At 37.7% G+C, this 112,689-nt stretch overlaps 4 protein-coding genes across 4 annotated transcripts; 3 read left to right on the forward strand and 1 right to left on the reverse strand.

Annotated features, from left to right (window-relative positions):
* Positions 1-18,360: 18,360 nt before the first annotated feature.
* LOC145765486 (uncharacterized) lies at positions 18,361-23,898 on the forward strand. The gene is made up of 4 exons (XM_082577314.1): positions 18,361-18,503; positions 21,121-21,258; positions 21,960-22,103; positions 22,791-23,898. The coding sequence occupies exons 1-4, from the start codon at positions 18,476-18,478 to the stop codon at positions 22,865-22,867; spliced, it is 387 nt and encodes a 128-aa protein (XP_082433440.1). The 5' UTR covers positions 18,361-18,475; the 3' UTR covers positions 22,868-23,898.
* Positions 23,899-28,797: 4,899 nt separating this feature from the next.
* On the forward strand, positions 28,798-33,972 carry LOC145787317 (ribonucleoside-diphosphate reductase subunit M2 B-like). Its single transcript, XM_082599043.1, has 10 exons — positions 28,798-28,983; positions 29,463-29,555; positions 30,326-30,361; positions 30,508-30,633; positions 30,889-31,005; positions 31,370-31,503; positions 32,193-32,421; positions 32,529-32,633; positions 32,882-32,995; positions 33,232-33,972. The coding sequence occupies exons 1-10, from the start codon at positions 28,933-28,935 to the stop codon at positions 33,382-33,384; spliced, it is 1,158 nt and encodes a 385-aa protein (XP_082455169.1). The 5' UTR covers positions 28,798-28,932; the 3' UTR covers positions 33,385-33,972.
* A 4,585-nt stretch (positions 33,973-38,557) lies between these two features.
* LOC145764661 (uncharacterized) lies at positions 38,558-50,282 on the reverse strand. Its single transcript, XM_082576308.1, has 14 exons — positions 50,106-50,282; positions 49,134-49,204; positions 48,509-48,660; positions 47,954-48,056; positions 47,634-47,689; positions 46,971-47,086; positions 46,020-46,137; positions 44,575-44,691; positions 43,906-43,988; positions 43,351-43,468; positions 42,341-42,475; positions 41,993-42,110; positions 41,489-41,538; positions 38,558-39,911 (listed from the first exon to the last, which is right to left on the reverse strand). Exons 1-14 carry the CDS (start codon positions 50,187-50,189, stop codon positions 39,589-39,591), a joined length of 1,644 nt encoding a protein of 547 aa, XP_082432434.1. The 5' UTR covers positions 50,190-50,282; the 3' UTR covers positions 38,558-39,588.
* A 13,221-nt stretch (positions 50,283-63,503) lies between these two features.
* Positions 63,504-100,742, forward strand: LOC145788346 (collagen alpha-6(VI) chain-like). The gene is made up of 37 exons (XM_082600123.1): positions 63,504-63,561; positions 64,560-64,716; positions 67,141-67,229; positions 67,633-67,748; positions 69,452-69,595; positions 70,848-70,920; positions 71,979-72,055; positions 72,642-72,745; positions 73,554-73,656; positions 73,795-73,917; positions 74,363-74,506; positions 75,430-75,570; positions 75,794-75,912; positions 76,292-76,448; positions 76,926-77,088; positions 77,526-77,666; positions 79,477-79,667; positions 80,064-80,157; positions 86,263-86,406; positions 88,854-88,999; positions 89,824-90,009; positions 90,312-90,384; positions 90,840-91,004; positions 92,060-92,168; positions 92,588-92,752; positions 92,937-93,048; positions 93,386-93,506; positions 93,785-93,925; positions 94,220-94,396; positions 94,618-94,680; positions 95,020-95,149; positions 95,287-95,431; positions 97,086-97,229; positions 98,356-98,547; positions 99,671-99,733; positions 100,309-100,375; positions 100,672-100,742. The coding sequence occupies exons 1-37, from the start codon at positions 63,504-63,506 to the stop codon at positions 100,740-100,742; spliced, it is 4,608 nt and encodes a 1,535-aa protein (XP_082456249.1).
* Positions 100,743-112,689: the final 11,947 nt, after the last annotated feature.

Here is a 112,689-nt window from a genome sequence, read left to right on the forward strand (position 1 = left end):
CGACTTCGGCTTTGTTCTATTCTTTTCTCTCGATCTTTTCAGTTTGTTTGTTTGCGAAAACACCCTAACTCTTTTAAAATATTTGCGGAAACTCCGATCAACCCTAACCTTATTAAAATGTTTGCGGAAACTGCGATCAGCGGATATTCTATTTTTTTCTCTCAATCTTTTTAGTTTGTTTGTTTGCGGATACCGATTACCGATACCCTAACCCTTTTAAAATGTTTGTGGAAACTGCGATCAGCGACTTCGGCTTTTTTTAATTTTTTCTCTCGATCTTATCACGGTACGAACTGACGGTACGAATTGTTCATGGTACGAATTAGGTTGCACCCCAATAGCTCTACTACCTTTATTTCCATTCTATGGTCTATATTAGTGGTTTTTAACCGGGGGGGGGCACACCCCCCAGAAGGGCGTGAAGCATCTCTCAGGGGGGGAGCAAACTCTACAACAATTTCAATTTTTTTTAATTACTTTACTGTCTTAGGACTTATGCTGTTCGTCATATTTTGTATTTTATTTTATTTTATATTGTATTCAGTAATTCTTGCTTTATTAGTTAGACCAGAACTTTAGAAACCTAGAAACCTGTTTCAATGCGAAGTACCGGTAGTTGATATTTTCGAAGAAGAACAGAGGAGTTTCTTGAGATGAAGTTCAACTCCACAGCTAAAGAAGACTTCAAAGAACTGGTACTTGAGACGTTCTGAGCCAATTACCGTACCTTCCTGTTTACCCTCTTATCGCAACTCGGGCTCTTCGAATTCTGACAATGTTTGGATCCACGTATCTTTGTGAAGCTGCATTTTCTGCTCTCGTTGCCATCAAGACCAAGTACAGAAGCAGGCTGAGAGTTGAAGGAGACTTACCCTACGTTGTTCACTCTCTGGAGTTAAACCTTGCATTAAAAATGTAGTCGCTGAGCAGCAGTGTCAAGTACGGTATCTCACTGATGTGTACAATAAACAGACAAAAATGCAATTTTTTCATATGATACTTATTTAAAATCTAGGGGGGCGCGAGGCACATGACCACTATTGAAGGGGTCTTGATAAAAAAAAGGTTAAAAACCACTGGTCTATATCGACTATTTTTCGTGCCGGACGCGTTTATGACGAAAAATAAAATGATTGAATGATTCAATGACCTGACCCTGAGAAATTAAAACTTGACATCGTTCTTTGAATTTCCAAAGTTGCCAGATAAAGATTTTCCTTTGTGCCAACATCGTCCAAAAATCCGACAAGGTTGGTTGAATCTTTATCATCGGACTGATTATTTCTGGTAGTTTTGCCTACTTGTAAAAACCTTTGGGCCGGTTAGTGGGATTTTCAAAGTGAATTTTTCCGATTGTTATTAAAGTGTTTTTGCCAAGAAATTATTATATCCACTAGGTGCCACTGAAGGTAGAGCAGTCCTGAAATGCGTTGCTCAAGCGAATACCCTGAAAACCGAACCAGCGCCACGTGATCTTGAGTCGGCCGCTTAACCACTAAAGTAACCAGGTGGCAAAATGTTTAAAAAACACTATGTTCCACAAAATTTTATTTATGTTTACGTATATGTTTATAATTTAAATTATGTTTATAACGATAGGCTAGTTAGGTTTATTATTTTAGCGCGTAACCACTGAGCTAACGGGGCGGACATTGTAGGCAGTAGGGTATGCTTGTTTATTACTTTTTAAGAGTCTCCTACAACTCAGCACATTGCAATTGAGCAAGTGACAACTGAGCTAGCAACGTTTCAGCAAGTGGCTGAAATTGGTAAATAATAAACCTAAGCAAGTAAAAGCTGAGCAAGCTGATAGCCTACTTGGCATGTTACAAGCCAGCAAATTCAGTTGAGCAAGCGATAACTAATCCGATGTTAGATGAAAATTTCATCATTGCTGACTTGACAGTAGGCCTAGCTGAAATGTACTTGCTGACTTTATGTCACTTTAAGCACTTGCTGAGTTGTCGCATGCCGAGTGGTCTGACTCCCAGATTTTAAACACCAAAGAGAATATTTTTTTCTTTTTTGTAGCTATTATCAAACACGTTATAACCTTCACGTTTTGTCGCTTTTGCCTTTTTCCAGTTCTCTGCTATGTTTGGCATATATTGTTTTTCGTTTTGTTGATCACAAATAAAAACAAACTGAACCGAACTTTCGGCCTCTAGAATGCTGCAAGATGTTCAAATTTGCTGGAAAACTGGCAACTTTGCTAACTTTCTGGGCCTTGCCGATGAAGTTATGTTGCCAACTACTAAAAGTCAGTGGCATCAATAATTGTCAAACTTTTTTCTTTCGTGCTAATACTTTTCAAAAATACTCAGCTAAAAAAATTAGCAAATATTTTTAAATAATTGATTTTTTTTAATGGTTGCAAATAAATATTTCCTTTTGTCCATGATTTTTAAAGCATTCTTCAGTTGTAAGTGGGATGTTGTTTCCAATCAGCCTCTCATCGTCTCCTGCACATCCACTTACAGAAATATGCAAATGAGAAAAAAAGTTCGTGGGAAAAAAATTTCGCGACCGGGGGGCACGACTAATTAATGGCCCAGTCATTTCAGTCTTATCATAGACCTTTCATTAGTAGACACAAAACTGCGAAAAAAGAAAAAAAACGATTTTAATGCAACAAACCAAAGCGGCGTTAAAATCACGCGTCTTCCTTGCCACGCATGACTGGTTTTAACTGGCTTTCTATTGGCAAAACAGAAAATGACACTTTCTTACAATTTCCAACATCTGGAAGCGGATGCTTCATGCTTACACAGGAATAGCAATGGCAGTGTCTGGTGAAAACCTATTTCTTTCTGATGAAGTTTGGGAAATACACGTGGAGGTAATAATGGAGACCGTGCTTCGAACAGTAAAATATTTCAGCGGAACTTTTACTGGTAATACTTCAACTCTGTCGTTGATATAGTCTGTTTAAAATCTATGGTTTAACATGTTAATCTACTTCAACAGAGACTGTTTTGTGTGGATCTCTTTTCAACTGCCTATTTTGAAGCCAGGTTTGGAGCTGCGTAAAGGTCTGTGATCCAGACTTTTGCTGCTCATACCGACTTTCGCCCGTAAGCTTCATGTATTGAAAGTTATGAGATAGTTTTTTGTGACTTTGATTACATAGCTTTAAGTTTAAGTCTTAATACATCGATAGGCTATATACCAATTAGATACGGTACCACTCGAATGCTTTATCGGAAATATTGTAATTCAACGTGGATCGTGCCTAGCAGTTGCAGCAGGATTGGCAAAGAAAGCTATTGAAGTCATGACTTCCATTTACGACGCAATTTTATGCGATTAACCTCCAATAAAAGAAATTAGTTGGATCAAAATTGTTTTTATCTATAGGCTACAAGTTACTGTTCTTTACAGCTTTAAGCTACACACCTCCGTGATTGTATTGGAGTTTTTGAGCCTAATGCAATCAGTGGTGTTCTCAAAAAGTTGCTTTCTTTCGCTAGCTTTATAGCCTTGGACCAGGCGCAAATCTAAGAGTTTTTTTCGGGGGGGGGCCAGAAAATTTGAAAATCAATTAAAAAGAAAGAAAAAGCTAAACAGATTTGAACAATGATACTACGACATATACGATATGCTAGAAAATAGACATTAAAACAACCATTTTCATCAATTGTGATGCCGAGGGACTAATATCAGCTGTTTAGAAGCATATCAAACCATTTGATGCGGAAACATACAATTTTTCACAAAATTTCAGGGAGGGCCCGGGCCCCCCGGGCCCCCCCCCATAAATCCGCGCCTGCCTTGGACGTTGGACCTATTTTTTTATTTCTACATTTTTGATTGATTGGCGTTTATTTTGTTGAGAGTAGGCTATAAATAACACACAGTCATTAAGTAAAGTCAAACAAAACAAGGCTTTCTAGTCAAGCAGCCACCCTCAACAAAAAGTCAAGCAGCAGCAAAAAGTCAACATGGTCAAGCAGACACCCTTTTAAGTGTTCCAGACAATGGTTCACCTAATCAAACGTCATATAAAAAACCGTTCAAGTCTACTGAATATTACGTCATGGAAGTTGCTAGAAAATGTGCCAAAATTGCACCATCGTTCATAAGACTTGTGTCAAACCTGTTTGGACCTGTTTGGGCCTGTTTCAGTTTGAAACCTGTTTAAACAGGAAATATTACATCAGCTTTAAACACCTGTTTGAATGACTTCATAATTGTCTTTCATTATTGCGTCACAGTACTGCATATGTGAGTTTGAGATATTGCTATCTATTCTGGTCATTCGTAAAATGATTGTTTGAAAGTTGGCCGCACATTTAACTGTTTGCTTAGTGCTTGCTAACTGGACAAAAGTTTCGTCTTTTATCCAAGTAATCTGTATCGTAGTGACAGTTTTTAGAGGTGTACGGCGTTGCATCTCGATTTCGATAGCCGCGGGCTAATTTTACAGGAATACACTTATTGAATAGACGTTTCAAGGAGTGTTTCTTTTTCGGTCGATACATACAGACGAACGGATTCGGGAATCTTATGTTACAATTTTCCCACGAAGAGATTATGGTTTACCGCTGTGACCATAAAAATAAAAGACGTTTTTGTTAGCTGGTAGGCCAAGAAGCACTTGAAGGCATAAAAAATAAAAGACGAGTTCTTGTCAGTTGGTAGGCTGCAGAAGCACATAAAAAAATAAAAGACGTTGTTGTCAGTTGGAAATTAGAAGCACAAAGAAAATAAAAGACGTGTTTGTTGTCAGCTAGTGCAGAAGAACTACTTAGAAGTACAAGAAATAATAAAAGAAGATTCGTTGGTTGGTAGTCTACACTCTTACAGAAGCAAGGATAAGTAAAGACATTTCTTCTCAGTTTGGTACTGAAGAAAAATAACTTTGACATTCATTGGCAAGAAAGAAGATTAAAGACAATCCATCTGTGCTTGAAGATTCAAGTGGGCGAATCCAAGCAAGTTTTGTGGACTTTTGGACTTCACATACCCGTACAGCTACGGTATCGTGCATTTAAATTCTTTTTTGTATTTTTTACGGTCTTTGCAGTTAAGTTTTTTATAACTTAAATTTGTGTGTTTGTGTAATTTAACTTTTTAATTGTTAAATTTAGCCCCAACATTTAATATGTCTACACTCGGTGGCGACAAGGACTCGACCGCCGTCGACTCGACTGAGTTTAAGCCTGATGATGTTCTTTGCGGTCGGGCAGGCCATTCTGGGGAGGGACCCAGTAACGATGAGGCTAAGTCAGTTCGAGAGGCCCGGCATCTTAGACGGGATATTTTGACTCAAATTGGGAAACTTTCTGTAGCCCTAGGTTCTTTGAGTGATAAGCAGGAACTGTTAATTTTTCGATCTAAGTTCTCCACTTTAGAAGAGGAATTAAGGCATTTCCATGCTCTTTTGAGTAAAATTGTTAACTCTGCAATCTTGGCAGAACTTCGTGATAGGGTAGATCCCGAATTTAACTCGTTAAAAAATAACTTCGTACAAAAAGAAAGTGAGTTCTCAGATAGGTTGGATGCTGACATACATCCTGAGGATAGTGCCTCAAATGTAAGCACTAGGATGTCTGAGAGCTCGTCACGGATAGTTACACAAATTAACCTACAGTTAAAACGAGAGGAGCTCCAGATACAAGCTGAGGCCGAAGCAAGAACTGCTGAGGCCATCGCGAGAGCTGAGGCCATACGAGCTGAGGCTGCTGCGAGAGCTGCTGAGGCCGTACGAGCTGAGGCCATCGCGAGAGCTGAGGCCGAAGCGAGAGCTGCTGAGGCCGCCGCGAAAGCTGAAGCTAGAGCTGCTGAGTTCGCACTCAAAGACGCTCAGTTGAGGGCCGAACAACGTAAAGAGGTAGTTTTAGCTGAATATCGTTCTGAGTTGGGCTCCCGGCGTAGCTCTAGGAAGGGCTCTTCTAGGCATTCCAGAAGTGAACATCAATCGCAGTTTAATTTACCTAACCTTTTCCAAACGCCTGTTGAATCCGTAAGTGGACCTGTACAATCCACATGTTTTCCAGCTGTTTCAGGAGGTCTCGGGGCCGCGGCTAAGGGTCTTCCAAAGGCTGTAGAGCCAAGGTCTGCAAATTACAACCGAACTCCTCCCCCAGAGCGTACAGGTCACGGGGCCGCCATTAGCAGTAATGCTTTGCCCCCTTCAAAGTTTTCTGCGCCGCTAGTTGTTGATCGCCCAGCTACACGTAATTTGGGTGGTTGTGAGAGGCGTATCGTGTCTCCTGATTTTAACGTGTGTGAGGATCGTGATCGGGCTGTGCATGTGACTGAGCCCACTCAGCCCCTTAAGGGATATAGCTTGTCTTCTCCCGCTAAATCGAGTTCTCAACAGCAGGATTGCTTTTTTGAATACCAAAATAGTAGGACGTTTTTCGATAAGGCGGCCTTGATTGGTTACGATGGTAATAATATGCCATTTGTCTTCTTTAAAAATCGTGTTATGGCCTTAATGGCAGCTTCGCCCTTTAAAGGAACTCGTTTGACTTTGTTACAAGCAGCTTGTGTTAGAACAGCTGCGCAAACGATTGCTAATTTGGTTTCCGACACTCCTGGCTTGTCAGAGGAAGACAGGATAGAAATGTCATTAGCTCGCTTGTCCCAACGTTTTGGAGTTCGTGGAGGTCTTTTCGCCGAACCGGAAATTAGGAAGTACCGCTATGGTAGCAAATTGACTTCGATCTCTTCCAGTGATTTGAAAGAGTTTAAAGATGAATTGTCGCAGTGTCTGCTTTACGCGCAAGCTTATGGTCAGCGTGATAAATTAGAAGGACGTTTTGTTTTGGATTTGGCTAAGCGACTCCCGTTTGACGCTAAGCAGCGTTATCTTGACTTTTTAGGTGATCAGTATGGTAGCACTGAGGAACCTACTTTTCAGAGTTTGTTTGAATTTGTAGTTCGAGAAGAAACGCGTAAGTCGACTGATTTTAGCATTATGCTAATGGGCGATTCTGGTGAGTCGCAGCATTTTAAAAAGTTTGGCAAAGGAAAATTGCCTTCATGTCCGGTTAGGCAGACGTCCGTAAAACCCCAGGATGATGTGATGTCAGGGAGTTCGCAGTACGCGACTGTTGTTGGCGCACCGCGCGGTGGTGAGGCTAGACGTAAAGACCTGCCGGCATGTATTTGTTGTTCGTCACGTGGTCAAGTTGAATCTCATTTTTTGTCTAATTGTAAAGAATTTTTGCGCTTGACACCTAAAGATCGGAGAGATGTCATTGTGAAAGCTGGCAAATGCTTGAATTGTTTGCGCCAGCATATGGTTAGGGATTGCGTTCATGCAAATAACTGTCGTAAGTGTGGGCCTAACAACGATAGAAAACACTATTTTCTTCTGCATGCTTTTTATGTGACGTCACGTGATTCTCTGGATTCGATTGGCAAAGATGATGCTGGTGCCAGAGTTCCTGTGTGTAATGTTAAGATTGGAAATGTTAAAGCAGCCTTTAACCGCGTTACTGCTGCTCGTGTTTTGAATCCAATGACTGGCAAATCGAAGTTGGTGTATTGTCAGCATGATCCTGGTTCGCAGTTGACGTTTGTTTCGAGTGATTTGGTGTGTGAACTTGGCCTTAAACCGTATGACAAAGCGTCGTTTAAAATGGATACTCTGGCTGGTCAGAAACCTACTTGTGCTAACCTTGTAAAACTCAACATCCAGTCGTTAGAGACAGATGAACTGTTTTGTGATATAACTTCGGTGGTTAACCCAGCTTGGGCTGACGATGTTAAAACTTTACCGCATAAACAAGATTTAAATGGTTTCCGTCATTTTCATGACGTGAATATGTTTCATTTGAATGAATGTAGTATTGTAGATGTACTGATTGGCAACGACAACGCTTATTTGATGTGGGCCAAAAAAGAGCGTGTTGGTGAAAATCGTAGTGAACCGCATGCTTTACTCACTCCTCTCGGCTGGTTGGCTTGTGGTGGTAAGTCACCCTTAGATGAAAGCGTTGCTAACGTGTGCAGAGTGCAGACGTCTTCAGAGTCGGATGTCATCTCTGGCTTTCAGCGTAAAATTGAGTCTCGTGATATGGAAATAGCAGACCTGAATAAAGTCATTCAGGATTTGACCTTGCAAAATGAAACCTGTGAATTGTCTCGCAATGACATTTTGGCTAGAGAACTTGTTGAACCGAATATTGAGTTGAAAGATGGTCGATTTGAGATACCTGTTCCGTTGAAGGAAGATATTGATCTACCTAACAATTTTGTGTTGGCGTCAGATAGAGCTGCTGCTTTAAGGAAGAAGGCTTTAAAACAACCTGAACTTCGTGATTTCCTTACTGACACCATGAAAGATCTTAAATCTAATGGCTATATTGAGCGTGCTGGTGAAGCAGGAAATGTCAAGGGATTTGAATGGTATTTACCATACTTTGTGACGTCACAATTAAAAAGCGCATTGTCTACGATGGAAAGTCTGAATTTCGAGGAACTTGTGTTAATGATGTAATGTTTTCTTGTCCTGACTTGTCTGATTTCTTAAACCCTCTGGCAGATCTCTTGGCTAGATTTCGGCTGAGTAAACTTGGTTTCGTGGCCGATATGACCAAGTACTTTTTTCACATTTTGGACTCTTCAATACGTAAGCCCAATTTTATTGAACTGCTTACGTACACAGGCAGTGCCGTTCGGATCGTGAACGAACGCCCTTTGGTACCTTTGAGTGACGACCCTAGGGATTTTACTGTCACCACCCCTGCCTCACTTTTGACCCCATACTTAGACCCATACTGTGCTGTTGGGCAACCACATGATCGTGACCAACTAAGAAGGGATTATCGGTTCAATTTGTCACTTTCTCAGCAGTTTTGGAGTAAATGGATCGATTTTTACTTGCCAGGTCTTCAGGGCCGGAAAAAATGGCTAAAAATGGCCGAGAATTTGGAGCCTGGTCAACTTGTAGTGGTAGGTTCTCTCCAAGACATTGGTAAACGTGGGAAGTATCAACTTGGGAGGGTGCATGAGGTAGTTCCACAAATTAGGAAAGGGAAGCCTGTGGTTCGTAGAGCCAAAGTTGCCGTCTGCAACTATGATGAGAGTACGGGGAAAGTGAAAGTAGACTATGTGTTGAGGGATATTTCGTGCCTCGCCCTCGTAAAGAACACCTAAGTGTTAGGGTTTGAGCCTGGTTTTGTCTGCGGTGGCCGACCCTTGTCTGAGCCCAGAACAGTCGGTTATTATCGCAACCATTGTATATAGCGTCATTTTAGTGTGTACCTATGGTACCAATTTCATGTATCGTCGTGTTTATTCTTATTGCTGTTCATTCTTTGCATGCCCTTTGTATTTGCGTATTAACTTAAACGTGAGTGATTCAAACAATTTGTGTATCATGTGTTTTTATTCATTGGCTCACAATTGTCGTCAATTCTTTTTTAGTTATGCCATGTCAGACTGTCATAACTAGGGGCCGCTATGTTCCAGACAATGGTTCACCTAATCAAACGTCATATAAAAAACCGTTCAAGTCTACTGAATATTACGTCATGAAAGTTGCTAGAAAATGTGCCAAAATTTCACCATCGTTCATAAGACTTGTGTCAAACCTGTTTGGACCTGTTTGGGCCTGTTTCAGTTTGAAACCTGTTTAAACAGGAAATATTACATCAGCTTTAAACACCTGTTTGAATGACTTCATAATTGTCTTTCATTATTGCGTCACAGTACTGCATATGTGAGTTTGAGATATTGCTATCTATTCTGGTCATTCGTAAAATGATTGTTTGAAAGTTGGCCGCACATTTAACTGTTTGCTTAGTGCTTGCTAACTGGACAAAAGTTCCGTCTTTTATCCAAGTAATCTGTATCGTAGTGACAGTTTTTAGAGGTGTACGGCGTTGCATCTCGATTTCGATAGCCGCGGGCTAATTTTACAGGAATACACTTATTGAATAGACGTTTCAAGGAGTGTTTCTTTTTCGGTCGATACATACAGACGAACGGATTCGGGAATCTTATGTTACAATTTTCCCACGAAGAGATTATGGTTTACCGCTGTGACCATTAAGCCTCGTAAGTCGTAACAATGTCGTACTTTTCTTGCGAAAATAAATACTTTAGCTTTAAAGATTTTCTTGACATTGTCGAAAATTGCCTAGTGTGCTGCAGCCTTTTATGTGGTAGCGTACGCAGATCATTTTCATGGAGTGGGTTTGAAAAAAAGTTGCATGAAGACATGTTAAACTACGGTAATCTGCATTTACTTCATGACAAGAACGAATGTAGGTCTACCCAGGGGCGGATTTACCTATGGCGCCGCGGCGCCTCCTAAAATTCCAATTTATTTTTTTATGTCTGCATGCAAATTTCCCTTTTATGCTATAACTTACTTTAACTTGTAAATTTCCATTTTACTAACGTAAAACAATGCGTGATGTTTAGTCTCGGCAAGTAGACCTAGCCTATTAACCGCTAATAACTTTTTGTTGTGTGCGTATAGCAATGACCTTTCATTACCTGATTTAAAATAATGGGTTCCTCAATTCAAAAATTATATGAAAGAACATTTACAAATAAAAAGAAACTTTTTTTTATCTCAAGTTTAAATAATATAATGCATGGTAACAATCCAGATTTTATGGCAGTTTAGGCAGAGAGATAGGATGGAATGCCATACATCGACCTTTTGGACAGTAAAGCTGGATCTGGTCTTGAACACATTTCTGCTAAATTTATTACGTATTTTATTCAAAACATGTTTGTGATCGAATTACTTGTTTAAGGAAATCTAACGTCATTTTTATACGTTGTTACAAATTACAATTACGTATTGAGACGTTTATGCTAAATTATCAGCATGAGTAGTTTAATCGTATTGTTCTTTTGCTCAATTGCATCATTGTCAGTTTACAATATTTTGTTTTGCTGATAGGGCAAAGGCCCGATTTCGCTTATTTTATAAAATAGAAATAGTAGACTCTTATTGCTGCAAGCGGTTTGTTCATATTTGAATTATTTTTTTATTCGCAACATCTTAACTCTGTCAATCTTGGTGACCAGGCCTGCGTCAGAGAGAGAAAGAGAAACTTTTTATTTCGTCTGTTGCGAGAATGGTATATGGTAGGCTACAAATATAGGCTAAACAATGCGAATAAAGTAGCACCCTAGGGGAAGACGGGGCAAAGCTGGACACTTTTCGTAAAAATGTAATTTCAGCAACAGTGATGGTTGGATTTAGTTAATTTCTTGTTTAATCAAAAGCCTTAGTTGGTCAGCATATTTGGTTTGAAGGTCAAACGGAATTTTTCTACTGCTATAGTACAAATGAAAAAAGATTTTTTTTTAAATGTCCCGCTAAAGCGGGACATTTCATTTTTGCAGGATTTGGGTATTTAGTACTGTTTAGCCGCTTCTCTCAAAGACAACTTCTTGCTTTCCATTTAGCCTACCCATTTCAGTTTTTCTCTTATAGGGACGAACCATTGTCAGAATTAAATTGTGTAGGCCTACCGGTACGATATAAATGAAGACTGTTAAATATTTTACAATCTTGAAGGCTAAAAGAGTTGTAAACAAAAATTCAATCAACAGAAGAACCACAGATACAATCTAGACTTCTAGAGTCTCATCATGTTGCCCTAATGCACTGTCCCACTTTTGCCCCAAATACGGCTGTTCCACTTTGCCCCAAAGTATAGACTTTAGAAAATAACGTCTCTGCTGAAACCTGTAACGTTTTAGGTAAAAGTTGCTTTTGTTACCAACAAATACTGTCTCAATGTCAAAGATAAAAACAAAGCTACGGTACGAACAAAGTCGCTTATGCTAACGAATGTGGTAGCTACTTTTCCATCTCTTTCTTATAACAAACCATGCCAAAACACATTATACTTTCTCACGACACGCATTGTGCTCTGCCAGTGGCCATTTTTCCACAGCAAATACAGTTTATAGTTGCCTAACTAGTGCTTCCGGTTAGAGGGAGCCAATGAGTACAAAACGTGAGAAATCGCGATGTCCCGCTTTGCCCCGCGTCTCGCTTTGCCCGTCTTCCCCTAACAATCTAGATTTCACAACAGACAGGAAGCAGCGAAAGACTATATTAGTCATTGAGTCAGCTGCTTAAGCCAGCTGCTTAAGCCTTTACAAGTAGGCTATTCGAAACTATCAGGATTAAGCTCTCAAAGAAGCTTTCTCAGTCCGAGGATAAAAATTCAATCAATCAATGTCACCGATTAGCTCCCTTTACTATTGCAACCGTATTACCACTGCGAGAACAGGATGCCTAATCAATCCAATATAGCTGCTCGACACCTGCCCAAACATCTAGCCCGAGTTACCATCACTACTCAAGGGTGTTAGCTTAAAAGGCAGAGCCCCTTGACCCTTGGAGTGGCACAGGAAACAAAAAGTTCACACAAAGAAAAATACCACAACTCGATCATAACATGGTAGGCTACTGTTAGGTGAATCCAGGCAACCAATTTTTAATTGACAGAATAAAAGTTAAAGCTGGAATAAAATTTTCAGAATATCATGTTGGCTAATGTGGCCTAATTTGGAAAGATTTTCTCAGTCTCAGGATAAACAATACCTTAATCGAGCTAACTAGAAAAAGAAAAGAAACAAATGTGAACCAACAGAAGTCAACGGATAATACTAAATCGCATATGTTTATATCGTACAGATCAGAAGGCTACATTATGTTTTATAACTTAGCTAATTCTGATAGGCCTACAAGGTGAGCTATGATCAACAGCTTCCTGATTTTTCTAACTAAGCTATTCCTTCGAATTCTCTACAGGTATACCAAACTGCCAGAAATAACCAAGGCTATGAAAGGTATCGTCATTTTGAGAATAAAGATTCAAACCCAGCCAACGTTTTTTGTGGTAGGCTATGTTGACTCATGAAGGTAGGCTAGTGTAGAAAGACTTAGGCGGATCGGATGTAACATGCTCCGATAGATCAGCTGCGCCCAATTTCATGAACAAAGAAATTTCAAGATCAAGGATCACTAGCTCGGCTCCCGAGCTCGGCTCTTGAGGTGTGCGCTGGAACAACGCATTTTAAAGACGCTCTCATTCAGCGGCACATAATGGATGGAATAATTCACAGACAACAAGTGGACAATTTCACACTGTCACGGCTAGGCCTGCATCAGTGGTTCAAAGCCTCTTCTAAAGTATCCGATATTTTTTTGCAAAATATTACAACAATGTTAAAACGCTTTTGGATTAATTAGAACCTGAAGTTAGTTGAGCGTTAAACGTAGAAAGCAAAGGCTTTGGAAAATTAGAAATATAGTTGGCATAGGCTCACCAATACTTTAATATCATTTCTTAAAATAGACAACCAGAATTTTTTAGCAGTCGTAGTTGTCCAATTGTTAACAGGAAAAACTGAGCTAAAGAGCTAAGCGCAAATAGGCTATAGGCCTAGTAGTGGATGTGGAAATTTTTTTTTAGGAAAGACCAAGACCACTGTTGAGTTTTGACCAAGGGATAAAACCCAAGAGCCTCTTTTTTTAATTCAAGAGAATTTTATATTCTGAGCTTATGCGTGGAACAATGTATGTACATACTACATACTAACACAATAACTTCACTTTCATCACACAAGAAAAAGACTTAGTGGGATCGTAATACCTTCAAACAAATTTAAAAGTAACGAAAAGGTGCAAAAAAACCTACTGAATTATAAAACTTAAAAATGGCACCATTTTTCTCCTTTAAGTTGAGATCTAAAAGTACTTGCTCAACATAACATCATCAATGAAACTGAAATGTCGCGTCTGGCAACTCCCGGAAGTTGAGCCGTGAAAGCAAACATAACATTAGTTGGCACGTGTTAGCTCACATTTTAATAATGACACCATACCATCGGTCTTGCAACAGCGACATTTGCAGTTAACAGATTCTCGAAACCGCTGAGTCGGTCAACTCGTTCGATTATATTAGCCTGTTCGGTTTTTTTTCAACAGCTATCCAGACAGACCATTGTTATCATTTTGGAAAAACAGAAGTTTGTTATTGAATCACGTAACAAGAGTTGCCTGTTTTGTAGAAAGCCAAGTCATGACCTTTGATTTGACAATCTCATGAAAGATGACCACAGTCCACATGCACAAAAAGGAAATCGTGGTTTTTTCAGCTCATATTACTGACTATGATGAAGTATTATACATAAGCTATTAAAATTGAACCCTTTTACTTGGCCACGCGTTACGCCCGTTGATGATGATTCAACCGATCTCACCATTTAATTATGCAAACTTTGGGTATTCACGAAGCAATCACGAGATTATGATTCAAGAGTGCTTAGTTAGGTGAATTAGTCACTAAAACAGAAGTGAAATTCTTTAAATCAGTGGGCCTGTAGGAGCTGCAAAATGTTTTATTGCAGGACAGAAATCATCAACAAACATGGATAATTGGATATCCATATGTTTTCAATTCAAATAACATTACAAATTATAAAAACGGCACAGTTAATGAATCTATATTGGGTTTGATTGGATCTCAAACTTGACTTTAATCCTATCAAGGGTGAAACAAGTTATTAAAGTCATTTTGATAATACTGTAGTAGTGATTTCAATTAACTGAGTTTGGCCGGCATAGTGTTTACAAGCTCGTCTACCTAACAAAAGATATGATATGCAAACTATCCTGCACACTAGTTGTAAAAAGTATGCTCCGTTTTATTTATATTTTTCATCAACGTGGTAACGACACTAGCAGAGATAACTGCATAAAACATGACCAATGGCCAAGCCCTATGCCATCTCTTTATTAATACAGTATTTTCCTTTTGACACCAACCTGTAGTTTTACAACTGGCAGTGACACAACCAATTCCTACACATCCGTGCCGGTCTACAGAACGTAACTTGCCAATTGCTCTGTCCTCATGGCTTCAACCCGATCAATAGAAACCGCCTTCGTTTGCATCAAGCCATTGCTATCGAACAGACATATTGCAATATTGCATACACCTGTTGGAAGTGTTCACAGGAAATCAAAGCAATCAGCACGACGAGTTGCAAAAGTGCCATGCAAAACTCAAGCCCCAACTAGTTAAAAATAATTTTATACTTAAAGAAAGGCAAGACAGCTCTAGTAGGCCTAGCAGGTAGCCAACTGGTAGATGTAAGCTTTTCAATCAAATTGTTGTTGTAAATTGTAATTAAACAAAATGAAATAGGCTGAGTGTGTCCTATAATACGATGTTAAAACACGTTATGGTTAAAAAGATAATTCAAAGGAAGGACACGGTTTGAGATCTGAGCAATGTTTTTAACATTTAAGTTATTCAAATTTGCAATTAGGCATCCTATCAGTAGGCCTATTTACTAGGGTTGATTGCAGAGGAAATTATGAAAATATGCTGATGAGGCAAAGGTAAAACACTTTTATAAAAGAACTTCGCAGTGAGCCTGCAACAACAATTTTATGCAGATATCATGTCTGCAGTTTATAAAAAAACAGGCTACAGATGTAGAGCAGACATGAGCTACCGCGTGTCTACTGCTATTACATTAAAGTTAGACAATACATGGATTCAGATTGCGAGAAAACTTTAGAGAAACGATGAAGTTTTTTTTTAATCAAAACCTATTATCAAGTTATTTGACAATTGTAGACTATTTGTCATTGACGTTGATTAGCCTACTAGTTAGGCATAGCCTACTTATCCAAACGTTGAAAGGAGACCTGTCCCTCGTCCTCTTTGATGCAACCATGCAACACAGGGATAAAGTTAATGTAAGATCAAATGCAAACGAAAACAGAATCGTATAATTAATTTAGAAATCAATAGAAAGTTTTAGTTAGGACTGCTAAAGCTCACAACAGTAAGATACAGAGTCCCCACAAATGGGCCATGTTTGATATATATTCAGTCATATTCAGTGCCTACTTATTTAGCTTGCAACATATTTTATTCAGGAAGCCTATTTTTAATTGTTTATTTTTTAAAGTTATTAGGTTGAAATTTGTAACAACAGGAAAGATGTCATCAATGGCTTCAACACCCACAAACAAGCGCTGGAAAAACGCCTCCATAGTGTTGATGTTATTTAAATGCATAGCCTATGTTTTTCTTACATTGAGTTCACAAAAAAAGCAATGGAATCGTTCTAATTAAAAAGCACGACTTTTGAGCAAGCTGTTCTTCTTACCAAACTTATTTGAATTTTTTTATTGTGTAGCCTAGGTAATTTTAAGTGTCATAGCAATTCAGAACCAATTAAAATAATTTAGGGCAAACGCTATCATGGCTATTAAGGTTTTTCTGACACGGGGCTATATCAGTCAGACCCGGAAAAACGAGCTTTAGTTTACACATTATTGAACTGTGCATCATTCCAATTAACTTTGAGACCAGCTTAGTGAGTGTGTTTACAGTCTCAGCCGCAAAAAAACAGAAAAAAAATTGTGCTTGAAATAAATTTAATTGTTTATCAAATACTGGAGGCTATGTTTAAAATAATAGCTTACGCCATTGAACAAATGCCGTTTTACAGAATAGCGGAAGTCAGTGAATACCTTTTTATTCTGGCGTAATCTACCGCTGAGAAATCTACTCTGGGTGCATAAAAGTTAAATGCTTTTAAAACCTGATTTGATAAGAAGTCGGCTATAATTTGTTCAATATTAGACAAACGTGTTACAATGAAAGTGAAAAAACTGAAAGAAGTTCTTTGCAATGAGATCTGCCCTTGATTTACCACCGCCGCAACAAGGTATCACTCTATAACCTACTGTATAAGTTAAGGCCTATGCTCATTAAGGTCATCATGATCATCATCAGTTAAAACTCTCAAAAAGTTTTGGATTCTAATTAGCTCAGGCAAGACGACAGAAAGCAATCATACCTATGTCTGACTATGAGTCATTTTACTGCAAATCACCAACTTACATCGTCCATGGACTTTTTAAAGTGACCTAGCCTACGTAGCCTGGAATAGGTGATGTGGAATTTAAGTTAATAATATCTTGCTGCATTAGCCTAGCCATATACGTCACAACGTGATGTCTAATTTTAATATAGCATATCATATCACTCATGTATAATGAAGGTCTTTTAGTTTACTTTAGGTTACTTCACGTTGCTTAGACAAAGCGTAATCTAACAAAAAAAGGCGCAAGTTGACTATTAATCGGTTCATTCGACTTGGTTTGTTCAATTTAGTAACCTAAGGTTTATGAAACGTTTAGCTTAAACTTCTCTACGACCAGGCAGAATTTCTTTGGTGAGCATCTATTGGTGATATAAAACAGTATAGTAGCCTATTTAAGGCAAGACATTTGTAAAAATAGGACATTGACACTCGTTAAAATGAAGCTAATGTTTTTAATATTAACTGAGAGGGTCGAATCATCTCACAAGCATCACTTAGATTAACCTACCATTACCAGCTAATGTAGCCTATATTACAAATGAAAAACGTTAGATTTCTGCTATTCCAATGCACAGGATATATTTTAGAATTGCTGAGTGAATGAACTTCGTAGTCGTCGTCGTCTTTTGGAGACAAAACCTTTTATTGTGTTTGTCATGGGACAGTATTGTTTGTTTTTTTGTTGTCATTTTTTAATTGCTGCAAATGGGGTAAAAGACTTGGGTTTTGTGGCCTTGCTAACTACTGACATATAGCCTACTACATGATTTTCTATTCAGGCACGTTTTAAACCTTTCGAGGTTTTGCCACCTTTTCCCGTTCGTTAACGTGCTGGTAGGTCGATATCGATTTTGTAGTTAGTATCTTTTTCGTCTCGGACGCGTTAATGACGAAAAATAAAATGATTGATTGATTGGCTTTGAGTATATTTTTGAGCGCTTACCTTACGACAATAATTTACTACTAGATGAGGTTTATATGTAGTATAAATCGGCGTGCTAGCAAAATAGGCTACTGTAGGCTACAACTAGTTAAAATAGACTGCTACAACGATTCTTGGAAAACTAAAGGTGATTTTAAAAAGCATGAACGATGGACGGTAGCAATGTACCATAGGATGACAGTAGGTCTACTCAATAATAAAGCAGTTTAAAATGTAAGTATGCAGCAGATTAAAGTAACTTTGATATATGTAGCGCTAGAGAGCTCTGTCGTCTAAGCAGTCAGCTACAATGAGCTACGTCCAGTAGCGCTGACAGGGGGGGTCCAGGGGATATTGATGTTACGTGCCGTTACTTGTCCAAGGTGCTCGAGAACTTGAAGAAATCACAGCGTATTCACCTTAGATATATTTAGTTTTTCTTAGAAGTGTCTTGATGTGGGACCGGAGGATCCCATTGGAAGGCTACATTATCTTCTCGACCGCCCTGGGTTTTGATATCATGTGCTAAGTTGATATTAACCATTGGATACCTTTCTGCACTTAATATATTGTTAACATATAATTTTAGATTGGATATTTTGTAGTCAATTAACAGAAGAAAAAAAAAAGTGTTTTACTGAATGATTGCAAAACAGCTCGCGATAGATTTGCATTGCCACAGTAGCTTGTAAGCATTTATCCAAAAATATGAATGGTCTAAACGAAGCTCAAAAAGGTAATAAACTAACTTAGATTAACTAACCAAACTAACGTAGGCTAATTGCTGATGTCCACAGTCGATTCCTATGCAACAAAATCTGTCATTTTTACATTGATTCAACGTCAATGTTGAAATCTAGATGTTGAGTCAATGTAAAAATGGCGGATTTTGTTATCTGAGTAGTGAGTAGGCCTTTAGTGATATCATCGTGTCACGTACTCCGATAGCTCAGTTGGTTAGCGCGTGACTTCGTGAACAAGCAAGCTTCAAGATCAAGCGGCGCTGGTTCGACTATCGAAGTGTGCGGTTGAGCAACCCATTCTAAAGACTACTCTCCATTCAGCGGCATGCATGAAATAATTCTCCGGCAACAACACTTCCACAATCGGAAACTTTATGCTGTCAATCTCGGCAACCGGCCTTTCGTTAAAAGCCTCTACAAGTATACAAAAGCAAAACTACCAGGAATCAGTGGCGTAGCCAAGGGGGGGGTGGGGGGGTTTGGGGGTTACAACCCCCCCTTTGGCACGCGTGTGACGTCACGATATTGAGACTGATGCTTTCAGTCTAAAACAAATTGCCTAATTTTAAACAAAACTGCGTTAAAAGAGCGAGTTTTGCCAATACCAAACATCTCAGCCAGGAATTAGCAACAAGAAAACATAGAGACTTAGCTTTATTTCCGAAAAATGCCTAAGAAAACATGATCTTATCCTTTTGCTATGCCACCGGACAGCACCATTTTACAGGAATATTCATACCCACATTTTTGTTGAAAATTCTCTCAGAATGCACCAAATTTAAAGTAATTTTTCAAAATTTTTTGGGGGAGCCCTCCCAGACCCCCCGCCGCTTGGTTGTCAACCCCCCCCCCTTTCAAAATTCCTGGCTACGCTACTGCCAGGAATAACCTATCAAAACTTTGTCAGTCCGAGGATAAACATTCAAACACCAAAACCAACCAACCAGTTTGCCAGTTTAAATCCCAAGCAAGCTGAACATTCGTGTAATGTCGCTATTGTTCCTTTCTTACCACAGCAACATGTGCTGGCGTGCTAAAGGGCAACGTTTTAAAAGGCGACACGAAACCTGATGAAGCAAAATATGAATAAAGTTTTAACTTTGAATCAGCGTCGATTTTTTTTTTGATGTGAAAAAGCATGGGTCAACGCTACATGTTTTTATTCAAATCCTTAGTGTAGATCGATAGAACGAAAGAAATAGCGAAGATATTGCTACAGGCAAGGCGTTGCCATCAAGAAATTTGTGGGAGGAAAATCAATATTATTGCACATGTAGAGAGCTCTGGGGGGGCATCCTCAGACAATTTTGAAAAAAAAATCAAAATTGCGCATCCTGAAAGTATTTTCAATCTAGAGCAATAGTGAAACTCTGTCAAAAGATGCTGTAACATATTTTGAAATGTTTATTTAAAACACATTGGGGGGAAAATTGCCCTTTGCCCCCCTGGCTACAGGATGTTGTTTTAAAAGTCTTAAACTTTCCAGCACGGTGCTGCAATTTTTATTTAGGAAGATGCTCTTCTTTGCCAGTGACAACAGTAGGCTATTCATGACTGGAGCTCTGTATGCTAGCACACTGCAAAGCTGCAGTTGTTTGCATAATGTCAGCACAATTCGTGTGTTGCGAACTGAGATTTTGTTTTCTCAACTGTCTTTAATTAACTTACTGAACAATAATATTTACTTAGCTACTGCATGCATCAATTTAGATTAAACCATGGTTCAGTGGCGGCTCGTGGTGTTTATAGCAGGGGGTGCTGCAACCGGAGGTAGCCTATACGTGAAAGAGCGAGCGCCAAAGGCGCGATGCCAAGGGGTCTAGGGACAAGACCCCCATAAAATTTGACCTTATTTTAGTGGTATTTCATGAATTCTGAGGCTATTTTAGCACTCAATTTCCTGATGTTCAACACGTTTAAATAGGCTGTTTTAGCATGTGACCTTTGGCCTTAACTTATTGTCGTACCGGTAAGTTAACAATGAACCTAGGTAAAATTTAATTTAACAACAATAATGAAAACCTAGTCTAAGCTTTATCTTTTCGTGCAGAAAGTAAAGCACATTAGTCTAACCATGTAACAGCATCAGTCGCAGCCACCTAATATCGTGCTTGAAAACAACAGTATTTGCAACAGTAGCTGGCCTGACCACGTGACCAGCAACTGCAAAATTTGCAGTTCGAAATTGTGGGATTTGAAGCAACCTCAGCCAAAATATGACGTCACAATTTCTCTTTGTTCTTCTTTTATAAGATCGCAACTGCAGGGCTTGCAGTTCAGAGCTGCCAAATACAAAACTTAAAAAATCATAATATTTTTTAAAATCCAGAAATTATGAAACTTCTAGTCAGTAGGATCTATAGAAAAAATGAAAAAAAAACGTGAAATTAATAAAAAAAATAAAATTCTGAAATGTGCAGGGGGTGCTGCAGTTCTGCAGTTTCTATAGACGAGCCGCCACTGCCATGGTTAATGGCAAGTATTATCCTTCAAGTAAGAAAATAAAGTAAGCTAAATGACATGTAGTTTATTCAAATAACAATGTTGGAGCCATATCAATTTAAATTGCATGACACCCAAGTAACAATAATTGTTGTTTGTTTTGAGCAGAAATTTTGATTATCCTCCTTCTAGCCGCAGTTGTGTTGATTCTCACATGCTTTGTATCATACTGCGTTTGGAAAAATTGTTGCGAGAAAGAAATATTGACAAATTCTTCAAGACAACAAACACCATCCAATATAAATGGTGAGAATGCATGATTATTGTAGCCTAACCTTTGGTTCGCACGGCTTAAAGAAAACTCGTAAAAGACTTTACTTCACTGGCTATTTATGTATTTATAGAACTGCTGCGCCAGTGGAACACAAACATGAAATAAGGTTTGAAAAAATTCAACCACTTTTCATTTTGCTTCTTCTTGATAAATTAAACGCACCAAGTTGCGTTCCTCACACCCACCATCAATAACACTTTTTATAGCTCACCAAAGCTAATCAACTTAGCAATGGTTATTTTGATGCGGTTTTTCGATTAGGCTGGTTTTTGGTGGAGGTTTGTATGGTAGTAACCTTTTCCCAAAATAAAGAAATTTTTTGCCTGAATTTGGAACGTTTTTTCGACAACAAGGAAACAACTGCCCGGTTTTCTCTCCTGGCTTGCACGTCTATCTGGTTTGAAGCAACAAATTTCACTAGTTTTACTGAGCAGAATGAATTGAGGAATGAAAACGTGCGAGAAACGTTTTTGATCAACAAGGCCGACTTCGCACAATAATAATAATAATCATGTTTGATTTTGTGCCCGCATTGCGACAACGTACAGTAAACTGCGATCATACAACAGACAACAGGAAGCAGTGAAGTGTACATTTATCTTCGAGTCAGCTGCTCCCAAAGTGGCCACCAATTTTTTCAAAACAATTAAAAAATATTGTCAATTGTTTATAGAATTCTCAACATGCCCCTCGGCGCCGACTTTACAAAGTCTCCAAGACCTTAATGAAAGCCTAAATACTTCAGCGGGAAGTCAAAACACGACTGTAAGCACCATAAATGAGAATCCATCCCAGGAAAGATTATTATTGAATCCAGGTGAAACTTCAATTATGTTACATGTTAACAATTTGATCCATGTGGCATTGAATGTGTATTTTTACTTCAAATCTTTTTAAAGTTTAATCAATACAACAACTGATCATATTCGCATAACACATCTTAATGTTAGCAGTCTAGCCTACCAGCAACCATACATGATGAAAAGAAATCACAACACCAATACGTGTGCTCTAAATTACTTTCTGTTTCAAAATCCAATTGAAACATCTAGCTCTAATGTGCAATATCTCTATTTACTCATTGTAGAATGTAGATTGTACAATAAAACCACAAGTATTTCCCTACGAATTATGTTGCAGTAATTAGCCAAAAGTGTAAAGTTGTAGATTGAGATTACAGTTTTACGTTTTATTCAGGTTTCTAAATCCTGCTGATGGTTATAGACGTTGTAGCCTAAAGCGAGGGCATCACTAGACAATATTTAGTAGAAACATGCACTTTATGGAGGGCTTATTGCAGCAAATAGACCATAGCTTTGCTAGATGTCTTGCATTGGAAATTAGGCCATTTGCTTCAAAAACGTCACAAACTAATTTTACGTCTACGTCTGTAAGCGATGACACAGAGTTGCATAGTAGGTGACTGATAAGCAAACGATTTTCATGAATCACTTTTTCAACGAAATATCTATTTTTGTTTTAAAAGATAGTAACTTTCATTTAGGTGAAGAAAGACCCCCAACATATGATGAATTGATGCGCCAAAGGAGCTTTCGGGAAAATGTGCCAGATAGCAGTTGATGCTGGTGATACGTTTGTTGCGACATCTAGCGCCAAGCAAAATCAGTACATAGTGTGTCAAAGAAGCTGTGAAGTGAAATTGTGGGAAAATTCTCTTCAAGCGATAAGTGCCAATAAACTTCAACCATGGATCACAGATCCATGCTTCAACACCACTGGCGTAAAAACAATCATATCCTGTACTGTTTTCTTTGAAACTTTACGAACTCTTTACAATGAAGAATGAAAAGCGCTGGCCTACTAAATCAAATTAGGCTAATTCTTTATAGGCAATAAGCAGGTGCGCACTGGGCAAGAAGAATATATTTGAAAATAAATTTAATGCGTCGTCGCTTAGCGCTTTAAAATATTTTTGTGTTTTATTGATCAACCTTTTTACCTAATACCAACACTTTTAATGTCGCTACAAATGACTATAGGACCAAACACTCGGCTAAAAGCAACTACACAAAATTAAATACAATCTGTGAAAATTTTTTAAAAATAATCACAAATTAAAATCCGTCATGTTTCATGATTTCAAACCTGATATCACTCTCTTTCGAGTTGCTATCGGTGCTAGATGTGACCACTGTATTTCTCGCACTAACAGCATCGGAATTAGGCTATCTGAGCCAATGTTGTATTATAGCCTACATAGCCTACTTTAACTGTAACATAATTTTATTGATGAGTTTATTGCAGCATAAAATGTTTAGTAATAGACAGACTTTAAATGAACTCTCAGGAAAATAAATCTTTTGATCAATCAATGTTTTATTTGCCAGAAACAGGAACAGTAGGCTACATGTTTGAAATATGCAAGTTGTAGCCTATATTGACCTACACTGCTATAGTGGCATAAGTTACTATACTGACAAGGAGACAACAAAATGACTACACGGTCCAAAAGCAGAGTTGTTCAAACAATTTGACACTATTCTCTTGCTTTTCTTTACCTTTTTGTATAAGGCCAAATATGATGTGTTTTGCTGGGCCATACAACGCGATATGATCGCTTTGATTAACCCTCTTCTCGAGAGAGTCATAAAATGTGCAAATAGCCCTTACAATTACTAAAATAAAGAATATATTGTCATGACTTTTTAGTGTCAACAATCTCATTCAATTGTTTTAGTTACCTTCATAACAGTAGGCTACACAGTACATGCAAGAGTAGGCTAATGATCTAAATAAAGCGTTTCGATTATATTCGAGATTTTACGTATGAAAGTTGAAATATTTCATCAGTGCATTATTTTTTCATATATAGCCTACTCACACGACGACACACAGGCTTCCAACAGCCTACCATCCGATTTGAATATGTTAGAATATGTTTGTGTTTATCTACAATTTTTAACATAGCCGTAAGAGAATAAAACATTTTGGAGGTGCAAATAAAATTTGGCTAAGCTTTGAAAATCAAACTAAAATTTACACACTTTTTATCATTGCAAATGTATTTCAAAAAACGCAATAATTTGCAAAATAATTGAAATACAGCAACATAATCTACCAAAGAAAAAGGTGGCAAAACCGCAATGATGTACATGTACAAGGTCTAATTTTATAGTATAGCCTATGTATCAATATGTTATCGTATCCAAGCTTACGCACGGTGGTTGAAGATTTAGATTAAGTGGACCGGAAGACAAGGAAGCCAATTTTTGTGTACACTTTCAGACTTGCCTTTAAGTGTCCTGCCACAGACACAGCCGCATGCTCTTGAGCGGGGTCGAACTGGCGCTCTTGCGAGTGCCGTACAAGGGCTCTCACCACTCGCCTATGCAGCCGACATATGTAGGCTATCGATGAATATACGCAGGCATGGCCACCAAACCTGATAGTTGAAACAAGTAGCCTAGCCTAGTGTAGATGGATTAGGTTAGTTGAAACAATCAGTCGCCTCTTCGTTCCTAAAACAAATGGAGTGCCAATTGAAAGCAGGAGAAAACGTGGTGTCTGTTCTCACCATGTGAGTGCAGTAAGAAAGCCTGAAAAATAATCAAAGTGCTGTCGGCTGACTACAATACACCAGACCACCAGTAAGCTACATCAAATTGCTTAGCCTATAAACTTTTCAAATGACAATGGCATAAAAATCAGCCTAAATCCCGGCTAAAGAGACCTCTGGCCTAACAATAACATATCCTTTCTCGATAAAAGCACTACTAGAGAAAGGCATTGAGTTTCTGAAACAAGGCTAATCTGAGTTGAAGCTGTGCGTTCGAGCAACACCTGTCCGCCCCGATAGCTCAGTTGGTTGGCGCGTGACTTCGTGAATGAAGAAGCTTCAAGACCCAGCGGTGCTGGTTCGACTCTCGGGGTATGCGCTTGAGCAACGCATTCAGGACTGCTCTCCATGCAGCCGCACCTAATGGATGGAATAATTCCCCGGCAACAACACTTTAAAAATCGGAAACTTCACTGTCAATCTCGGTAACCGGCCCTGCGTCAAAAGCTTCTACAAGTATGCGAAACTATCTGGAAAACCTATCAAGGCTTTGTCAGTCCGAGGATAAAGATTGAAAAACCACACCTATTAAAAACAGCTTTAGTCAGCGACATCTAGTGGATGAAATAATTTACGAATAATAACACTTAAACAATAAAAACATCAACTTTATAAATCTCGATGACCGGGTCTGCGCAAGTGTGCGTCCCCTGCGAGCTGCGACAATAGTTCAAGGTCTTTACATTTTGTGATAATTATGCAAAATAACCAGGTCCAGGATTAGGCTTTTGAAAAGGTTTTCTCGGTCAGGGAATAAAAATTCCCACAATCAATCAGTTTAAATCACTTAGCCTAATCAGTGCTAGCTTTGTTACCATGCGTTTCCAAACCGCAGGAATTGGAAAGTCCCTCATATTAACCTAGTAGGCCAACCAATACAGCAGATAGTACTGCACAGGCAGGCGCGGATGTAGGAGTTTTTTTTGGGGGGGGCCAGAAAATTTGAAAATGAATTAAAAAGTAATAAAGATAAAACAGATATGAACAATCAGTGGCGTACCCAGGAATTTGGGGGGTTTTGACGGCCGGCGGGCGAAGCCCGACGGCGTGTTCGCCAAAGGCGACACCCAGCGGCGGGGGGTCTGGGGGGCCTCCCCCAGAAAATTTTGAAAAATTACTTTGAATTTGGTGCATTCTGAGAGCATTTTCAACAAAAATATGGGTATAAATATTCCTGTAAAATGGTGCTGTCCGGTGGCATAGCAAAAGGATAAGATCATGTTTTCTTCGGCATTTTTTCGGTAATAAAGCTAAGTCTCTATGTTTTCTTGTTGCTAATTCCTGGCTGAGATGTTTGGTATTGGCAAAACTTGCTCTTTCAATGCAGTTTCGCTTAAAATTAGGCAAACTTTGTTTTAGAGACATAAAGACTGAAAGCATCATTTTCAATATCGTGACTTCACACGCGTGCCAAAGGGGGGGTTGTAAGTCCGCTGTGGGACTAATATCAGCTGTTTAGAAGCATATCAAACCATTCAACAATTTCTCACAAAATTTCGGGGGGGGGCCCGGGCCCCTTGGGCCCCCCCCATAAATCCGCGCCTGTGCACAGGGCACAGCGCTGATGCTGATGCAGTCTGAAATGTTTCTGAATATTTTTTGTTAATGAATATTTAATGAATGTTTAATGAATATTTTTTGTTATTATTATGGCTGGAGTGGAGTTATCCATCGATCAGACTCCGCTATTTTTTTTTTCATACAACTTCAAATACATTTTAATAGCAACATTTGATGGAGCTGACCCAGCTGAAACCAACGCTGAACCAAATGATCTCAGTCGAAGCAAACTGAAACATTGAATAAATGTCTTATAGTTTTTAGTCTTCATTATAATTTCATAGACAGACAATCGATAACAACTTAATAACATTGAATTGCATAATTCAAAATTAATATGCAATTATGCAATTATGCAAAATTGCAATTATGCAAAATAATTATGCAATTCAATGTTATTAAGTTGTTATCGATTGTCTGTCTATGGTTTTTAAAAAGTACCTCTCTACCAAAGCTATACTATTATAATTTCAATCAATCAATTACCGTATATGCTTGCAAACATACAAATATCCAATTGGTCATGGACACTGCATACAGGGTTTTAAATCAGATTGCAAGTTTACTTTACATGCTTAGCAATTGTTATTCAAGCAAAATTTATTTTTTTAACATTCATAATGGATAAAAATGGCTGTTTTAATGTCTATTTTATAGCATGTCGTATATGTCGTGATATCGTTTTTCATATCTGTTTTATCTTCTTGTTTCTTTTTGAATTTGATTTTCAAAATTCCTCCCCCCCCCAGAAAAAACTCCTAGGTCCGCGCCTGGGTTAGGCATAATAAAAAAAAAAGAAAAAGCATAGGCAGACTATTTCTTCCCTGATTTTGTGATCAATATTAAATCTTTGAAAAACACAGTGGAAGATCGTTGTAAGGCCAAATATACTCATCAATTGAAAACACGCTTTTTAGTATCGTTACACAGTTCTACACAACTTTGACAAAGAGAAAAAATAGAAGAAAAATGCAGGAAGGTCTTTGCCCCTGCCCTTGGAGGCGGGAAAACTTAAAAAATCCGACAACGCGTCGCTATTATTGAAGACTGATGAGTGATTTTGTTTGGGTAGATGTTTTATTTCAAACAACCGTAGGCTACTGTTGGCGACAGGCGTAAGGTAAAAGCAGATGATTATTTGCCACAACTTTCTCCCGCTATGTTTCTTAGTTTGAGAACTTATACTTCAGTTTTCTTATCTGCTGTTTACGTCACTAACTACATTACGTATATACATTTGAAAAGGGACTGTTTGTTTGATTAGAGACCGCTGTAATTCAGTCATTGAAAGATATTTCAGATTTTACTTTATATTTGCAACGTGACTTGCGAAAATGTTTGCTGGTTATTGCAAAGCCAATGGTGCTGCCACTATCCAATGAACCTCATTTTACAATTCTGTAATGTATGGCAACGCAAAAATGACAAGATAAAGTGGTGCGCGGGAACTTTTTCAAAAAAGAGAATGCTGTGAATGTGGAAGTGTCCTGTTCGTGTGTTGCTTTGGTTTCCTTCTTTTTTTATCAACCCACGCCACGTGCTTTAAGGTGGTCGACAAAATAAAAAAATATGGCAATTTAATAAGTAGGCTTACATAACTAACTATCAAATGCAACGCTAAACCGTCAAGCACATAACGTAGCAGGCAAAAGAATGTATATTTGTTGAAATCTTACATTTCTGTTGCTTTTCACTACGAATTTTTCTAATTTGATTTTACTTTCTCAGACCAAAGCATTTCCTACAATCAGCAAATCATCCCTTTCTACAGTAGGCTACATTGATCCAACGTCGCGACGTTGAATAAGTAAAAAAAAAAGAACATTGTTGTTTCGACCAAGGAAAAAGCCTTTCAACAGCCCAGAAAGTTGTCAAAAACAAAAACTGAGAAGCTGTTGGAAACCAAGTTTTCTAGCGAAGTTTATTACGAATAAATGCATTTGTGCCGGTGCAAAGTTTGTGTCAATTGCAGAGTTGTACAGTAGTTTACTCTGTCTGTAAACAATGCTTGCTGCTTTTCAAAGAACGACTGTAAAGCTGTCTCTGCAGTTAAATGATAAACTTATGCAATTTTCTGTGAGAAAAAGCAACGAACGAATAGTTTCAAAAGTAAATTCAAATTGTTACATAACTGAAAATTTCGCGTTTCGTATTCCAGATGTCTACATACCAGGTTTACGCACCACAGCAGTTCATTCAACAGTTTTAAACTTTTAAATATTTTCAACCGAACGGTCCTACACGCGCCCGCGCGTTCTTTCATCACAGTCAGCTGATAGATACTCTTTCATTCATCAGAACGAGATTTCAAGGGACGCTATTGGTTGAGATGCGCATGAATGCAAACGCGGTAAATCCAAGTTTTGTTTTTCTCGCGGGAAAAACGAAGATATAATCAAAAACTTGGTGGATCTGTTGAAGCAGTTTCCTTTGAATTTAAAGCTACTGCACTGTCTTATTGCTGGTAATTTCAGTTTGTACGCAATATTTATTGAAAAATCTATATATTATGCAATCAATCACGAACAGAACAATGGGCTTGAAGGTGGATGAAAATAGTGTAAGTTTTTTTTCAGTTATTGCTCATGTGTAAAGCTTTTCTGTAGCTGGCTAATAAATTAACTTTTGTTGCGTTGTTAGTTGGCTTAATTGCTGGCTGTTGGCAATTTTAATAGTAGCATGCTCACATATTCTGTGAATTTTCATTGAAAAATTATGTTCTTTAGCCATTAATTTTTTGATTAATAGCCTGAGCTCATTTGTAATATTTACATGGCTAGAGGTTTATCAGCATGTGAAATAATTGGAATGCATGGTCAATGTAAATAAAGATGTACAAAGCCTAAAATACAAACGCTAAGCTATTACTTAAGCACAGATTTGAAAGATAGACTTAGAAAGCAGCAATTTAGTTTTCAAAACATAGGTTAAAACTAAAGTTTAATTTCTGTATTTTTGGCTCTTAGTTTTATTTGGAAATGCAACAATTTGTAGTTGTAAGCTAGATGAATGTAAATATCTTGTCAAATCTTATTTCAGTTGAATGTAATGGAAACAAAGCTGATGGCACAAAATACTGGTCGAAGAATACTGGGCGACATCCAAAACACCCAATCTCCACAAAAATTAGATGTAAGTGAATTTGTAAGCTCTATTACTCTTTGTATAGCCATTACTTCAATTGTCTAAAACTTAAATGTTTTGTTTTGATGCAATATTCCTTTATTCCACCTTGATAGTTCAGTCCTATAAAAGTGATCAACTGCAAGTAGGCTATAGCAACAGTGGCTCAACTCTCGAGATGTGCTTGTCTGAGCAACACACTTCAAAGGTAGTTCTCTGTTCAGCGGCAACTAAGACAAATAACACTTCATTGCCAGCTGACACTTTACTTTCTCGGTACTGGGTCTGCATCAGTACTACTAAGCCTATAGCCTACAAGTTTGTTAGTCTACAAATGAAGTCTATAATCTGCCAAGATTAAGCTTTCGAAAAACTTTTCTCAGTCTGAAGATACAACGATTTCTGTGAGAAATCCATATCTTGGTTTGATTGACCTCAAAATGAAACAAAACTGTGCCTGCTTTTCTAGACTCAGAAAATGCCTTAAGTTTGAGGTTGCTTTCCTTGTACCATGCTTGCAGAACCACCTACTGGTCAAGTGCTTAGTTTTTTTTGTTTTTTTTTTCTAAACTTTATTGAACCATATTTTAGTTGTAAAATTTTGTGTTAAGTCAATAACTTGGTGGGCAAAATGATAGTGTAACTAGTTCATATTTTTTTACACTAGCTTGAATGATATTGCACAATTCGAAGTGTTAATATATTTATGAAAAGCAATTGCTACAATATATCGGCCAAGAAGGTTTGCAATTTTGATTTAGTTTATATCTTTTGATTAGGTTAAAGATGCCAAAAAGAAGAAACCAGTTGAATTGGTAAGTGTTACTTTATCGTAAGCAAAGTAGTCATAGTGTTTGTTATGAAACTAATGATTGTAGATGATTATTTGTGTTTATATTAACGACGCAACATTCTGACAATGTGCAAAAGAAAGCAATATGATTTTAAATTTATTATGCAGAATGATAAACAACTTGAACCACTACTGAAGGACAATCCACGGAGATTTGTCATCTTTCCAATCCAATACCATGACATATGGAGAATGTACAAGAAAGCTGAGGCTTCGTTCTGGACTGTGGAAGAGGTCCGATAATAATTTTAAAGTTTTTTTTTCTGACATCATGAAGTGACCTTTCTGCTAAAAAAAATGACAGCTGCATAATGATGTGTACAAGTACAAGTGACCACAAATTATAATGTCAAATTTCGTTTTTAGTTTGTTTGAGTTTGGTCGTAAAGAAGCGCTGAAATGATTGTATAAATTTCAATTTCTTTTTTACGTTGGCGATACGAGAACGCTTATTAAAAAATGTGCTAGAACACTTTTTTTGTTTTACAGGTTGATTTGAGTAAAGATTTGGGTCATTGGGATAACTTAAAACCAGAAGAGAAAAAGTTTATTTCACATGTCCTTGCTTTCTTTGCTGCCTCTGATGGAATTGTTAATGAAAACCTTGTAAGTTTTACAGTTTTAAAAACTGTAGTGAACTTTCTAAATACTACACCTATATTAGAAGTTTCTAACCAGAGGTGTAAGACATGTTTCCAGAGGGTGTATGCATGCTGAAACATTTGACTAGAGTTCGTCATAAAATGGCAGAGGCATTATGCTTTGCGGATGTTACGGTTTTCATCTACATTCTGAAGTTAGGTGGTAATTGCTTTTTAGCCCTTTCAGATGTGGGTGCGAAAAATGGTTGCTGGTTTCAAAGTGGTGCCAACAAGGAAAGATGTTAAGAATCGCTGATCTATGGTAAACCAAAAATATGCATGACAGCATCACTTTTAAGTTAAACCTTTTCTATTTCATTTGCATTTAGGTCGAACGATTTGCTCAAGAGGTACAAGTTACTGAGGCAAGGTTTTTCTATGGATTTCAAATAGCCATTGAAAACATTCATTCCGAAATGTATTCACTTTTGATTAATACTTATGTCAGGGATACCAAAGAGCGGTGAGTTTATGGTTTTGTGTAATAAAGCCAATAAGGCTTTCTTTTCATTTTTGAACTCTCAGATTGATTGACACTAATACTCTTGATTGTTTTCCGCTTTTTTTTTATCTTATGTGCCAATAGTGCCATAATACAGCAAAAACTCAACATAAGAAGTAAGAACAATCCAAGCAAAAACAAGCTTTTAAGAAATGAAACCAATTCTTGGCAATAAAAACATCTCCTTTAAGATAAGGATCAGAGTTTTAAGTTGCTATATTGATGCTGTCGTTCAATTCACATGGAATATCAACAAAAATGTCTGAAAACATTAATGCTTTTTAGATGTTGTGCTTCTGTAGAATGCAACGTGGCTGATGACTTCTAGGTCATGTAATAAAAAAGCAAAAACGAGCTATAACTGGTAAAAAATTTTGGAATGCCGCACCTGGCAAACTCATCTGAAACAATTTAATAACAAGGCAGAAACAATCATTTGTACAACATATAATACTTGGTTTAATTATTTATCTGTGGCCGTCGATGCCTAGTTCAGGCAAGGCAATTGAAGAAGAATACAGCAAGGATAACCAAAAATAAAGTCACTTTTACGTTTGGGTTGCAATGTTAATTGAAAGCTTTACATGTCTGGATTATCCAAGCTGCCGTAATAATTGCACTGCTGCTCATACGTTTTTTATTATTTTCAGAGAGTTTCTTTTCAATGCAATTGAGACAATGCCTTGTGTCCGCAAGAAGGCGGAATGGGCTTTGAAGTGGATTAATGACAAGAACGCCACGTATGCTGAGCGAGTGATCGCTTTCGCCGCCGTGGAGGGTATCTTCTTCAGTGGCTCTTTTGCAGCAATTTTTTGGCTGAAAAAGAGAAGCTTGATGCCAGGACTAACCTTTTCGAACGAACTCATTAGCAGAGACGAGGTAACGTTTGTAGATTCACAACATTAACCACAGTACCTTGTCGTTGTTGTTGGACTTGAATCAAATGCCTGAAGTTCATATAGTCAATATTTCCATCCATGTTTCAGGGCTTGCACTGCGATTTCGCTTGCCTCATGTTCAAGCATTTGGTCAACAAGCCAACGGAGGCACGTGTAGCTAGCATCATCAAAGACGCCGTGACGATTGAGCAGGTGACAGTCAGAAATGGATATTGGCTACTATGTATTGCATAATTAAAACGGCATACAGTGACACACCGTTTGAAACTCTAAAACGAGTCTAAAGCTTTCATCAGTTCAGTAAGTCCACTGGAACATCCGCTCGAGCGTAACTACATAAGCTACATCAACGTGGCGATTTTCCATTTTTACACATTAATACAATATCACATTGTAGAAAGTACCAGACTAATTTTTACATTTTTTTTTCTTTTTTGCAGGAGTTCCTCACTGAAGCTCTGCCGGTCGCCATGATTGGGATGAACAATGGCCTCATGAGTCAATACATTGAATTTGTTGCGGACAGATTGCTCTTGGAGCTGGGTTGTTCAAAGGTCAGTTATAATCTTATTCAAGTACGATTGGTTTTATGTACCGGTAGCTACATCAAGTACGTTTCGAATTTCAGTGACTCTGGCCTTAAATTTAAGTTCACCTGCATACTATTCAAAGCCCGGTGAATGATAAAGATGCTACCTTAAAAGTTGTGTCCAATTTAAATACAATCAGGTGTGGTGATTTATAGCTGCCATTACAGTACTATTTTTCAATTTACATTTTTTTTTCTTAGGTTTTTAAAGTAGAAAATCCCTTCGACTTCATGGAGCTGATTTCTCTCGAAGGAAAAACCAATTTCTTTGAAAAACGAGTTGGAGAATATCAAAAAGCTGGTGTCATGGCCAATGCCGAGGATATGAAGTTTACCTTGGATGCAGATTTTTAATATTATTGTTTTATCTTTCACCTAACTTTAGGTTAGTTGCAAAATAAACCTAAGCGAGCTGCTGAGACTTCTAATGGTTACTTGCATTCTCAAGATCAACCACCAAGGCTGGCCAATGGCCATATTGCACATGCTCCTTGTAAATGATCGCGATTTTACAGTTTAAGTTGTTTTCAAACAGCTCAGGTAAACCGCAAAAATCTGGCTTCAGACGTTCTTATTGACTATTACAGTAGTGTATTTTTATTCATGTGAGGTCTTTTGTATACAGAGTTTCTTCCAAATAATGTAGGAAAGGCAATCACGCCGCAACTAGCAGCGAGGATTCTTCGCTTTATCACTGCCTTGAATACTATTGCAAAGTTATGTCATCTTTCAATTCTGTCGTCATTTAGTTTTTATACTGTAGCAGTAGCTTCAAATTTTCACGTGTCAAGAAACTCAAGAGAACTGCCTTTTATCAGCTGTCAAAGCTTCATCTGCATTAGTCTGCTCATTTTTGTTACCACTTCTTAACGCCTGTCATTTTTATAAAAGCCTTTGCCTTACTATTGTTTGTTTGAATTTGTTTACAAATATATCAATAATATTTTATTGTGTGTCTTCTAAATCACTGTCAGGAACAGGTTTTTTTTAAGGTTTGGTTTGGGTGACCGCTAAGTAGTTTTAAGAGACCGCAAGTGTTTCATTTAAATACCAAAAATTAGCCATAACTACATACAATCAACATAACATGAATTATTCGACAAGGCACACCTGTGACACTGATTGTGACAGCGACCAAACAGCCTGCCCAACACGGCCGCCGAACAAGTTTGCTGCACAATCAAACAAAGTGTGCTTGTTGGCTTCTGCTTATGTTTCCACACATAAAAACTGATCATTATGCGCCATAAATCAGAAATAAACATTGACGAGTATCGAAGGTGCACTTCTTTTGTGAATAACTCTTTGATTCAGCTGTTAGCTGTACCTCCACTTATTCTTTATTCGTACTATCGACAAGACATAGCGAGAAACAACCATTACTTTTCTTCTGTAGTTGCAAGTCCAAATTTTGGGAAACCGCTGGAGAAATTTGGGGGACCGTTTCGGTCCCCCAAAACACTGGTCAGGAACATCAACGTTCAATGACCCAAAACACAGTGCTTTGGTTTTGTACCGGATACAGGGGGATAACTGACTGATCAACGTCCGAGGCTGTTTAAGATATCATTTTTTACCCCTTTCCCATGTTTGCCACCAAGCAATACAATTCATGACAAACTGTCCTTCCATAGAAGTCAAATCATTCTTTGACCAACCATGTAGCACAACAGCTGCTGGTGTCTACACTTTCATACACCAAGGCGAAAGGAAAAATCACGGACAGTCTTTATTATTAGTGCTGTTTTCTTTTGGATCTTTAGCCAAATATGTTTAACTGACCACTCGAAAATAAAACTGAACAGGCCTAAATCATAGTCGGCAGCCGTGGCCGAGTGGTTAGCGCGTTGGGCTCGCAGCCGAGAGCCTGCATGTTCGACTCCAGCCACCCGCACTTGCTGTTGTTTCTCTGGGCAAGAAACTTTACCATAATTGCCTCTACCTAGTGATCGATTTCGAGTAAGGGAGCGTTCAAATATTACGTAACGCTTTTTTTCCGAATTTTTGACCCCTCCTCCCCCATGTAACGCTTTTTCACTACGAATTCAGCACAAAAAACTACTATTCCATACTCGAAAGCGTTACGTAACGTTTTGCTTGAACCCCTCCCCCCCCCCCGATGTGACGCTAACGTAACGCTTTGCATAAACCCCCCTCCCCCTCGAAGGCGTTACGTAATATTTGAACGTTCCCTAATGGGTAGTAGCCTACCAAATTCAAGTCATAAGTAGAGTAGACAACCGGAAACTGACATTGCCGGCGGCTGCAGCGTGGGTCAGGTGTATGTCGGATTACAGTGGCTCCGAGAGGGGGGGGAAGTCGGGCCAGTTTCCCCCCTAGCAAAACATTGTAAAGGAAAAACGAGTAGTTTTTTGTTTTTGCACTTTTGAGGGGGGCCCATTTTTAGTACTAAAGTAAAAATGTACGTACCAACTAAATAATCAACAAATTCTTAAATGAAGTGCGTAGTTCCAAGTATTTCTCACTCATTGTAAATGTCACTCTCGATGCTTCTCATCAAGAACAAATCATTTTCGTGTTATGGTAGGCGATGTTGAACACTAACAGCTTCAAGACGTAAAATCTGAAGCTGAAATGATTTCTGTATCACTGAACGGTTTCGATTGTATTGATAGTTTCAACTTGAAAACTGGTGCTGTTTTAGCTAAGCGGGAACTATTTTTGCTTGACACCTGAACCTTAACTTCAAAATCTGCGTTGGCCAGGCATAGGATGTTGTATCCAACATAAGTTATCTGGGAAAGTTAAAGGTATCAGTCCAAGCACGATTAAAGAAAGTAAATCCAGTATATTTTTTGTTTATGGATCATCATCAGTCGTCATCATCTCCGCCTGCAGCAGATTGCGCATCATCATGAGTTATTTGCTTCCAAAAAGAGTGGCGATTTTGAGCCAGCTATCCCATTGTCGCCAAGTTGAGTCCGGTCTACGATTGGATGTTGTCTTGCCATCGTTTTGGTTGTCTGCCGCGTTTTCTTTTTTCTTCTACTTTTCCTTCTGTGCAAACTTTGCTGATTCCGAATTGTGATCTTTTTGTGTGGCCGAACAGTTTTAAAACTTTTGATTTTATTGTTGCTGCAATTGGATGTAATTTTGTCATAGTTAAAAGATCTTCTGTTTTCGTGTGGTCAAGTAGCCTTTTGGTGGTCATGCTTTACATGATGTGATTTTGGAAGGTATAGTGAGTTTTTTCTTTATTTGAGTTTTTTGTTTATGGATGTTATTGTTTGGCTAAATCTAATTGGAATTCATAATGTTGCCTACAGACAGCGTTGTTCAAATGTCTTATCATTTTTGGACTGATTGAATTATCTGTAAGATTGTGGCATCTTTAAAGTTATAGCCCAGTCAGAGAAAAAATTCTGAAAAATCTAAAGAAAGCTGTTCTATCATCTTGCAAAGAAAATTGACTTCGAGAGGGTAATCAAGACGTGGTGCAGTCAAACCCAATGCTTTACATTACCCTTTTGCAATTGAAGCTCTAAAGACATTTCTTAAATGCATCAAGTTGGAACCAACAAGAGCTTGATCGGAAGCTGAGTCAATGCTAAAGTAGCCTACAACTAGTAGTTTTAAATTTGTGACTGCTTTGCATTATGTGGATTACGGTCCTAAACAAGATTCACTGATGAATTTAATGACATTAAAGGAAGATGTAATCTATATAAGAGAAAGCTGAGAAGAGTAGGCTACTACTCGCAAGCTAAAGTTGCCTTGGCAATTATAAATTTAAAAGAAAATGATTTTCTTTTCCTGAGGACAGAACGCTTTTATAACTCCACTTAACTAGCTGAATCATTCGAAGGAAATGTATTCTACCGTACATTGTAAAGGATTCGATAGTTGTTGGAATTGACAAATGTATCAACAAACTCAAACATATCGTCGATGAGTTTGAAATTCCATGAAAATTTCATCGTATGTCTGTTGTGCAGTTGCGGGCATGTGGGACAAATTTAAACCATTTGTAGGCTACAACAATGACATTTTTCAAGACATTTTGGATGAGTTGGTACTTTTGACAGAAAGCCACACAGCAAACTTCAGCTGCAAACCAGAACGAACCACCCCATAATCTCTACACAAGGAATTATTGATTGCAAATTTCGAAAGGTTTTTCCAAATAGTTTTGTTATGATTTTTTTTGTGTTCCAATAGCTACCTCCAACGGTTGCGCTTTGAGAACGTGGTTTTAGCAATTACTGAAATTTGTAAAGAATAGTTTGCGCTCCAGTAGGCCTATGACTCGAAACGGATTGAAAAGCCTAACTATACATGTTGTGCATCAATTCAAACGTCGCAAAATTTTATTATTTGATGCTGTGATCCGTAACTTTGCATTGCAAAAAGTCCAAAAAGGGTTGAATTAAATCAGGGATGTCCAGCCCACGGGCCAACTCCGTGTGGGAAAAAGTTTGGACACTCCTGAATTAAAAGCTTGGTTGAACTATTTTCGTTGCCTGTATTGTGGTTTACAAAGCTTTCTAGACAAAATAGTTTGCTTCAATGGCATTTTTGCTGCAAGTGTAATCCAGTGATTATTGTTGATTTTTACATTGAAGGAAGTTCTTTTCATGCTGAGGAAAGTAGGCTAGGCTAATTTCAGCTTAACACGAACATGCAACCCAAGATACAAATTAGTTGTATATTTGCTAAAAAATATTATGGGGCCCATTTTTCCTATTGTTTCCCGACCAGTGCTGATTTCTCTCGGAGGCCCTGTGTCGGAAGGCGTACACCGATGCATAACGCTCAAGTCCGCTTTCCCGCAATGCAGGATAAAGATAAACAAACAAATTAGCTTACGGTGTCGTGAAACTGGTTTTTGAATCTTTTTCCTCCCACTGATAACGCCTTTATAGGTTGTTCCTAGTAGTTTCGCTACTTAGCTTTTGGCCAGGGCTGGTTTACTGAGATTGGCAGAAGTTTACCGATTGTTGAAATGTTGCTGGGGAATTGTTCTATTCGTTAGGTGCCGCTGAATGGAGAGCAGTCCTGAAATGCGTTGCTCAAACGCACACCCCGAGAGTCGAACCAGCGCCACTTGATCAAGCTTTTTCGTTTGTGAAGTCACGCGCTAACCAACTGAGCTATCGGGGCGGACTTGAATGCAAACTTGCAGCGAATCTCGTGGTTACACGTCTTTTAAAAGCTGGATAAATGCAATAGGCCTATTCGGTAACCGAAATAACCACTTCCCTAACCCTCAAACCGCTAGGCTGCGGTTAACAAACTTTCAAATTTCCTATTTTCGAGTAAAAAACGTGTCTTCAAAACAGTAACAACCTTGAGAGCTAACAAAATGTACAAAAACAAGACTAAGTTTTCTGAAAGTCATCCTTAAGGGCCCCTCTCTGTCTTTATTGCTCAATTTGTGTAGCTATTGTCCTTTGGAATGTTAGCTTTAGCTGAATCGTGGTACCTTCCCCAATATTTTTTTCACAAGTTCCGCTGCTGATATGCGCACGTACCTTGTTTTAATAGCATCTGTTTCTATGCTAACATTTTCACAACAAAGATACAGGCGTTATTTGGTAGAATACATTCTTTACAATTGTACATTTGGCGTTGATGCCGCTGTTACTTCACACGGCATGCACAAAACAAGCAAAAAAAAAATTGAGAAGCGAAAGGTAATGTACAAAAAGAAAAGTCGAATACCATACGTGATAATTTTACGAAGGTTGTTGCACAGTATACTTCCATGTTAAAATTTGCGAGTCGCTTTACAGTTTATCAAGATACAGTATTATTGGTTTAGTCAAATTTACCAAGAATATCGAAGTATTATAGTACAATACAAAGTATGACAAAATGTACACAACAACCATTAGAACACCTTCATGGCCTATTCCCAAAGAGCAAAAACTGTCATTTTTACATTAAATCAACGTCTGCAGACGTTTAAATCAATGTAAAAATAACGGCTTTTGAATCTGGGTTGTTACCAAGGGAACCACCAATGCTAACCGCATTTTGAAGTTAAGCAGCTACTATAGGTGTAATTTAAAGAGTTTCGATAAAGTCCCGGTAATTTTGATGCTAATATACCAAGTGAGCTGTACGTGTCAACATGTGCAGGGTCGCCACCGAGTCTGGCTCACAAGTTACAACAAAAACTTCGGTGAACCACAATCTGGCAACATAATTTTTGTCTGAAATTGATTCGGCAGTGGTGTAACTAATATGCGCGTCAGGGGAAGAAATAAATGAAACATAATGAAAACCAAAAGTGGAACCAATTTATCACATTATGAAGCCAAACATCGTATTTTTGATATCAAAAGTGTTCAAAGGGAAACCTTCTTGGAAAGTTTGTCTTCAATTTCAAGTTATTCATGATTGTTGGCAAAGTATTTGCGAATTCTGGAGTGTTGTTATCGTGTTTGTCCAAGGTTCGTGTTTATTTTGGTCAGAACAATGACTTCAAAAACAAACGAGACTTTAAGAAAATTCAAAGAAACTGTACAGGCATCATAGATGATTCATAAAGATCAATACCACAATGATCAAACAATGTTGCAATTCGGCAAATGATTAGTTAGGACATCTGTAAAAAAGCAGATATTGCTTTATCGGCTCTGGTAGGGGCAGATTCAAGATGGCCGAATAAAAATCACGAGTAGAGAAAATTATCTCATCGTCACTCTGCATGTCTTCGGCCATCTTTCTTTCATTGGTCCTTTTTTGAGCAAGTTTCCTCTGATGGTCAACATAATTGTACAAGCCATCACGTAGAGCAGCTCTGTTCGGGTTTGGGCTATTTAACTGCGTCGACATGCCCAGTAAGAAGGAACGCAGGGATATCCGGGGAGCTACGTCATGGTCTGCAGAAGACTGAGGCTGTACGTCATCGGAATCTGAAAGGTTTCGCCAAGTTTTGAAATCGTTTAGCTCAGTGCAAGAAAATATTTCGAAAACGCATGAGGTTTAACAGACAATCCTACCTCCACGTTGGAACAAAACCTAGGCCAGGTAAAACAATCGAATCGATGATCCATTGAATAGAAGAAAGTATATGAAGATTTGAAACCAGTAAAAACAATATGCGGAATAGATCGAAACATATATTTACAATTACAGTTATTATTAGGGCAACCAAAAGTCAATAAAGTCAAAATTTTTCTGCCTTGTTCAAAGTTTATAAAACGTCCATAAACTAAATTTCAGGCTGACACGAAGAGAGGTTTCAAAGTTATTAAATAAAAAAAAAGTCAAATTTTATGGTTAGGTCAAAATTTTCTATTAACGTAGTTTTTGTTATCTCTATTGATATTTTATTAAAGCTATACAGATACTGATTTTTTGTTGCAATTTCTGTTGCTATTCTGACGTAATGATCTATTTGTTGCAATTTCTGAGGTAATAATCTTGCTTCGTCCACTACTGAATTGAACATTAAGTAGGCTAGGCGTGGAATGCAGATAACGTGGCCTTTGTTCTTGGTTAGGTGAATGCTCAAACCAGTATAAGTTTACAACTGTTTATTGAGTTTTAGCTTCCAGATGTTCTCAAATTTGTCTTTAGCTAGAAGTACAGTAGAATTCGCCTATAGTGACTTTGGCTATAATAGTGACACTTCGCCTATAGTGACACCTGTTGCAAAGTCCCGTTTGCATACGCAAAAGTTGAGTAGCATTTGGCTATAGTGACACTTCGGTTATGGTGACACTTTTTCCGCGGTCCCTTCAGGGGTGTCACTATAGGCGAATTCTACTGTATAATACTGCAAAAGCCTTTCAGTAATTTCGGGATATTTAAAGACATACTCCATATTTATCGTTTGCCGTTTTTCGAGTTACTTTCATTACCTCTTCGTTAGCTGTGGTGTCGTTGAGTTTTCCACATTTTTCTTTTATTTTATTACAAAAAGAAGATATCCTTACCTAACGGTTTGATTTCTAATATGCTTTGTATTTCGCATTGGAGTTGCAAACGCATAAAGTTATTTGTCAAAATTAGGTCAAAATTTGTAAATTATAAAGTCAAAATTTCAAGTTTTTAGGTCAAAAAATTGGTTGCCCTAGTTATTATATTTAATATACATTTAGGTTAGAAAGGTTTTTAATTTAAGGTGAATAACAACTACATTTGGTAATTCGCTCTTTTGGGCTTTTTTGCTTGGTATCGGACATTTTTGGTAGTGTTGATAGTATTTTATGCTTTAGTACATTTAATGTTTATTTTCATATAGGGCCCCGTTCGTGTTTAGCCATGGGAAGCGTTAACGTCGCGATCCCTATCAGCACACTACACAGTAGTAGCTGCAAATTCTACTAAAACTTCCTAAGATTCTTCAAAGACTCGATAAAAGAAGAGTACAAACATTTATCAAGGCATGCTATTTTAGATGGCAATTTCAACACCCTTTTTAGGGTCAATCCTTTGAGAACATATTGTATTATGGAAAATCGGAACATAGTGAAATTGCGTATACCTTCTCGAGTAATCGATGTTTCGTCTTCAGAATCCGAGTCAGGTTGTAACCTGCACATAAAAGGAATTGAAAAAAAGCACATGCTGTGAAAAAAAAATAACTAGTCTCTTCATATTAAGGATAGAGTGCCCGCCTCTGAACCGGTAGTGAGTTAAATACCTCGTCGGGTCATGCCAAAAACTTTTTAAAAATAGCACCAAATTTAGTTCCAGTTTAGCACCCAGCATTGAGGGAATAACTTTAGGGCAATAACTTCTATCTACCTTTACCAACGCTGAGAGCAACGCATATTTGCGCTTATTATTGCCAACATTATTATTTATTAGCACTATCTCTCTCTCCATTTTGTTTCAAAGAAGCTTGGTCTTCATTCTGAAACATCATGGTCGAGCAGAATTAATATCACTATAATTTAAGATATTTGTAGAAATCAAAATGTCGGATAGATTATAAAGACTTTGGTTAGACTGAATTGTTGATTTGTTGTCATCATATTGCACTCGCCTGGAGTCATCCACGCTAGCTGATGGTCCTGGTTCTTTGGTGGGCTCCGGTGAAAATATCGACTTTTCAGTTTTTCGATTTTTGAATTTTCGCCTGATCAAGTCCCAGCCTTTTCTTGCTGCAAAAACATTCTATCGATATAAAAGATGCGAGAATTTCACTCGATACAGATCCTGATGCAATAAGGATCAATGTTGAGAACAGTGATTAACACTTAATTGTGTTTTTCTTCTAACAACACCGAGACACCAAGTTGCACATTAAATAAAAAAAATTAAATTACATCATTCCACCACCCAAGGCAGTAGAGAGTTTACTTTTCATCTTTATGTCAAGGACTGCAATCACCTTTCGACCTTTTTGGCTCCACATCTCTTTTGGTTTTGGTTGATGATCTTTTGAACGTTATTCTTGAGCGTCGTTTTTTCTTGAGCGAACTACTCGGGTTTTCACCATCACCGCGTGCGCTAGTGGAAGAACCATCTGTGAAAATAACTTGATTTGATAATGAACATCTCTCGAGGTAGCAAAAATTAAGTTTTTACGGCAAATCAACGTCCGGAGACGTTGGAAAATGATTCAGGGTTAATAAAATGCTGTTTTGCCATTATTGACCGCCACGGGTAGAAAAGGGCCGAAACACGAAGAAATGGCAAGCCAGCCTTTTCATTACTTAGTTTAGCGTTTACGCTTATAGCGTTTATGCTTCTATTAATTACAGCGTTTATGCTTCTATTAATTACAGCGTTTATGCTTCTCCCCTTTGGTGTAATTATTCAATATCTGCTATTAATCGTCTGAAAGTTGCATATAACAACTCGTTCAGAATTCTGTTCAAATTGCCTAAAATTTGCAGCATTAGTCACATCCAAGTAAACCACAACGTGAACTCTTTTTATGCCCTGCTACGGAAGAGCATTGCTAGCTTTGTAAATCGGTGTTGCAGCTCTTCTAACTCCTATATCAAAGCGTTAATGACCTCTGAGTGTTTCGCTCGTTCAATGTATTTACAACATTATAACCGTACAATGCTTGTTGTTTGATTTTCAATTATTTTATTTGTATGTGTGTGCTGGCGTGTTTCTATGGACCTCTATCTTCTGGTCTGAACCAAATAAATAAATAAATTACTTAGCGGCAAACAGCTGCTTTTAGCAAAAATGTTGTATCAGCAGCGAGAGTACAGGTCAGGACGTCAAACATACAGTACCTTCAAACCACGTTAATCCAAGCTAGTTTGTCAACCTTATTCAAATTATAAAAGAAAACAGTTCAGTCGAATTTGCGCCAGAATACGGAATGGGATCTGATAAACATTTAAAACGTTTGTAAAAAAAATTACCAAGAATATACTGTACCTTGCCGGGACGAAGAACTGGACGAGGAACGCGGAACCTCCTCCTTGCCGTCAGCACCAAAGGTGATGAGAGTACATGTAGACATGTCGAGTATTGAACCACTTCTTGGAGTATGTGGCTGCAGTGAATGGATATCATTTTAGACCATGCGTCATTAGATATCTTGTCCATTTACAACGTTAGCTACAGACATTTTAAGATTAACGATTTTAAGTTGAAACAGAAAATGAGACAACCGTTGCAGAAACATGGTCAAATTAAGTTGAAAAACCAAGCTCTTACTAAATTATGTAAACAACTAAACATGTTTCTAACTGTCCAAGTGGATTGGAACCAAAGCCATCAACCTTCACAGCGAAGGATTTTTCACAGATGAAAAATTTTCACAACTTTTCACAGATGAAAACATAATCTGGTGTTAAACATCAGTTCTTTCTCGTACTCAAATTGTTGCTCGCCTCAAGCAGAATGGTATCATTTTAGGACCTAAATGTAGGCGGAGCATTCATGGCGATTAGAATATAAAAACAAATGATCTAGCTGCTAGAAACAAACCGTTGATTGCGAATCGTCACTGCTTTGGCTGGAAAGAGAACTTTCATCGCTTCCTGACGTCATCCGTAAACCCTTTTCTCTTTCTAACAGAGAAAAAGCATTTAAATTTTCAAAATGCCATGAAACAGTGCAGAAAGCTTTACCTTAGATTCGCCTAAGAGTGTCCAATTATGATATAGAGTTTGGAAATCTTTCGGGTTTTAGTAAAGCAAATTTTTTAAGTATTTTTTGACGAAAATTTTTCAACCACAAGGCCATATAAGCCTGGATTCGACAAAATAAATCCAATGCTAAAGAAATTGATAAACTAAGCTCGTTGCTGACACCAGGCGGCAGATGAAAGGTAAGCACGAAATAAAAAATTGCAGTAAATCTGAGATGAAGTTGTGTAAGCAACTCAATTTCCTTGTGAACTACGTGATTCAACGCTGAACTACAGTGAACGTATGTGATCCATGTTTTTACGGACATGCAATGAAGTTTCCAAGGTACCGGTACCATGAACTTCAATACACAGAGCACACAAATTTCCATCAATAAATTCCTCTACGTCACATTGTCCAAGAATCACCATCGCAAGATATCAACAAAAGACCGTTTCTTGCAGCACTGTATCACTGTTGCGGTTATTAAACTTGCATATAAACGAATGTAAGAAATTGTAAATACCGGATATATGCTGCTTTCTCTTAAAACGCCGGTTCGATCCGTGGTGGTAGTTCGTGCTCAGGACTTGGCGTATACGAAAACGACAAAGGTCATAAAGGCTTCGTGGATTCCTGGTTGCTGCAAAATTAAAAGTATTTCTGTTGGAAACTATACACAGCAAGCAATTGAGCAGAACATTTTTGTAGGGGCAAAAAAACGTTTTGACATGGACAGTTGGACACCTTGACGAGAGAATATGCACCGGGACTGATGTGCCGCAGTGACAACCCGCCTCGAGCTAATCTGTTCGCCAGATTACTTGACAAAAGTCTGAAACGTAAATAGTCTTGCGTCTAGTTGGCCGCGTCAAGATGTCGCTTAAACAGGTTCGTGGAGTAGATGAATATACTCAAAGAAGAGAAGTCATTTTATAAGCAATGTTGTGCTTAACAAATGCTCTGCACAGTTGAGAAGGAGTGGTCTTCCTGGCGTCTGCACTACCTGGCTACTCACTATAGAACAGCGAGCATTGTGTTTCGCTAACCATAACGGTGTACAGTCGATTGGTCGAAAGACATTTGGTCGACAGGACAATTGGTCGACAAGACATTTGGTCGACAGGACGTTAAGTCGACAGAACGATTCATTTTAGGGTTAGGTTAGGGTTAAGGTTAGTTAACTAACCCTAAAATGAATCGTTCTGTCGACCTAACATCCTGTCAACCAAACGTCCTGTCGACCAAATGTCTGTCGACCAATTGTCCTGTCGACCAACTGACCGGGTACCAACCATAACGGTGTAGCTTCCACACTAGCCATCAAGACTTTTTCTAAAAACATGTGTTTCTCGGCAGTCGAGTGTAGCAAGAATTGTCAGCGATAGACACGTATATCGTATAGTATATATCGTATATATATATCGTATAGACACGTAAGAATTGTCAGCGATAGACACGATTGTCATCGATAGACACGCCCATGAGGCTGGGCTCATCAGTGTCGCACCACTAATTGACTGACAAAAGCAGCGGTTGAGAACTATGTGGCATGAGTTACTTAGCGGTGCGATACTGATGAGCCCAGCCTTATGGGCGAAACACGTGTCTATCGCTGTCAATTCTTCCTATACTCGACTGCCGAGAAACAAATGCTCTGCATATAATTAAGAAATTGACTTGCTTTTCTATTGACTTTCTTAAGAGTGAAAAAGTGGCCAAAAAAGTTTGGAACTGTAAAAGCTGCATCATGTTACAAAACAACTTATGTAGTAAGTTTACCCAAATACAGGTTGACTATGTCAATGGTTATTTCCGAAGACTTGAAAAAAGTCTTCGGAAGGAACCATTGACTTTTCAACCCTTCAGCGCTGTTTCAGTACTATTTCAAAATTTGAAACAATCAAATTCACTTCGCTCTACTGTCAGGGTGACAGGTTGCAGAACACACAAAAAACCTGCTTAACATACGCAGGTGAGTGATCTTGTGCCGCTCATCATCTGATGGAGTGATCAAGGTTGCAAAGCTAACTGATAAAATATTTGAAGTTTCCCATTTAGACTGGCCCGTCCTTTTGATAACTTGAAGCTGATAGAATATGAAGATTTCAGTACAAAGAAAAAGTGAGGCTTTAATGCTGGGCCTCAGAAAATACAAATACAATCCTATGCCGTTAATCAGATGTTCAATAAGTCCAGCCAGCAATAGTGGCCTTTATTACGTCACTTCACCGTCTGGTTACATAAAAACAGATTTTGTTAGTTGGAAATACATGATTAAAAACTGAGGTAAATGTTTCGTTCATTGCTGAAATACAGGTACATCAGATATCACAGATATCAACACATTAAATACAAAGAGCTAAAATTGTACAATCTACTACTGAACTCATGTTCAGTGTCATCTACTTCAGTGCAAGTAAAATGTTTTCATCTTCAGATCATTTTACTCGCAATGAAGATCACAACAGTTTTCGAAACGTTTGCTGAACATGAGTTTAGAATGTACAATCTACGTTTTGGGCTCTTTATTTTTTATTTAAAGTTAGAAGGCGTCAGATGCAATTTGTAGGTCATATTCACAGACATGGAGATTTGGAAAAATTAGCTCTATTGGGGATGATACAGGGAAAAAGAAGCAGAGGTCGACAAAGATTAACTTATTTAAACAGCTTGAATCAATGGGCCACAAACACAACAGTTAAAACGAACGATTTTATACGAATGGCAAATGACAGAGAAGTTTGGAAGACCATGATCGCCAACGTCTGTATCAGATCAGGCACATAATCATCATAATCATCATTTTTTATCAGACTGACCAATGACCATGCGCGTTCCAAACCATTTTCCACCTAAAATTGTTGGAGAGTTAAGTGATTAAATTAATAAAACAAACAATTTGTTGTCTAAAATATATACTTGGTCATTTGAAGGCATGATTAGTAGCCCATCTTGGTTGAGAAGATTCTTCACAAAGGACTCGTGTTCTGGTGGACAAGCAGCACCGCAGTATATTCTGTCATAGCCCGGTGATTCTGAGATTCATGCAAAACAATCTGTGTAAGGACTTTTCCACGTTTTTTGCTATTGTGCAAACAACACACCTACTCAATTAGATTACCGGTGCAGCAAAAAAAAATGCTTGAACTGTTTTCAAAAGAAACGTTGCATAAATTCACTTGTACTAATTTTCCAATGACAAGTATTGACATTTTCAAATGATCACACACAAATCCAAGGGCAAAAGAAAAAGACATGATAGCAATTTTCAACTCGTAAAACAAAAATCTAAAAAAAAATTGCAGAACTTATTGAAAAGTTAGAATTACACAAATTTTAAACATTTGCGAGATTTTAGTGCAATGCACGACCGTAATTTAAGACTTCAATGTAACTTTAGAGTCTCTTGCTAAAACATATTTAGATCCTTAATAGGCGTTAAATTTCAGCATAGAAAGCATTTACTATGCTGTGCTCACAGTCTGACAAAAGACATGATCAAAAAGAAGTATGAGCCATAGAATATTGCTCTTGCAGGCTGAAACAATATATGTGTGTCTGTGTGCATAAAAATCACATTACCTGGGGCAATATGAAGGCAGTTTCCGACTACAAATTGCGGTTCACAAAATGTGTATCTAAACAAAAAATTAAATTAGCCTCTTTGTTTTAGGCAACAAATTTTCATTATTGACATACTTGAATAAAACTTATATGTACCATCTAAAAGAATCTATAAGCAAAAGTAGACAAAACTATGTAGCGGTACTCGTATTTTTCTATAAAAATGGTTCAATAATGCAAAAGTTTGAACAGTGTGCCAGAAACACAAACACTTAATAGTAAAGAAAATAATAACAATGCAGTTGAACAACTAAACAAGTCTACAGTATAAAAGCTACCTGTCAAAGCATGGGGATTGAGATATGAATTCTTTGATTTTCTTTTTTGCATAATCCACAACATCTTCATGTAGTTCTACTCCATGATTTATTCCACTGCTTCCTAAAGAGCAACATATGGATGGCAGCATATCACTAATATTTGTGAAATATGTTGAAAAAATTTATGGTCCACTCATTAGCCTATGATAGCATTCAGTTAATTGTGTAGAATACACAACAGTAGAGCACCACAGTAGAATTCAGCTACAGTGACATCTGTTGTAAACCCTATTTTTCAACTACATGTAAAATTTAGCCATAGTATTAGCAACATTTCGCTATGATGACACTTTTTCGAAGGTCTCTTCAGGTGTCATTAATAGGCAACTTCTACTGTATTATTTCTTCAAGGGAATCATTAAGTGTCTTGCCATGTTTACAGCCACATGCTCATGATCGATGTACAATGTGCATTGTACACCATCCAAGCACCAGTAAAATAATCTCACCATTTGACCACACATTTATTCAACACCTAGTTGAAACATCTTATAATCAAAACATTGAAGATACCTAAGATCAGGCCAGCTAATGTGCTAAAGTAGCCTGTCCCACTTCCAATATTAAGAAAAGAATGACCAGGCTTCAAGTCCAGATACGACAACACTTTTGAGTATATGCATGGAGCAGATAAATGAAGATGTTCATGCCTCCATGCTAAGTCTCTGTTAATAAATTATGTAAAATAATTAATAATTAAATAATTTATGAAATAATTAATTATTAAATGTTAAATAATTATGAAATAATATGATTATGGAAGTGGAAGGAGGATAAGATAAATAATACCTATAAAATATCTCATATTCTCTAACTCTAACCTTATGCAAAATGAACAAGAGTAAGACTTAAAATTCATTTGGAGCCCAAATACTTTTGATCCAGAAGCAGGGAAGAGAACAAAAAAGCAGTGTTTGTTGAGATTGCCAACAGTCGTGCTCATTGTGCAAAAAAAAAATTTGACTTTGACACTGTGACAGCTTAGCTGCTCTCATTGTGATGTTTTATTTTTAAATGGAGCATATATTTAGCAATCGAACATTTACAAAGAAAATGCTAATATAATTTCCAATCTTTATTGCAATAGAACCAAGTTCTAGCAAAAAATGTTTGAGTTCTGAATCATTATAAAACCTACTGATATGCTGAATCTTTAAATTCGTTCAAGTAGTAGAACCCTCGATCGACCGCTCTGAATATTTCCTCAATCTGAAATGAAGAAAAAAATATTATTACGTGTGAAAATGATGCATAATGAAAAAAAGAGTATCAATTACATGCAATAACATAGCCAGCCAAAGTATCCATCAAGATTTTTTTTCTTCTGCAGATCAGCAACAAATCCTACCACCCAGTGGTTGCCAAGCTCTCTTGTAAACTATAATATTGTGTTTAGAAAATTTGACTGTATAGAAAACTGTGTTGTCCACTATATATACATGATTGATGTAAAACAATCATTGCTTTAACTGTCCTGTCCTTGAATATATTTATAAGATACAAGACAAGTGTGACAGCAAGACAGTCCAATGGCAGCAGCACCTTGATGGAATAACAAGACTGCCTCATATTTTTGTTTTGTTTTTTTGTCTTGTTTTTTATATCTTAAGCGGACTTGAGCAACTATATCGAAAGCGAACTATATCGAGACTACATCGAAAGCAGACTTGAGCGCTATGCAACGGTGTACTACTGTAGGCCTTCCGACGTACACCTGACCCACGCTGCAGCCGACGGCAATGTCTGTTTCCGGTTGTCTACTTTACTTATGACTTAAATTTGGTACTACCCATTACAGTACTCGAAATCGATCAGTGGGTAGAGGCAATTATCGTAAAGTTTCTTGCCCAGAGAAACAACAGCAAGTGCGGGTGGCTGGAGTCGAACATGCAGGCTCTCGACTGCAAGCCCAATGCGCTAACCACTAATCAATTAATCTAGTCTAATCAATTAATCCATGATTAGACTAATTAACACAGAACACCTCACCAACAAACAGTCATCATTGTATTCAAGTAAAATTTAGCTGTAGTTACAATTGCACATACTAGATCTTGCTTGCATTTGCACACCACTAAACTGAATCACAAAGAAAAAACAGCCATATTACCTCTTTTGATGTGATATAGTTTGCATTTACCAGATTGTCAATCAATTCATCATTATTCTCTCCAGGACTCACAGCTCCTCCCATGATTGCTTTGGTAGAGTAGAATGAGTTCCACAGCAAATCAAGAAGATCTAACTTTTAATAACATAGAAGCAAAAACTGTAATTCCAGCTGCAGCAAGATCTTCAAACAAATTCACAGTGGTTTACACAGTATACCAGTGATTCTCAAACTGTGTGCTGCTACAGATTCTCAAGTGTGCCGCGAATCTTTTTGAAATTTTGGAAAAGAACTGTATAAATATTTAAAACAAGCCATTCAGACAAGCATGCGACTTAAAAGCGCTTTAACTCCTTCAATAGATGATAAATAAGCACATGTGACGATGAAACCAATTATGGCATTGCCGATACAGCAGGGAAATTGCCACGTCACTATTGGGCAGCTATGTTAGCTATTGCTAACATTACTACCTACCGTACCATTTGGAAGCAATGAATCAAACAATCTTTCTGCAAAAGAACAGCTCATTGATTTACGAAACGACCCATTTTTTCAAACGCTGTTGCCACAAAAAACTTGGATGCGTTTTGACTGTCTGCTTCCAAATTCTATTTCATGATCCGTGCTAAATCAATCAAAATTATATTACCATTTGCATCTTCATGGCTATGTGAACATGGCATTTCTGTTTTGACTGAAATTAAAAGCTGTAAACGAGAGAGACTGCTTGGAATTAACGATGAAATTCGGGTATAGCCTAAGTCTGTCAACAATGCAACCTCGTTTCAGTCGAAGCTTATATTTGTATAAACAAGCACATCCATCGCATTGACAGGTGAAAATAACTTTTTTTAAAGCAACTTTTCTTCTTTTGTAAGTGTGCCGCGTGCGTTTTATATTTTTTCTAATGTGCCACAAGCTGAAAAAGTTTGAGAACCACTGCAGTAGGCTATACATTAGCATAACTGGCTGAGATTTTGAAAAAAAAAACACGTTTTTTTCTGTTTAAATTTCTTAACATTACCCAAAATATGCTACTTGTGCTATGGGATTCTCAACATTAACGCAAATATAGTACTTGTGCTATGCGAATTTTCATGTTTTGCAAATTGGAAGTTGCAGCCAAACTGAAGTCAGAATCAAAATAGAAACGTTTCGTCACGACGTCACGTTTTCAAAAACAAAACAACAAAAAGAAGGTGGTGTTGCCAGATTTCAAACCTAAATAATGAAATGAAATTTAAAAAAATCAGCAACCTTTTAAGCACATATGTCGCACCACACACAATAAATATTAAGTTACACGAATTGACAACCACTTTTTTTCAAATTAAATTTATATTTTATAGCTTCACTGCATTAAAGAAATCTGCAGTTGGAAACAGTTGGCCTCTCTCTGCAATTAATACAGGGATACCAGACCAGAAAGAAAAACTTGTTTAGAAATATCTGAGCTAATACTGCCTGTTTAGTGTTTAGGTACCATTTCTTTCAAAATATAGAAAAGAGTTGTAAAGTCACTAATTTTCAGTGTGTGTGGAGCTACATGCGCTTGAGAGGTTGCTCAAAGGATGTGTGCATTAAGGATCTGTAGCTCCCAATGCTTGTGCAGAGCGATTCAGCCGTACCCAGGCATGTCGATTGTGTTCTTTTTGTGGTGGGCTGGTGGCAGAGGTCCAGAATCGGGGACAAAGGAGTAGAGTTTGGTCGAGATGTTGTGTGTCCATTCCTCTTTCCAGGTGTTAGTGATCCAAGATGAAGCACTGATGAGTGATAATAGCCTATGCTCCAGTGAAGTTTGTGCTTGAGCAATGAAAGGGTTTCAAGAATTTCAGATTCCGATTCAAACCTGAAATTACGTCTCCTATTGACTAATTGATTCAATCTTTTTTCTCAGACTGGAAAGCTGCTTTGGGAGCTTAATCTTAGCAGTTTCGTATAGAGGCTTTGAACCACTGCCCAGCAAACATCATAGCATTAGGCCAATACTGGCCCAATATCAGCTTGTATAGGCAACTTGTATTGGCACTGTACTGGCGTCAATACCGGCCCCGTATATTCTTGCACCCGGGCAACGTCTTGGGCCGATACAGTCTTTGTACGGGGTAGCCGTATGCTGCCTGTACACAGCCAGCATTGGTCCAATATATTTAACTTGTATTGGCACTGTACTGGTGCCAATACCGGCCCCGTATATTCTTGCACCCTGGCAACGTCTTGGGCCGATACAGTCTTTGTACGGGTAACCGTATGCTGCCTGTACACAGCCAGCATTGGTCCAATACATTTAACTTGTATTGGCACTGTACTGGCGTCAATACCGGCCCCGTATATTCTTGCACCCTGGCAACGTCTTGGGCCGATACAGTCTTTGTACGGGTAGCCGTATGCTGCCTGTACACAGCCAGCATTGGTCCAATACATTTAACTTGTATTGGCACTGTACTGGTGCCAATACCGGCCCCGTATATTCTTGCACCCTGGCAACGTCTTGGGCCTATACAGTCTTTGTACGGGTAACCGTATGCTGCCTGTACACAGCCAGCATTGGTCCAATACATTTAACTTGTATTGGCACTGTACTGGTGTCAATACCGGCCCCGTATATTCTTGCACCCTGGCAACGTCTTGGGCCGATACAGTCTTTGTACGGGTAACCGTATGCTGCCTGTACACAGCCAGCATTGGTCCAATACATTTAACTTGTATTGGCACTGTACTGGTGCCAATACCGGCCCCGTATATTCTTGCACCCTGGCAACGTCTTGGGCCGATACAGTCTTTGTACGGGTAACCGTATGCTGCCTGTACACAGCCAGCATTGGTCCAATACATTTAACTTGTATTGGCACTGTACTGGTGCCAATACAAGTTAAATATATTGGGCCATATTGGGCCTGCGTCATGACGCAGGCCAGTCACCGAGTTTGACATAGGTAAGTTTCCGATTGTTGAAGTATAATAGTCTCTGTAGCCTATTATTTCTTTCACGTGGTAGTCTACCTCTTTACGAAGAGCAGTCATTGTTTTGCTCCCACCACAGTTTGACTGTGCTCCCACGCCAAATTTGTTTGTTTAATTACGTCACTGCACTAGTGGTGTAATTCCTGTAATCTCTAAACTACAAGGTGTCGCTAAGTTGGTAGGCCTGTCTATTCTTGATGTGAGTAACCACTTTAACCAATGTTGCCACTCTCTTGTCATGGAAAAGTACTAGATTTGACTGAAAAAAACACTAGATTCTCAAAAAAAACACTAGTATCATAAAAACACGATCATTTACATGCATAATGTACAAAAATGACAGCCAATGGCGTTAGTGAGTGTTAAAAGTCCTCAAAATTTCAAAATAGAAATGAATTTCCTTGAAAGTGAGAGCCCTGATCATAGCCGTAGGAGAGTAAAACATTTTGGGGGGCGAACATAATTTGCCCAAATTTTTCAAATTATTCCCAAATTTGGCCTTTGCAAATATATTGTCAAAAACGCAATATTACTCACAATCTCTGAGGTAGTGTAGTCTAAGAACTCTACACTCATCAAATGTAAGCCGACGAAATGTAGCCTACCCTAAGCCTACCATAAGGTAGGCTACGCTACCTACTTTAGTCTACTTTGAACACTTTTCACATTCATTTGTGTGTATTCTTTAAAGCATTTATGCTAAATATCTCAAATTTGGTCATCATTGGGTGTAACCAGACAAAAAACTCGCTGTCCCCTTTGAAAAGCACTACAAGTACAAACACATTGATGCAGCCAAACAAAAAACAGGTGGGACAAGCAAATTAAATGATTGAATTTTTGACAGCTGGTTGGCTTAGGGGTTAGGGTTAGGGCTAGAAAGTAGTTATTTCATTGACGCGGGTTCGATTCCTACCACTGCTATTGTTCTTTTTCTTCTGTAATTACCAAATAAAATTCAAAACAAGCATTAACTCTCTGGATGAGTGCTAGAAGGGTCACAATTGGACGGTCGTCGTGTGAACCTCTGGGGCCGAGGGTCTATCCTTTTACCACCCCACATTCACGATGTTTCCGGACTACACTAGAAGGCTACTAGAGAGCAGCCGGTCTTTGGTTTCATCATCCATGACACGCAGACCTTTCACTCCGTTAGGTGACTTGAAGATGGAACAGTCATTGATGATGTGGTCTGCGGTCTGTTCCTCGGCACCACATTCACTGGAGGAAGAAAAGGCCATTCCCCATTGGTGCATGGTTGAGCGGAAATGCCCGACGCCCGTACAAAGACGGTTGAGGCGCACCCATGCCTGTCTAGGCAGTGTTAGGCCGATGGGGCGTGTGTCAGCGTCGGGGATGAACGAATGGAGTCTGGTGGCGCTTGACTTCCATTCAGAACTCCATTTATGGTCCGCCCAAGTAGCCGCAGAGATGTCTTGTACATCAGCTTCGCTGATAAGAAGTTGAGTGGCTGGCACGAATGGGTGTCTTGATTTCAGTCGACGGGGTGCCCGTTTGGGAGAGCAGAGATCCTGTGGTGGAGAAGGTGGTTAGGCTCCAGTGCCCGCCGACCGAAGGACAGAGTGGCTTCTTCCCGAAGAAAATTGGACGGTAGTCTCTTATAACATGTTCTGATTGGTTGGGGGTTGAATTGTAGTCATTTGCAGTGGCAGAATTTCGACTTGTTAAAGTGGCTACCCTTGATGTGAATTGTTCAAAACTTTGAAAATAAAAGAAGTTCTTGACTTTAGTTAAACTTGAAAAAAAACTCTGTGGAAAGAAGTAGGCTACTGTGATGAGCTTTTGGTTCAAACTTGTATCAACTCACAAATTACAATACCAAAAGAATATAAGACAAACGTATTTATTTTCACACGAGTCAGTTCAATCACAGTGGTTCAATCATAAACAGCTAAAAATCGATTTCGATCAGCTAGCGCTAGATCATCTTTAGTTAGGCTAAGCTTATTCAAATAGAATAAAAATATTTTGAATAATTTAAATAAGCTTAACTGAAAATGGTCTAGCTGATAGCTGATCGAAATCGATTTTTAGCTGTTTGTGATTGAACTGACTTATGTGAAAATAATAATTATTCCTTTGTATCACAAGACATATGTAGCCAAACCGAGTCGTTCATATCAAGCATTGTTGTGACTTTGACACCAGTCAGAAGATATTTCATTCTCTTGATTGATTAAAATAATAGCCTATAACTTTTATTCTATCTTCCTTTACGAATTATCTCACTTTGACTTTCTATGGATCAATGTCCATCACAATTTTTTAGCCTATTCTTTAAAATTGTGATTTGCCAATGGCTTAACTTGCATCAGGAGTGTCCAGACTTTTTTCGAGGCTGGCCAGATTTGATAAACCGGAAGTGCCGCGAGTCAACAGCCTCTGACAATCTTGTTTTGCCTAAAGAAAGATGCATATACAGCAATATTGTATTATTTAATTTCATTTTCATACAACAAAGCAAGGTTAATATGCATTTTTAAGTATTTTGTTGTAGCCTTTACATATCACGGGATATGATAAGTTAGGCTGTATAAGTTATCCGCTATTGTATCAGAAGTTAACACATCCAGAAACTTTGTAAAACATATCTGTGTTGATGTGAAGGATAAAACTGACGTCTTGATTTCTCTGCTCAGGTAAGGTCTGGTTCGAGGTTAGTAACAGACAAGCTTAACACATCACGAAGGCAGGAGTCGCTCAGCTTTGATCTCAAGCGTTGCAGTTCAAGTTCATAGGCCTACCCGAAAACGTATGCTACTACATACAAATTCAACTTTACACAGTTCAGTTTAGTAGGCCATAGCCCTAAGAAGGGCTGTAGGCATTTCTCTATAGAGCACTGTAAGCTATTGTTGTCATTAAAGTCATATTTTTTTCTATGCATCAGTAAGTCGTGAAATCAATTTTAACGCAAAAACCGCATCCTTATGAGGTATATTAAGAAAGTTATGAAGTCATATAAAGTCATATTTTCCTGGTTAGGTCATAAATCAGTTTTTTAAGTTATATAGTCATATTTTTGAGTTATAAAGTCATACCGTTGTTTTCGGAAAAGATCCGCTTGAGCTCAAAAATTACATTAAGAAGCGATTGGACAAAAACGATGTGAAACAAATTATGGAGCTACAAAGACAAGACATTTCACCAGCGCTTTATGCAAAACTGCAGAAGTGTCAACCCACATCAGCGTCAGTGGAGCGCTCATTTTCCTTACTAAAGTCATTTTTACGTCCAAATCTTAACTTCAAAAACTCTAACATTCCACTCTACATGAAACTGTACTACAACAGTGGTTTAAAATAAAAATGGATGTGTATTACTGTTATGTTGCGTATGATTTACTCTTTAGTTCCGTGAGTGACGTTGTTCGCATGTAAAAATAAACGATTTTCACATAAAGTCATATTTTCCAAAAAATAAAGTCATATTATTGATTTTTAAGGTCATATAAAAATGGCCCTAGTCATTAAGCTTCTTGCCAAAGACATAGCCGCATGCTCTTGAGCGGTGTCGAACCGGCGTCCTTTCGAACATCGAACCAGGGCTCGCACCACTCGGCTATGCAGCCGGCCTATGCTCACACAAATAATATGTTGATCCAAACAAGCTCAACATTTTCTTACAAACTTTCGCATTTTTAGAAATTTTATGCTGGTAAAAAGACACGAGAGAAAGATGCTATAGTCAGTTTCGCAGAAAAGCTTAATTAGATGCAAGAGAGTTGGAGCCTCATCAGGGTTCAAGCAGAATGAAGTGAATAGTAATAAGTCCTACACATTTGCGGCCTAATCTCAAAAAGGGTTGTTGAATTTGCTCACAAGAAACTGAACGAAACTCGACCGTATCATTTTCCAGACAATAACAGTAAATTTTGCAATTATGATGCAACAATGATTCTAACTTTTCTCACCTGGCTATTGTCTGTGGGAAAATGACTAATCTTGTAAAAAAAAATGCAGGTTTAATTTCTGTCATTTCTGTGTGTCCACCGGCCAAAAATAACACATTGTGCAACAGCAGGGTCATACAAAAACATCTCGCGGGCCGGACTTTGGACACCTTTGACAGGTAAATTTTGGTTGTAGGTAAGCCGGTCCATAGTTTAGTTAAGCCTACATCCATTTTTCCACTTGGAAAAGTCAGGTAATGTTCAGGTATTAATGCGCGCATCGACAAAATTGAACATAGCCTACTTACGCGTTTTTGCAGCTGGACAAGGCATTTGTTGTGTCGCAAGTATTGTAACAAGTTCTAGCAAAGCCAAAATTAGACTGAAGAATAAAATTTGCTAAAAAATATTACGGAAAAGCATTGTGGGGTTAAAATGGGAAAATACATTAGATCAGTGGTTCTCAACCTTTTAACAGTGGGCGACCGGCAAAATTTTAAAAAAATGTTCGCGGACCGGCAACCAAAGATTGTAGTAAATAGAATGAATATTTGTAACGTTTTGTTAACCAAAGTTGTCGATTCAGGACAACAATTGAAATAAAACGGCAATCAAATCAACTCAAACAGAAAAATGTCCATTTGCATACAAAATATATGTCAGTGGGAAATTTGCTACTGTTACGCTGCCAGTATGTGAGGCCAATGAGATATCAAAGAAGTTTCTAAAACACGTAGCTCTGTTTCGGCATCCAGGCGATTTCTTTGCTTTGTTATTAAAGCTAGAGATGAAAAAGAATTGTTTTTAAATACCTAGTTGAAACAGTTACCATCAAATCGATTGTTTTGAAAGTTAGGCACGAATTTATTTGCAAGAGATAGCCTATCCAGAAGTGTGACAATGATGTTTTTAGAATCTGGACTGCAAAGTAGAAGCGCAACCTATTGTAATTCAATCAGACTTTCTTTTTCATGAAGATTAAAGTCGCATGTGTTGACATCATCGATGCATGGATTGTTTATCCAAAAGTTTCCATGTCGAGGATCTTCATGTTACGCAAAATAATCGTCAAAATTGTTAGCTAACTCTTTCAAGTGTTGACTCACAATGCTCAGCACCTCTTTTTACTTTTTTCACCACTCCATTTCACCAGCATTTTCCACTGCAAATCGGCTTGTCTTCATTTCATTCCTAAGTGCTATTTCCCACATAGTCTTTGAAAAACAAGATCTTTGCTTTCTCAAACTCTGGTTCTGGCAAATTTAAATTGCAGGCCTGACTTTATCTCGGAACTTCAAACTTATCTAATTCCAAATTTTCGTCTAAAACCAAAACCAACCAAAACCAAACCAAAACCGTGAACAACTTTAAAAATTTTCAAAATCAAGGACAAAATTCCCCATTTAGTTATGTATTTCTGTGTTTCAAAACTTTTTGAAAACTACACGCAATTTGTCACAAAAACATTTTCAACGGCACAGAATTAGGTTATCAAAAAGTTCACCTTTTTATCAAACAATTTTACTTTGAGATATGTCAGTTTTACAGCTGTGCATGTTTCACAGTGCGATCACAATTCTACATTATGCTAATGACTCCACATTCAAATAAGCTTTGCAGAAAGTAAGGTCTTCTGCGGACCGGCAAAAATATTACACGGACCGGCACCGGTCCGCGGACCGGCGGTTGAGAACCACTGCATTAGATATTGAAAATAAGTTTCAGTGTTGTTTTGTTTATTTATAGGTCTACTGATGCTCGTTGTAATTTGTTTAGTACGCCCACTTTATGAAATAAAAAAGCTAGGATGATCTAATTCAGATTAGCAGAGCTTAGACGATTTTAAACAATGACAGAAAGTCCATTTAGAGTAAATGTTGACAATGCAATGAAAGCACAGTAACTCTATCATAAAATTAAAATAAAGCGCAGTCAAGTTCAATTTCAAAGGGCTAGTTTGTGGAAATTATTGCTGCAGTAGATAAGCCATTGAGCACTTGAGCAGTCATTACAAGATTTTTATTTCCAATCATTAAACAACAGCTTTGGAAAAGTTTAAATGTTTACAGTTTTTGAGTTTGTTGTAACAAGTCTTTCTTGTAGGCTTACATCTTGCATTTTCAAAGTGATAGGCTATCTATTAAATCTTTTGGGAAAATATAAACTACAGTACATCAATGGAACGTTAGCTTGCCCTTGTTATAACAGACAGTTTTAAACAATACACTACAAATATACCAAACATTGTCGAAAACATTTAGGAATCAAAATATAGCATTTGTAATTATAGTTAATTCGCTCTTCTCGGCGGCGTGATTAGCAGCTGTAGTGCAATGTTTTGTTTCAATAAAAAATGAAAAATTTGCATTGATTTTTAACTGAATCTGCAGTCAAAGTTTCATTTATGCACAAAAATTTCACACCACAGCACTCCAGCCATGTGATTGATTCACATACAGTCATACAACATCAAATTAAATAGCCAAGTCAACTTCTAACCAATGAAACTGTTTTTGTCAGACTACCAAAGAAATCCAAAGCAAAGAACTGCAGTGACTTTAGAACATTAAGTTTGATCAGTCATGTACTGAAAATTTTGTTGAGAATAATTTTATTAAGAAATCGAAAATCTATTGAGAATGAGGTTAGCATGACTCAAAGTGGATTTATAACTGGTAAAGGAACACGAGAGGGTATACTTAACTTCAGAACAATTTGTGAGAGTTACAATGCAGTAAATAAAGATGTATATGCATGGGCTCCGTTAGAGGGGGGGCCAGGGGGGTGATTACCCCCCACCAATTGGAGTGGGGGGGTAACTAATGCAAAATTACCCCCCCACTAATGTAGAGATAAAAATTTCATTTTTAACATTTTTTTTTATTTTTGTGTTTTTTTTTCATTTTTTTATTCTGTTGCACAACTTTTGAGTTGTTTACTTAGAAACTCCGACTCGCAAGACAACGCCAAAATATGTATCCTGTTAAAAATATACGCATCACAATGCGCTATGTATGACGTCATAATTTCTTACTGCTAAAAACTGTTTAATCAAAAAAGCATAGTGCAAGGCGTCACCCATCGCTTCAATGGCGAAGGAATTAAAACTCACCAAATGCTTGAAGAAGTTTTAGTATCTGGCACAGTCAACGACAGTGCTGTTACAGCGTTGGAACGATATGGCTTCGACGTGAAAATTTTGGGCCAAGATTTAAGCCACTTCCATCAGAAAAATGGGCCGATCAAATATGTGTGCGATGTTCGAAACAAGTTAATGGGACCTAAACCTATTGTCAAAGAGTTGTATGCCAGTGTGGAAAAACTTGTAAGATTGCTATTGGTCAATGGCCCTTGTTCTGCAGAAGCTAAAAGATCGTTTAGCTCGCTACGCCGCTTAAAAACATCGCTCCGAAGCACAATGACTGCTTTAAGACTCAATTCCATTGCCATGTGCCATGCCCATCAAGTGTATTTGGATGAACTAAGTGTACAGTAGATGAAATCTGCAAAGATTTTGTTTTCAACAATACACAAAGTCTTTGGGGACTTCTGACCGTTCTGCTTATAATAGAAGCATAGTGCACACAGTGTTTTGTTTGAGTTAATGTGTTCGTTTATAATGTTATTTCTTTGTAGTTTTTGTAAGATTTCGGCACAAGGTATTATTATTATGGCATTTTTTGTTTAGCGTTATTTCTTACACGGCGCAGATGGTAGGCCTTCCTGTAGTATCGATCAAGATGTCTCCCTAGTTTCAGTTGTTGTAACAATTAATGCATTTTAGCTTTTATTTTTTTCTGAGTTGAATGTAATGCCTAGAACCCTAGATGCTGAAACTTTTCTTTTTACTGTGGAAGTTATGGCACAGGTTATCGTGTTGTATTCATGTAATTGTAAAATAAATTAAAGATTAAAGCTTTAACTTAACGCTTTTGACTTTTTAAATCTAACCTTGTAGCGTCTGAAGTGCAAAATTTGGAGGACTTGAGCGAAGAAAGAATACAGAGAAGGATTTTTGTGTACGTCTCCTCTTCCAGTCAAAATTGTCTCAAAACTTCAAAAAATGTGGCAAATGTTAAAGAGCTTTTGCTCGCAATTTTAGATTTGTTGAAATAATTTTTCGATTTTAAATCGTGCTGAAAAGCAAAAAATTTGCGCCTTCGGCGCGAAACATGCCGACCAAGACGCTGTGTAAGAAACTGAAGCTTTCAGTAATGCAAAGGGGGTCTGGCGGGCGACCTCCCAGAAGTATATGTGATGCGATAATCTAATAAGACCCCTGTCGATGTCAAAACATCGTTTCCGCCCCTGTTTAAATTACCCCCCCACTCTCAGGAAGTGTCCGGAGCCCCTGTAGTATATGCATGTTTTATTGATTATGAGAAAGCATTTGATAGAGTTAACCATGAGAAACTGATTCATTGTTTGTCCAATATTGGTATGAATGGCAAAGACTTACGTTTTATTATCAATTTGTACTGGAATCAAAAAGCATTTATTCGCATGAAAAAAGATTTATCTAAAGGAATTGATATCAAGCGTGGAGTACGCCAAGAATGTGTACTTTCTCCATGTCTTTTTAATTTATACACAGAAATGATTTTTCGACCCATTGATGATATGAAAGGAGTAAAAGTTGGTGGCTTGAATATAACAAATTTACGCTATGCTGATGATACTGTTCTGTTGGCTGAATCACAAGATCTTCAAGAAATATTGGACAATGTTAACTCAATTGGTAAAGAATTTAATATGAAAATTAACGCGAAAAAGACCAAATCAATGATAATCTCAAAATCACCAGACACTCCAGTACTCCAAATTATAATTGACAATGAAATTATACAAGAAGTAAAATCTTTTTCATATCTTGGTCATTTAATAACTGAAGATGGGAGGTGCAGGCCCGTAACTAGGGGGGGCGCAGGAGGGGCGAAGCCCCCCCTGGAAAAAATTATGTTAATTAGCTCTGTTCGCTGACTTTTCAGTTTTATACTCAATTTTCTTGTATTATTTAATTGTAAACATTGTGTGTTTAAGGGTGTGGTAGAATGTTGTCTCTAAAACAAAGTTTGCCTAATTTTAAACGAAACTGCATTAAAAGAGCGAGTTTTGCCAATACCAAACATTCAAATATCTCAGCCAGGAATTAGCAACAAGAAAACATAGAGACTTAGCTTTATTACCGAAAAATGCCCTAGAAAACATGATCTTATCCTTTTGCTATGCTACCGGACAGCACCATTTTACAGGAATATTTATACCCACATGTTTGTTGAAAATGCTTTCAGAATGCACCAAATTCAAAGTAATTTTTCAAAATTTTCTGGGGGAGGCCCCCCAGACCCCCCGCTGCTGGGTGTCGCCTTTGGCAAAGACGCCGTCGGTCTTTGCCCGTCGGCCGTCAACCCCCACCCCCTTTCAAAATTCCTGGCTACGCCACTGACTGGTTCTATGATAAACTAGTCTAATGTAAACGTTGTACTAGGCCTACGATTAATGTTCTTGCGTAAATATACCCACATTGTGTACAAACGTCGTTTTCGTACATGATACGGAAAGTAAAAGTTGGGCCCCCTCTAGAATACTTTTGCCCCCCCTGCTGCTCCAAGCTAGTTACGGGCCTGGGGAGGTGTGACCATGAAATTCTTAGACGGATAGAAATCGCAAGAACTACATTTGGAAAAATGAAAAATATTTTAACCAATCAACGTTTAAATTTATCAATTCGTCTCAGGATCTTAAAATGCTGTATCTGGTCGACACTATTATACAATTCTGAAACTTGGACAATGTCACAAAAAATGGAGAAATCGATCGATGCCTTCGAGCTCTGGACATACAGGCAAATGTTAAAAATTTCATGGAAACAAAAGATCACTAACGATGAAGTACTCTCCAAATTCAATCCAAGCAAAATGCTCTTACAAACAGTCAAAAGAAGAAAATTGAAGTATTTTGGACACACAATAAGGCAAAATTCATTACAAAGATCATTAATAGAAGGGAAGATAAACGGTAAAAGAAGTAAAGGTAGACCAAGAATGATTTGGACAACAAACATCACAAAATGGACAAAATTAACTTATGAATGTGCAGTACGCACAGCTCATGGTCGAGAACAATGGCGCATTGTATCCAACCCTCCATACGAGGAAGGAACAAAATGATGATGATGATAGCTTCCCGAAGCTGTGAAAAAATTCTTAAACATGCCTGACAGATAAGATGTACTTTGTGACGTGTATATTAACTTAGTTTTGATGTTGTTTTGGTCAATTATTTTCGGCACAAATTATTTCAACAAAAAAAAAAGATTTCAATTTTAATAGCACTATTGCATTAAAAATTAGATCTGCAATTAGTGTAGTTAAAAAAAATTGTCATCACCTGGACTTGCTATTATGTACTGTAGGTTAACGCATTCGCAACTTTTTTACAGTAGGTAGAAAGTCTTGCTGGTTTTATTTAAAAAGATGTTGACGTTCCCCTTTCCTTATATTGCCCTTCAGATCATCATGGTAGCACTGCTGGCAACAATATCAGGTGAATGCCAGACGTTTGAAGGAGTTCCAGGTAATTTTTTAAATTGCTCAAGCAAACCAAGCTTCAAGGCCTATATTCTTATTCTAAACATTTGATATGATAAATAATTTTCATTTATTCTATTTTCTATTGTAAATATTGTTGCACTTCATGTTTTAACTTTTTACAGGTACCGATAGGATAATTGCTCAATGCTTAATACTCATAGCACAACGGCAATAAATGGATAAGCAATATTTCTCAAAGAAATGTTTTCTATTGCTTTTGCTTTAATAATTAGTTTAAGCAACCATATGTAGACTATAGTAGTGGTAGAATAGTCTAAGAGTAAGTTTATTGTTATAATTATTATTTGTATTAATTATTACTATATTAATATCATTACGAGTTTTGTTACTGGCTCAGCTTTATTCAGTTTTATTGAGTATCTTTGTTTAAAAACTAGTGCTGGTATGCATTTCTATGATATTAATTATAGACATGAATAGTAACTTAGCCAGTACAAAATTACGGAGGGGAGGGACAAATAAGTGTTATTGCATATGTTAGTGAACCGGTCATCCAGAGGGGGGTCTGGGGGCCCTCTTCCAGAACTTTTGAAAAATACTTTAAAATTGAGTATTCTGCTGGTAGGTTACGTTCATCCTAAATCAATAGGTGTCCTACTTGTTTTTACGACTTGATCAAAGTCGAAATACGACGTCACAATTGGCCAGCTTATATCGTAAATGACCTTTGAAGCTTAGTAGTATGACGTCACAGCCAAAGGATAGCTTCTTAAAAACGCCGTTAGTAGCGAAAGTGCTGTTTAAAATCTAAATACTGTATAAATTTTATCACAGAAATACATCTTCTTCAATAAACTTTTCTAAAATTTTTTAATTACTTACAAGTCTGTTATTCAGTTATTATCTAAAAATATTTCGAAGGGGCAATTACCCCCTTTGCCCTTCCCTGACTACGCCCCTGAACATGAAGCCTGTGCATTTTCCTTTCTCGACATTTGCATTGATGTTTGTATAATTAAGGTTGCAGGACTACAAGTCTGGAGCTGGTATTTTTAGTGGATGGTTCGTCCAGTGTTTCATACTCCAATTTCAACATTGTAAAAAAGTGGATACACAACATCACGCTAAACTTCGATATAAGTTCCTCAACGACACGTATTGCTGTGGTACAATTTAGGTAAGGCACATTTCATTAACCCTGTCCAATTATCTGCTGCGCTCAGCAGGAACTGCTTTGATTAAAAGATTTCCTACTTTTTGATTTAGATTGTAGTATATGCGCTCAGAAATTTTGTATCATCAAGTTTAGGCCAAAGGGTACACGTAGCTAACTGTGGGAACATGTGGTCTGCTGATGACGTTTGATAAACGCGGTATGTTTGACTCAAAATATAAGGAAAGGATTACATTTTTCGTGACAAGAGTGTTTGCATATGTCTTGTCAGCTACATCTTCTAAAATGCATTGCCCTCAATGTCGTTTTGTTAGAAATTAGTACTCTTCAAAAGGTTATTTTTTTGGAATCCACAACAGGTGTTGAACTTTCTCTAGAATATCTGCATGGTTCTTTGCATGATACACCAGGTAGACTCTGCAAACGGCAAAGTTTGTTTCTTTTCGTTTGCCGTTAATTTAACACCTGTTTTCGTAAGCTCTACAAAAGCTGCAAAAAAATTGTTGGAAAGCACGCAATTTTGTTTATCTGGTGATTTTCAAGTCATGAAAGATGACAGATATCATCACCTAGGCTACCGGTAGGCCTATATCTTTAGAACAATATTTATCTTTGAGCCGAGCAATCTTTTTGTCACAGCTGTCACACGCCATTGTGAAAATTAAGGTTCACTGACGGAAGGTAGAAGATTTACCAGTAATCCCTCATTTTTCTAATGCTTGGTCATTATTGTATTGTGTTACACAAGATAAGTGTGACATTGTGTGGCAACAAGGGATCGACTATGTTACGCGCATACTTTCTTGTCACCCTAATAATAGCTTGGAGAGAATATGTTTTCCCTTTCAAATGCGGAGATTTATTCTGTAGAACAGTTTAGTTGCTTAATTGGATATGCATTTGAGAAGCCAACGGGCTTGAGGACCTAAATCAGAAATGGCCATGGTATATGAAAAAAAGTGAACAACTTTAAACCATTTTAAATATTGTTTGTTAGTTATGCATCTTTTTTGTAAATGTGCTTTGATACTTACAAGTGACAACTAGTAGCGGGTCGAGAAGAATAATTTGGGGGACACAGGATTGAGATTGAGTAAGCCATATATTTACTTCAAAAAATTCCATTATTTTCTTAGCTTTTAAGAGCACATAAAATTCCTACCCTCAAATCCACTGCTGTAAACACGTTTTCCCAATGCTGCAGGTTAAGTTAAAAATATGATTAAAACGAGCGAAAAAATTTGGCGAAATCGAAAAAAAAAATTTTTTTTCTCTGTTTTTTTTAGCAGGGGAGGGGGCACGTGACCAAGTGCCTCTCTGAATCCGTTAGCACAAACAAAAAATCAAACTCTGACTAGTTTAAAGTGTGCCGACTGCCGTGTCTCGGCTACGGTTCATATTAGCTCTTGCGATGACACCTTCACATGCTCGAATATTGGAAGGTGGTTAGTTTGGTGCCCCTCAAGCAATTGGCTGTTTCTTGGAGAAATGTTTAGGCCTGTACTGGTTGGAAGACAATAAGACTAGCTTCTTTGTCTCTCCGTAAACTTAATTTAAATTTTCAACCACGGGCCATAAGCCTGGATGCTAAAACAATAAATTGCTACTTTTTTTGACAATACTTACGGGTGGATTCGAGACTTTAAGAGTAAGGTTCCGGATGTAGATACACACAATGTCAACTTCTACAATTCTATTCCTTTCAATTTGCCTCTTCTTCTAAAAAAAAATGCTCATTCACCTGTCTTAGATGTAGTTCATGTAGGTGTATGGCATGGCCACCTGGAGATGCGGCCTGATTTGTCACATTTTGCAGATTGTGATTACAGCTACTGCTAGAGCTTGACTGACATTTTTTGAGATGTTTTTACTTTTTGCGGTTTCCTAATGACAAAAAACTTTTTTGTTGCCTTGGGGAAGCAATAGCAAATGAGAAAAAGTAAGTTGAAAAACGCAAAATCAGACTGTTATTGAAAATTAACAGTCTGACTAAAATTTACAAAATCAAATTTTCTTTGTTTTTCAACATGTGAGGATGTTAAAACCTATTGTGTCATCTGCGGAAAAGAATATAGAAAGCGTAAAAATCTAATTTTTAGAAAAATTTATTTGAACGTTCGCCCAAAGTTAGAAAAACCTGGAAATTTCTGCAAAATGTGACAAATCAGGCCGTATCTTTAGGTGGCCATGTGTATGGCTATACTAGATATGTAGCCTATGTAGATATTTATACGATATATGTATGTAGACGTATGTAGATATCTAGGTTATATACGATACGTTATTCTAAAGTAAGGAAATAACCTACATTACAAAATCAGGAAAGAAATTACGAAAAATTACGAAAGTATCACTTTGTTGTGTGAATAAATTTAAACTAAGAGCTGACATGCCTTGATTTCAGTATGTTGCATTTTTGTATTTTAGCTCATACCCACAAACAGAGTTCGGACTCAATACCTACTCCCACATTGGAGGTGTTCTTCGTGGTGTCAATAACATCAACTATATGACTGGTAAGAAGAGTTTCTGTTGTTTGTATGTCAAGAAATGTGTAGTTAACAGAAGAAAATATTCACACGGATACGCAATATTTTGTCTAATTTTGATAGGTTGTCAGTTTGGCAATTTTTATTGGATTTTTTATTTCATATTAGTAGCCTACGAGTTTGTTATACTAGACTAGACCATTTAGCGATTCAGTAGCAAATCTAGAAGAGAGAGCTTGGTCACGTGTTTTCTGAAAATGATAAAATATTATGACTTGTCTCAACCAAAACGAAGCATCTTTTTTCAAAACTTCTTGATTGTAAACATAACTATAAGACACTTTTTACACTGACTCAAAATGTGATGCCTCTCCAAAATCTTTCTATTCATTTCCTGCAGCAGTAATGACGTCACATTTAAATATTTCAGGAGGTACACAAATTGGCCTTGCCTTACAACACACAGTCGAAAGTGTTTTTTCTGAGGCGAGACCCAGGGCAGCCAAAGTCGTCATACTGCTCAGCGATGGACCAAGTCAAGATGAGGTAACGAAAAAATAATTGTGCAAATCTACTACCAGAAAAGAAAAAGTACAGTATTTTTAAACATTTGTTTGGGATAAAAACGTTGCAATGAAGAAAACCAGGTTTGTATAAGGTGAATTCCATACTTGAATTCAAACTTTGGGGAATGAGAAGAAAAGGTTGTTATTATACTAAATCTTCGGCACTAATGAGAGTAGGGTGGTCATTTCCTTTCTCTCGGCCGCCTTTCCTTCAGCAACTACACTCACCCAATTCCTTACACCCTGGGTAGAAGTGAGCGGTGTGTTTCAACAACCAGCTTAAGCCTGGAGTTGAACCAGAGTTGCATGATTGAGAAGTGAGCACCTTATCTGCTCCGTTTTAAATTTCATGTCATAATTGACGTAAAATGTCGTCCGTATTTTAATGCAATTAATTACACTTTTTCATGTAATTGTAATTATAATTTCAAAAAAGTTTTGTCCAAATTGTAATTACATTTGGTAAGTTAGAACGCATGATATCAGTACTTTCGTTAACCGCTAGTTAGGGTTAAAAAGGACTTTTAAATTGCAACCGAATCTTTATCAATCGCAATTCAACTTGGTTTTGATAACATCAAACTGTAACAAATCATCGATGAACATAAGTATTAAAACATTTAATTTTTGTAATTGAACCATGCGATTTACTACATTTGAAAGTAATTGTAATTTGAAAATTTCAGAACAAAAGAGCATAAGGTAATGTAATTAAACATTTTGATGGTGTAATTGTATTGTAATTGAACTGAAAACTGTGCAATTGATCCAACTCTCGTCACCGGTGTGGTGCCGGAGCACGCCAGAGGTTCGATCAACTACTCTCGCTGGACGTCAAAAACTTGACAATGCCGCACACTGGAACCAGCGATATTATCCCTGACAGTAACCAGGAAAATTGTTTGTCATTTAATGAAAGTTAAAACCTAAAGGCCCAGCAGAGCTCCGTCATCTATAAAACTGCCACTACACCCTTATGACGCAGCCATAGTATAGTGTTGTTTTCTAGTTTTGGTTTTCCACAATCTTTCATGTTTGTTAAACTTTGAACAATACACATATTATGATAAACGTTTCAAGTCTTTTACCAGACTACAAGAACTTGTATTGTTTACTGTGCGATCTTGTGTGATTTTAATACTACCGGTACTCTAAGTTTTGCCTTTGTTTTCAAAGTTTGATCGTGGGAACTTTTCATAAAGTGCACTTCACTGATCTCTTGCTTCCAACAAGAAGGTTTAGCTTTGTTCTTTTCAAATTTACAATAGCAATTGTTTTGTTGCGTATCGTTGGCAGCAGTAGCTTACCTGTTAAAAGGATGAAGATAATATCGGTATTTTAAAATGTTTTCCAAACTGTGTATTGTCGCAATCTCTTCTTAAATCTTATGAGCACGCCGCAGTCGTTCAGTTGGTTCAAACCAGGGAGGATTCAGTAAGCAACCTTAAGGGGGAAGAAATAATTTCAACAAAACACAATAATGTGTAGATCTACCGTCTACGTTAATTCGACCTGGCAAATAGTCTACACTAGGAATAAAGTTAATTTTCTGTGTTTAAAGGGGGAGGCGATTGCTCTAATCCCCCCACCACCTGGATCTACCACTGGTTTCAACAGCAAATTTGAAAGCTAGAAGCTAGGTTACTTAGTCTACTTTACCGCATGCTTTACAATTTTGTGCAGGTTTATGGAGCAGCTTCAGCTCTCCACGCTTCTGGCATAGCCACTTTTGCTGTTGGGGTTGGGAATCAGCCTTCCTCGACCATGCTTCGAGAATTGCGAGAAATCACATCTGGGCCATCTCAATACAAAGATAATGTCTTTGTGGTAAAATTGACATTTTTATTTTTTAAACACCATATTTTTAGCCTGCTTACACTTTCTTTCGTGCTGTTCTTTCACCTTGTAGAAAAAGTAAAAATCTTATAATGGAAGGGAAACAGATTTTCTCTGTCTGGCTAATCAAATTGCTAACCTCAATCACAGTAGCCTACAACAACAATGATGTAGTTTTGGTAAAATTGATGCGTTTTTTTTGTGAACACCACATATTTTACTTATATTTTATTTCTTCGTAAGATAGACTACGACTTTGTAAAACAAACATTAAAGAAGTTTTCAAGTTTCGATTCACCATCAAAAAAGTTAGCAGTGTATCAAACTTGTCTTGGTTGCTTGTCAAGGTTGGCTTTTAGGAGGCAAATTTTTTCACCCCACACAAAATCATGTTTTTACCACTAATAGCTGTAGAACTTTTCGTGGTAGGCTATTTTTTCTTCAGTCTTTAAAACTAATGTTTTCCAACAGTTTTTGTCTCCTGATGTTGTTTGCTTGGCTAAGACATTATAATAAGAAAGTAAAAAAATTATCGAAGGATGTCTTATTTAAAAGAAGGAAAAAAGAAAACCATTTCCAGCAAAGAGTGTTCTCATTAACCTACCATTCGGAAGTAGGCTACAACTTATGTTAACACGGTTGAGTGGGGAATAATAACTAACGCTAATATCGGAAGCCACATTAACATGAAGAAATCTGCTAAACCCCAATGACACCGCCAACCAATCAAAACATGTTACAAGAGGCCTTCTAGCACTCAGCCAAAGAGTTAATCCTTGTTTTGAGCTTAATTTGGTAGTTGCAGAAGAAAGAAGAGTAGCCTAATGGTAGGAGTGGTAATCGAACCCATGTCATGAAATGACTACTTTCTAGCCCTAACCCTAACCCTTCAGCCAACCAGATGGCAAAGAATCCATCGCTTTATTTGCTTTGTATCTTCTTTTCGCCCTTTTTCACGTCACGGAAAACGTAGCTTATGATTGGTTGATTGGTTCGAGGTTTCAATGGCTGTGGCAGAGTTTTGTCATGTTAAAGTGGCTACCGCTAATATCGAACAAGGCGCCACCTCTGGGAAAATTTATACAACATTTGTACCAAAATTACGCCATTTATAATCTATTGACTTGGATAAAGCGACAAAGCAGTTGTGAAGCATCGTTCTTGCATATTACCTCATTCCTCACTGCATTATCATCTAATAACAATTTTTCCAAATGTTAATCTAAGTACGGTACTATTTTAGGTGAACAACTTTGCATCCCTACATGAAATTGAAGAACGTGTGGTCGATGCTGTATGTGGACAAACAATACAAGGTAGCTGATGTTTCCAGAAAAATATTTATTTTTATTTTTATTTCATAGATTTTAAAAAAATTATTTGTTAAAGCTTAAAAAGCATCAACATACCCAATAAAACATCTTAACGAGTTATTAATCCAACAGTGATTTTTTGATACATATGCTTTATAACAGTAGTTGAGTTTTAAAAATGAGCTAACCACCCTGACAGCTTACGTAAATATGCGCCTAGTGTGAACATAAAACAAGATCACGAAACGAAAAAATGCAAAGATCACGAAAAACAAGATCACGAAACGAAAAAATGCAAGATCACGAAAAACAAGATCACGAAACAAAAAAATGCAAGATCACGAAACGAAAAAGTGCAAGATCACGAAAAACAAGATCACGAAACGAAAAAATGCAAAGATCACGAAAAACAAGATCACGAAACAAAAAAATGCAAGATCACGAAACGAAAAAATGCAAAGATCACGAAAAACAAGATCACGAAACGAAAAAATGCAAGATCACGAAACGAAAAATGCAAGATCACGAAAAACAAGATCACGAAACGAAAAAATGCAAAGATCACGAAACGAAAAAATGCAAAGATCACGAAACGACGGTTTAACTCTCAGAGTGTGCGCTTGAATACGTCATTTAAAGCTTTCCACCGCGGTCCGAATCCGGACCTTCTGGGCGTTGATGGTGGACCTCGGGCTTCTGAAAGAATAACCTCATTGCCACGTTTCAGGGCCTCTTTGAACAGATTTCTATTGGGAGGAAACACTTTTCTTTGTGATTATCTTAATAGCTGGGGGCTTTCATCCCACAGCACTTTGTCAACTATCCACGGCGAGTTGCATTTTACCTAAAAAAATGGTTCGGCAATGATACTGATTAACTTTCGTCGTTGCGTGTGAAATAACTTATTGACCGGACACTGGACCGTTAAAAATATTCAACTTGTCAAACTGGACCTTTGTTAATATTAGTTCAGTAACCCTGGTTTAATCGGTTGACTCGAAGATCGCTACTTGCACGTACATACATTGATTCAATGAATGCAGTTTCTCTGTTTCGTTTAGAGTGCCCAACAGCAACCCACGACTTAACTTTTATAATCGATGGATCATCAACGATTGGCTATGAAGATTTCATGAAGGTATCCGTACGACAATCAATGAATTAAAATAATCTTGAAATTTTTTATTGAATTATTTGGGTTAATGTTGGTTGTGAATGTTAAACACAAAGTTAAGTTTCTCAAAGAAAATAAAAATAAAACGAATTTCAAATAAGCTATAAATGCAGGAAAATGACAGTACCACACATAATTATTATTATTTTTTGTTCCTTTTTGTCATTGTGTTTAAACCTGATGTACTCAACATGCCACGTACACAATTGCACAGAATTTTTTTTATTGCAATCTTTTCAACGCAAAAAAACATACTTTTTGAAACTTTCAACTAATTCAATAAAATTTTGAAAATCCAAGTAAAATGTGAAATACTTTCATACTGCTTTGATATGATAATGGCAAATAATAGTAATTGTTTAGTTATTAGAAAAAAAAATTGAACTAACATCATTTAAAATTTTTGTTGGAGGCATTCAATGTTCTTTCAAAAACACTGCGCTTTTAGCTTTTTATCATAATTACTACCTAGCCTATGGTTTTTAAGCAGATTCAATAAAACAAAAGCTATCTTGTCAAACTAAAGTGAGTAAAATTGACCAAAATGCAGGTGAAAGAATGGATAAAGAAAATTATCAACTCTTTTGACATCGATCCTGAATACACTAGAGTCGCTGTTGTTCAATATAACACAGTTGTCAAGAAAATATTCAAGTTAGTATTTGGGGAAAAAATTATCGATAGCGAATGCACGGGTTTTCGTTTTATTTATTGTATTTAGGCTACGCAGACAACCGTTTTTTGTAACACTTAAATCTTTCTACATATTGCCACCGTCTTTCTGCATATTTGTATTGCTTTAGAGACATACTGCTTCTTTATATTTCACGGACACGATATGACGAAAAATAAAATGTACATTTATTATTAGTTTAACTACTACTAATAATAAATGTACATTTTATTTTTTTTTCGGTTTTTTTTTTTTTTGTTTTAACTGTCGGCCGCGTAGCCGAGTGGTGAGAACACTGGAACGGCAATCGAAAGGGCGCCGGTTCGACACCGCTCAAGAGCATGCGGCTGTGTCTGTGGCAGGACACTTAAAGGCATGCCTGAAGGTGGACACGAAGATTGGCTTCCTTGCCTTCCCGTCCACTTAATCTAAATCTTCAACCACCGGGTGTAAGCTTGGATACGACAAACAATTAGTTTAACTATTCTTGAATAATGAGTCCGAGAAACATAAACTTTCGAATTTTCACAATTGTAAAAATGTTAGTTTCTTGAGGACTCTGCTGTATAACATCTACACATTTACAGCATAAGATTTGTAAAAACAACTGGCAATGAGTTTGCTGGATTATCCAGTCTGATCTCAGTTTATGCAGGACTGATTTACTGCGTTGTTTTGCCTTGTCGACATACTCGTGTCTACCCAGGTGTAGCAAGCAAGTACTTGAATCAGTTATTAGGTTTTACACTAAATTTTGTTGATTGAATGTTTTGTGATTTGCTAATTTAGATTTAGTGATCTTTTATCCAAACAAGAAATGATCAATGCAATCGATGACATGGAATACATGACCGGGACCACACATACAGGACAAGCACTGATGTATATGCTGGTAACCACTTTTATTAAATTGTGTTGAGCCACCTACCTGTGTTTGTGTTAATGCAGTTCTACTGAAAATACAATAAACCGATAACCTAAGCTTTACTTTCTGTTCGAAAATTATTCACTGGCTTTGGGTATATTCTAGAACACAATATACACGGAAAGAAATGGAGACCGACCAAATGTGCCAGACCTTGCCATTGTCATGACAGAGGGAAAATCTCAAAAATCTGACCTTGTCATTACAGCTTCTGAGGCTGTGCAGGAGGTAAAAATAAAAGAATTGAGGATCATGGCTTTTTATGACTTGACTGCATCCTTCCTCGTAAGGGAGTCAGAAAAAAAATTGATACTGAAGGAATAAATGTTTGAGCCTGTCAAAATGGAATGATATTAAGTAAAATCAAGAAAAAGAAGACCAATTTAAGGGAAAATTTACAATTATTAATTATATCAGTTATTTCTTCAATATACTGCAGCCAATTGCAGCAGTGCGATTTTTTTGAGATTATTCTTAACAATAGCCTAAGACTAAGAACAAACATAATTGCCCAATCTCTGGTAATAGCGCCAATGTGTTCAACAAAGCTCATTTAAACTCTTCATGTAAGAAACTTCCTGAGAAAGAAAAGAAAGCAAAACAGAAATAAATAAATCGTTTCAAAAAAAAAATAATAATTTCTATCACCCTATAAAACAATCCGTACTTTCAGGCTGGAATCACTGTCTACGCTGTTGGAGTAGGGAACTACAACGTCGACGAAGTTAGGGTGATTGCCTCAAATCCTAACAAGAACTACGTCATTGAAGCCTTAAACTTTGACATCATTGATTTAAAGCGAGTTGGTCTGGTTCAGGTACGACAAACTCATCATATGCTGGTGATTGGTTGGTTTGAATCTGTATTCGCGGAGTGAAAAAGCCTCTGATAAATTATGTCAAAGTATATTTATAACATTAAATACGGTAAATGCTGAAAACAATTTGTTGTAAACTACAATATAATAATTAACGAGAAACCAACCATTAATTTGATCAAGTTTGAGTTATATGAAAAGTTCCACACTGTCTATAGTTAATTTACTTGATCCATATGTTACTCACCACAAATCCTCCTTGTTAGTCCCTTTTCTTGTATCATAGGACCATACAACAGATATTTTAACGCATGCTATTTTGTAATAACCCTTTTACTGCAGTTAGTTTTGAGCAACGATATTGCTTTTCAATTCAAATTCTTAACATAGACTACATGTTTTAGTTTTCGGTCTTATCCAGGCTTATGCCTGGGGGTTTAAAAGTTTGAATTAAACAACGGGTCGGAAAAAGTCAATTTTTGTGTTCACTTTAACTTTATATGATTAAGTGTTTTGCCAAGATACAATTGTCGTCGTCGTGGCCGTGTGAGCCTCTCTTTACCACCCCAGATTCACGATGTTCCCGGACTACACTGGAAGGCTACTAGAGAGCAGCCCATGTTTGGTTTTATCATCCATGACACGCAGACTTTCCTCTCCGTTAGGTGGCTTGAAAATGGTACAGTCATTGATGTTGTGGTCTGCGGTCAGTTCCTCGGCACCACATTCACAGGAGGAGGAAGAAGCCATTCCCCATTGGTGCATGATTGAGCGGAAAAGCCCGACGCCGACATACTGTACAATTGTAATTTAACTTTTTCATCACTCGATCACTCCCAGAAATGATTTGGTTGGTGATAACTGATAAGTTTCAGCTTTAACTAAAGTAAGTCAGCTAAAACACTTGTTTCGCTTTATTTCAGAGCATATGCACAGACCTGGAAATGACTTGTCCCACAGCCAATGTAGATCTTGTGTTTCTTATTGATGGTTCAACTTCAATGCGTCCGCGCAACTTTGAAAAGATAAAGCAATGGATAAAAAGCATCGTTGATGCGTTTCATGTGGGCAAATTTGTTTTGGAAAATTTGTTTTGCACAGTTGCATTTTCATAACTTATAGAAACTTTATGCCTGTATTTCTGATATTAAACAAAAATCACAAAGATTTTCAAGCATCCCAGTTTCTAAATTACTGTTACTTGTAGGCTACAAAAACATGGCTAACAAGAGTACGCAAAAGGCTCTCTCATCATGCCAAATTATAAGCCACATTGTGACTTTTCAGATAGGCCCGTTTTACACCAGAGTGGCCGTCGTGCAATTCACTGATATTCCATATCTGGAATTTAGACTAACAGATTACGAAACAACGCAATCAACTCTTCAGGCTATACAAAATATAAGGTAAATTCTAAACCAAACAGACTTTATACTTTTGAACTCATCAGAACGTATTGGAATGCATTTATAACGCATCTTTACTTGAGACTTTCAATTAGCATTGAGATATGAGTTGAGAAACTATTGTCAACAAAAATTCACTGCAATAGTTTCCTGTTAAAACAACCAACTTTAAAACTAACCGCTTTTGAGCTGTTTAAATTAAAATGTTTCACGCTAACCTTCTATTGACATAGCACTTTGATCACATACTCTACGGCGATATAACTAATTATTATTATTATTGACTTTGAAGTTGTCTGTATAGCCTAATATATGCAACCATACTCTGAGCTTTTATGAGTTAATCTTTTTTAAGGAACCAAACCTTTTCTTTTTTTAGGTTTCGGAGAGGTTCAACCAATATTGGAAGAGCAGTAGAGTTTACAATAAACAGAGTTTTTTCCAAGCAAAGAGCAAGTACTCCTAAAATCCTCATCGTTCTTACTAATGAGGAGTCGCTGGATGGTGTGTCTGACGCAGTCAATCGTGAAAGAAAAGTAGGCTAGGCTACTCTTCGTCCATGTGAACTAATAAAGATTTATTGCGAGTTTTGGACTTACTCTAAAATACTCGCACAATATTCAACTTAACTCTCCATAGTAGGCCAAAGCATATTTTACTTAGCTAAATACGTTGCTCTATAATATGCCGGTGGGGTAACCAAACTCATTGCAACGTTTTTTTCTGTGGCAAGACAGATACGGTAAATCAAACAGCTTACTGAAAAAATACTATATAGGCTATATATGTTTTACGTTTTACATATAATAACAAGCTTACAAGTAAGTTATGCACTTCTATAGGCTAGATATTTGGCCTGCATTTCAGCCATATTGAACTTTTGGAAATTTCTGGTCTTAAGCTGCAAGTTGAAAATATACCAATTGATCCTAGCACTAATATTTCGATTAAAATGGTTATAGCTATTTTTGTACAATTTGTAGTATAGACCTAGACCTACTGTATCTATTCAGAATGGAATTCAAAGCATAGTGTTTGGCGTCAGCAACTCACGATCAAGCCAATTACGTGCTATTATCTCGAAAACAAGAAATGTTTTTCGAGCAGATGGCTTTGATGGAATCAGAAAGATGCAGAGCAAGCTGATCTCGTTCATTTGCAAAACAGTTGAACCAGGTGAGGCAGATTCACAAATTGTGAGTCACAAATTCACAAATGGTGAGGCACACCAAATATTACAAGTAAAAAACTGAAGAGTAACAACATATTTATAGTGCCAAGGCTAAATACTTTTACGAGCATAGGAAACTTATCATTGAGAATATGTTAATGAACCGTGAGTGCACATGTTCTTAAAACATCTAACCCAAGTGTTGTTTTTAGTAAGTCAAAAAAAACATATAGGCTACGCACGTTGTCTTTAAAAACCCGCCCAAAATTGTAAAATTGAGTGTAATTAATCCAAAGCTGCTCCTTATCAAGTTTGTGAATGCAAGGTTGTTCATAAATATAGTATAGCATAATACTTAAGTGCTTATGAAACTTTGGCTTTTATCTGAAAGAAATAGCAAGCTTATCAAACGCTAACACACATATGTTGTGACAATTTACAGAATGTTTTCGACAAGAGATTGACATGCATTTTCTAGTAGACAGTTCCAGTAGTATTAGTTTTGGAAATTTCAAAAAAGTAAAAACATGGATGAAAAACATCGTGCGATCCTTTGATATTGGAGCGTACACCACCAGAGTAGGTAAGCTGGTCTCTGAAATTATAAATAAATTTTCCATAAGTGGCTATGTTTCCATGTATACTGCTTGTAGTTGTAACCTTGTAATAACCTTGTTGTTGTAATCTACAGTACCTTACAATTTTCACCTAACAAAACCAACCAACTCAATAAAATAGGGTATACAATTTGAATTTGTTAGTCTATCCAGGGGTTCTTAAACGTTTTGGGCTGCACCCCCCTTGATATCACCTTAAAACTTTATCCCCCAACTTCTCTAGTTTAGATAATATGAAACCAAGGAACTTTAAGAAATAATTAAGTAAACTACCATTCAACGTTTTATAGGTAGAGAAAACTTTTTCTTGGTTTCATATTATCTGAATTTTCTCAACTAGCTACTCTCCAAGGCGTATATAATCAATCAGAGTTGACTCTGTCAAGGAAACAAGCAAAGATGGTCCTGTAACCGGTGGTGAAATCTTTCTAAAATGACTGAGACTTTTGATAAATTCTTATTTCTGTTCGAATTAACGTGTACTTTAAAAGGTCGTCGCTAATTAATTGGATACGCTACTGTATTACATTGTATTATAATCACTAAAATCATGTTGAATTGATATTAATAACAATACCGTCTATTAATTTTCAGTGCTTATCTAAGTACTGTAAATTAGTATACTTCGGTAGATGTTCATTGTGATGGCTTTTTTGCTTTGAACATTAAGTTTGTTTTAACAAAAAACACCTTAAGCGAGTAATGTCGGTCTGGAATTGCATGCGGGAAGTGATTTTCTGATGTCTCTGGATTTATTAATATTCAATTGAACACTGAGAATATGTCCTTATAATGTTTGTAATGTATTGTATTGAGTTTAAATTTAACCGTTGTTATTGCGTTCATAAACGTAGTTGCACTGATGAGAATTTAATATTCGAAAACGCGTTCTGCAACACTGTTTTTTGCACTCTGCAATGCTTGATGCAGATTTATCTGTAGATTTCCATCACGCATTGAAGCGGTGATCTGATAATGAAATTCTCTAGTTTAAGTTATAAATCAAAGCCAAACCACATCATTTTTACATGTTTTGGATCTTAAAGCAAGGAGTCTTGCATTCAAAAACATAAAAAAAAAATCAAAAACCATTAGCTATGCAATCTCTAAATGTAACGTTTTGTTCACTGCAAAAGACCTAGTCCTGGCCTGTGTAAACGAAGTAGCAAACTTGCCACGATTTAAAAACGTTTTCTTCTACTTTTACGCAGTGATGTACGCGCATAAAAAAAATATTGACGCCGTAAGCGTTAACGCAAACGTTCGAAAAATCATACGCCGTATGCGTCAACGTAACTTGTAAAAAAAGTTGGCGGCGTCAGCGTCAGCGCATACACTAGCGTAAAATAATTTTGTTTGCTAGGTGCCAAACATTCACACGGTATAAACCACTCGAAACAAACAAGTTTTATTTTGAATTTCCACGAAGAAACACAAGCATCTGAAAGTGTTCATCTGACATTTTGCTGTGTTTTGATTCCAATATGTCTTTGCCCATTGAAAACATTCTTTCAACTGCAGCGCTGGAAGGTATTGGCGTGTTGTAGCGAAAAAAATACATTAAAAAGTATGCGTTGACGCTATGCGCTAAAAAACAGCGAAAACTTTACGGCGTAGCCTCAAGCGCAAACTATTCAAAAAAATGTGGCCGCAAGCGTTAACGTAAACAAAAAGTCTACGCCGCAAGTATGCGGCGTAGAATTTGCGGCGTATACGTACATTTCTGCTTTTACGATACATAGTGACAACAAATTACGCAATATTTCTTGTGTTTAGCTGTAACCCAGTTTGCTGCCACCCCAAGGCCAGAGTTCGACTTGGATCAATATTTTACCAAGCGGGAAATTAAATACGCTATTGATAGCCTTAAACTTGTTGGTGGACCAACAATGACGGCTGAAGCGTTGGAATTCATCATGACAAATGGATTTTCTTCAGAATCTGGAGGAAGATCAAATGCCCCTAAAGTATTTCACAAAAGCAGTTATTAATAAGCTGTAAATGTCTAAGCATCTGTAGCCTATTGATTGATTTATTGTTTAATTTTTTCATTGTTTGAGCTGATTGATGTTGGGTTGAGTTGGGTTGAATATTTGCCTTTAAGTTGAAAAAATTTTTTTTTTAAATTTAACTTGAAAAGTTCTACATTCTACTGTATCAGTAGTGACGCTGGTATTTTACCGGTAGGTTAACGGAGATTGACAATATCCAATTTCTGCTCATAGTCTATTTGTAGCCTTGCTTTGCCAGTAGATTATATCGAAGATTGACAATTCGAGAAAAGACAAGTCGCCTATGCCCTATTGTACCTTGTCTGTTGGTTTGTGTTGGCAGCTCTGATCACGAAGTACTTCTCGATACAGGTTTTGATCGTAATCTCTGACGGGAGATCTGGTGACCATGTGGAAGATGCCGCAACAAGACTTCATGAGTCCGGCATATACGTTTTTTCTGTAGGTAGGTGGTCACAGCGGTAAACCATAATCTCTTCGTGGGAAAATTGTAACGTAAGATTCCCAAATCCGTTCGTCTGCATGCAATGACCCAAAAATAAACACACTTTCGAAACGTCTATTCAAAAGTGTATTCCAGTAAAATTAGCCCGAGGCTATCGAAATGACTGGTGCAACGCCGTACACCTAAAAACTGTCACTACAATACAAATTACTTGGATAAAAGACGGAACCTTTGTCCAGCTAGCAAGCACTAAGCCAACAGTTAAATGTGCGGCCAACTTTCAAACAATCATTTTACGAATGACCAGAATAGATATCAATATCTCAAATTCACGTAGAAAGTAACTGTGACGCAATAAATGAAAGACAATTATGAAGTCATTCCAACAGGTGTTCAAGCTGATGTAATATTTCCTGTTTAAACAGGCCCAAACAAGTCCAAACAGGTCTTATGAACGATGGTGCAATTTTGGCACATGCTTTAGGAATTTCCATGACGTAATATTCAGTAGACTTGAACGGTTTTATATGACGTTTGATTTGTACAGAGATTGGCCGTAACATAGCGGCCCCTAGTTATGACAGTCTAACATGGCATAACTAAAAAAGAATTGAAGGACAATCGTGAGCCAATGAATAAAACACATGATACACAAATTGTTTGAGTCACTCACGTTAAGTTAATACGCAAATACAAAGGGCATGCAAAGAATGAACAGCAATAAGAATACGCGACGATACATGAAATTGGTACCATAGGTACACGCTAAAATGACGCTATATACAATAAATTATTGCGATAATAACCGACTGTTCTGGGCTCAGACAAGTATCGGCCACCGCAGACAAAACCAGGCTCAAACCCTAACACTTAGGTGTTCTTTACGGGGGCGAGGCACGAAATATCCCTCAACACGTAGTCTACTTTCACTTTCCCCGTACTCTCATCATAGTTGCAGACGGCAACTTTGGCTCTACGAACCACAGGCTTCCCTTTCCTAATTTGTGGAACTACCTCATGCACCCTCCCAAGTTGATACTTCCCACGTTTACCAATGTCTTGGAGAGAACCTACCACTACAAGTTGACCAGGCTCCAAATTCTCGGCCATTTTTAGCCATTTTTTCCGGCCCTGAAGACCTGGCAAGTAAAAATCGATCCATTTACTCCAAAACTGATGAGAAAGTGAAAAATTGAACCGATAATCCCTTCTTAATTGGTCACGATCATGTGGTTGCCCAACAGCACAGTATGGGTCTAAGTATGGGGACAAAAGTGAGGCAGGGGTGATGACAGTAAAATCCCTAGGGTCGTCACTCAAAGGTACCAAAGGGCGTTCGTTCACGATCCGAACGGCACTGCTGGAGTACGTAAGCAATTCAATGAAATTGGGCTTACGAATTGAAGAGTCCAAAATGTGAAAAAAGTACTTGGTCATATCGGCCACGAAACCAAATCTGCCAAGCCGAAATCTTGCCAAGACATCTACAAGAGGGTTTAACAAGTCAGGACCCGAAAACATTACATCATTTACACAAGTTCCTCGGAATTCAGATTGTTTTAAAGCCTTCTTCCTTAAAGCAGCAGCTCTATCTGACGCCAAAACAAAATTGTTAGGTAAATCAATATCTTCCTTCAACGGAACAGGTATCTCAAATCGACCATCTTTCAACTCAATATTCGGTTCGACAAGTTCTCTAGCCAAAATATCATTGCGAGACAATTCACAGGTTTCATTTTGCAAAGTCAAATCCTGAATGACTTTATTCAGGTCTGCTATTTCCATATCGCGACACTCAATTTTACGCTGAAAGCCAGAGATGACATCCGACTCTGAAGACGTCTGCACTCTGCACACTTTAGCAACGCTTTCAACTAAGGGTGACTTACCACCACAAGCCAACCAACCGAGAGGAGTGAGTAAAGCATGCGGTTCACTGCGATTTTCACCAACACGTTCTTCTTTTGCCCACATCAAATAAGCGTTGTCGTTTCCAATCAGTACATCTACAGTACTACAATCATTCAAATGAAACATATTCACGTCATGAAAATGACGGAAACTACTTAAATCCTGCTTATGTGGTAAAGTCTTAACATCGTCAGCCCAAGCTGGGTTAACCACCGAGGTTATATCACAAAACAGTTCATCAGTCTCTAACGACTGGATGTTGAGTTTAACAAGGTCAGCACAAGTAGGTTTCTGACCAGCCAGAGTATCCATTTTAAACGACGCTTTATCATACGGTTTAAGACCAAGTTCGCACACCAAGTCACTCGAAACAAAGGTCAACTGCGAACCAGGATCATGCTGACAATACACCAACTTCGATTTGCCCGTCATTGGATTCAAAACACGAGCAGCAGTAACGCGGTTAAAGGCTGCTTTAACATTTCCAATCTTAACATTACGCACAGGAACTCTAGCACCAGCATCATCTTTACCGACCGAATCCAGAGAATCACGTGACGTCACATAAAAATCATGCAGAAGAAAATAGTGTTTCCTATCGTTGGTAGGTCCACACTTACGACAGTTATTTGCATGATTACAGTCTCTAACCATATGCTGGCGCAAACAATTCAAGCATTTGCCAGCTTTCACAATGACATCTCTCCGATCTTTAGGTGTCAAGCGCAAAAATTCTTTACAATTAGACAAAAAATGATATTCCACTTGACCACGTGATGAACAACAAAAACATGCCGGTATGTCACTACGTCTGGCCACACCGCCGCGCGGTGCGCCAACAGCAGTCGAGTACTGCGAACTCCCTGAAATCACATTATCATGGGGCTTTACCGACGTCTGCCTAACCGGACATGAAGGCAATTTTCCTTTGCCAAACTTTTTAAATTGCTGCGACTCACCAGAATCGCCCATTAGCATAATGCTAAAATCAGTCGACTTACGCGTTTCCTCCCGTACTACAAATTCAAACAAACTCTGAAAAGTAGGCTCATCAGTGCCACCATACTGATCACCTAAAAAGTCAAGATAACGCTGCTTAGCGTCAAACGGGAGTCGCTTAGCCAAATCCAAAACAAAACGTCCTTCCAATTTGTCACGCTGACCATAAGCTTGCGCGTAAAGCAGACACTGCGACAATTCATCTTTAAACTCTTTCAGATCACTGGAAGAGGTCGAATTCAATTTGCTACCATAGCGATACTTTCTAATTTCTGGTTCGGCAAAAAGACCTCCACGAACTCCAAAACGCTGGGACAAGCGAGCTAACGACATTTCTATTCTGTCTTCCTCTGACAAGCCAGGAGTGTCGGAAACCAAATTAGCAATCGTTTGCGCAGCTGTTCTAACACAAGCTGCTTGTAACAAAGTCAAACGAGTTCCCTTAAAGGGCGAAGCTGCCATCAAGGCCATAACACGATTTTTAAAGAAAATAAATGGCATATTATTACCATCGTAACCAATCAAGGCCGCCTTATCGAAGAACGTCCTACTATTTTGGTATTCAAAAAAGCAATCCTGCTGTTGAGAACTCGATTTAGCGGGAGAAGACAAGCTATATCCCTTAAGGGGCTGAGTGGGCTCAGTCCCATGCACAGCCCGATCACGATCCTCAAACACGTTAAAATCAGGAGACACGATACGCCTCTCACAACCACCCAAATTACGTGTAGCTGGGCGATCAACAACTAGCGGCGCAGAAAACTTTGAAGGGGGCAAAGCATTACTGCTAATGGCGGCCCCGTGACCTGTACGCTCTGGGGGAAGAGTTCGGCTAAAATTCGCAGGCCTTGGCACTAGGTCCTTCGGAAGACCCTTAGCCGCGGCCCCGAGACCTCCTGAAACAGCTGGAAAACGTGTGGATCGCACTGGTCCACTTACAGATTGAACAGGCGTCTGGAAAAGGTTAGGTAAATTAAACTGCGATTGATGTTCACTTCTGGAATGCCTAGAAGAGCCCTTCCTAGAGCTACGCCGGGAGCCCAACTCAGAACGATATTCAGCTAAAACTGCCTCTTTACGTTGTTCGGCCCTCAACTGAGCGTCTTTGAGTGCGAACTCAGCAGCTCTAGCTTCGGCTTCGGCCTCAACTCTTGCGGCAGCCTCTGCTCGTGCGGCCTCAGCAGCTCTCGCGTCGGCCTCAGCTCTCGCGGCAGCCTCTGCTCGTGCGGCCTCAGCTCGTATGGCCTCTGCTCTTGCGATGGCCTCAGCAGCTCTTGCTTCGGCCTCAGCTTGGATCTGGAGCTCCTCTCGTCTTAACTGTAGGTTAATTTGTGCAACTATCCGTGACGAGCTCTCAGACATCCTAGTGCTTACATTTGAGGCGCTATCCTCAGGATGTATGTCAGCATCCAACCTATCTGAGAACTCACTTTCTTTTTGTTCGAAGTTATTTTTTAACGAGTTAAATTCGGGATCTACCCTATCACGAAGTTCTGCCAAGATTGCAGAGTTAACAATTTTACTCAAAAGAGCATGGAAATGCCTTAATTCCTCTTCTAAAGTAGATAAGTTAGATCGAAAAATTAACAGTTCCTGCTTATCACTCAAAGAACCTAGGGCTACAGAAAGTTCCCCAATTTGAGTCAAAATATCCCGTCTAAGATGCCGGGCCTCTCGAACTGACTTAGCCTCATCGTTAATGGGTCCCTCCCCAGAATGGCCTGCCCGACCGCAAAGAACATCATCAGGCTTAAACTCAGTCGAGTCTACGGCGGTCGAGTCCTTGTCACCACCGAGTGTAGACATATTAAATGTTAGGGCTAAATTTAACAATTAAAAAATTAAGTTACACAAACACACAAATTACAGTAGTTATAAAAAACTTAACTGCCAAGACCGTAAAAATACAAAAAAGAATTTAAATGCACGATACCGTAGCTGTACGAGTATGTGAAGTCCAAACGTCCACAAAACTTGCTTGGATTCTTCCACTTGAATCTTCAAGCACAGATGGATTGCCTTTAATCTTCTTTCTTGCCAATAAATGTCAAAGTTATTTTTCTTCTGTACCAAACTGAGAAGAAATGTCTTTACTTTTTAGCTTAAAGTTCTTCAGTTGCCTACCGAGAAGAAATGTCTTTAATTTTCTTTGCTTCTTTAGACTACCAACCAATAAGATCTTCTTTTATTATTTCTTTGCTTCTAAGTGCTTCTGTGCCAAACACTAGACAGAGAATCGTCTTTTATTTTTTATGCTTTAATTTCTTGGCCCACCAGCTAACAAGAACTCGTCTTTTATTTTTTATGCTGCCTGTGCTTCCGTACAAACACTAGCCAGAGAATCGTCTTTTATTTTTTATGGTCACAGCGGTAAACCATAATCTCTTCGTGGGAAAATTGTAACGTAAGATTCCCAAATCCGTTCGTCTGCATGCAATGACCCAAAAATAAACACACTTTCGAAACGTCTATTCAAAGTGTATTCCAGTAAAATTAGCCGCGGCTATCGAAATGACTGGTGCAACGCCGTACACCTAAAAACTGTCACTACAATACAGATTACTTGGATAAAAGACGGAACCTTTGTCCAGCTAGCAAGCACTAAGCCAACAGTTAAATGTGCGGCCAACTTTCAAACAATCATTTTACGAATGACCAGAATAGATATCAATATCTCAAATTCACGTAGAAAGTAACTGTGACGCAATAAATGAAAGACAATTATGAAGTCATTCCAACAGGTGTTCAAGCTGATGTAATATTTCCTGTTTAAACAGGCCCAAACAAGTCCAAACAGGTCTTATGAACGATGGTGCAATTTTGGCACATGCTTTAGGAATTTCCATGACGTAATATTCAGTAGACTTGAACGGTTTTATATGACGTTTGATTTGTACAGAGATTGGCCGTAACAGTAGGTAGCCTACAGTATCATTCGACATGAGAGAGATTCAAATCATAGGTAAAGCCTGTTCGAGATTAAATTAAGACTGTAGGTTTTTTTGCAACTTAGATTTAAATTAAGTTTCAAGCGACTCATGGCACGAAAAGCCAAATAAAAAAAAATGTTGAATTTTTATTTGAATTTTATTCAATATATCAAATTCAAGTTGAATCTTTGCTTGTCAGATCTTTACTTGTCTATTTATTTTAATCTTTATTTATTTATCTTTGTTTGTGGTTTATGGACATAAGGATCGGGCAACATCCGGAAATCTGCCATGGATATGATTGGATCGCAACCACTCGTCGCCCATGTTCAAGAAGCTTCCAATTATGATGCCATGAACAGAGTCAGAAGAAAGATAGTTGGAGAAATCTGCAGTGAAACTAAGCCCGGTACTTCTTGGAAGGAGATTTTGTCACTGTGATAACAAAGTGCTCAATTTTTCTTTAAAGAAATAAACTAGTGGATATACATTTACGTCTAGCTATCACTGGAATGGTTGTAGGTTTGGTGCATGCTTGTGTAGTAGGGTGGCTCGTTTTTGAACTTTTTTTTTTAATTCTCTCGGAGTAGTGGGAAAATGGTGCCAATGAGTGAGAAAACGCTCATGACAAAATTTGAGATTCGTAACAAATTGTCTTCAGCCTCCTCATGGGGCCCAAAAATTGAAAAATGCGGTCAAAAACAAAATTTTTTCCAAAAATATTTTTGGTTTGGGTAGATTCAATATTGTTTAGATACATCAAATTAAGAAAAAAAATTGAAGTCATTTGAACTATTCCTTCAGCTTCCATACAGCTTCTGAAAATTTCCATTATGCTGAAAATTTCGCATTTTTGTGGGTGGTTACATAATACATAATTGCGTTAGATATTTTGCCAACTATTGTATTTCTCTTTATAGACCTGCCCTGAGCTGTTGCGTCATTTTTTAATGAAATTGGGTTAATTTGGTAGGAAAAAGTTACGTCTTTTATTTGAATTTACGTCACTGACGAAGTTTGTAGTTATGTAACCACAAACAAAAATGCGAAATTTTCAGCAAAATGGAAATTTTCAAAAGCTGTGAGGAAGCAGAAGGGCATCCGAGCGCGCAAGACAGCAAACCACCTCAAAACCCGCCAGTAATTGTGTGACGTCATAGTATGTTAAATCCATTATTTCATTATCAATTTATCTCTAAACAATTGTCGTTTCATCAGCATGCTGCAGCTCAATAAAGAATACAATCATCATCAATAAAATAAAATAGCAATATATGAATTAAGTATATATTGCATATCGTGAATGGACTCATATCATCTATCAATGACGTAATATCATTAACAACACTGGATCTGTATTTTCATATTTCAATATTTAAAATATTACACACTACCTTCTCCCGATATGCTGCTCTTTCCCGCTCGGATCAACCTCGCGTTGCTTTTAACTCATCGATAAACATGATTTTCCGATCAACTCGATGCAACCTCCAAAGTTTCATCCCACTATTCTATATTTTTCCTGGTAACGTAGCCTAGTCATATCTACGCTTCGATCGCTAGTCCTCCTGACCCACCTGGGCGAACCTGCCTCAACGTCTGGCCAGTGCACATCCGTGCTCGTTGGTTCAACGTCAACACTTTTCCAGTAAGTAAAGCATACAATATATTCCCACATATCTTCTTTTTTTTACACCAATTAATTGAGCCTTTGCTCCAGGTTTTATATAATTTTTGTCTCCCACGAGTATTCAAATCGTCCTTGTAGCTAAGCTTCTCTTTCTCGTGGGAGACCCCAAAGTTTATCCGCTCTGCCTACGGGCAGACCGGGTATATAGGAGCCAAACGTACCTGTGTTACGATCACGTGATGGAGACGTGGGCGCTGCCTGGCTTTATAAAACTTCTGTCGCCGGCCGTCGTGAGCTGACCTTTTTGCGTTTGCAGAAAGCTAAGCCCGTCTCCCTGGCCCGTTCCGCCATTCTAACTTTTGCGGACGAGTGGCACAAAATTCTCGATCCACACTTTCCTTCCACAGGTACCTAGACTCCCCAGCCTGGCCCCCGCGACCTAAGCTGGTGGACTTCCCTTCCGGGTGCATCGCCACCCCATAATCACGCCGCTCCCCGCCTCCACGGGGCGTGGCAGGCCGGTTCTTTAAAGTCTCTGACCTGGCTATGTTTATTGTGTTCTTCTCGCCGTGTCAATTATTTTGTACTCGTGCGTCGTTGATCAAAATAAAACAGTTCATCATCACAATAGTTCAAATGACTTCAATTTTTTTTTCTTAGGTTAATTAGATATATCTAAACAAAATTGTATCTACCCAAACTAAAAATATTTTTGAAAAAATTTTGTTTTTGACACCATTTTTTGATTTTTGGGCCCCATGAGGAGGCTGAAGACTATTTGTTACGAATCTCAAATTTTGTCATGATTGTTTTCTCACTCATTGGCACTATTTCCCCACTACCCCGAAAGAATTTAAAAAAAAAGTTCAAAAACGAGCCACCCTATAATTGTGTAGCATGGGCATTTGACCGACAACAAGACCACGGCGCTATCTTAGCATGACAGTTAACATGCTTGAAGATGAAGACAAGTAATGATTTTCTTCCCCTAATCTCATGGATAAGCGCTAAACTTTGTAAAAATGAGGCAACCTCAAAAACACTCAACGCTGGTTCAACTTTCACGGTGCACGCTTGAGCAACGCACTTCAAGGACAACTCTTCATACAGCGATTCTCACAACCAACCAATCTTTGGATGATAGCAAGGACGCCTACATGCGTATGATAAAATAATATGCTGTAAGTTTAACCTTTAAAAGTTAATCATGAAGTATTTGTATCCAGAGTGTCCAGAAACGGAGATGGATTTAATTTTTTTGATTGATGGATCAAATTCTATCGGAAGATCAAATTTTGAAATTACAAAAGAATGGATAATTTCATTTGTAGGAGAGTTTGAAATTGGGGAGTACAATACTAGGATTGGGGTGGTGAGTTGTCCATTTGAACATAATTTGAAGCAATCAAAATTCAAAACCATTTATATCCAAAAAAAATAATTTATATGCAACATACAGTCTTGTATATTAACACAACTAGTGATGGAGTTAGGTCAGAGAACTCGTGGAAAATTTTAGGAGAGCCACTTTAGTAGTCACTTATTAAGAAAACTCTGCAAAAATATCTGCTTGCATGTCAACCTCTTTTCTTTGAAACCTGTTGTTTGTACCCTAAACACGTTTTTAACCGTTTTTTCGAGAAATACGTTTTAATTGATAAGTATCATATATTTTCTGCTATTGTACGTTGAACCCAACGTTAGGCTGAAATTAAGTCGATTGGTTGAAGCGTTGGTTGTGTCAAGTTGTTCCTTGTGTCTGCCAGGACAAGGCTCAACACACTGAAGGTTTCTAGAAACAACGTCTAAAAACTCTGTATCAACGTGCTTCTTCTTCTTCTTCGTGTGAGCCTCTGGGGCCGAGGGTCTATCCTTTTGCCACCCCAGATGCACGATGTTCCCGGACTACACTGAAAGGATACTAGAGAGCAGCCAGTCTTTGGCTTCATCATCCTAGACGCGCAGACCTTCCACTCCATTAGGTGGCTTGAAAATGGTACAGTCATTGATGATGTGGTCTGTGGTCTGTTCCTCGGCACCACATTCACAGGAAGGGAAAGAGGCCATTCTCCATTGGTGCATGATTGAGCGGGAAATCCTGAGGCCCGTACGAAAACGTGCTGCTAACATGTTAGCAGAAATGTTTTACATGGTTTTTGTCTTCTTCATTTGTTTCTGAAATTCGTTTATTTTTAGGTTCATTCTTCCTCCAATATCCGATCAGAGATTGACATCGGAGATTATGACAATCGAGAAGAGCTCATTAGCGCCATTATACGGATTGAATTTCAAGGTGGCACCACGAACGCAGGATCCGCTTTGAATTTTATTCGAACCATCGGTTTTTCACAGCAGCGCGGTGCTCGTAGAGACGTCCCAAAGGTAATCTCTGTTTTACTGTGAAGTTAAACTATTGTTTTGTATAGCTAAAAGTGAAGTAAGTAAAATGCTTTCTTGCTGTTCAATTAATTATATTTTGCTGATCTTTGGATCTTGGCGTGGTATCTGTTATGTTTTTACAAAATAATTCAATCAAAATAACAATTTATAGTAGGCTACTTACGTGTAGGCTGCATTGACACAACCAGGGCCAGAAAAAGCGTTTGCTATCAAATCGTACTATATTTTGATTCAAATAAAATCACACTTTTAAAGTTATTGCATAGATTAAAATTTACTTGCAGGTTTTAATTATTTTTACTGACGAAGCCACACAAGAGCAAGTATCAAGATCAATTAGGGACTTGCGTCGAGATGGTAAAAAAATCTTGTATTCTTATTGTCACTACGAGTTGACTGACTTACTTTTTGGTTGTTTTTTTGTGTTTTGACTTTCACTCAACCTTCGGTTTAACTTTTTAGCAATTCAACATGCTGTGTTGCAAGTTGCAGCTCAAAACACAAAAATTGGTTTTATCACATTTTAAAGTAAATCAAAATGGATTTTGTGCACATTAAAATAAACCATATATGATAAGCATTTAATCTATTGCTGATAACTATAAAAGTTAGTATTTTTTTTTGGTAACTACTACTACTTACGCGATAAGTAAAAGAGAAAAGTGATTATACTATTCTATGATAGCCTGTCAGCAAAAAAACTCATAATTATGCAAAAGTAGATTGCAAGACTGTTGTACAAAATGCCGCTTGAAGCAATTAAGCTGCAACATTTTCCAATCACACATGATTGTACTGTATGTGTGATTCAGGTGTAGAGATCTACGCAATTGGAGTTGGAAGGGCAAACATCAGCGAATTGAGCGCAGTTATGTCTGAACCTCCTACCGTAAACGTGTATCATGTCAGGAATTACAGCGCATTTCAATCGATAAAAAGCGGGTTAATACGCAGTGTATGCAAGAAAGTGACACCAGGTGTGGTTGTTTTTCTTTGCAGCAATTTTATTTTGGTCTTATGGTCACACACTTATGAAGGACGTGAATTTATCAAGAACAATAGTAATACGGTTTGGTTTGGTTTTTGAATCTTTATTCTCGAACTGACAAAGCCTTAATTGGTTATTCCTGGTAGTTTCGCATACTTGAGGCTCTTGACATAGGGACGGTTACCGAGATTGACAGAGTGAAGTTTCCGATTGTTGAAGTGTTGTTGCCCGGGAACTATTCCATTCACTAGGCGCCGCTGATTGGAGAACAGTCCTGAAATGCGTTGTTCAAGCGCACACCCCGAGAGTCGAACCAGCGCCGCGCGATCTTGAACCGGGCGCGCAACCACTGAGCTAACGGGGCGGACAATAATCATATAACCAATAATTTATCATAAAATTGTAATAATTAGGAATTATTCAACTTTAATAAGTTAATTTATTAGCCGAATATGCGACATCAGTTGTTCAATATAGGCGCATAGTCTACGCTCGATAAACTTTAAAATTAGCTCATCATGATCTATAAGGAACATTTCAAAGGTTTTGTTATTTAATCTACATTATTTTGTAAGTAACAAATGCTTCAAAACTTCATTCTCTGAAACCAGCTGAGCCAACCAATGTAAGTCTAGTCTACATAAATTCCGAATGAAATCTTAGTAAGCACGACAGATTACGAATAATTATAAATATGTGATTTGACTAAACCAGCTAGTTCTTTTAAGTATTTTACAGCATTAGGCCTAGTGAAAAATACAAAGATCAATCAATCAAAGTTTTCTATAATATTGTTTTACCTATCGCTTCCAAGCAGCATATGTAAAAATAAAATAAATGTAGCTACATTTAACCATCCCAATTTTTAAAAATTCTACAATTTTGTAAGCACAACTCCATCAAATTAATTACTTTCATGGTAGAAAAATAAAGCAATTTCTCGTCGGTTTTTTCTGTTTTTTGTTTTTTTTTAACCAACTTATGCAATACTTTTTATACGCTGTACGACTGTACGTTTGAAGCCACTTGTATCTTTGATTCTAGACTGTGGAAAAACAGCTACAGATTTGATGTTTCTTGTCGATGGTTCGACTTCAGTTGGAACAAAAGACTGGACAATTGTGCAAACATTCATGCAAAATATCACGGAAAAGTCAGTTTGTTTTAATAGATTTATCCTTAAGAGGTATTTAGGTACTTTATTCATAACTTACCTGAAAAAATTAGATGCGTTTGTTTTGGAATAGGATTATTTGCAATTTAAGAAGAAATAATTATTACTGAAATCTAAACTTGCGGCTGCAAAAGAAACTAATCTACAAATTCCATAAAATATCAAATTCAACAATTTTGAGCTCTCACTTTTCAAATATACAGTACTAGCCTAACCAACTTCAAACTCCGTCCATTCTGCCTTTAAACCAGAAACCAAAAATCGTCAGTGTACTCTTTCTTCAACAAGTGTTTTTGTATCTACATTCTACAGTATACAACAGAAATGCGAATTAGTTTTACAATGTCAACCGTAAGTAGATTATACTGAAGCCTATGATTTCTTGCGTTTTTCGACAGATTCAAAATTACTGATGATTACGTCCGGGTTGGAGTGATACAGTATTCTACCTATCCACAAACCAGCATTGCAATGGGTGACTACAGAAATAAATCGGATTTACAAAATGCTCTCTCGAAGATGAATTGGCAAACAGGGAACACATATACTGCACGTGCACTTCGGTAACCTATTTGTCTAGGGGCAATTAAGCTACTGCAAAATATGACTTTTGTATAGTTTATGAATAATATTTAAAACCTTACTATGAAAAAAAGTTCAATTGAAAAAGCAAATGAACTAAAACAAAACAAAGGATTTTATGTCAAAATACCATAAAACTTTATAAACGATTGCAATTTTTTCTAGATACGTTTTGCAAACTTATCAATCCGTCCCACCAAGAGAAAACGTAGAAGAGAACAAACTACTCATTGTCATAACCGACGGACAAGCACAGGACAATCTTGAAATTATTTCGGTAAGCTACGTCTTTATTGTTTGCTACGTTGTCAACATATGAAGATTAAAACATCAGTTCAGCTATAATTTCCTAGACAACAAAATCCGTCATTTTTACATTGATTCAACGTTAACAGACCTTGAATCCATGTAAAAATTACAAATTTTGCTATCTGGGTTTTCTCTGGTTTATGACAAGACAATAAAAAAACAGTTTGATGTGTAATCGCAATTTATGTAAAGTTACTGTTGCTAGCTAGTACAATTGGTACGGCACTTAAAGTTGCTGATACTTATTGTTTTAGATGACAATATGATTGTATAGTTTATCTTGTGCACTTTGATGTTGTGAACAGGCTGTAAAGAAACTGCATGATGCTGGATGGAGGATCTTTGCTATTGGAATAGATGAAGCCAGCTTATCGGAACTCAATATTTTAGCGTCAAATCCCGACCATGACCACGTCTTTTATGCGGGTGGGAGCAAAAAATAATATTAAGATACCAATAACGATTGAAAACGTGTTGCATGTAAAAAAATGCAAAACTTTACAGTCAAAACAGAAGAGCCAATAAACACAAGTTTTTCTGTGCATTCTTCAAAAGAGAACCAATCTTGTGTTTGACTTTTTTAAAAACACTTTTATTTTTCGATAGGAAAAAATTTTGAATACCGAGAGGTAATAAAAGAAATGACGGCAGGTTCAATACTTTTGTAGTAATTTAAACCCTAATTTGCTTGCCTCTTATTCCAGATAACTTTTTATCGACGAGAAAATTTCAAGGTCGTTTGGCTCGACTAATTTGCGGTGATCCGAGGTATGAAAGTAAGCCCAACACTAAATCACGTTCCAATCTCCAGCAAGCCCATCTTTCAAAGAGCAGTCTCAGACCAAGTGAATTGAAAGAATTAATCTATTTTTATGAATTTTAATGACAATCTTTTTCACTTGACTGATTTGTTATCAAAAGTTTTCAGCAGTTATTTTTTGTCAATATAAATCGATTTTAGCTAACAATGCGCTGGCGAATTATGGTGGCCAGGCAGACTAACGCTGTAATGCAACTTCACTACGTCTTAAACTTTGGGGCTACAATTTCATAAATCAGTGTTTACAAACTTGTGCCATAAAAGTGATTTTTCTTTGATTAAATCCATTAGGTTCACTTTATTTTCATAAATGTCACAGGCCAAATTGTCGATCAACAACGTTCACTACAGCGCAGGCGACCATCAAGTAGAAAAAAAGGACTATACAGATCCGGTTCTTTGCAAAACGATGTTACGTTGAACCAAAATACTTTGATGCAAGCGACCCCCGGCTTTTTACAAGATCTTAACATTTCAGTAACTGTACAGTCCACAGGTAAATATATGCTGTTTTACATCAATGCGATGATAGGTTTTGCACAAAAATGTCAAGTGGTAGTAGCCTATACGTACAAAAATCCTGACAAAATATATCTACAAACACTCTTATTATTTTTTTGTTATATCAGAAAAGATATTGCTTCATATTTAAATTGCGTTCCAAGATAAAACGCCATCAGAGTCTCAGAGATCAAGTTATAATTCTTTTAACTTTAGTTTCCAGCTATACCAACATGTCGGAGTGTCCAGTTCTTTGGAGAAATGGCCATAAAGTTGAAGGTGAAGTTGGCCCAGAAATCGGTTACAAAGCTTTGGTACAGAGTTCGCTTTGTTGAGCCATAGACAAAAAAAACAAACTAACTTCAAAGAGTTTAATATATTTTATTACACAAAGAAATATAACACAATTAAAATAAGCTTAAACGTTTTCAAAACGAACTTGTGTCCTCATCAGGAATTACGTTCAATCTGCAATTCACACCATGAGAATTATAAGATAAATCTGACTATGCACTAAAGCTGTAACGACACTCTGGACTGAACTTTTCATAGCCATAACTTTTGCATAGGCCTAATTTCATATTAGAGATAATCTTCACTTTGCACATTTGGAGACAGGAATTGATTTTCTGGAAGAATTGGGAGTTCGGCAAAGACGAAAAAGGCTTTTTAAAACTCGTCTCGGAAGTATCAATACAATACAAGCTTATCGTATCAAGCAAGGCAAAATACCAACAACACCCTTAAAGTAAGTAGTTAAACTGTGATACTCTTCACAAGAAGATCTATAACCTTAACTTAGCTAATTTTTCAACTAAAAAATTAATGTAGGCTACATTTCTTTATAAGTTACTCAGTTCATTTACAAAAAATATGTTTCAATAGGTCGTTTTTTCAAACTTCCCTCCTACCATCATCGTTTTCTTTAATTGCCGTCTTCAAAATGCATGGTCGAACGATTAAAGATACGTGGACTCTGATGAGTGTTGTGGCATCTACAGGATTAACTATGTTTAGTGTTTCATTCAATGTAAGTGAGGTGTAGAAGATAATGCATGGATGTTGTAGGGTATAAGCAAAGTTATCGCAGTCTCTATTTCAAGGTTAAATTGCTGCAAACGTATTGAATTGTTTTTACTCAGACAGCTACGCATCTTTTTTCGTCTCAAGACGTCTTTTTGCTTGTATCTTTTCTAAACTGCTATAATTGGCATATTGTTGCATGTAGGCAATCTTTGCTTCGTTGGTTAGAAATGAGTAGCACATTGCTTTGTAACATTTCAAGTACTGGGTTGCAGGCTTCATTGGTAAGCTGCTCAAACGTTTTCGTTTTTGGTTGAAAGTTCAATTCAATTTTATTTTTATTTTTCTTTGTCAGAATGCAAAAGAAATGATATTGTGAAAAAGAAATACAGTAACAAAACCAACAAAAGGAAAAGGTGGCAAAACCATAATGGTTTAAGACGTGCATGAAAGGATCTAATATTGCGGTATATGCATCGATAAATATAGTTAAGTACGGCCACCAAACCTGATACTTTAAAATAAGTTGATTAATTAGTTAAGAATCCGTCGCCTCTTCGTTCCTGGAACAACTGGAGCGTCAATTCTTAAAGCAATGAGAACACGACTGAACCCAACAACATCACAAAAACAAACTAATATACACAGTTACACACAAATTGAAATTACGTAACGGATTATCAAAACAAGGACTATTTACAGATTTCATACAGAAATAAAGTGTTCGCAGCAACGATATTAAGTAGCCTATATATTGCAAAACAAATACATAATATGGCAGCTCATTATCAAGAAAAAATAGTTAAAAAAGCTTTGTTTTTTTTAAATTAATTTCCTGCGCGTGTAAGAGCATAAAAAGCATGATAATATAGCAGCGTTTTTTTGGTATTTCTAATAAGAGTTGAATCATCTTTTATAGCCTCAATGAGGGATGGAGTGTTTTTGGTATCGCTAATGAGAGGTGGAGATTCTTTGGTAGTGGCAACAAATTTTTTTTATAATAAATCCAATTGGAAACTTACAATGCTTGTTGTGCGAAAGAAAATCTTTCTAATTGTTTTTGCTTCGAGCAGCTCTAGTGAGCAACGTAGTTTTAATGTTCTTGACAAAATGGCTACGGTGACTTATATTCAGTAGTGTAGACATGGGACCTCTGAAGTAGAATAGGCTACTTTTGGACCAGGACCCGGATAATTTTAAGAGTCCGAAATCTTTCCATAAGGGACAAACACCACGTGTTCTTTGGAGTCGCATTGACTTCGTTAAAAGTTTCTTGTTTGGGGGGCTCGAGCTTTCCAATGGCACGGGGTCCAGATTATTTTCTCAACGGCACTGCCTATACAAATTAAATAAATTAATTATTATTTGTCATTTTAGTTTTACGTAATGGAACTTTAACCTTTAAACTTTAACCCCCAACTGTGAAGAGTGGCTACTATTGATTAATTATTATCAGCTATATAATTTTTCATCATCCAAGGCACCTCACTGTAAATTGATGGAAGACGAAAGATACTGCACTCTTTGACGTAGGCTACTCGCTGTCTGCGGTGCACTCGACACTTTAAAAACAGGGCTTCTTTAGGGAACTGTATTGTAAGGTTACAGACAGCAAGTTGTTTAAGATTTATATTTATTTTTGTGCATTTGCCTTTTCCTAGGGTAAAGGGCATGCATTGTACATCACTCGATCTTCCCGACAATCCTTGCCATTTGTCGAAACAATTACTCTTAAAGGACCTCTTGTGGCTAGTTTATTTAATCATGACTATCACAAGCTGGAAGTAATTGTGGAATCTCACGGGGTAAGTTAATCCAAAGAAAATATAAACAAAACAAAATCTCTAATATTACTGTTATGCCTTACTATATGTTAATTGTCGGATTACTGTATGTAAGCTTTGAGTTGTGACTTGTTAGGCTAATTAATCTAAGCTATACTCCGTCACCATAGGTGAACAAATCCCCACTACGGCATGAAAAACATAGTAATATTGATTGCAAAGTTAAAAACGTTCGCTTTTGCTGCTAAGTGAATGCTTAGATTTCCGTTAACATCTAAGTAGAATTCCTCATTTTTTGTCAACATGTTATCACCACTGAAAGCAACTTACCAGTCATTTTTATGTCTGCTACAATTCATGTTTATTAACATAGCAAGAATGAGACTGGGCATCCAAAAACCTTAAAACCAGTGGCGTAACTACGGTGAATAATTTCTAGATGTTTACTTTTTAAAGCAAGATTTAAGCACACATTAGATTTGCAATTTGCCTAATAGCTGTTCAGATCATATCAAAATAAAGTGATGTCACTGAGTTACTGTGCTGTGCAAATGAGTCACTGTGCAAATCAAGACTGTGTTGAAACTTTTTAATAAAAAGTAAACACCCAAAAAACGGTCAGAGTACACCACTGCTTAACACTACAGTTAGGTTTGAACTTGACCATCCTGAATCGATTTTACATTGATTCTAACAACAAGGAATCTTTAACTCTTCGAAAACCAAACTAGTCCTTGGCCAGTAGGCCTATTCTCCAGCTTTTATAGTGATTTTAAGTTATTGTGACTACGTAATTTATTTTCAAGCACAAGATGAATAGCTTGTTAATTCTTGATAAAGTTTTAGGTAATTAAGTTGGCTTTATGTGTCTATAAAAGAGATTTTTCAGAAAATTAAATATGCATCAATAGCGTATAATATGACTATAGCCTATCTCAAAATTAACAAAAATTTTGAACTAGGTCCGCCTACTAGGCCTAAGCGCCTATAGCCTATATGCAAAAATATAGCCTATTGTAGCCTACTTTAAGATAGCTTAATAGCCTACGTCGCATGCATATCATCATCATTATCTTTATTATCCATCGTATATCCAGTTTAAATAACAAACTATGTTATTTTTGGCTTAAACGTTATTTTTGTATAGGTAATTGTGATGATAGACTGCCAACAAGTTCCCAGGCATCTCAAGTTTGGATCTCCTGTGGTGAATGATGTAGGAGCTCTAGCTAGTTTTGTCATTTCACAAAGGAGAACTACCGCTGTGGATATACAAGATCTGTCTCTAGTTTGTGGAAAAACGGAATCTGAACAATGCTGGGAAATACCCAGGAAAAAGGTAAGTTGCCAGATTTACTAAGCATCAGTTAGCATCGGTCTAATAAACGAATTTCTTGAAATAATTTTCGTAGGCTTAAGTTTTTCTCTAGTCTTTCTTGTAGCAAAATCTCATCACAATTTATATGTCTCAGTTTTTCACTGATAATACACAGAATACTTAGTGCAAATAACCTGTCTTGAGACATTGTAGACTCCACAAAATTTCAAAGCTTCATCTCCGACACTAGCCCCAACTCAACCGGTGAATGCTTTTGCCAAGAAAGGCCCGGGTACGACTCAATTGCTTGCGCATGGACTATTGCGCTCCAACATGCACAAATGAGAGATGACATCATCCACGATCTGTGAGTGCGGCAAGGATGAATATATACCGCAGACCCCATTATCAGCAATTTGGCCATTCCTTATGCCCAAAATGATGTGTTCACGGTTTGCACGACCTGGATGACCAATCAATCCAATGGCTGCTTGACAGTCGAGACCTGCCTAAACATCTTGACCGACTCACAGTTACTACTCAAGGATAGTAAAAGACAGAGCCCCTTGACCTTTAGAATGGCAAAAAAACAAAAACTTTATACCTTGTGAAGGAAGAAGTAGGTCGTAATTAAATTTTGATTTTTTTATGTTTTGAAAAGGACTTCTTTTCTGAGCAGCTGGTAACCATTAAGCTAAAAAATAGCCAAATGATTGACTCTACGTTTGAGAAGGCTATCTGAATTGTTTTGTTGTATGTACTTTGATACCGTACCGAGATTGGAAGAGTGACGTTTTCAGATTGTTGAAGTGCTGTTGCCGGGGAATTATTCCATTCACTAGGTGCCGCTGAATGGAGAGCGGTCCTGAAATGAGTTGCTGAAGTGCACAACACGAGAGTCGAACCAGCGCCGCGTGATGTTGAGACGGGCTCGTACCCAGTGAGCAAACAGAGCGGACGATTGCGCATAGTGCATAGCGCATACCACAAACGTAGGCATTAAGAAGTGTTCAAAAATATTAACTACACATCAATTTTATTGAAAGGACACAATCAACAAGTTGTGGAAATTAAAGCTGCCAATTTCGCTCTGCTTGTGAGTTGGTCATTCATTTTTATAAGCCTAATTTTTGTTGCTTTTCAGTGTGCACCTCTTGCTGCAATTTCAGCTGAATGTAGATGTCTTCCATCATTGAAACGAGCAGAGGTAGACTGTTAGCAGAGTTTGGCTCATTCTTTTTGTTAGAGTAAACTACAATTCATTTATCACGCATGAGAAAAATCTCTTTCCAGATTTTAGGGCCTAAAGATTTTAAGACTTAAAGGCCTATTTAGAAAATGCTTGAAATAGTTCAAACATATTTGAATTCGTATTTTTGAAACAAATCATCTATGCGCAATGCTATAGGGTCCTTCCCGCGCTGGGAGCAATACCAAGTAGCAATTCGTTTTTTATTGGATCCAATTTCAGGCAGAAAATCAGTTTACTTTCATGTTTTATTTACGACAGTCAAACCGAAAAATACTACTCACCATAACTTAACAAACGTCTAGGAAAAAGGTTGAATGTACTGTAAGTACAAGCATGGACTTGTAAATAGTAGTCCATGGTACAAGCGACCAAAAGCAAACATTAAAACGTGATCGAGACCAAAATGAAAAACTCAAGGATTTGGTAAAGGATTTTAAACACAAGGATTTTGCAGAATCATTTTTCGCTACATTGATTCAACGTCTGCAGCATTTTAAAGCTTTTGTTTAAAAAGTTAATGTTAAATCCAGGTTCTAGAAGCTGAAACAAATGAAGTCAGACAACTTGCCAAGTCAATTGCAACACAAATCGTTGAAGGTACTGTAAGCCATGTTACATAATGTACAGAAGCTTAATAAGTTTAGCTACAAAATAATTCAAAGAACGGTGAACTGTATCTTGGCAAGACACTGGAATAGCTGACTCAGTGACTTGATGACCTTTTGCTGATTCTCGGTACCCTACCTGTTTTTGTTGTAGTCTATAGGCTACTGTATAATATATGCTGTCATTCGCAATATGCTGTATGATGTTTATGCCGTGGCAATGGGTACAAAATACAACATGACTGCTATTAGTGTAATAAATCTAAATTTTTATTTATTTTGTTTCAGATAAAATACAAGCTCTCATGGTTCAACTCAATTTAAATCCCAGATCAGTCTACCAAGTATCGCAACCTTAACTTGCAGCAATGCATTGTGACTGACGTTACAACGCAGCCTGCTTTTAATATTTGACACCATCCTTATTGTATAAGCCTATTGACTTTTAACAATGTTTAACAATTGCTTTGTAACATAATCATATTACGATAATGTTGTCCGTGCAAATATATTTCACTTACGGGAAATTTTCACTTTTACATTCCAGTCAGTCTTTATTGATACAACTCATACACAACAAATTACCAACTTTAACGAGATGGGTCCATGGTGTTGCAATGTAAGTTCTCCTAATTATTGCGCCATGAAGTTATAATGAATATGATCGGTCTCATTTGCTAAGCGGTAATGTTGGATTGCTTGCATAAACTGTTGCGCAAAATACGCTTTAAAACAACTCAACCCTAGGCCTACGTTTTGGCTCAGGAGTCAGGATAAGAGAGGCGATGGAGGTGATATTGCCTAGCCCTAACGTATTGTATTTCAGACAGATTTCTATAAGCATGGCATCTGCAAAAATGTGTTTGTAGATCTGTTACAGATGTATACTTTTTGTTGAAAATATCATTCATACAGCATTTTGGTCAAGTAGGCTATATGGCTATATATTTAGGCTTACTACGAATCTTGCAGTTTTGAAAAACAATCTAAATGTTAATAAAAACATCGTAGGCTATCTTATTTTTAATAACTTTGATATCAGTCCGTTATGTGTTGATAGTGGCCTAGCGCCCCAGCCTACTTTGATACATTATTTTGTTAATTATCGCGTTTGCAGAATTCGGCTAATTTAGTTTTTTAGCAGAAAGTGTTTATTGGATTTATTATATGAGATAGCGTGTAACGGGGATAGGCTTGGTATCTATAAGCTATATACTCATTCATTCATTTTACTTTTCGTCATTAACGCGTCCGGGACGAAAAAGATGCTAACTACAAAAATCGATAGCCTATAAACCTACCAGCACGTTAATGAACAGGAAAAGGTGGCAAAACCTTGAAAGGTTTAAAATGTGCTTGAATGGAAAATCATGTAGTAGGCTAGCCTATATATCAGTAGTTAGCACGGCCACAAACCCCAAAAAACAAATAGCAAAAAATAAAACAAAAACAGAGAGAAGCACACATGTAGTAATGAATGACAGCCTAATGAAAAGTGTTGTGGATTGAATTTGCCAGTTCCAATATTGATGTGGATGAGCAATCATAATAATAATAATAGGATGAAGAAAGAAAACCGGACATAAAAGAAACCCATCCTCAGGCAAAGCCCGTTTCGATGTGGCCCAGGAGAGCAGGTGTTGAGCTCTTTCTATGGTCAGACTTAGGGTTTGTAGATCATAGGGATGCGAAACCTCATCCGCTTTTGGCTTATCCGCAACACTAGAAGGGTTACGTTTTTTGTAATTTACAAAATATTTTACTTTTTATGGGTTATATAAGAAGAGTAAAGTTGGTGTTTTAAAGTAATTTAAAGTTTTTAGTTGAAAGCAAGCCAGCAGTAAAGCGTAAAAAAATGTCAAATTGGCAATCGACCCTTCTAATGTTGAAGGAACAACGGAGTTGCCCGTCCCGTAATGTACCGTCCCTAGGTCAGACTGCACATCACACAATAGCCTAGTTAGTATAACCCTTCAACAGTTACAGTATAACCCTTCAATCCGGTTTCACACATTGGTGGTGGCCCTGTTGGTTGTTTTTTTTGAGTGTTTATCCTCGAGCTGACAAAGTCTTAGAATTACAAAATTGACCCTAAATAGGAGTGGGTGGCGCCGCTACTGGCTCCCGGTTGTAGCCTACTAATCGAAAAATCGTCAAAGGGGTAGCCTTTCATCGTTGACCTCTGAATAATGAAAACAAGCTGAAGAAATCTCGGCAATGAAACTCAATAACCCATCTGTAAACAAGCACTGCCGTGCGTGCAGCGATCATTCTCTGGCTAGCGATTACCAGTGATGTACGCGCATACAAAAAAAAATTGACGCCGGCAGCGTTAACGCAAACGTTCGAAAAACCATACGCCGTATGCGTCAACGTAACTTCTAAAAAAAAGTTGGCGGGGTCAGCGTCAGCGCATACACTAGCGTAAACGAATTTTGTTTGCTATAGGTGCCAAACATTCACACGGTATAAACCACTTGAAACAAACAAGTTTTATTTTGAATTTCCACGAAGAAACACAAGTATCTGAAAGTGTTCATCTGACAGTTTGCTGTGTTTTGGTTGCAATATGTCTTTGCCCATTGGAAACATTCTTTCAACTGCAGTGCTGGAAGGTATTGGCGTGTTGTAGCGAAAAAAGGACATTAAAATGTATGCGTTGACGTTATGCGTTAAAAAACCGCAAAAACTTTACGGCGTAGCCTCAAGCGCAAACTATCCAAAAAATGTGGCCGCAAGCGTTAGCGTAAACAAAAAGTCTACGCCGCATGTATGCGGCGTAAAATTTGCGGCGTATACGTACATCTCTGTCAATTACCAACGAAATTTACGAGCAGAGCTACAGGGCACCAAATCTAGACAGCTAGTCATCCCTAAAGCTGTTCCGTTTGTCTTTAATTTTTCAAGATAGCTTCAGTTGTTTTTATTTCTGACCATCACAGCAAAAATAATACACGTCAAAATACCAAAGGTCGAGAATAAGGTAGAAACGACAAAACGTGAACGTGAAAACGTGCTTGTGACCGAAGTAAGTAGCCTAATTAAGTTGAAAGAAATTTGGCACGGCAGCAACACCTTCAGAAAAATTTAAGATGGAAAAAGAAATAAAAAAAGAAAATGTTACAAAAAAAAACATTTATTTAGGCAAAAGCTTTATTAGCCCATAGCCTACCGTAGCCTATAGCTTTAGCTGATATTTTCAAGATTTGTATAAATAGACATTTGCTTTGAAGATCGGCTATGGTGTGTTACAAGAGTGCTGATGGTCGTGAAGGAAACACATCTTGATGCAAGAGTGCTGACGACATCCAAAGTGGCTTTCTGTGACCTTTGTGCATTTGCAGTTTGTGTATTATTTCGTTGTTTTGTTTTGGATATGGACAGCTTTGTCCAGTAGCGCACCCAGCATGGGGCTAAGGGGGCTCAAGCCCCCCCCAAACCCGCCACAAAAAAATCAAGTTTTTGACTTTTGTATGTTCCCGATTTATACCTTTTGCTTACAGGTTAGACATGAATAAGACACAACAATACAACAGGGCTGAGCATTATAACAATATATTTTACATATTTACAAATAGTTTTAACAGTGGAACATTTTCGGCTTAACTTTAAGCCTTCATCAGGAATCTAAAAATAATTAAAAAATGCAATAAATTTCAACTTCTTGAAAGTAAATTTACATTAAGAAAAGGCAACTACATAAATAACTACAAAAAAGTTTGCACCACAGGGAACGTGATACATCAAGTAAATATTAAGGAGAATGGACGCGCCTCCAGCAAATAATTGTTTGTTTAAATTTGGGTTGTAGCATAACAGTGCTTCCTGAATTTTGGTGTTAAATTGGGATTTGCTCTTGCGTAAAATTTTTAATGAGTCAGCAGAGAATTTTTGATCTGGGCAAAAAGAACACTCCATGATATGGTCTTGGGTGGCACTTTTCTTTAAGTCTCTAAAATTCAGATGCTCCAGTACGCTCGTGGTCATGTGGCACAGAACACAAGGGTCAACTTGCCTTCGCTGAGCACCCCCAACATTGCGAGCTCCCACTCTCGCATGTAAGGCAACGTCGACCAACGGGTGTGAGGACTAGCGACCCTTTCCCGCAGTCAAATGTCTGGTGGACACAGGGGCGCCGGAACGATTTTTGACTGGTGGGAGTGGCAGGATTATGAAAAAAGGGCACTTTTGTTTACTGAAAGACCAATTTTTTTAAAAGTTTTAAGATAAGCTATAGCGATAATGCTCATCTATCAGCTCACAATTGAGTAATGATAGCCTATAAGTGTCCGGTATACAAAGAAGGGCGTCATGCTATGTCATATTGATGTAACCTACTGAGTTACATAATTTTGTGGCGTGAATATTATTTTAAGCCAAAAATGAAAGATTATAATTAGGCTAAAAGCGAATAGCAGAAATTGTTATACTGTATTGCAAAATGTGCAGTAGCTTACATGACCTTAAAAGGGCACCACTACCCCTCCATCTACAGACAACTTGAAGAAGGGACAGTAGAATACCGGGACGACTCACTTTACTGATTTTTCCTACGAAAAGGACAGCTGGAGGGTTACTAAGAAGTTCAAAAATTAACAGAACTGCACAACGTTTTCTTTGCTTTTAGGTAAATTTATTCTCATCAAATGAATTGTTATATTTGGTTAAAATTTTGGGTGCTAAAAAATCTGCAAAACCTCACTACAGCAGTTTGAGGCTACTTACCGTTACCGCTGTTGCGTGAAGTATACCGCTGCATTATCATGACTTGAATACTATTAAATGAACATGATATCACATATTTCCTACGTTTATTTTGGCGATACACATTTTGTACAAACGTGGGCAGATCATATAAACTGCACCTGAGTATGCGACATATGGCAGTAGACCTCAAGCTGTAGTTGCATCAAATTTTGTCAAAACATTATGACCCTCCAGATAAGTTGTCAATCTTACTTTTGAGTGAGCAATCCCCTACTTCTACCATCCTTAACTTGAAGGTGGGGAGCATCTCCCCCCCGCTTCCGGCGCCCCTGGGTGGACATACCGATGTACCGTACGCAGAGGTGGGCAGTAACTAGTTACAAAAGTAACTAGTTACTGTAACTAGTTACTTTTTGAGTAACTGTAACGGTAACTTCGTTACTATTTTCCAAAAGTAACGAAACGCGGTACCTAGTTCCTATTTTAACACTTTTTCAACAGTTACAGTTACAAGTTACTTTTGTATTGAAATTTTAGTTTTTAATTGCCGTTTATTTCTCTGCACGTGTTTGTGTCTTGCTTAGTGCGTGTTTGCTGCGTTTTGCGCAATAATGCATTTTTTTCGCAGATGTATCGGCGCAGCACTGCGCATGCGCGGTTCTACTTTTGTTTTGTGGTCTGGTGGAGAAGGGTTGCCATATTGGCGAACTGATCGCCAAAGTCCAGAAATCTGGCAATTTTTTAAGACGTTTAGCTTCATATTTATGATTTAGCTCTTTTTTGGCGATTTTTTATAACTGATTTGGCTAAATTAGTTGTTTTTGGCGATTAATCAATATGTACCAAAGACAGGCAAGACACAACAATGCAACAGGGTTGAGCATTATAATAATAAATTTTACATATTTACAAATGAATTTAACAGTCAAACGTTTTCGGTTTAACTTAAGCCCTCATCAGGAACCTGAAAATATTTATAAAAATGCAGTAAATTTCAACTTCTTGAAGGTAACTAACTAACTGACTTTAAGCATCAAGAAACACGCAGCGATTAAAAGAAATTTGTTGATGCTTATAGTCAGTTAGTTATAGTTACCTTCAAGAAGTTGAAACTTATTGCATTTAGTGTAACGCTTGCAATGCCTCTAAAAAGATTGTCTGACATTAAAACCAGCAACAGCATTGCTGTTTGCTTGCCGTTGGTGGACGTTCTTGTGGAAGCAATACAAACCAGATTTGGTCATTGGTTCGAGGACAGCGACTGCATACCACCTACAATTTAGACTTATCTGTGTTTAATGCCTGATCATTAAGCGACACTGCTGAATTGAAGACAAAAATAAAACAGAACATGCTTCAAGCAATTGAAGAAGCAAACTGGTCTGCTGAAGAGGGGAGCAGCAGCGACGCTGAAGTGGATGGTGGTAAGTAGAGCCACGGAGGACTTTTGCACCACTTTACGCAAATACTGTACCTAGAAAAGAAAGCAATGCGCGTTGAATCTGTTACAGGAGTATTTGGAAGCGGACCCTGAGGACAAGTTAAGCGGATCCAGATTCACAATTGGACCGATGAAAAAACTGTTTTAAAAACATAACACTCCCATTTCGTCAAGTGCTGCAGTAGAAATATTGTTTTCATTGCAGCACTTGTTCATCACCAGACTATTCTTTCATCCCCGACGCCGACACACGCTCCGTCGACCTGACACTACCAAGACAGGCATGGGTGCGCCTCAACCGTCTCCGTACGGGCGTCGGGCTTTTCCGCTCAACCATGCACCAATGGGAAATGGCCTCTTCCTCCTGTGAATGTGGTGCCGAGGAACAGACCGCAGACCACATCATTGATTGATTGATTAAATCTTTATCCTCGGACTGGGAAAGCTTCTTGCAGAACTTAATCCTGGCAGTTTCGCATACTTGTAGAGGCTTTAAATCACTGACGCAGGCCCGGTCACCGAGATTGACAGAGTGAAGTTTCCGATTGTTGAAGTCTTGTTGCCGGGAAATTATTCCATCTATTAGATGCCGCTAAATAGAGAGGAGTCCTTAACGTGCGCTGCTCAAGCGCATGCCCTGAGAGTCGAACCAGTGCCGCTTGATCTTGAAGCTTTTTCGTTCCAGAAGTGACGCGCTAACCAATTGAACTATCGGGGCGGACATCATCGATGACTGTAACATCTTCAAGCCACCTAACGGAGTGGAAGGTCTGCGTCATGGATGATGAAACCAAAGACTGGCTGCTCTCTAGTAGCCTTCCAGTGTAGTCCGGGAACATCGTGAATCTGGGGCGGTAAAAGGATAGACTTTCGGTCCCAGGGGCTCACACAACGACGACGATTGGGCAAGGATGGACATTTTAAAGCCCAAAAGGGCGGGCCTGAGTGACGAGCACTTTGAAATGCTCGTATTTCTCAAAGGAAATAAACATATAAGCTAATGAGTATTTTTTTTAAATAAAACCTTGTTGGTTTTGTACTTGTGCTGTTATGTTAGCATGGATGGCTCTAACACTATATATCAAACATTGCGGTTAAACTGGGCTTGCATGCAGAGCTGGCCAGGTGCAGAATTTTATGTTCAGATTTGTGAGTAACTGAAAGTAACTAGTAACTGTAACTAGTAACGGTAACTAGTTACTTTTTAAAATTGGTAACTGTAACGGTAACTCAGTTACTATTTTGGCCAAGTAACTGTAACTGTAACTCAGTTACTTTTGAAAGTAACTTTGCCCACCTCTGACCCCCCCGCTCTGACCGTACGTCAATGCTGAATCACACGAACATGTAAAATTATATACGATATTTGAGCAGAAAGACGAAAGCGTCTGGGACTTTAATTGAAAATACGAACTAATTTTGAATGTTTTGTAAGTAGGAAAAATGTCCACATCACATTTACTGTTCACAAAATTAGTGTTTTGTTTCAAACTGTTTTTGCGCTAGTTGTTGTTTTCGCAGTTATTTGTGTTGGCAAACGGAAAGCTAATTCTATTTTGTCATACATGACGAAAAAGTCGAGATCTATAGAAGATTCCGAGAGTGGACGTAGGGATGAGAGTGCTGATGGTTCTAATACCATGGGGTTCACTAGGCCAACTTGTAATCTGATTGAGAGAACGAATCCTGATGCATCGGCAACCGGTGGGTTGTGGGCCGTGGCCGGTGAGTGCCTTTAAATATTAATCAAAGGGATGGGCATTGGCCTACTGTCATTATTGTTGCAAATCACTCGGCCAACATTTCTAAATTAGCCCCCCCCTAAATTTTTTTCTGGGTGCGCTACTGGCTTTGTCTGATGCAAATAAATAAGCTTATTATTATAGGCTACCAATCTTGAAAATATCAACTAAAAGCTATATGGGCTGATTAAGCAATAGCCTATATGTTGTTGTTTTCATATTTGTTTGTAATTTCTCTTTTATTGAATACTGAAAAGTTTGGGTGTTCATCAGGACAATTATCGTTTCTAGCACTAGTTGCTACGTTCATCTGATGAAATTGAAAGTAAAATTAACAACAAACAAGATGGTTTATTGCTTCACTGACGTTTCGCGCACCATGACAATGCGCATCCTCAGAGCGAATAACATACAAAATAAAATTTCACCAGGTTATATACTGCAGTGCGATTGAAGGCAAGAAAAAATAAAATAAAACACGCAATATTTTAAAAAATTGGCCAATAATGTGTGAGCGGTTACTTTCCTCGTTAAATTACGTAAAAACTTCCAACAATAGACATAAAAATTCGAAGCGGTGACGACTGTTTTCTGTTGGTCGTCACCGCTTCGAATTTTTATGTCTATTGTTGGAAGTTTTTACGTAATTTAACGAGGAAAGTAACCGCTCACACATTATTGGCCAATTTTTTAAAATATTGCGTGTTTTATTTTATTTTTTCTTGCCTTCAATCGCACTGCAGTATATAACCTGGTGAAATTTTATTTTGTATGTTATTCGCTCTGAGGATGCGCATTGTCATGGTGCGCGAAACGTCAGTGAAGCAATAAACCATCCCATTTCTCTTTTATGTTATCATAAAATTTTCTGAAGGTATTGGGACCGTGCCAATTTTCTATTAATTTAGTTACCTATCGTACGTGTTTCGGTCTCCAGCACGATATATAATGTTCGCGTTTTGTCGCTTTTACCTTTTATAGAGCTTTGCTATTTTTTTTATTTATTTATTTGCATTAGACTCAAGATGATCCAAATTACAATCAAACATAAAAAGTAGAAACAAAGCAGGTACCGGTACTCAACTCCGAAGAGCTGAGTCGTAATGTACCAAATACAAAGATTGATAGTAACAGTCTGTTCGCAGCAGTTCATAAATCCATGTTTATCTTAACGTGTATTGTTTTCGCTGTGATGGTCTGACATAAAACTAAAAGCAACTTAACTGCTATTCTCGAAACATGCCCCACCTTACTTTTCTTAAAAAAGATGCATTTGGGCACATGACGTCATGCTCGAGTGACGTACGGTAACCATAGCCTCACAGACAATGGTTACTATATATGGTAATTATAGGAATAGCCCCTTCTCAAATGAAGTTGAAGTTCTTTGGTGCTGACTGCTAGGAAAAATGCTCCTCAGCTCCTGTCTGCACAATAATTCTAATTGGTTACCGGTAGTTGTTTGGAATGAATTTTGCAGGCGTGTCTGAGTTTTTTGGTGGATTATGCAAACAGTTGATTGATAGACAGGAAAACATTTTATGTTGCCTGATGAATGATACACTTACCGTATGCATTTTTAGTCCTATAGTTTAATAACAATATGATAAATTTTATCACACTGTAGCGTAGCTACAAGCTAACATCGATCTTGCCGGAAAATCATGCTACAGTAGTATTTTAGAAGTTTTTTAATTGCAGCAGTCTGGCATTCAAAACTTCTAATTGCATTTTTGACAAATAAAAGGTGATATTGCAAGCCTACTGTGATTTTTGTAAATTGAATGTTTGTTACAAGCTGTAGAAACCCTGTCTACTGGGTGCTGGTTTAGGATCGGCCGCCTTGGTTAGTGACGTCACGAAAATATGTGACGTCATGCAAAAAAACGCAACTACTTTTAGGAAGGGTGCAAAAACGCGGAATAGAAGTAAAAGCGGAATGCCTATTGATTTTTACTATTTTGTACCAATTCTCAGCAATTCATTTTTACAATAAAAATACTTGCTTTATTAACGTAACAACTTTCACGTTTATATGTTATCTATAAAACGAGAAATCGTTGTTCAAACGTAACCGCTCGACGAAGCTTTTTTCCAATGCATTTTTCAAGGCGATTCGATCGTGGTTCAGTATAAGCCACCCACAGTTTGCTGTGATCGATGAATACTGCCTCCACCAAATATGCTGTAGCTTTCTCATTTCTGCTCGGATTCTAACAATTTTTCTATCGTTGGATGGCACTATGCTTCATCTACTCGAATGGATTAATTGCCAATCTAAAGTAGGCATTACATTTATGTAGCGCTAACTTAAACTTTACTATTTTGTACCAATTCTCAGCAATTCATTTTTTACAATAAAAATACCAAACCAACACAAATTAAAAGAATATGTCTTGCTTTATTCATATGTTAACTTTCACATTTATATCTAATCCACAAAACGAGCAATCGTTGTTCAAACGTAACCGCTCGACGAAGCTTTTTACCAAAACAATGCAAACACAAAGCGATCAGTTTCGAGTGTTCATTACAAGCCGCCCACAGTTTGATGCGATCGGTGAATAGTGCCTCCACCAAATATGCTGTAGCTTTCTCATTTCTGCTCGGATTCTAACAATTTTACTATCGTTGGATGGCATTATGCTTCATCTACTCGAATGGATTAATTGCCAATCTAAAGTAGGCATTACATTTATGTAGCGCTAACTTAAACTTTACTATTTTGTACCAATTCTCAGCAATTCATTTTTTACAATAAAAATACCAAACCAACACAAATTAAAAGAATATGTCTTGCTTTATTCATATGTTAACTTTCACATTTATATCTAATCCACAAAACGAGCAATCGTTGTTCAAACGTAACCGCTCGACGAAGCTTTTTACCAAAACAATGCAAACACAAAGCGATCAGTTTCGAGTGTTCATTGCAAGCCGCCCACAGTTTGATGCGATCGGTGAATAGTGCCTCCACCAAATATGCTGTAGCTTTCTCATTTCTGCTCGGATTCTAACAATTTTACTATCGTTGGATGGCATTATGCTTCATCTACTCGAATGGATTAATTGCCAATCTAAAGTAGGCATTACATTTATGTAGCGCTAACTTAAACTTTACTATTTTGTACCAATTCTCAGCAATTCATTTTTTACAATAAAAATACCAAACTAACACAAATTAAAAGAGTATGTTTTGCTTTATTAACCTAACAACTTTCACGTTTATATGTTATCTACAAAACGAGAAATCGTTGTTCAAACGTAACCGCTCGACGAAGCTTTTTTCCAATGCATTTTTCAAGGCGATTCGATCGTGGTTCAGTATAAGCCGCCCACAGTTTGCTGTGATCGATGAATACTGCCTCTACCAAATATGCTGTAGCTTTCTCATTTCTGCTCGGATTTTAACAATATTCCTATCGTTGGAAAGCATGATGACTGACCTACCCGAATGGATTAATTGCCAGTCTAAAGTAGGCATTAAATTTATGCAGCGCTAACTTAAACTTTACTATTTTGTACCAATTCTCAGCAATTCATTTTTTACAATAAAAATATCAAACTAACACAAATTAAAAAAGTATGTCTTGCTTTATTTATATGTTAACTTTCACATTTATATCTAATCTACAAAACGAACAATCGTTGTTCAAACGTAACCGCTCGACGAAGCTTTTTTCCAATGCATTTTTCAAGGCGATTCGATCGTGGTTCAGTATAAGCCACCCACAGTTTGCTGTGATCGATGAATACTGCCTCCACCAAATATGCTGTAGCTTTCTCATTTCTGCTCGGATTCTAACAATTTTTCTATCGTTGGATGGCACTATGCTTCATCTACTCGAATGGATTAATTGCCACTCTAAAGTAGGCATTACATTTATGTAGCGCTAACTTAAACTTTACTATTTTGTACCAATTCTCAGCAATTCATTTTTTACAATAAAAAAACCCAACCAACACAAATTAAAAGAATATGTCTTGCTTTATTCATATGTTAACTTTCACATTTATATCTAATCCACAAAACGAGCAATCGTTGTTCAAACGTAACCGCTCGACGAAGCTTTTTACCAAAACAATGCAAACACAAAGCGATCAGTTTCGAGTGTTCATTACAAGCCGCCCACAGTTTGATGCGATCGGTGAATAGTGCCTCCACCAAATATGCTGTAGCTTTCTCATTTCTGCTCGGATTCTAACAATTTTACTATCGTTGGATGGCATTATGCTTCATCTACTCGAATGGATTAATTGCCAATCTAAAGTAGGCATTACATTTATGTAGCGCTAACTTAAACTTTACTATTTTGTACCAATTCTCAGCAATTCATTTTTTACAATAAAAATACCAAACTAACACAAATTAAAAGAGTATGTTTTGCTTTATTAACCTAACAACTTTCACGTTTA

This window comes from Aplidium turbinatum, chromosome 2 (assembly GCF_918807975.1).
Source record: "Aplidium turbinatum chromosome 2, kaAplTurb1.1, whole genome shotgun sequence".
In the NCBI taxonomy this organism is placed as follows: domain Eukaryota; kingdom Metazoa; phylum Chordata; class Ascidiacea; order Aplousobranchia; family Polyclinidae; genus Aplidium; species Aplidium turbinatum.

What these genes read in the sequence shown, in the direction of transcription:
- LOC145764661 (XM_082576308.1), bottom strand. Translation starts at nt 50,189, where the DNA reads ATGGGAGGAGCTGTGAGTCCTGGAGAGAATAATGATGAATTGATTGAC. An exon ending in ACTATATCACATCAAAAGAG is followed by an intron (nt 49,205 to 50,105) that starts GTAATATGGCTG and finishes TCTTCATTTCAG; the next exon opens with ATTGAGGAAATATTCAGAGC. An exon ending in ATTAGCTGGCCTGATCTTAG is followed by an intron (nt 48,057 to 48,508) that starts GTATCTTCAATG and finishes GTTGCTCTTTAG; the next exon opens with GAAGCAGTGGAATAAATCAT.
- LOC145765486 (XM_082577314.1), top strand. Translation starts at nt 18,476, where the DNA reads ATGAATGGTCTAAACGAAGCTCAAAAAG. An exon ending in TCTAAACGAAGCTCAAAAAG is followed by an intron (nt 18,504 to 21,120) that starts GTAATAAACTAA and finishes TGTTTTGAGCAG; the next exon opens with AAATTTTGATTATCCTCCTT. An exon ending in AAGATTATTATTGAATCCAG is followed by an intron (nt 22,104 to 22,790) that starts GTGAAACTTCAA and finishes ACTTTCATTTAG; the next exon opens with GTGAAGAAAGACCCCCAACA.
- LOC145788346 (XM_082600123.1), top strand. Translation starts at nt 63,504, where the DNA reads ATGGTAGCACTGCTGGCAACAATATCAGGTGAATGCCAGACGTTTGAA. An exon ending in AAGCACTGATGTATATGCTG is followed by an intron (nt 73,657 to 73,794) that starts GTAACCACTTTT and finishes GGTATATTCTAG; the next exon opens with AACACAATATACACGGAAAG. An exon ending in GAAGATCAAATGCCCCTAAA is followed by an intron (nt 79,668 to 80,063) that starts GTATTTCACAAA and finishes TTCTCGATACAG; the next exon opens with GTTTTGATCGTAATCTCTGA.
- LOC145787317 (XM_082599043.1), top strand. Translation starts at nt 28,933, where the DNA reads ATGCAATCAATCACGAACAGAACAATGGGCTTGAAGGTGGATGAAAAT. An exon ending in GAATTGTTAATGAAAACCTT is followed by an intron (nt 31,006 to 31,369) that starts GTAAGTTTTACA and finishes ATTTGCATTTAG; the next exon opens with GTCGAACGATTTGCTCAAGA. An exon ending in GTCAGGGATACCAAAGAGCG is followed by an intron (nt 31,504 to 32,192) that starts GTGAGTTTATGG and finishes TATTATTTTCAG; the next exon opens with AGAGTTTCTTTTCAATGCAA.